The 144179-nt window shown below is 36.8% G+C and overlaps 1 long non-coding RNA gene across 1 annotated transcript; it reads right to left on the bottom strand.

Annotated features, from left to right (window-relative positions):
* Positions 1-67010: 67010 nt before the first annotated feature.
* LOC134761853 (uncharacterized) lies at positions 67011-130769 on the bottom strand. Its single transcript, XR_010141010.1, has 7 exons — positions 130731-130769; positions 130449-130574; positions 106776-106926; positions 79868-80033; positions 70865-70977; positions 67696-67776; positions 67011-67357 (listed from the first exon to the last, which is right to left on the bottom strand). It is a non-coding gene; the product is annotated as an uncharacterized LOC134761853 (long non-coding RNA).
* Between the last annotated feature and the right edge of the window lie 13410 nt (positions 130770-144179).

Genomic DNA, 144179 nt, shown 5'->3' with positions numbered 1-144179 from the left:
GCCAGATAGTTCAGAAGTGGTCCTTCCAAAGTTGGAGAGATAATGATGACCAATCCATCATTGCATTACTTCCTAAATTTTTGTTTTCTTTCATTTATGCCTTGAAGTAAGGAAGGTAAAATAGTGAAACAAGAATGGCAAATAGATCCCTTCTTCCACAAGACTGGTCACTTGCTTTGAGCGGTAACTTTGAAGGACTGGGAAAATACGGAGCAAAAAAAAAAACAAAAAGTGCCAGGATTCCAACATGGCTTGGGGAAGCTGATGTGGCCTGACCCGTGTGGGACATGATACATGAGGATGCATGCACTCCAGGTGAGGCGATCAATGCAGTTAACATCCAAATCCTTCAGAAAAGCTAGTCACCCGGGGTGGCGGCTTTCTTTTAGGATCCCAAACCAGCAAGGGGTTCATGACCTCACTGGGAGCCTGACACCTCCCACTCCCGCAGCTTCCCAGACCACTCGGGTTAGAGCAGGCATAGTGGTAAGATGGCTGAAGAAGACTTAACAAGGACCACTACTAGGAAGAGAAGAGAGACACAGAAAAAAAAACGGCCAGAAAGGGGAAATGTGGGAAGAGAAACCCAGTATTGTTATTTAGTTTGTGAGAAATTATTATGTTTTTCTCTCACATCTTTATTGACTAAAATCAGGAGAGGTAGAAAAGTTGGTTGTCACAGTACAAAGAGTTAATTTGTGTGTGTAAACATGAAAGAGTAGGAGAGAGAGTATGAAAGAGACCACTGTGAATGGGAGCCCTTCCTCCGCCAGTGATGGGAAGCCCCAGCCAGCTCCCTGGGTTCTCTCTGAGGCCTTTGGGCATGGACGGGAACCATGCTGCTGGCTTTCCAGCATGAGACAGCATGAGACAGCATGGCTTTCCAGCTTAGAGACAGCAAACTGTAAGACTTCAGCTGCCATAATCGTGTGAGCCAGCCAATTCTTTTTTACAATACATCTCTTTCTATATGTGTATATCTGTATCTATATCCACTGATTCTACTTCTCAGGAGAACTCTGACTAGTACAACAATATCTGCCAAATCAATTTAAATTCTCATCCATTCATGCATTGTTCTTTTTTTCTTTTTTAGCGATGGCATTATTAACTTTCTTGCTTCTCACAAAGGGCTATTTTTGGCTATCAGAGGCTAAAGAAATGAATGAACACATCCATAGCCTACTGGAAGGCAGGAGAATGACGGAGCAAAGATGAGACACTTCCTCTAGAGCCCTTGGCATCTCTTTCTCATCCCTGCCTCTACTCTACCTCAACTTCTGCCTGTAAGACAAATGTAAATGGCACTTGGACTTCTCTAGGTGAGGAAGGACATAAGCTGTGTTTTGTATTTCAGATATACCAACTTTGAAACAATTAAATAGATGTAGAAAAATCTCCACCTTTTTTTCCTCCAAAATAGCAATTCTGCCATTTATATATTATAAAAGAGTAAGTGGACACAGTAGATATAATATAGTATGTTATGCATTTATGATACAATTTTTCATGGCCTTTCACAAAATATTGATCACCACTCATAAAGAGCAATGCCAGGTAAGCATCAATTTTCTTTCAGTCTTTCTGCATTTTAACTATGCTTTCTGGGAACTTCTTCATGCCCTCAGGGATCACAGGTGATAAATAAATAGATATATTAATTTTAAAAATTAATCTTCTGGAACAGGATTGTGCTCTGAGCTGCTTGCCTTCAAAAATAGCCTTCCCTATAAATTATAGAGTTTTAATTTACTTTTCAACCCTTATAACTCATCTGCTTTTTTTCTTAGATAACTTTATTCTGCATGGCAACCAATGAGTTTTCATCTGAACGCAAAATTTCTTCCCTGTAACATGACTTTCAAAAAGCAACTAAAATTCACATTTTGTTAGCTTTGGCTATAAATATAATTATGTTTCCATTATCAAAATGAAAATGGTGAAAAATATTTTTCAAAAGGTCAGTGTTTCCACACGGACTCACGATTATAATTTACTGATTTAGTACACATATTGTATCTCTAACTTACTACATACGTGTAGTGTGTGGAATCTGGGGTACGGTAAAGTAGGAAGCCCCAGGAATCTGTCTCCCCACCTAGAGAGCAACTGCACTGGCATAATCTGACGTAACTATTTTGGAACTCCTGAGTCTCTGGATGGCTTGCAAATTCCAGCGGAAGGCTTGGACAGTAAAGTGCAGTTAATTGCAGTCAATTTCAGCTCTTAGCCCAGAAGCAGCTACACAGCCTCTATCCTAGCCCCATGGCTGGAAGCCGGCCACATGTTCCTGGAGCACCCTAAACACAGTGTGCAGGAATCAAGGTGGGATAAATGACCACGTTCTCCAAATATCAAGGATTTTTTTTAATCTAATCACTGACTGGGGCTTCTGATTACAGTGGTGCAGACAAAGAAGACGAGCTATTGTTGCACTTCCTCTCATTGTTGCAAGCCCCTTCCTTTCCAGTGGAAGTGACTGTCTGGGTATTTAAAGGTTGAGCACTCCTTTTACTTCTTTGTCATTCTTATTTTCCCCTTTTTGGGAGTCAGACATGAAACACAAAAATATTCGAAAACAACTATATTTATAGGAGAAATGAGAAAGTCACTGTGCAGGCTGGGCAAGGTGGCTCATTCCTGTAATCCCAGCACTTTGGAAGGCAGAGGTGTGTGGATCACTTAAGGCCAGAAGTTCAAGATCAGCCTGGCTTATCATGGTGAGTCCTTATCTCTACCAAAAAAAAAAAAAAAAAAAAATGCAAAAATTAGCCAGGCATGGTGACACACACCTGTGGTCCTAGCTACTCAAGAGGTTGAGGTGAGAGGATTGCTTGAGCCTGGAAAGTGGAGGTTGCAGTGAGCAGAGATCCCATCACTGTACTCTAGCCTGGCTGACAGGATGAGATACAATCTCAAAAAAAAAAAAAAAAAAAGACACCGTGCAAAGCACTGCCTCAGAAATAACCTGCGAAGACCTGAAGTTTACTCTTCAGGCTGATCCTTGGCACAGAGACAGCTCATAGCAATTCAAAACAATTTTTTTAAATAGCAAGATACACACACACACACACACACACACACACACACAAAACAAAGGGGAAAGGGGATAATCTGATTTCCAGAGTTACCTCATTATTATATTCAAATGTCCAGTTTTTAGCCAAAAAAAACACAAGACATATTGAAAAACATGAAAGTATAACCTATTAACAAAAACAACAGAAACTGACACTAAGTAGGACCAGATGGTGAACATGCTAACAAGATTTTGAAACAACTGACAAAGATACTCAGGCATGGAGAATGTAAAAAAAAATGATACATGAATAAATAGAAATAACAAAAATTGGTAGAAAAAAACTAAAAATAAAACAAAAGAAATTCTAAAGCTAAAAAGTGTTAAACTAAAAATTCACAAGGATTCAAAGATAGGTTTGAGCAGGCAGAAGAAAGGATTGGCAAACTTTAAAGATAGGGCAATGGAAACTGTTGAGGCCAAGGAACAGAAAGAAAATGGATTAAAAAAAAGTGAACAGAGCCTAAGGAGCTTGTGGGATGCCTCAAGCAGGCAACATACTCATTATAGAAGTTCCAGAAGGAGAGGAGAGAAAGAAAGGGGCAGAGAGATAATTATGGTCTTCCTGCTTTGTACATAAAATACAGTGGTTCCCTTTTTTCATTGTTGAAACTGCTAAAAAAAATAGCATTTTGATTTTTTCCTGACTTGCATTTAGTTGCCAACAACTGTAACATATTGCAAATGTTTGACACAGTTGTATATTTCACAGAGCGTAATCAAGGCTTCTATAACCCCTGTTCCTGCCCCCGCCCCCAGTGTTATTGCTTTGGGCATAAGGAAGAATAAACTACTTCAATGTGACAATATATTTTTATTTTATTTTATTTATTTATTTATTTATTTATTATTATACTTCAAGTTTTAGGGTATATGTGCACAATGTGCAGGTTAGTTACATATGTATACGTGTGCCATGCTGGTGCGCTGCACCCACTAACTCGTCCTCTAGCATTAGGTGTATCTCCCAGTGCTATCTCTCCCCACTCCACCCATCCCACAACAGCCCCCAGAGTGTGATGTTCCCCTTCCTGTGTCCATGTGTTCTCATTGTTCAATTCCCACCTATGAGTGAGAATATGTGGTGTTTGGTTTTTTGTTCTTGCCATAGTTTACTGAGAATGATGATTTCCAGTTTCATCCATGTCCCTACAAACGACATGAACTCATCATTTTTTATGGCTGCGTGGTATTCCATGGTGTATACGTGCCACATTTTCTTAATCCAGTCTATCATTGTTGGACATTTGGGTTGGTTCCAAGTCTTTGCTATTGTGAATACTGCCGCAATAAACATACGTGTGCATGTGTCTTTATAGCAGCATGATTTATAGTCCTTTGGGTATATACCCAGTAATGGGATGGCTGGGTCAAATGGAATTTCTAGTTCTAGATCCCTGAGGAATCGCCACACTGACTTCCACCAGGGTTGAACTAGTTTACAGTCCCACCAACAGTGTAAAAGTGTTCCTATTTCTCCACATCCTCTCCAGCACCTGTTGTTTCCTGACTTTTTAATGATTGCCATTCTAACTGGTGTGAGATGGTATCTCATTGTGGTTTTGATTTGCATTTCTCTGATGGCCAGTGATGGTGAGCATTTTTTCACGTGTTTTTCGGCTGCATAAATGTCTTCTTTTGAGAAGTGTCTGTTCATGTCCTTCGCCCACTTTTTGATGGGGTTGTTTGTTTTTTTCTTGTAAATTTGCTGGAGTTCATTGTAGATTCTGGATATTAGCCCTTTGTCAGATGAGTAGGTTGTGAAAATTTTCTCCCATTTTGTAGGTTGCCTGTTCACTCTGATGGTAGTTTCTTTTGCTGTGCAGAAGCTCCTGAGTTTAATTAGATCCCATTTGTCAATTTTGGCTTTTGTTGCCATTGCTTTTGGTGTTTTAGACATGAAGTCCTTGCCCATGCCTATGTCCTGAATGGTAATGCCTAGGTTTTCTTCTAGGGTTTTCATGGTTTTCGGTCTAACGTTTAAGTCTTTAATCCATCTTGAATTGATTTTTGTATAAGGTGTAAGGAAGGGATCCAGTTTCAGCTTTCTCCATATGGCTAGCCAGTTTTCCCAGCACCATTTATTAAACAGGGAATCCTTTCCCCATTGCTTGTTTTTCTCAGGTTTGTCAAAGATCAGATAGTTGTAGATATGCGGCATTATTTCTGAGGGCTCTGTTCTGTTCCATTGATCTATATCTCTGTTTTGGTACCAGTACCATGCTGTTTTGGTTACTGCAGCCTTGTAGTATAATTTGAAGTCAGGTAGTGTGATGCCTCCAGCTTTGTTCTTTTGACTTAGGATTGACTTGGTGATGCGGGCTCTTTTTTGGTTCCATATGAACTTTAAAGTAGTTTTTTCCAACTCTGTGAAGAAAGTCATTGGTAGCTTGATGGGGATGGCATTGAATCTGTCAATTACCTTGGGCAGTATGGCCATTTTCACGATGTTGATTCTTCCTACCCATGAGCATGGAATGTTCTTCCATTTGTTTGTATCCTCTTTTATTTCCTTGAGCAGTGGTTTGTAGTTCTCCTTGAAGAGGTCCTTCACGTCCCTTGTAAGTTGGATTCCTAGGTATTTTATTCTCTTTGAAGCAATTGTGAATGGGAGTTCACTCATGATTTGGCTCTCTGTTTGTCGGTTATTGGTGTATAAGAATGCTTGTGATTTTTGTACATCGATTTTGTATCCTGAGACTTTGCCGAAGTTGCTTATCAGCTTAAGGAGATGTTGGGCTGAGACAATGGGGTTTTCTAGGTATACAATCATGTCGTCTGCAAACAGGGACAATTTGACTTCTTCTTTTCCTGATTGAATACCCATTATTTCCTTCTCCTGCCTAATTGCCCTGGCCAGAACTTCCAACACTATGTTGAATAGGAGTGGTGAGAGAGGGCATCCCTGTCTTGTGCCAGTTTTCAAAGGGAATGTTTCCAGTTTTTGCCCATTCAGTATGATATTGGCTGTGGGTTTGTCATAGATAGCTCTTATTATTTTGAGATACGTCCCATCAATACCTAATTTATTGAGAGTTTTTAGCATGAAGGGTTGTTGAATTTTGCCAAAGGCCTTTTCTGCATCTATTGAGATAATCATGTGGTTTTTGTCTTTGGTTCTGTTTATATGCTGGATTACATTTATTGATTTGTGTATATTGAACCAGCCTTGCATCCCAGGGATGAAGCCCACTTGATCATGGTGGATAAGCTTTTTGATGTGCTGCTGGATTCTGTTTGCCAGTATTTTATTGAGGATTTTTGCATCAATGTTCATCAAGGATATTGGTCTAAAATTCTCTTTTTTTGTTGTTTCTCTGCCCGGCTTTGGTATCAGGATGATGCTGGCCTCATAAAATGAGTTAGGGAGGATTCTCTCTTTTTCTGTTGATTGGAATAGTTTCAGAAGGAATGGTACCAGTTCCTCCTTGTACCTCTGGTAGAATTTGGCTGTGAATCCATCTGGTCCTGGACCTCTGGTAGAATTCGGCTGTGAATCCATCTGGTCCTGGACTCTTTTTGGTTGGTAAGCTATTGATTATTGCCACAATTTCAGCTCCTGTTATTGGTCTATTCAGAGATTCAACTTCTTCCTGGTTTAGTCTTGGGAGCGTGTATGTGTCGAGGAATTTATCCATTTCTTCTAGACTTTCTAGTTTATTTGCATAGAGGTGTTTGTAGTATTCGCTGATGGTAGTTTGTATTTCTGTGGGATCGGTGGTGATATCCCCTTTATCATTTTTTATTGCATCTATTTGATTCTTCTCTCTTTTTTTCTTTATTAGTCTTGCTAGTAGTCTATCAATTTTGTTGATCCTTTCAAAAAACCAGCTCCTGGATTCATTAATTTTTTGAAGGGCTTTTTGTGTCTCTATTTCCTTCAGTTCTGCTCTGATTTTAGTTATTTCTTGCCTTCTGCTAGCTTTTGAATGTGTTTGCTCTTGCTTTTCTAGTTCTTTTAATTGTGATGTTAGGGTGTCAATTTTGGAACTTTCCTGCTTTCTCTTGTGGGCATTTAGTGCTATAAATTTCCCTCTACACACTGCTTTGAATGCATCCCAGAGATTCTGGTATGCTGTGTCTTGGTTCTCGTTGGTTTCAAAGAACATCTTTATTTCTGCCTTCATTTCGTTATGTACCCAGTAGTCATTCAGGAACAGGTTGTTCAGTTTCCATGTAGTTGAGTGGTTTTGAGTGAGATTCTTAATCCTGAGTTCTAGTTTGATTGCACTGTGATCTGAGAGATAGTTTGTTATAATTTCTGTTCTTTTACATTTGCTGAGGAGAGCTTTACTTCCAAGTATGTGGTCAATTTTGGAATAGGTGTGGTGCGGTGCTGAAAAAAATGTATATTCTGTTGATTTGGGGTGGAGAGTTCTGTAGATGTCTATTAGGTCCACTTGGTGCAGAGCTGAGTTCAATTCCTGGGTATCCTTGTTGAGTTTCTGTCTCGTTGATCTGTCTAATGTTGACAGTGGGGTGTTACAGCCTCCCATTATTAATGTGTGGGAGTCTAAGTCTCTTTGTAGGTCACTCAGGACTTGCTTTATGAATCTGGGTGCTCCTGTATTGGGTGCATATATATTTAGGATAGTTAACTCTTCTCGTTGAATTGATCCTTTTAGCATTTTGTAATGGCCTTGTCTCTTTTGATCTTCGTTGGTTTAAAGGCTGTTTTATCAGAGACTAGGATTGCAACCCCTGCCTTTTTTTGCTTTCCATTTGCTTGGTAGATCTTCCTCCATCCTTTTATTTTGAGCCTATGTGTGTCTCTGCACGTGAGATGGGTTTCCTGAATACAACACACTGATGGGTCTTGACTCTTTATCCAATTTGCCAGTCTGTGTCTTTTAATTGGAGCATTTAGTCCATTTACATTTAAAGTTAATATTGTTATGTGTGAATTTGATCCCGTCATTATGTTGTTAGCTGGTTATTTTGCTCATTAGTTGATGCAGTTTCTTCCTAGTCTTGATGGTCTTTACATTTTGGCATGATTTTGCAGCGGCTGGTACCAGTTGTTCCTTTCCATGTTTAGCGCTTCCTTCAGGAGCTCTTTTAGGGCAGGCCTGGTGGTGACAAAATCTCTCAGCATTTGCTTGTCTGTAAAGGATTTTATTTCTGCTTCACTTATGAAGCTTAGTTTGGCTGGATATGAAATTCTGGGTTGAAAATTCTTTTCTTTAAGAATGTCGAATATTGGCCCCCACTCTTCTGGCTTGTAGAGTTTCTGCCGAGAGATCCGCTGTTAGTCTGATGGGCTTCCCTTTGTGGGTAACCCGACCTTTTTCTCTGGCTGCCCTTAACATTTTTTCCTTCATTTCAACTTTGGTGAATCTGACAATTATGTGGCTTGGAGTTGCTCTTCTCAAGGAGTGTCTTTGTGGCGTTCTCTGTATTTCCTGAATCTGAATGTTGGCCTGCCTTGCTAGACTGGGGAAGTTCTCGTGGATAATATCCTGCAGAGTGTTTTCCAACTTGGTTCCATTCTCCCCGTCACTTTCAGGTACACCAATCAGATGTAGATTTGGTCTTTTCACATAGTCCCATATTTCTTGGAGGCTTTGCTCGTTTCTTTTTATTCTCGTTTCTCTAAGCTTCCCTTCTTGCTTCATTTCATTCATTTCATCTTCCATCACTGATACCCTTTCTTCCAGTTGATTGCATCGGCTCCTGAGGCTTCTGCATTCTTCATGTAGTTCTCGAGCCTTGGTTTTCAGCTCCATCATCTCCTTTAAGCACTTCTCTGTATTGGTTATTCTAATTTTACATTCTTCTAAATTTTTTTCAAAGTTTTCAACTTCTTTGTCTTTGGTTTGAATATCCTCCCATAGCTCGGAGTAATTTGATCGTCTGAAGCCTTCTTCTCTCAGCTCGTCAAAGTCATTCTCCGTCCAGCTTTGTTCCGTTGCTGGTGAGGAACTCCGTTCCTTTGGAGGAGGAGAGGCACTCTGCTTTTTAGAGTTTCCAGTTTTTCTGCTCTGTTTTTTCCGCATCTTTGTGGTTTTATCTACTTTTGGTCTTTGATGATGGTGATGTACGATGGGTTTTTGGTGTGGATGTCCTTTCTGTTTGTTAGTTTTCCTTCTAACAGACAGGACCCTCAGCTGCGGGTCTGTTGGAGTACCCAGCCATGTGAGGTGTCAGTCTGCCCCTGCTGGGGGGTGCCTCCCAGTTAGGCTGCTCGGGGGTCAGGGTCAGGGACCCACTTGAGGAGGCAGTCCACCCATTCTCAGATCTCCAGCTGCGTGCTGGGAGAACCACTGCTCTCTTCAAAGCTGTCAGGCAGGGACATTTAAGTCTGCAGAGGTTACTGCTGTCTTTTTGTTGTCTGTGCCCTGCCCCCAGAGGTGGCGCCTACAGAGGCAGGCAGGCCTCCTTGAGCTGTGGTGGGCTCCACCCAGTTCGAGCTTCCTGGCTGCTTTGTTTACCTAAGCAAGCCTGGGCAATGGCGGGCGCCCCTCCCCCAGCCTCGCTGCTGCCTTGCAGTTTGATCTCAGACTGCTGTGCTAGCAATCAGTGAGACTCCGTGGGCGTAGGACCCTCTGAGCCAGGTGCAGGATATAATCTCCTGGTGCGCCGTTTTTTAAGCCCGTCGGAAAAGTGCAGTATTCGTGTGGGAGTGACCCGATTTTCCAGGTGCCGTCTGTCACCCCAAACACCGCATATTCTCACTCATAGGTGGGAATTGAACAATGAGAACACATGGACACAGGAAGGGGAACATCACACTCTGGGGACTGTTGTGGGGTGGGGGGAGGGGGGAGGGATAGCATTGGGAGATATACCTAATGCTAGATGACGAGTTGGTGGGTGCAGCGCACCAGCATGGCACATGTATACATATGTAAGTAACCTGCACATTGTGCACATGTACCCTAAAACCTAAATTATAATAATAATAAATAAAAAGAAAAAAAAAAGAATCCCTAGAATGACAAAAAAAAAAAAAAAAAAAGGAAGAAGATTGTTTTCTGAACTCACTTTCTGTTCTTGATATCTCTGACTTACAAATTGAGAGAGGGAAATTTGGGACTGTACTATTATTCTACATATTTAAATTCAAAGTACATTCTTCAGTTGAGAAAGAATATCACAAGCTCTTTTCAATACCTTACCATAGAGAAATTAATAATGAAATTTGTATTTTGTTACTCATAATCAATACTTGCCATTACAAGTATGTTTTAAAGTAAGTATAGCTGCTGTAAACCTGCAGCCATTTCCCAGTAACAACCGTATATTATGGAGGATACAATACAAATTTCTGTCCACTCCTCTGGCCATCACATATTTAAATGCATTTTTTCGTACATGTAAAACACATGCATTTTCTCCCCAAGAGACAGTTCAACAATAAAGTGGGTGTGACACCTCAAAGTGGGTATGACAAAGTTCTCTCCATGAGCATGTCATCCTTTTGGTCCACCTGCTTACAAAATTAAAAACAAGGTGTCTGCCTCCTGCATGTATTTACCAAGTATACAGTGGTGGGGCATGATTAGGATAATCACAAGAAAAACTGCAACTGACGAAAGGGAAGCTTGGTGTCCACGCTGCATTCCCTGATCTACAGCAATAATGAAAACCTGATGGCCAAGTTGTGGAAAGCACCCTTTTCCCAGAAGGATGTGGAAAGACCCTCAATTAGACTCCAGTCCTGCTATTTGGGGAGATTCCCTTGTGTGACATCCTTTGACTCTGGCTTGACCCTCTGTGGGGGCCCTTCCTTTGACATCATCTCCCAGGGCCACATCTGATGGGGTTTGGGGGGATCTTGTCCTTAGTGGAGGGTAAGCAGCTTTTACCACCTTTTTTTCTGCTGGGAAAATTTAAGGACCTACGGGCGGTCTTGATACCCACAGAATTTTTTAGTAAGCAATAAAAAGAAGGAATAGACTTCTGATTCATTTGTTTCCTGTCAATTTGATGTGCCTGTACTCACCTAAAGTTATTTCCTAGGAGTTGTCCTCAAGCCCACATTTGCTCATTATTTCTCCATCCCCATGCATTTTTTTCTTTCAATTGAATTTTGGCTACCATCATGCCATCTGAAGCAACAAGACTTAGTTGAGAATGAATCAGCTTAAATCTGGTCTCTGTTCTAGAATTGTGTCCCCATTTTAACCAAATAATCCCTACAGAGCCTTTTTTGTTCAAGTCTTTTTCAGTATTACCTCTTATGTTTGCAGCCCCAAAACAGTAAACTTTTCCAACTCTGCATGGCCCAAATCTCTGTGTTCTCGTTTATCCTTTGCCTCCAATCTTAAAGGAGTCAGCTCTTGCCTGAGCAATTAGCTGTCTCTCCTAGACTAAAAAAGGACTTAAAAGCATCAACCTACATTGAAAAATATACTTTTAAAAGGAGTTTTCATTTCTCCAATGACCAACAGAGTCATTACTTGAGATGAAATTTTTCATTTTATATTTTATGAATCTGTGAATGTTTTATACGTCAGCCTAATTAAAGAAGCCTTCCCCTTAGACTTAATCTGAAGGCAAGGAATAATTAAAGCATTTTCATTTATATTATAGTATATGTATATGGGGAAAAGTAATAGATATTCATATTTAATATTCATCTTTATTAAAATTATCCTAATTATGCACATGAAGTTGTCTTGGTCAGAGACAGATTTCTTACTAAAACCTCACAGTAGACAATAAATATGTGGGTCCCCTTGCCCTAGTCATTTCTCCTGGGGTGCCATAAGAGCCAGGTCAAGTGTTCTGCACAAGTAGCTGGGCCCCCCTAAGAAGTATAATGTGCTGGAGTCAAGATCCAACCTTTTGAAGGGAAATAAAACCTCTGGAGGAGCCAGATTGTCCCATGTATTGGGCCCTTTACCACCTGGACATGTTTCCAAGTTTCCAAGCCTCTTTCCTCCTTGAATTGTAAATACAGTCATCCCTCGGTATCCATGGGAGTGTCCAGGGACCCCTCAGATATCAAACTGCATGGACACTCAAGTTCCTTATATACAATTGTGGAGTATTGGCATATAACTTATTCACATCCTCCAGTATACTTTAAATCATCTCCAAATTACTAATAATACCTAAAACAATGTAAATGCTGTATAGATACTATCTATACTATATTGTTTAGAGAATAATTACAAGATAAAGAACCTCTACATGTTCAGTACAGATGCAATTATCTTCTTTTTTCTTTCAAATATTTTCAAGCCCCAGTTGTTTGACTTCCATGGATGTGGAGCCCACAGACATGGAGGGATGACTGTACCTAAAAGGAGAAGGTTCTCCTGTCTCAGGGACCTTAGGGCTTAACCTGAGGACTTAGTCTGGGCTGGAATATTTGCCCTTCTTAGGAAGATCTGAGAAGTTTTATTATGCTCTAGGAAAAAAGCAATGGACAGGACAAATGTCTCTAGACCTAATCCTTTTAATATGTCTAGAGTCCAGGAGGTTGGGGCTTCTAACAGGAGCACTGAGAAACCCACAAAAGTTTTGCTCCATTCTTGTTATAAGACCCAATGTCTGGAGACCAAAGGATAGCTTTTGAGGAGGGAGCCTCATTCTGTAGGGGCCTTTTCAGGTATAGCATGTTTGCCTGAAGACCTTCAATATGAACCTAGACCAATTTTAATTAAAAAATAAAAACTGCTTCCAAACCCTGCTCTCTGTCAACAACCACTGTTCCTTATTTCTCTCTGGTTTGTAAGCGTCCCTAAAGACAAATATTCCTACAACTTTTTCAGTATTTCCGATTGCTTCTGTGGGGGAATACCCAGATATAGCCCACATGTGGAAAAGCAAGGTGTGGAATAGTGGGCCTGGTACACTACCATAGGGGAAGAGTGATAAAAACAGCATAAGTAATTGCTTATTAAGATGGAATTTTATATATAGACGTATGTGCACTCCATGGATGGAAGCTACATTTCTCTGAATTTTTAATAGTTTTGATTTTAAAACTTCTAAACAATTTATGTAATTAAAAGAATAATAAAAATAAAAGAATCCCTACAAATATACAACAAAATGAAATAGTTAAACCTGATAATATATCATGTTGGTGGCTAAAACACACAAAGAAGAGACATTTAAAGTCCAAAGAAATTGTGAAGGGTATTCAGTAATCATATTCAGTAAGAATATGGCATAGTTTTCTGAAACCGTAGTAAAACAATCATAATTTCTTTTAAAGACATTAGAAACCAGAATTTTTTGCTAAAGAAAAAAAGAGGCAAACTATGAAAATAAAGTATTAACTGAAAACATTGCTGTCTTAAATTTGAATTGGAAATATCAGTCTAAACTTGCAATTAATGTTTCTCTTTGCCTAACCCAAGGTTATGACAATATTCTTCTATTATTTTTATCTAAAAGGTTTGTAGTTATGCTTATCATAAGTAGGTCTGCAATCAAACTGCAGTTGATTTTGGTGTAGGTTATAAAGAAGAAAATTCATTTTTTCCATTTTCTCCCCTGTGTTCTGAAGTTAAATTGTTTTCCTAATGCAGTATGTTTATATTTTGTTGGATTTTCATTGTTATACTTTTAAGAAATTTTGGATTTCTATTTCCAAACAATGTTAAAATATTAAAACACTTTTATTTGACTTAACCCCCCTTAATTTAAATAATTATTTGATGTGTTCTACTTTTACATATATTTGTATTACATGTAATGAAGTTACCCTTTCTGTTCCTCTTTCTTTTTACATTTCTGTATTCAAATCTGCAATCATTTATCTCTCACTTGAAGCACTCACTGTAATAACTTTTATAACTATCTTAGTGTACCATCCTTTCAATTTGTTTTTTGAAAACATCTTTATGTCTTATTAATATTTTAATTTTCCCATGATTTAAATGTAGATTCTGTTCTTCCAGCTTATGAATGATGTCATTTCATTGTCTGGCTTTCCATCATTTTCACTGAGAAGTTAGCTTTAGATTTAGTTTTGCTCTTCTGAAGGTAATGTGTCTTCTTTTGTTAATCTATTTGTAGGGTTTTCTCTTTGCCTTTCAGCATTTTGTTATAACTATTTCCGTTATATTTATTCTGCTTGGCAGTAGCAGAGCTTCTTAACTCTGTGGGTGAATCATTTTCATCAGTTTAGCAAAATTTTTAGCCATTATCTCTGCTCTTTTGCATATTTTTTTCTGGAGTCTCTTTCTGAAACCCTAATTCTACAATGTAACATTTTCCCCACATATTACTTATTCTATTTCTTGTATGTCTTTTCTTTCTCTACATGTCTCTGTTGAATATTTTCTACATGTCTTCTACTTTGCAAGTGACATATTCTTGTGTCTAATCTCCTAAATCCACTTATGGAGTTCATAATTAAAGTAAATATATTTTTAAATTCTGGAATTTTCATTTAAAATTTTTACAAATTCTAATTCTATTTTCATACATTTTCTCCTTCTTCTTATTTTTTGTAGATATTAATGATAGTTATTTAAAGTCCTTGTTGCCAGCCCCATATCTGAATTAGGTGCAGATCTATTTCTATTTTCTGTGTTTTCTTTTTTTTTTTTTGGCTTTTTAATACAATTCATATTATTTATGTGTCTAGGAATTGATAGGCTGCCAGATATATGTATAAGCAAGGTTCAATGTAATATCTTCTTCCGCAAATGCTCAGACTTTGCACATGAGTTTGAGTTATGTGCGTCCACTTATACCCAGATTTTCTTCTGCCTCTGCCTCCCTTGAGACAGCAAGACCAACCCCTCCACATCCTCCTCTGCCTACTCAACATGAATATGATGAGGATGAAGACCTTTATGATGATCCACTTTCATTTAGTGAATAGTAAAGATATTTTCTCTTCGTTATGATTCTCTTAAAAACATTTCCTTTTCTCTAGTTTACTGTATTGTAAGAATACTCTGTGTCATATATATAACATACAGAATATGTATTAATTGACTGCTTATGTTATAGGTAGGGCATCCAGTAAGCAGTAAGTTATTTAGAGTTAAGTTTTGGAGGTGAGTCAAAAGTTACACTTGGATTTTCTACTGCTCAGAGTCAACACATTGTTGCTGACCTCACTCCTACATTGTTCAAGGGTCAACAGTAATATCTTTTACTCACCTATCACAAGGTTTATGGATGAAGCATCTACAACAAAAGACAGATTAGTAATGGAAAAGCATACACATTTGTTTAATATAAGTCTTAGGTGACTTCAAAAATGAAGAACAGGGAAACCTGTGCATCTTCACGCCGAGTTTTTTGAGTGGACAGTCATGAAGAAGCATGATTGGACAAAGAGGGTATGACCTAATGGTAATAAACTGCAGGGAACCTAACAAGGGTTTGTTCAGTTTCTTCTGTATGTCTCTGAGTCTTCAAGAATAAGAACGTTTCTTTTCTCCAGGCATAATAGAGAGGGCACCTCTGGAATGAAAGTTTTATGACCTACTTCAGAGGAAGGTCAGAGAATTCTTTTATGACCTGCTTCAGGGAAGAAGGGTGAAGAGAAGATGAGAGTGACCCTCCAGGTCTGCTGCTTCCTAAATGCCACGGTGCCATATTTTGGGGTAGCATGTCCTGAGCTCCATCAGTTTATAGAGGAAACACAATTATCCATATGTAATTGATCACATATGGATAATAATATGTTCATCATTATAGAGGATGAGTTTTAAGGACATGTGGTTTTATTATACTGTTATCAAATCATTTGTGTACAACTTGAAATTTTCACAATAAAATGTTAAAAGGCATTTTCATTTGATTTACATTCAGTCCTATTCATTTCAACACAATTATTCCATATGGAGTCTAAGTCTTTCTCCTTTCCACCAAACCCCAGTGCCATCCTCAGTGTTATCCCAGTGGCTCTAAATTCAGAGTATGTATTGGGGTGGGTTGAAAGTGAAAAAGGTAGGGATGCATTCTCCCACTATGAGGAGGAAATTCCATTTCCTTTCACTGCTCTTTTTGGTGGAGCAGAGAGGCAGATTAAGCAATAGATAGCTTCCCTCTTAGATGGCCAGTAGTTATCAGGCTATTTCATTTTCTCTTGGTTCTATTGGAAGCACACCTTGATTGTAGGTGGAAAGATCATGATCTCCCTTTCCTATCTACAGGAAAGGAGGAATGGAAGAACACAAAATACTGGTAGAAAATACATGATGAAAACACAACCATAAATGCTAACATATTAATAATTACATTAAATATTAATGGACTATATATTCTAATTAGAAAACAATTGTAAAATCTATACATTTAAAAAATACATATTTCTGAGTCATTCCCTCAGTTCTCCACCAGATCAGGAATTTTGCCCTTATATATTTATGATGTACCTGTAGCACAAAACACTCACTTTCAGCATTCTAACAGAAAGCTTTCTCTATCTCTGGCTTATAGAAGACCATTATGAACTTGCTTGTAGAGATTTAAGTGCAAATTAAGGTAATTTTATTTTGCAGAAAGTTTTTACAGTATTTCTAAATTGAATTTTTTTAAAAAATCACATGAATAATTTATACAATGAAGATATGATTATATGTTTTCATTCTTCATTAATGGGAAAAGTATAAATGCCTTTGAGCTTTTTTTAACCTTTCATGTTGCAGGTTGCTAATAAAGCTTGATGTTTTCAGAGGGTGAATAGCAGGCATTTAAGTCTGTTTATTAAGATTTAAAAGCTGCCAAATGATGTTTAACCAGCACTTATTTCTTCATTCAACTCAATATCAACCTAATAAAGTAACACACAGGCAGATAAATCATAAGCTACAAGAATGTAGGTACAGGCATACTTTGAAGATATTGAGAGTTTGGTTCCAGGCTACTGCGGTAAAGCAAATATCACAATAAAGGAAGTCACATTATATTTTTGGCTTCCCAGTACATATAAAAGTTATGTTTATGCTATGCTGTAGTCTATTAAGGGTGCAATATCACTATGTCTAAAAGGGCAATGTACCTTACTTAAAGAATACCTTATTTCCAAAAAAAATGCTAATAATCATCTGAAACTTCACCAAGTCATAATCTTTTTTCTGGTGGAGGGTCTGGTCTTGATGTTGAAAGTTGCTGACTGATCAGGGTTTGGTTGCTGAAGGTTGTGGTGGCTTTGGCAATTTCTTAAGGTAAGAAAACAATAAAATTTGTTGCATTGATTGACTTTTTTCATGAAAAACTCCCCTATAGGATGCAGTGCTATTTGATAGCATTTTACCCACAGAATTTATTTCAAAATTGAAGTCAGTTCTCTCAAACTCTGCTGCTGCTTTATCAATTAAGTTTATGGAGTATTCTAAATCATTTGTTGTCATTTCAACAATGTTCCTAGCATCTTCATCAGAAGTAGATTTCATCTCAAGAAACCACATTCTGTGCTCATGCATAAAAAGCAACTCTTCGTCTTTTAAAGTGTTATCCTGAAATTACAGCAATTCACTCGTGTTTTCAGGCTCCACTTCTAATTCACTTCTCTTGCTATTTCCAGCACATTTGCACTTACTTTTTCCATTGAAGTCTTGAACCCCTCATAGACATCAATGAAGGGTGAATCAACTTCTCTAAACCCCTGTTAATATTGATATTTTGACCTTCTCTCATCATTATCTATGGCAGCCATTGCCTTGCAAAATTAATTTCTTAAATAATAAGACTTGAAAGTAAAAAATACTCCTTGATCAATGGGCTGCAGGATAGAAGTTGTGTTACCAGGCATGAAAACAGCATTAATCTCCTAGTATGTCTCCATTAGACCTCTTGAGTGACTAGGTGCACTGTCAATGAGCAGTAATATTTTGAAAGAAATATTTTTCTAGGAAGTTGGTCTCAACAGTGGGCTTAAAGTATTCAGTAAACCATGCTGTAAACAGATCTGCTATCATCCTGGCTTTGTTGTTCCATTTAGGTAGCACAGGAAGAGTAGATTTAGCATAATTCTCAAGGGTCCTAGTATTTTTAGTATGGTAAATGAGCATTAGTTTCAGTGTAAAGTCACCATCTGCATTAGCCCTTATCAGGAGAGTCAGCTTGTCCTTTGGAATTTTGAAGCCAAGCATTGACTTCTTTCTAGTTATAAAAATCCTAGACAGCATATTCTTCCAATAAAAGGCTGTTTAACTACACTGAAACTTTGTTGTTTAGTGTAGCCACCTTCATTAATTATCTTAACTAGATCTTCTGGGTAACTTGCTGTAGCTTCCACATCAGCACTTGCTGCTTCCCCTAGCACTTTTAGGTTATGGAGATGGCTTCTGTCCTTAAACCTCATGAACCAACTTCTGCTCGTTTCAATCTTTTCTTCTAAAGCTTCCTCACCTCTCAGCTTTTATAGATTTGAAAACAGTGCCTTGTTCTGGCTTTGGCTTAAGGGAATGTTGTGGCTGGTTTGATATTCTACTTAGACCATGAAAATTTTTTCCACATCAGCAATGAGGATGTTTTGCTTTTTTATAATACACTTGTTTACTGGAGTAACACTTTTAATCTTTTTAAAGATATTTTCCTTTGCATTGAAAACTTGGCTGTTGACTGTAAGAGGGAGGCCTAGCTTCTGGCTTATCTCTACTTTCAACATGCCTTCCTCATTAAGCTTAATTACTTCTTCCTTTTGATTCAAAGTGAGAGTCTTGCGATTCTCTTCTCACTTGAACACTTAGAGGCCTTTCTAGGGTTATTAATCAACCTAATTTCAGTGCTGTGTGTCTCAGAAAATAGGCAGGATAGAGGAGAGGGAGAGAGACAGGAGAACGGCCAGCCGATAGAGCAATCAGAACATGCACTACATTTATCTATTAAGTCTGCTGTCTTATATGGGTGCAGTTTGTGGCACCTCAAAACAATCACAACAGTAACAACAAAGATCACTGGTTACAGATCATCATAACAGTTATCATAATAATGAAAATTTCAAAATACTGTGAGAATTACCAAAATGTGACAGAGAGACATGAAGTGCCTGCCTGCCGTTGATAAAATGTTGCTGATAGACTTGCTCCATGCAGGGTTATCACAGACCTTCTATTTGTAAAGAAAAAAAAAACAATATTTGCAAAGTGAATAAAGCAAAGTGACTGTATCTAAATGCTTTAAAGAGAAACCCATTGATATGTAATTAAGTTATTCTGATTATTCTTGGCATTAATAGTCAATTCAAGGTTCATACAATTACCTCTTCATAGATTTCCTTTCAGTGGTGCTAAAATTAACTCATTTATCATGCTTCATTTTATATTTCGTTCCTATGGGACATACAAAAATGATTTTTTTTTCAATAAGATTTCATTCCAAGTAGCTATTTCCCATTAGAAAACTCTATGAGGAGTTTGTACAGGAATATATCTCATATTCACCAAAAAGGACATTTTTTAACTTTGTTGAGACCAAGTAAATGATGTTTTCCATTTATCAGTAATATCACTTTTTACCCTGCCTTCAAGCTTTTTCTTGTGTTACAAAAATTCTATTTCTAATAACATGTATTAACATGTCTGCTAGCTCAGAGGCCTTTTCTATTTCTTCCAATTATTGGTTTTGATGGTTACAAATAATCAACATCAATGTTTTGAAAGAAGACAAAATAATAAAACACCACCAAAAATCCCACATATGTCTGAATATATATTATGCAAAAAAATTACATTTACTTTTCAAAGGAGTTAGAATAATATCAATACTTCTTTTTCATCTAAATGTATGTCTGAATGCCCACACATAAACTCAAAATATTCATTGAAAAGATCAGTGAATGCTTCAGAAATGTGGCCATAGCATTAAAAGCTTTGGAAAAATAAATATGCTTTTACAGGTTTTTAAAAAAATCAATGTCATCTAAATTATCAATTATCTTTGGTATATGCCATCCTGCAGAAATAGTTAGAAAAGCTACAGTAATTAATATATATGATTTCTTTTTTTTCACAGGATCATATCAAAAAAGTTCCAGTAAAGGGAAGAGTACATGTGTTTTATAGGGGGAATATTGCAAATTCCCTATTTTTGCATCCAGTGATATTTTTATTGAGTCCTCGATAATGTAGATTTTTTGGAATGACAGTAGAAATTTCATTCTGAGTTGCAAGGAATGGACTGATTGAATAACCTTACACGTGTGAGGGGCCATAATAATGGCTTATCACATATAGTTTGCCTTGCCTTGGGAAGTGATCCTGAAGTTTATATCAAAAAGAAAAGTAACTCTAAGGATTATGAAAACAAAGAGATATTTAGTGAATTTGAGACTCTATAATGTTTCACAGAAGCCCAATAGGAGCATGATAGCAGATACTCAAAACAGAATCGATCGGGTAATAATCATGCTGTTCTGTTGGCTTTGCTCCAAGAATATTTACACATGTAAGGAAAAATGCAGAGAGGAGTTACTTCATTCTGTGCAGAATCTTTGCCTTCGTAGGTAGAATAAGCACAAATTGACAAGCTCTTGCTGACTAGTAATATAAAAATGCTATGGACCATGAGAGCGAAATGAAGAGAATAAACTAGGCAACCCTGATTTCCACACGAAAAGCGTATACAGTAACTCAGCATCCGGGAGGAACGATTAGTAACAGCTCGCATAATAAGAGTCCCACGAAAATGTTAAGCTTAAACATAACTGAAAATTCCGTTGTTATTTTCATTTCCGTTCTACAAACTAAAATGAAAATCAAAGACCAAAATGATTAAGATATCAATCCAATGTCTCAGGACAAGCAGGAGAGCCATTTAAAAACTTATTTCTGCCTGTTTTCAAATACCTTGTGTGGTTTGTTTCTTTGTTTTATTTTTTAACCTTTTCAGCTTCATAAAGGCTAAAAACGAAAGAGGTGTTCATTATGCAGGACGGACTAAGGCAGGCTGCAGTCCCAAAAGCTTTAGCGCCCGCAGTCTGCAACCGGGAACTCCGCCGCGTGGCCCCTGCCTAGTTCTGCCTCTCTCAGGGCTAGTACCACATTCAGGCGAAGCGGCAGCCTCTCTCTAGGGCATTGCCAGCTGCCAGCACACAGTGTCTTAATTTGTATTGTTGCTGTAACAAATTACCACAAACTTAGTGACCGAAACCAACACAAACCCATGATGTCACAGTTCTGTGGGCCAGAAGACTCACCTGGGTCTAAGCCGGCTAAGATCGAGGCAGGCGGGGCTATGCTCCTTCTGTAGGCACAGGGGAGACTGTTTCCCCACCTTTCCCAGGTTCTTGCTGTCACCCACTCCAGTGGGCTGAGTGGTGGCCCCCCAAAATGTGTACACACATCCTGATCTCCAGAACCTGTGAATATTATCAGATACGGTAAAAAATAAAAAGAAAAAGTTTATTTTATATGGAAAAATATGTGATTAAGGATTTGAGAAAAGAGACTTATGCTGAATTATCTGAGTGTGCCCTAAATCCAATAAGTGTCCCTTATAAGCATGACGCAGAAATATATTTAGCAATCTCACAGAGGAGAAGGTGAGGTAAAGATGGGGGCAGAGATGGAAGTGATGGGGCATAAGACAAGGACCGCAGCAACCACCAGGAACTAGAAAAAGCAAGGAATGGAAATCCCTCTAGAGTCTTCCGAAGGAGCTGTCTTGCTGATACTCATGGACTTCTGTTGCTTGGAACTGTAAGATAATACATTTCTGTTGTTTTAAGACACTACCTTTGTGGAGATTTGTTCTGGCAGCCCTGAGAAACTAACACTCTTACGTGCCTTACCTCCCTGCCTTCATCCCTCATATTCAAAGCCAAAAGTGGCAGTCGAGTCCTTCTCGCAGTGCTCTCTCTCTCCTTTTCTTTTTCTTTTTTTATAATTTAATTGTATTTTATTTTAAGTTCCGGGATACATGTGTAGGAAGTGCAGGTTTGTTACATAGATAAACGTGTGCCATAGTGGTTTGCTGCACCTATCAACCCATCACCTAGGTTTTAAGCCCTGCAGGGCTATTTATCCTGATGTTCTCTTTTCTCCCTCCACCACCCCTGAAAAGGTCCCAGTGTGTGTAGTTCCCCTCCTTGTGTCTATGTGTTGGCATTGTTCATCTCACACTTATAAGTGAGAAAACATGGTGTTTGGTTTTCTGTTCCTGAGTTAGTTTGCTGAGGATAATGGCTTCCAGCTCCATCCATGTCCCTCCAAAAGACATGATCTCATTTCTTTATAAGCTCCATAGTATTTCTTGGTGTATATGTACTACATTTTCTTTATCCAGTCTATCACTGATGGGCATTTAGGTTGATTCCATATCTTTGCTATTGTGGATAGTGCCACAGTGAACATATGTGTGCATGTATCTTTATAATAGAATGATTTATATTCCTTTGAGTATAAACCCAGTAATGAGATTGCTGGGTCAAATGGTATTGGTTCTAGGTCTTTGAGGAGTTGCTGTACTGTCTCCCACAATGGTTGAACTAATGTATACTCCCACAGTGTAAAAGCGTTCATATTTCTCCACAGCCTCGCCAGCATCTGTTGTTTCTTGAATTGTTAATAATTGCCATTCTGACTGGTGTGAGATGGTATCTCATTGTGGTTTTGATTTGTATTTCTCTAATGATCAGTGATGTTGACCTTTTTTACATATGCTTGTTGGCCCCCTAAATGTCTTCTTTTGAGAAGTGTCTATTTATGTCCTTTGTCCACTTTTTAATGGGGTAGCTTGTTTTTTTTTCTTGTACATTTCTTGAAGTTCCCTGAAGTTCTGGATATTAGACATTTGATGGATGGGTAGATTCAAAAATTTTCTCCCATTCTGTAGGTTGTCTGTTCACTCTGATGATAGTTTCTTTTGCTGTTCAGAAGCTCTTTAGTTTGATTAGATCCCATTTGTCAATTTTTGCTTTTGTTGGAATTGCTTTGGTGTTTTTAATCGTGAAATGTTTGCCTGTGCCTATGACCTGAATGGTAATGCTTAGATTTTCTTCTGGAGTTCCCACAGTTTGGGGTTTTATAGTTAAGTCTTTAATTCATCTTGAGTTAATTCTTGTATAAGGTGTAAGGAAGGGGTCCAGTTTCAATTTTCTGCATATGGCTAGCCAGTTTTCTCAGCACCATTTATTAAGTAGGCAATCCTTTTCCAGTTGCTTGTTTTCATCAGGTTTGTCAAAGATCAGATGGTCATAGATGTGTGGGCTTATTTCTGATATCTCTATTCTGTTTCATTGGTTTATGTGTCTGTTTTTGTACAATTACCATACTGTTTTGTTTGCATTGTAGTATAGTTTGAAGTTGGGTAGTGTGATGCCTTCAACTTGGTTCTTTTTGCTTAGGATTGTCTTAACTATATGAGCTCTTTTTTGGTTTCATATGAATTTTAAAGTAGTTTTCTTTCTAATTCTGTGAAGTGTCAATGGTAGTTTAATGGGAATATTCTTGAGTCTATAAATTACTTTGGACAGTTTTTCACAATATTGATTCTTCCAATCCATGAACATGGAATGTTTTTTCCACTTGTTTGTGTTCTCTCTCATTTCCTTGAGAAGTAGTTTGTAGTTCTTTTTGAAGTTCTTCACTTCCTTTGTTAGTTTTATTCCTTGTATTTTATTCTTTTTGTAGCAATTGGGAATGAGAGTTCATTCATGATTTGGCTCTCTGTTTGTTTGTTGTTCGTGTATAGGAATGCTTGTGATTTTTGCACATTGGTTTTTTATCACTTATTCTAAAATCAATCATGTAATTGGAAATAAAACACTCCTCAGCAAATGCATATGAACTGAAATAATAACAAACAGTCTCTCAGACCACAGTGCAATCAAATTAGATCTCAAGATTAAGAAACTCACTCAAAACCACACAACTACATGGAAACTGAACAACCGGATCCTGAATGGCTTCTGGGTAAATAATGAGGCAGAAATCAAGAAGTTCTTTGAAACCAGTGAGAACAAAGGGGCAACATACCAGAATCTCTGGGATGCAGCCAAAGCAGAGTTAAGAGGGAAATTTATAGCACTAAATGCTCACATCAAAAAGCTAGAAAGATCTCAAATTGACACCCTAACATCACAGCTAAAAGAACGAGACAAGCAAGAATAAACAATCGCCAAAGCTAGTAGAAGACAAGAAATAACCAAGATCAGAGCAGAACTGAAGGAGATAGATAAATAAAAATACTTCAATAAATCAATTAATCCAGGAGCTGTTTTTTTTTTGAAAAAAAGTAGACCATAGCTAGACTAATAAAGAAGAAAAATAGAGAAAAACCAAATAGATACAATAAAAATGATGCAGGAGCTATCACCACTGACCCCACAGAAATACAAACAACCATCAGAGAATACTATAAACACCTCTATGCAAATAAACTGGAAAATGTAGAAGAAACAGATAAATTCCTAGACACATATACCCTCCCAAGACTGAACCAGGAAGAAGTTGAATACCTGAATAGACCAATAACAGCTTCTGAAATTGAGGCAGTAATAAATTGCCCACCAACCAAAAAAAGCCCAGTACCAGACAAATTTGCAGCTGAATTCTACCAGAGGTACAAAGAAGAGCTGTTACCATTTTTTCTGAAACTATTCCCAACAACTGAAAAGGAGGGATTTCTCACTAACTCGTTTTGTGAGGCCAACATCATCCATATAACAAAACCCGACAGAGATGCAAAGAAAGAAAACTTCAGGCCAATATCGCTAATGAACATTGATGCAAAAATTTTCATTTAGGAACCAGGAGTCATCCTGGCAGATGGGAAACAGGACTAGATTGCAGCTGACTCAGATGGACAGAACAGCATGCAGAGGCTTGAATTGTGAATATTAGCTCCTAATCGACTGCAAGAACAAACCAGCAATCTGGAGAGGATCCACAGACCCTCTGAAGGTAGTGGACTTCTCCTGCGAGACCCAGGAGACACCCCAAATACTGTGAGTGTCCCAACTGCAGAAGTGGGAAAAGGAGACCATCCACTCCCTAGCACATACTGCCACTGGAGAAACTGAAGGTCTGTTTGCGGGAGAAGTTTCTGAACTTACCTGGAGCTGAGTCGATTTAGAGAGCTGAGCAAAATACAGGGGTAAGGAAGCAGCAGAAAAGCCCTGGGAGCTCACTGGGTCCCCAAACAGGCTATTTCTGCCTGGCACCACAGGGATACATTAGGAAGGTGGCCAGAGGAGTGGGGGAGAACACCACGGAAAGAAGGAAATCTCCAGCCGAACTTTGTGACAATTTGAATGGGGTGAGACACCTCTTGACCAGAAGTCAGGGGAGGGTGTGAAACTGGTGGGCAAACTCCACAGGCAGAGGACAAACCAAGCCCTTTTCTTTGGCAGCTGGGAGGCAGGTAGCCTGGGGCAAGTTTTCAAGCCCATCTCACCTACCTCCTGGAAACAGACTCAGGGCTGTTAGGGGTAGCACGAGAGGAGTGAAACTGGCCCTTCAGTTTGCATGGGAGCTGGGTGAGACCTGTGACTGCCAGCTTTCCCCCACTTCTCTGACCACCTGCATGACTCAGCAGAGGTAGCCATAATCCTCCTAGGTACACAATTCTATTGACCTGGGAACCACCTCCCAATCCACAGCAGCCACAGCAAGACTCACCCAAGGAGAGTCTGAGCTAGGGCCCTTCCCACTGCCAGTTCCTCTCCATACTACCACAGCTGATGCTCTCTAGAAAGCACCATCTCCTGGCAGGAGGCCAACCAGCACAAAAATAGAGCATTAAACCACCAAAGCTAAGACCCCTCATAAGTCCATTGCACCCCCACAACCACCTCCACTGGAACATGGTATCCATGGCTGAGAGACCCATCGATGGTCCACATCACAGGACTCTGAGCAGACAACCCCCAGTACCACCCCGGAGCTGGGTAGACTTGCTGGGTGGCTAGACCCAGAAGAGAAACAATAATCACTGCAGTTTGGCTCACAGGAAGTCACATCCATAGGAAAAGAGAGAAAGTACTACATCAAGAGAATACCCTGTGGGACAAAAGAACCTGAAGAACAGCCTTCAGCCCTAGGCCTTCCCCCTGACATAGCCTACCCAAATGAAAAGGAAGCAGAAAACCAATTCTGGTAATATCACAAAACAAGGCTCTTTAACCGCCCCCCCCCGCCACCAAAATCACACTATTTCACCAGCAATGGATCCAAATCAAGAAGAAATATCTGTTTACCTGAAAAAGAATTCAGGAGGTTAATTATTAAGCTAATCAGGGAGGCACCAGAGAAAAGCAAAGCCCAATGCAAAGAAATCCAAAAAACGATACAAGAAGTGAAGAAAGAAATATTCAAGGAAATAGATAGCTTAAAGAAAAAACAACTCAAAATTCAGGAAACATTGGACACACTTATAGAAATGCAAAATGCTCAGGAAAGTCTCAGCAACAGAATTGAACAATTAGAAGAAAGAAATTCAGAGCTTGAAGACAAGGTCTTTGAATTAACCCAATCCCACAAAGACAAAGAAAAAAGAACAAGAAAATATGAACAAAGCCTCCAAGAAGTCTGGGATTATGTTACACAATCAAGCCTATGAATAATCAGTGTTCCTGAAGAAGAGAGAAATCTAAAAGTTTGGAAAACACATTTGGGGGAGTAATTGAGGAAAACTTCCCTGGCCTGCTAGAGACCCAGACATCCAAATACAAGAAGCACAAAGAACACCCAGGAAATTCATTGCAAAAAGATCATCTCCTAGGCACATTGTCATGAGGTTATCCAAAGTTAAGATGAAGGAAAGAATCTTAGGAGCTGTGAGACAGATGCACCAGGTAACCTATAAAGGAAAACCTATCAGATTAACAGCAGATTTCTCAACAAAAATCCCTACAAGCTAGAAGGGACTGGGGACCTATCTTCAGCCTCCTCAAGCAAAACAATTATCAGCCAAGAATGTTGTATCCACTGAAGCTAAGCATCATATATGAAGGAAAGATACAGTCTTTTTCAGACAAACAAATTCTGAGAGAATTTGCCACTACCAATCCAGCACTACAGAACTGCTAAAAGGTGCTCTAAATCTTGAAACAAATCTTGGAAACATATCAAAACAGAACCTCTTTAAAGCATAAATCAAATAGGACCTATAAACAAAAATACAAGTTAAAAAGCCAAAAAAAGTACACAGGCAACAAATAGCATAATGAATGCAACAGTACCTTGCATCTCAATACTAATATTGAATGTAAATGGCCTAAATGCTCCACTTAAAAGATACAGAACCACAGAATGGATAAGAACTCACCAACTAATAATCTGCAGTCTTCAAGAGACCCGCCTAATACATAAGGACTCACATAAACTTAAAGTAAAGGGTGGAAAAAGGCATTTCATGCAAGGGGACACCAAAAGCAAGCAGGGGTAGCTATTCTTATATCAGAAAAAACAAGCTTTAAAACAACAGCAGTTAAAAGAGACAAAAAGGGACATTATATAATGGTAAAAGGCATTGTCCAACAAAAAAATCACAATCCTAAGCATATATGCACCTAACACTGGAGCTCCCAAATTTATAAAATAATTACTAATAGACCTAAGAAATGAGATAGACAGCAACACAATAACAGTGGGGGACTTCAATACTCCACTGACAGCACTAGACAGGTCATCAAGATAGAAAGTCAACAAGGAAACAAAGGATTTAAATTATACCTTTAAACAAATGGACTTAACAGATATATGCAGGACCTTTCATCCAACAACTGCAGAATACACATTATATTCAACAGTGCATACAGCTTTCTCCAAGGTAGACCATAAAATGAGCCTCAATAAATTTAAGAAAACTGAAATTATATCAAGCACTCTCTCAGACCACAGTGGAAGAAAACTGGAAATCAACTCTAAAAGGAACATTCAAAACCATGCAAATACATAGAATTAAATAACTTGTTCATGAATGAGCATTGGGTCAAAACCGAAATCAAGATGGAAATTTAAAAATTCTTCAAACTGAACAACAATAATGACACAACCTATTCAAACCTCTTGGTGGTGCTAAGAGGAAAGTTCATAGCCCTAAACACCTACATCAAAAAAAAAAGACTGAAAGAGCACAAACTGACATGCTAAGGTCACACCTCAAGACACTAGAGAAATAAGAACAAGCCAAACCCAAACCTAGCAGAAGAAAGGAAATAACCAAGGTCAGAGCAGAAATAAATGAAATTGAACATAAAAAATGCAAAAGGTAAATGAAACAAAAAGCTGGTTCTTTGAAAAGATAAATAAAATTGATAGATTATTAGCAGGATTAACCAAGAAAAGAAGAGAGAAACTCCAAATAACCTCATTAAGAAACAAAACAGGAGATATTACAACTGGCACCACTGAAATACAAAAGATTATTCAAGGCTACTATGAACACCTTTACCCACATAAACTAGAAAACCTGGAAGAAATGGATACATTTCTGGAAAAATACAATCTTCTAGCACAAATCAGGAAGAATTAGATACCCTGAACAGACCAATAACAAGCAGTGAGATTGAAATGTTAATTTAAAAATTACCAGTTAAAAAAAGTCCAGAACCAGATGGATTCACAGCAGAATTCTACCAGACATTCAAAGAAGAATTGGTACCAATTTTTTCGACACTATTCCACAAGATAGAGAAAGAACCCTCCCTAATTCATTTTATGAAGCCAGCATCACCCTAATACCAAAACCAGGAAAGGACATAACCACAAAAGAAAACTACAGCTTGATATCCTTGATGAACATAGATGCTAAAATCCTTAACAAAATACCATCTAACTGAATAGAACAACATATCAAAAAGATGATCCACCATGATTGAGAGGGTTTCATACCAGGGATGCAGGGATAGTTTAACATATGCAAATCAACAAATGCGATACACCACATAAACAGAATTAAAAACAAAAATCACATGATCATCTCAATAGATGCAGTGAAAGTATTTGACAAAATTTGGCATCCCTGTACGGTTAAAACTCTCAGCAAAATCAGCATAAAAGGGACATACCTCAAAGTAATAAAAGCCATCTATGACAGACCAATGGCCAACATAATACTGAATGCGGAAGAGTTGAAAGCATTCCCTCTGAGAACTGGAACAAGATAAGGATGCTCATTCTCACCACTCCTCTTCAACGTAGTACTGGAAGTCCTAGCCAGAGCAATCAAACAAGAGAAAGAAATAAAGGGCATCCAAACTGATAAAAAGGAAGTCAAACTGTCACTGTTTGAGGATGATATGATTGTTTACCTTGAAAATCCTAAAGACTCCTCCAGAAAGCACCTAGAACTAATATAAGAATTCAGCAAAGTTTCTGGATACAAGATTAAGGTACACAAATTAGCAGCGACCAAGTAGAAATTCAAATCAAGAACTCAAACCCTTTTACAATAGCTGCAAACAAACAAACAAACAAAAACACTTAGGCATACACCTAACCTAGGAGTCAAAAGACCTCTACAAGAAAAACTACAAAAAACTAATGAAAGAAATCATATTTCTTTCACGACACAAACAAATGGAAACACATCCCATACTCATGAATAGGTAGAATCAATACTGTGAAAATGACCCAAAGCAATCTACAAATTCAATGCATCCCTATCAAAATACCACCATCATTCTTCACAGAATTAGAAAAAAACAATTCTAAAATTCATATGGAACCAAAACAGAGCCTGCAGGGCCAAAGCAAGACTCAGCAAAAAGAATAAATCTGGAGGCATCACACCACCTGATTTCAAACTATACTATAAGGCCATAGTCACCAAAACAGTGTGGTACTGGTATAAAAATAGGCACATAGACCAATGGAACAGAATAGAGAACCCCAAAATAACCCGAATACTTAGTGCCAACTGATCTTTGACAAAGTAAACAAGAACATAACATGGGGAAAGGAAACCCTTTTCAACAAATGGTGCTGGGATAATTGGCTAGCCACATGTAGGCGAATGAAACTGGATCCTCATCTCTCACCTTATACAAAAATCAACTCAAGATGGATTAAGAACTTGAATCTAAGATGTGAAACTATAAAAGTTCTAGAAGATAACATTGGAAAAACCCTTCTAGACATTGGCTTAGGCAAGGATTTCCTGACCAAAAACCCAAAAGCAAATGAAATAAAAACAAAGATAAATAGTTGGGACTTAATTAAACTAAAGGGCTTTTGCAAGGCAAAAGGAACAGTCAGCAGAGAAAATAGACAACCAGCAGAGTGAGAGAAAATTGTCACAATCTATACATCTGACAAAGTACTAATATACAGAATCTAAAACGAACTCAAACAAATCAGTAAGAAAAAAAACAAAAAATCCCATCAAAAAAGTGGGCTAAGGACATGAATAGACAATTCTCAAAAGAAGATATACAAATGGCCAACAAACACATGAAAAAATGCTCAGCATCACTAATTATCAGGGAAATGCAAATCAAAACAATAATATGATACCATCCTACTCCTGCAAGAAAGGCCATAATAAAAAAATCAAAAACAGTAGATGTTGGCATGAATGTGATCATCAGGGAACACTTCTACACTGCTGACGGGAGTGTAAACTAGTACAGCCACTATGGAAAACAGTGTGGAGATTCCTTAAAGAACTAAAAGTAGAACTACCATTTGATCCAGCAATCCCACTACTGGGTATCTACGCAAAGGAAAAGAAGTCATTATACAAAAAAGATACTTGCACATGCATGTTTATAGCAGCACAATTTACAACTGTAAAATCATGGAACAAACCCAAATGCCCATCAATCAACAAGTGGATAAAGAAACTGTGGTGTGTGTGTGTGTATATATATGTGTATATGTATATATATGAATATATACACATATATATGAATATATACATATATATGAATATATATACATATATGAATATATACATATATATGAATATATATACATATATGAATATATACACATATATATGAATATATACATATATATGAATATATATACATATATATGAATATATACACATATATATGAATATATATGAGATGAAATACAATTCGACCATGAAAAGGAATGAATTAATAGCATTTGCAGCAACCTGGATGAGACTGTAGACTATTATTCTAAGTGAAGTAATTCGGGAATGGAAAACCAAACATCATATGTTCTCACTGATATGTGGGAGCTAAGCTATGAGGAAGCAAAGGCATAGGAATGATAAAATGGACTTTGGAGACTTGGGGGGAAGACTGGGAGGGAGGCAAGGGCTGAAAGACTACTAATATGGTGTATTGTATACAGCTTGGGTGATGGGTGCACCAAAATCTCACAAATCACCACTACAGAACTTTATCATAATCAAATACCATCTGTACCCCAATAACTTATGGAAAAATTAATTTTAAAATAATGTAAAATTTAAAAACCTTCAATAAAATACTGGCAAACCAAATCCAGCAGCACATTAAAAAAATTTATCCACCACAATCAAGCTGGTTTCATCACCAAGATGCAAGCCTGGTTCAACACATGCAAATTAATAAATGTAATTCATCACATAAACAGAACTAAAGACAAAACCACACGATTATCTCAACATATGCAGAAAAGGCCTTTGATAAAATTCAACATCCCTTCATGTTAAAAACTCTCAATAAACTAGGCATTGATGGAACATACCTCAAAATAATAAGAGCCATGTATGACAAACCCACAGCCAATATCATGCTGAATGGGCAAAAGCTGCAAGCATTCCCCTTGAAAACCATCACAAGACAAGGGTGCCCTCTCTCACCACTCCTATTCAACATAGTATTGGAAGTTCTGGCCAGGGCAACCAGGCAAGAGAAAGAAATAAAGGGCATTCAAATAGGAAAAGAGGAAGTCAAACTGTCTCTGTTTTTGGATTACATGATCCTATATTTAAAAAATTGTCGTCTCAGCCCAAACGCTTCTTAGGCTGAGAGGCAACTCTGTCTCCTTTTTTCTATAGTCAGTTCCCTTGGGCCATCATCAGCAAATGTCCCCTGTGTTTAAGAAATAAAGTGTATTCAAATAGGAAGAGAGGAAGTCAAACTATCTCTGTTTGTGGATTACATGATCCTATATTTAGAAAACCCCATCATCTCAGGCCAAAAGTTTCTTAGGCTGATAAGCAACTCTCTTTCCATCTTTCTATAGTCAGTGCCCTTGGGCCATTATTAGCAAATGTCCCCTGTGTTTAAGAACTCATGTGATTATGTTCCCGGGGATAATCTCCTCATCTCAAGTTACTTATGTTAGTCACCGCTGCAAAGTCCCTTTCGCCACGTAAAATAACATAATCACAAATTCTGGGATCAAGGTACGGATATCTTTGGAGGCATTATTCTGCCCTTTGCAGAGAGTAAAAGACAACATAGTGTACCACATTAGGCTTCTTATAGTGCTTCTTCCTGGAATGACAAACATCATTTCCATTTATGTTTTATTGGCCAAAGCAAGTCATATAGACATGTCTGATTCCACAGTGCAGGGGTATATAATCAACATGCAAGAAAGAATATGGAATATGACAATGATCATACACTCTATCCAAGATAGGCCAACTGCTTTACTGTGACACAAGGACACGTGGAACTACTCAGGATGTACCATGAAAAAGACTTCAGGATGCAGAAAATATTAAGATGGGCATCTGTTTGGAAGGGAAATTTTTATACACTGTAGTAATATAAATAAACTACAAGTGCCACAAGAAAGGGTCAGACAAGTATCATAAAGGAATCTCATTGTAAATCATCTGAAAAGATTCATTCATTAATTTGAGGAAAGCCACGGAAGGTGTTTATGAGAGGTGGCCACAGAAGACGGAGATTTATAGCCAGATATTTTTCTCTTCATCTTTTAAAATCAGGCCTGTGTATCAGTTCCATGTGGAGGAATTCCTGACCTCTCAGTCATACCCAGGGTATGTTCAATACCTCTCCTCAGTTTCCATAATAATGTGATCCACATTTTTAAAAACCCCAAAACCTTGTTATGCCATTGTGTACTTTTAGGCAGAAGATTGTCTTCTTTATGCAGATATCATATTGTAACATAGTTCATTGAAGTTGCTCAATAAACTTTGAATCAATGAAAGGATTTAAAGTCAGTGAAGAGCTGATGAATGGAAGTGTTCTAAAAATATGTGAGACAATAAGTATGTTCGCTAAAATATTGAGAAGTTAAAAGAAATTAGACCTGAAAAACATGTAATGAAGTTGAATTAATCCATTTCCTCAGCTGAACATATACCTATCATCTACTAAGCTCAGGCATGAGGGATGACATGAGAAAGGGTCTGTCCCATTAAGTAACAATGTAGTAATGTTAAGGGTGTCCAAGTTTTTGGCATCTTGAACAAAGGACTGAACAAAACACACAAATAAAGCAAGGAAGGAATGAAGTAACAAAAGCAGAGATTTATTGAAAAATGAAAGTACACTCCGCAGACTAGGAGTGGGTCACAACAAGGTGGTTAAGAGCCTGGTTACAGAATTTTCTGGGCCTTAAATATCCTCAACACATTTCCTATTGGTTACTTGGTGTACACCCTATGTAAATGAAGTAGTGGCCCATGATCAGTCTGATTTGTTGCAGGAGGTGACCAATCAGAGGCTGAAGTGAAGATAGGAAGAAGTACTTTCAGTTTTTCAACTGCCAAGCAGAAAGAAAGGGGAGGGTTGCAAAGGGTCCTTTTGTTACTTAGGAGTGGAAAGTTGGAGTTTTCCTTTTGATTTAGTTCTAGGAAGTCAGCATGAATCTGCCTTAGGTTTCCTTCCTCCAGACCCTATTCTGCCCTCAGTAAACCATGTCAGGACATCAACCCAACATACCCTATCCAGTAAAACCATAGATGTCAAATAAATGTCAGACAGATGCAAAAGATAACATGAACTGAGAAGTTAATGTTTAAACAAGCATGTTGATCCACTATAATTAGGGTTAATGTACTATTCAACAACTGTCCCTATATATGTTAACCTTTCTCCTCTCTTTGAGTAGAACTCATTTCTGTGACACTTAAATGAGAAAATATCTGCCATTTAAATAAACACTTTGTTTTAAACATGGCTTTTCAAGATCGTAAGAAATACACATTAATCTTGTGCAAAAAAAGACATTATCCACCGTTTGAATCTCTATGCCCATATGTTTCTATGTTTAGATTATGTGTTTTTACATTTCACATTAAAAGTGTAACTACTGGCCATTTACTTATTGCTGAGAACTCACAGACACTGATATTTTAAATATTTAAACAAGTAAAAATGCTTATTCAGAAAGAAAATTTTTAATTCAAACTAGAAGACCTCACCTTCAAGTAGGTCCTGGCCTCTAACCAGCGGAAATCACACTATCGTTTTAATCACTTCCCCGCTATCTGGGTTGCCTTATTTTTCAACATCTGCCTGTCTTTAATATTCCCACTACAACAATTAGGAACATTATGTGTGGTTTAGCAAAAAGCCTAGAAGTGATTTCTTTGTGGCTAGAGAGGCACAGGAGCAGAGTGTGCTGGCTCTTCCAGCATAAACGCATTTCCTTGGCACTCCTTCCGTTCATGCATACTTTTAGCTGCCACAGACGGAGTCTAATTCACTGAAGAAATTCACATCATCGTGATTCTCTGAGCTTCCATGAATTAAACTGGCATTTGCTATTATAAACCCCTGTTTTTAGGATTTTATAATAATTTTGCTGAGAAATAAAATTTGATACAGAATTATACTGAATGGCAGCTAGAGCAGTACATCTTTTGACTGGATTTAAATTAAAACAGAAATGAAGGCCATTTTAGCAGCTTTAGTTTACACAACTGCAAAGATGTAATAAAAAATGTGCTAGACCCTGAGTTTATTCCAAAATGCTGTCTGTTACGCTGCAGCAGTTTGTACACCATCAAAGCTCCAGGGAAGCATTGAGCGGGAGCACTAATATCCTTCCTCAGACCCACGTGATGCCTCTCTCTCCTGTGTTTATGCAAAACAAACATTACCCAACAAAATCTCCTTTGCTACTGCACTCAGTTAGCACTCCTTCAAATAAAATGCCTATTCGGCAAAACAGGCTAATCCCTATGCCCTGAGCATTCTCTGATACAAATAACTAAGCAGGTTTTCTCCGTGAAGTAAGCAGCAGCCTTGGTCTTTCTTTTCAACTCTAGATATTTCCATTTATTTTGGATGAAAGAAAATTTAGCTTAGGAATCCAGTCATTATTATCACCGCTACGAGCACCATCATTATCATCTCAGGGTATTAAAAATGAAACGAACTAAATTAGCAAGGATTCTGCTGCAAATAACCTAGAACATTTGACCTATTTGAAGCTTAAAGGAATTAAAAAGAGAATAAGGTTGCCCACAACATTTTGGAAGGGCTGAAGAAGTTACTCTATGCTTTACTTCCAGAAATTATATTAGAATGATGCTGCCTGCCAGAGGAGTCATGAAATCTGTGACACTCATGAACTGAGGAACCAGGAATATGCCTCTGGAATGAAGCTCACTGTGAACTGCCAGCCAGGATCAAGACCTGCACCCTGCCTGTGTTGAAATTCCATCGTGAAATGAACAGCACGAGTCTTCTCAATGCTCAAGATAGTTACGACCCAACATTTCCATAGGAAAACCCAATGCCTGTCCTCTCACACCTACCAGAACAAAAGCATGTCATCTCCAACAGTATCAAAGCCTTTACTTAATTCCTTCATCTGTATCTCACATCAGCGTCTGATTCCTTGAATCCAAATCCCATATGGAATCCTCACTACCAAGTAATCTGGTAAATCTTAATGTTTAACTATCCAGTTTCTACAGTAAAGGAAAGCATATTGGAAGACTGTTTTTAAAACCTATTTGGTTGTAAAAAAAAAAAAAAAAAAAAAAGAGACAGAGAGAGAACATACTTTACATGACAATGCAGTGCACATAAATCCACATAAGCAGATAGACAAAATCCTTTTTGCTGTTGTACTTACCACTCATTCAACTAAAATTGCCCTTTCAATGAAGCAGGTTAATCCCTATGCCCTGAGCATTCTCTGATGAATTTAAGTGTTTTTTATCCATGAAATAAGCAGCAGCCTTGGTTTTCCTTTTCAACCCTAGACACCTCCATTTATTTTCAATAAAAGAAAGTGTAGCTTAGAAACCTAGTCATTATTATCACCATACAAGTATATTTACATACACATGTCCTAAATTAACACTAACTCTCCCTAGGTGTGAGGCACCCAGATATTTTCTATTCTATCTACTATTCTGTTCGATTCTAATTTATATTTTCACATTTGTTACAGGCATTTTATTTGAAGGAGTGCTAACTGAGTGTAGTAGCAAAGGGGATTTTGTTGGGTAACGTTTGTTTTGCTCTGGAGAGAGATAAGCCTGTATTATAAGGGTAGTGAAATAAATATTAACTATCAACCTACCATATCTACCACAGAATGTTAGGGATAATTTAGTTTATTTATTTTTTCTTTTTTTTTCCTTTCCTCCTTCTTTTTTTTTTAAATTTTCACCAATCAGACAGAAAATAACAGATGTTAGCAGGGATGCATAGAAAAGGGAAGGTAATGTACTATTGGTGGGAATGCAAATTAGTACAATCTCTATGGAAAACAGTGTAGACATTTCTCAAAGAACTAAAAATATAACTCCCTTTTGATCTGGCAATCTCACTACTGTGCATCTACCCAAAGGAAAATAAATCATTATATCAAAAAGACTTGTATTCTTATTGCAGCAGTATTCGTAATCACAAAGTTATGGAATCAGACCTAAGTGTGCCTCGATGGATGACTGGATTTTTTAAAAAGTATATAATGGAATACTACTCAGTCAAAAAAAATGAAATCATGTCTTGTCCAGCAAAATGGATTGAACTAGAGGCCATTGTCTTAAGTGAAACAACTCAGACACAGAAAGACAAACATCACACGTTCTCACTTGTAATGCGGTCCAAATAACATGTGCACGTGGACAAGTGTGGAGTGAAGGACATGGAAGACGTGGAAAATGAGGAGGTTGGAGGTGAGTGGATGGTGAGAAATTACTTAATGGGTACAATGTACCTTACTCTGTGATGGTTACATAGACAGCCTAGGCTTCACCACGATGCAATATATTCATGTAACAAAATGACACTTGTACCGCATACATTTATAAAAACAAAAAAACTTAAAAATTTTAAAAAAAGATAATTTAGTTGAATTCACTCATATTTTAGACAAGGAAATGAAATAATGTTTCTAAAATCACACAATCACTTTAATAGTAGCAAATTTGAAAACAGAAATTAGATCATTTGGCATTTCATTCTGGAGACCTAACATTCATTCTACAGAAGCTTATTGAGTTCTTATCACACACTGACAGATTTACAAACACTATCCTGTTTCACCCTCAGAAAGCTCTGAGACATAAGTATTATTATCTACCTCTCAAAGAAGAGAAAATTGATACTCAGATTAAGAAAAAAATCTCCCCAAAGCTTAACTGTTAAGCCTGGGGTTCAAACCCTAAATTGTGAGACTGTGGGGGTGTCTGTCTTATAATCCCCCCCACATGTTATCATTTAAAATGTGTGCTATTCAACAGCAATACTAGTAATGCAACTAAAACAAAAGGGAACTGTTAATGATAAGGTTATTTATTACTCATCCATTGTTTATGGGTCATAATGTTACATGTACTATAAAATTAACTTAATTTCCTGAATGCAAAGTTGTATTGCTCCTATTTTATAGGCAAGGATGCCATGAATCAGTGAGGTTTACTGCAACCCTCAAGGTCACACAACCAGCTATTAGCAGAGCTTGGATATAAACCTGGATTTACTTGACTCCATGCACAGACCAGGCTTCCTAAATCAGCTAGCCTGACTCGGTACACACAAACTCTCAAACCTTAATTTCTCATTTCATGGAAGTCATTATCTAAGGACTATAAGAAAAAACAAAACAGAACAAAAATACTGTGAGAGCAAAAATTCATAGCACTTCCTGAGTACTTCACATACTTCTTAGGTATTTGCCCATTATCTGTTAGCATATTCAATTTTCAAAATAAAAGAAATAACGTGTACCACAAAAATTTCATTGATACAGAGACTTTTATTAACCCTGTTACATATCTTGCTTATCTGAGGCCAGTGAAGTTATCTAGCCAAGGTTGCATAGCCAGGAAATAGTAGAGGTGGATGTTGAGACAGGGAGTCCAGCCAGAGGCCAAAGTTTACAGAAACACAAATAATAGTGAATGTGAACAGTCAAGATAGGGAGGTCATAGCTGTTTGGGGTGCACAAAAGTTTATGGAGGTGAAAGCATTGGATATGTTAGGTTAAGGATTAGTAGAAACGAGCTGTGTTATAAAGAAGACAGAACAATTGTTCCTCATTCACTTATTAGTAAAAAATAAATACATAAACAATTCTTAAAAAAACTCACAAAGGCCAGGAGAAAACAAGGCTTTTACATGGAAGTCATCTTAGTTATACATACCATATATTTCTGGAGAATAGTGAGATAAACTTAGAAAATTGAGCTGCAGCCCAAAGCTGGTTGGAAGGCTTCAGACGCTGAGTTAAGGAATCAGACTTAACTTCATTATGTCAAAGGTGAGCCCTTTAAAGAATCAATCAGGAAATATTGATTAATAATCAAAGCTGATTCAGGACTCCTTGCCTTTTTCATGCTGTGACTCCAACTGGAATCCCTTTCTCTCTCCCTTCTTTTATCCCTGTCAATGTCCTGAACCAGAATAAAGCTTATTCATCTTTAAGGATCTGGTATGAACTTCACATCCTCCTGAATATCTTTTTAGAACTCAGAAGTTCAGATTAAATGTAGCACTTCCCTTTTATTTTAATACTCATATTAGTAATCTATATTAAAATATTTAGTTTATGTATCTTTCTGTCAATCTAGACTGTGAGTTCTTTGAATACAATTGTGAATGTACAGTGCCTGGCATATAATCACTTATTTAACACATCCTCTACTTTAAGAATTAGTGTTCATATGAGTACTTTGATTTTTTCCATTACATTGTTTCTCAATGTCCAGATGAAAGCAATGAACCTGTAAACAAAATATCTACATGCTCACAGTTCATATATTTATATATAGATGCAAAATATATATAATCACATAATAAATGAATAACATTGAATTATGCACTTTCAATCATGTTATGAGTAATTCAATGAATAATATTTATTATGCAATTATATATATTGCATCTATATATAAACATATGAATCAACTGTGGCCCCCCAAATTTAAATGTTGAAGTGTTAACTCCCCCGCACCTCAGAATCTGATTGCATATTTGGAGATAGGGTCTTCAAAAAGATAATTAAGTTAAAATGATGTCCTTAGAACAGGCCCTAATCCAATATGAACAGTGCCTTACAAGAGGAGGAGATGAGATGACATACAGACAAAGGGAAGGCCATGAAGACATAGGGAACAGAAAACCATCTGCTAGCCAAGGAGAGCAGTCTGGGAGAAGCCAACCCTGGCAACTCCTCCATTTCAGACTTTCAGCCCCCAAAACTGAGTGAAAACAAATTTGTGTTCTCTAAATCACCCAGTCGGTAGTTCTTTGCTATGACGGCTGTAGCGAACTTGTACCATAAGCATTAGAAGGCAAAGAAATGAGCTTTCTAAGTCAGTAGCCATTAATTCTGACACTGAATTATGTGTAGGTACATGGCTTCCCATTACTGAGGTGCTATCCTTGGGGGAACATGTTTTTGCTGCTCCTCACTGTTGGAGCTAAGTGGGGTGGATCTTGTGTCCACACAGCACACGGCACCTCAGTACTGAATGTGTAAGTATAATGCAATGATCCAGTTCCAATAGTAAGAAGATAAATATGAAGAAGTGAGTACATGGATGTGAGTGTGGGGGATAGAGGAGAAAAAAATCAGCAAAGGCAGTTTCCTCACTAAAGAGTTATCCACAGGCCATGACTGAGTTGAATAGCTCTACTTACTTCATCCATATGAAGGAATTTCTAGTGTCTTCCATATCTCTACCTCCTCTGAGGCAATTTATCCACTCTATCACATAAGAATTTCACTTCTACACAGATTTTTAGTGCTGGAGTGTGGTGCAGATGAGAGAAATAACCATTTCCCCCTCTCATATTAACTTAAAGCACCATTTTTTTCTAAATTATTTCAAGCAACTCACTTGAAATATGTGTTGCCCACTATAACTATAATAACCACTGATACACTGACAAAATCACACTTCTGGGACACATGGATTTGAATGGTATATTTCAAGAGTTTGAGACTTGCATTCATGATATAAGCTTTGAAAAACAGGTTATTTAAGGCTTACAGTAGCTGAATCTCAGATCCCACTAGTATTTAAACTGGAGAGAGTTGGTCCATGCATCAACCTCAGACTCAACTTTGATTCAGTTACAGCAGGGCCCTTTATGTACAAACTTACATAAATTATTTATTCAAGTTTTATCATGCTTGTACTGACAGCCTCTCAGCAAAATTAGAGGAAGAGTGTTGAATTGATGAATTAATTTAACTATTAATGCTTTGTATCTTTCCTAGACACCAACCTACCCTGCTAAATCCTCCCAGTGCCACTAGATTGGCTGGACTCCCCTCAATCCAGTAAAGTCTCTAATCTTTGCCAACCTTTCTTTTTAATTTGTAACACTGAACGCAGAGCCTGAGTTTGCCCCCAGGTAGTTTGTGCTGTTTTCTGCTCCCCTATGAAGAGATTCATTTCCTGGAATTAATTTCAACCATGATTCACTGTGTCACTCATAGACATTTGATCTAGATTTTTCTTACTTTTATGAAAAGGTAGGATGTCTTCTCTGTCTTTTTATATCCTAACTGCTGCATTAAAGCCCATTATTTCTCGAACCCATTTCAATCAGGCTACTGTCACCTTTTCTCCATTGAAAGGGGTCATGTCCGAGTTAAGAATGACTGCACAATGTCAAAACCAATGGCCAATTATCAGGCGTAATTCACCCCTGATATTTCATGTAGGTTCTTTTCTATTTTCCCTAAGTGTCGGCTGGTCTGAGAAATAGAGGGACAGAGTACAAAAGAGAGAAATTTTAAAGCTGGGTGTCCGGGGGAGACATCACATGTCGGCAGATTCCGTGATGCCCCCTAAGCCGTAAAACCAGCAAGTTTTTATTAATGATTTTCAAAAGGGGAGGGAGTGTACAAATAGGGTTTGGGTCACAGAGATCACGTGCTTCACAAGGTAATAGAATATCACAAGGCAAATGGAGGCAGGGCGAGATCACAGGACCACAGGACCGGGGTGAAATTAAAACTGCTAATGAAGTTTCAGGCACGCATTGTCATTGATAACATCTTATCAGGAGACAGGGTTTGAGAGCAGACAACCGGTCTGACCAAAATTTATTAGGCGGGAATTTCCTCATCCTAATAAGCATGGGAGCGCTATGGGAGACTGGGGCTTATTTCATCCCTACAGCTTTGACCATAAAAGACAGCCACCCCCTGAAGCAGCCATTTTAGAGGCCTACCCTCAGGGATGCATTCTCTTTCTCAGGGATGTTCCTTGCTGCGAAAAAGAATTCAATGATATTTCTCCCATTTGCTTCTGAAAGAAGAGAAATATGGCTCTGTTCCACCTGGCTCACCAGCGGTCAGAGTTTAAGGTTATCTCTCTTGTTCCCTGAACATTGCTGTTATCCTGTTCTTTTTTCAAGGTGCCCAGAATTCATATTGTTCAAACACACATACTCTACAAACAATCTGTGCAGTTAAAACAATCATCACAGGGTCCTGAGGTGACATAATCCTCCTCAGCTTACGAAGATGACAGGATTAAGAGATTAAAGTAAAGACAGGCATAGGAAATCACAAGGGTATTGACTGGGGAAGTGATAAGTGTCCATGAAATCTTCACAATTTATGTTCAGAGGTTGCAGTAAAGACAGGCATAAGAAGTTATAAAAGTATTAATTTGGGGAACTTATAAATGTCCATGAAACCTTCACAATCCCCATTCTTCTGCCATGGCTTCAGCCTGTCCCTCCGTTCGGGGTCCCTGACTTCCTGCAACAGCCAATCATAAGAGTTCTATTAATGGCCTCTCAGAAATAGTGAGCAGTTGACTGTCTCCTTGTCTTCATATACATTTTTACTATCCTCATAGACACTACTTTCTTGATGCCTTCCTTCTTACCTCATTGGCTATTTCTTCTCAGTCTTTGCTGGATGTCTGACCTGTAAATGTTGGACCTCTAGATGTTGGAATACACAGTGTTTCACAGTTGGATATTCAGAACTCTGTTTCTCAATCTACACTCACTCTTTACAAAGAACTCATTCAGCTCTACAGCTTCAAAGGCCTTCGGTACATCAATATAGGTGGATGTGAGGCTCCCACTGAGATTCCAGAACGGTGTATCTACTAACTTAGTCACCATCCCCACTCAGAAACCTAATAAATAACCCAAACCTGATGTGATTAAACAAGCACCCTTGCTCTATCACTCCCTTTTCTTTCTCTTCCCTTACCAAATCACTCTTCTCTTTCTCTTCTTTATCTTGGTAAATGTCATTACTATTTACCAAGTTCCTCAGACAGAAATGTATGAGGTATTTTGATTGTTTTAGTATTTCATTACCAAAAAACTTTACAATCAGTCAATTCTACCTTCAGAATATATTCCCCCAATTTGGCTATTTTATTACCTCTCTGCCCTCCACCACAGTCCATGCCCTAATTATTTGTGGCTGTTACTAAAATGGCCTCCACCATAGTCCTCCACCTCCACCGTTGCCTATTCCACATGTTCTACTCCCCACCTTGCAGAGTGTTTTTTTTTTTTTTAATATTTAGAGAAGTTTTATTCCTATAAGTAACTGTATTGTCAAAATAATCTTATAAAATAAATTAGGAAATCAATTATCTTTTTCCAAAATCCTTTAACAGTGTCTCACACATTTAATAAAATGTAAACATCTTGTTTTGGCCAATAGGGACCTTCAGGAACCAGCTCTTCCCCTCATCTCCTTGCCCAGCTTCACTGCAGCCATGTGGGTCTCCTTCCCGCACAAATCATGAAACTCATTTCTGCCTTAAGTCCTTTGCGTCTGTGGTTCCCATGAAATATTTTCCCCCAGATAGCCACATGGGATGTGCCCTCACATATTCATGTCTTTACTGGCCTAATCCCTCTTCACAGAGGCCTTCCCTGACTGTTATTACAATACAGCCACCATCAGCCCCACTATTGGCACTTCTTCAAACTTTCATAAAACTCATTACTTTCAGCGACCCTTCTTTACATGAAATTATACTGCATATGATTGTCCTTTTCTGTCTCCTCATCTATCCTCAAAAATACTTTGCTTGTTAATTAGCTACCATGTTTCAGTATTCAAAAGGCAAAGTTTCTACAATTAGTATCTGATTTGCACTGTATGTGCATGGAGAGGAGTTGGACTAGAAAGTCTTTGATATAAATCTATTTCATATTGCTTCAACATATTTTAAAACCTGCTTCACAGGAAAGCAGTTTTATAATCAAAATTACAGTCTCTGACTAACTACTTTTGTAGACTTGCATTGCAGTACCTGAACTGCACCTCCATATTTATATACTACACAATATTCCCAGAACCCAGCTGGCATTGATAGAGAAAAGATGACAGTCAGTTGTCAAGTGCTCATTTCAGAAAAACATCCTACAACAATTCTACTAATCAGTGTTCTCTCAGTAATGTACTTTCAATCAGCAATGCATTTTCAAAATGTACTTATAATTTCCTAACCCATGGAATAAAACATAAGTTATTCATGAAAACAATCATTAGAACTTTCAAAACCAGTTTTTAAAAATATTCTGTAAGTGCATATGCAAGAGCTGCCCTTGCTTGTCAATACCAAGTGGGCAGTCTGGTTGAGGAGATAAAGGAGGATTGGAAACATATTTGCGGCTTCCTTCCAGTATTGTGTGAGAGGGAATTCATCTCCACCTGTCTTTGGGTCGTTAACCATTTAGCCAAAATTAATAAAAGTATAGAATCAGGGATATTTGGAGGAACAATTTCATAGGTCAAATATAAATTTACTAGGAGGCTAAATTATGTCTAACAATTTAGGATTCATAAACATTATTTTAAACGCAAGGAGGTGAGATTTAAAGATGACTGTAGCTAAGAAAGCAAAGGCTTACAGAAACCTGTACACAAGCAAGTCAATGTGTGTTTGGCACTGTCTGAAGGTGCGTGACAAGCAGCAGGTGTGTGCAGCAGCAGCAGATGTGTGCAGCCCCAGGGATGATGGACTATGGCTCAGAGACACGTACACATCCTGTGATTCCAGTTATTCTATCACAAAGCCCACCCCATTCTAATTATGACCACATGTGCTTTCCTGTGCAGATTTTCCTACACTGAGAAGAAGTAGTGCTGACCACAAGGATTTTCTGGTTCTCCTATCTTTCCTTTTCAAAATGCAGTCTTTTATGCCCTGAATCATTGGCCAAAGTCTGCTCTAATCTATGACTCAACAAAACTTGTTACTGGCTCTGCAGCATTAAGGAGAAGGCCATAGGTCAGGGTAACATCTTCATACGAATTCCATTTGTTGAATTATTTCCTGAGGGACTATCTTTTCCTCCAAACCAATATTTCAACCCAAATACCTCTACTTCTAGTGTGGAACTGAGTTATAACCTAAGAATATGAAGGCATCTGATTAATTTGATTGAATAAATTGAATGCCTTTATAATGATGAGGGAAGTGATAGATTTGAGATTGCAGAATGAAATAGAAAATGACTGAAACAAGACAAGAATGTAGTATATATACACAATGTGAAATACCATTCAGCCTTAAGAAAGGGAAAAAGTCTGTCATTTGTGACAACATAGATGAAACTGGATGACTTTATGTTAAGAGAAATAAGCCAAACACAGAAAAAAATACTGTGTGTTTTCACTTATATGTGGAATCTAAAACCTGGGGAGTGGAAGAAATGAGATGATAATCAAAGGGTACAAAGCCTCAGTTAGATAGAAGGAATAAGGTTGATTTTTTTTTTAGATCTACTTCACAATGTGGTGAATATAGCTAACAATTTAGTACTCTACATTGCAATATCACTGAGTAAATCTCAAATGGTCTCATCATGAAAAAATCTAATATTTGAGGTTATAGATAGATCAATTAGCTTGATTTTTCAATTCACATTGTATTCAAAAATCATGACATCACTTTGTACCCCATAAATACATACAACTATAATTTGACAATGAATAATAAAAAACAAATAAATAAATAAAAAGCCTATACTGAGACCACATAAATAGCACTGTAAAACATAAACAAAACAACTTTTCTATAGAAATTTTAAACTAAAATATTTTATAAAATGACAAAAAGAAACATTATATATTATATGTATCTCATATATATGCAGACACACATATAGTGAAGGATATATGAAATTATATATGTATATTTCATTATCTATATTACAAACAATTAGTCTATAATGTGTATCAGCCCTTTGCAAGTTATGATAAACTTTCGACAGGCATTGATTAAACTGAATTAATTGAACCAAATATTGTAATACTGAGGGTACAAATCACTCAAAGAGGAGGTAGGGAGGAATTTTGAAAGTCCAGATTATATTAGAGCTGTGCTGAGAAAAGACCTAACTGATGGATTCTTGATCTATCAGTGCCTTCATATTGAATAAATATGGGATATTGGGGAAAAAGCCACTTCACAATGTTTTTTCAAGACAGCCCTTAGCCCAAAATGCCCTAAACCTTGTAGGTGTTATACATCATATAACATATAACATATATTATATATATGTGTGTGTGTGTGAATGTACATATATATGTGTGTGTGCATATATGTGTATACACTTTTAAATATATACTTATCTGTAAAATATGTATATATAACCATCTTTCTTTGTCACATAAAGAATGCTCAGTTTTAGGTGAAGAAAATTACTCTCTTCAAGTTATACCACATTTGTTCTATTATTTTCTGCTTTTGTGTTCTCTTCTTTCTCCCCACACCCTACCCTGGAACTTGGCACACTGGCACATAGCAGCTCGTTGCCTTTCAGTGCCAGCAGGAAAGGCATTGATCAGTGGCATGGTGGATTCAAACCTACACATCCTACCAGTCTCTTTGGGCATGGGGGAGTCCAGGACAGTTAGCAAGCCAGGGACTCCCGGGGAGCCATGTGGTTATATCAGAAAGTACTAGACCAAGACACAGGAGGTGTGGGCCATGGTCTGGCTCTTTCATATTCAATTGTATGACATTCTACAAATTGCTTCATCGGTATACACTTTATCATCTTCATTGCTAAAATAGAGATAACAATAAATAACTGATCTATATTACAGAATTTCTGTGAGGATCAAGTGCAGAAGAAAAAGGAAATATAAAAGAATCTATCCCCCCAAAATATTATTTGGTTCAAACGCTACTGTAAACACACAGTCTCTGTATAATGGAAATGATCAATGAATCCTAGGATCAAAGTCATTTTTAATTCAACACAGAAAAATTTGGAGAGGACATTGGGGATAGAATGAAACATAACCTGGATCAAATAACAGCAGACGGTAAATTCATAAAACTATAGTCAACCATTCAACTTGATTAGGTTACCAGAGTAACACACGACAACTTAAAATACATAATTTCTACACCATGCCCATTGGGCAGAAATCATGGGCTTTGTAATATCAAATTAGGTGAACTATGTATAGTGATAGTAACAACATTAATTAACATTATTGGTCAATGACATTAGAATACCAGGTACTATTCTAAGGATGTAATAGATGAAATTTTCAGAGACATATAGTGCTATGCTTCCTGGAATGCCATAGATAAATTATCAATAAAATGGAATAATTACTTAACATTTAGGGAAGAGCAATATGAGTTCAAGTAACTCATTTTTTCTATTCCTATGAAGTTAGAATATATTCTTCTAAAAACAGGTTATGGGATCAATTTTCCTACATACAATGTGCAGTTCTCAGAGTTTCTAATCAAGCTGGGTAAAAAGGGAAATACATGAGCTCAAATCACCATATGGAGACAAAATATCTGGAAGTGGAGCTCAATATTGGTATTTTATCTGAGCCACATAAAATTTGATTAATACTTTACTTAGGATGAAGAAGTTTCATTGGACTCCATCACTTCTTCCTCTGTGCTGTTCTTACAAGTTGTAATGCAACCTAATTGTTTCATTTATCACACAAGTGACAATCAGAATCATTGCAGAACACAGATCCCATGGGAGCATGTTATCTGAAGGGTATTTAATCAGAGAAAAAGGTGCTTTTTAAGATCTCCAGAAGGACTGAAAGAGGGAACTTTACCCAGGACCTCTTGGGAGACTGTCAGAATCTCAGACAACTGACACTTCTATAGCCTGGAGTAGGGGTTCTCAAGACCTACACAATGCAAATCCACTGCACAACCTGTGATCCAAGAAGCTGTCATAGCTACCAACACCAACATAGCTGCAGGTGACAGGACCCTGAGACTCCAAATTTGCTACCCAGGAAACTAGATACAACACCACAGGAAAACACTATGACATAACCTTGTTGATAACCAAAGATGTTAAGAACAGATACAACACAGGCATTCCTTGAAGATATTGTGGGGTTGGTTTCAGACCACCACAATAAAGTGAATCATTTGAATGTTTTGTTTTCACAGTGCATATTAAGTTATGCTTGTGCTGTACTGTAGTGTATTGTGTGCAACAACATTATTCCTAAAAAGACAATGTATAGACCTTAATTTAAAAAATGATTTATTGCTAAGAAATGCTAACAAATTGGGCACATGCTGTTAAAAAAACCGTGCTAATAGACATGCATGATACTGAGTTGACATAAACCTTTGATGTGTAAAAAACACAATATCTGTGAATCACAATAAAGTGGAACACAGTAAAACAACATATGCCTGTATAGCACTTGCCTCAATTTCCTCTTCTAAGTCTCAAATGAAATACAGCTAATTGGTGGATCCAGAATATGAGCTGCCAAGGAGTTGTAAAAAAATTTAGCTTTCAGATTCTATAGCAGAGGATGCGCTACAAGGAAATAAGTGCCAATCAACCATATTCCCAAGTCCAGTTTGGCGATTTGGCATTCTAATGAATCTTTCTATCTGCACTTAAAACCCAAGTAAGGAGTAACGTCAGGGAAGATGGCAGAGGAGGAGACACTGTGAATCCATCTTTCTACCTAGAAAACAATTATACTGAATAGTAGCTGTCTGAAGTAGCGATTGAACCTCTAGAGTATATTTTAATGCTTTCAGCTTCCAGAGGAAGGCTTGGCTGGGAAATTGTGGTTAGTTTTGGTCAATTGCAATGACTACACATTCTCTACCTCACAGCCCTCTGGCAGGCAAGTGGGCCCATCTTTCTGGTGCAGCTTGCTAGTGCCAGGGTGAGAATTCAGGACCTTGTCCTCTAAATGTTGGAGTTTTGTGTTCTGACTGCTGATGGCTGCTGTTGCTTGCTGAGGTTAGGACAGAGAACCTGTCTGTCATTGCTTCATCTCCAGCTTCTGGAAGTTTCCATGGGATTTACATGAACGGCATCTGTTTTATTTCTTTATCTTTTTTGGCCCCCAGGCCAAACATTAGGACATTTAAAAGCAGCAGTGCGTATGGCAGAATTTGTAAAGCCACCTCACACTCCAGCAGTAATGTATTATGCAAAAAAGTCAAAACAATTACTTTAGTTTTCTATTAGTTCAGTCCCATGCAATTAACTACTGCTCTGCCCAGTATTGGACCCGCAATCCTCATGAACACATCAACTCTCCAATGAGAGTCCTGGAAGTTTCTTGTGTAGTTAAATGGCACAAACTCTAAAGTTATCAGAATCCTGCATTCAGGAGACTCTGTCAGGGTCTTATCCATGAACTCCACCAAAGAAGCAAGAATTGGACTGTAGCTAACCACAAACTGCTTTTTGAGAAGAAACAAAGCAAACAAAAACTGTCTGTGGTTGAAAAAGTCCAAGACAAAATTTAAAAAGGCCAAAGACAAAATTAGAAAGGAAATTTGGCTATTTCTGTGGCACACAACAATTGAACATAATAATTATTATTGCTGATAGCATATGCTAAGACATATCAGAATTATAGGAATCTCATACAATTTTGGAACACATATTATTAACACATTTATATAAATATAACCCAAAGAATGTTAAAAACAATTTCATGTTTGACAATGCTTCCTGTATGATTTTAACATATCAAATAAGTCAAATATGTCTGCCTTGGACTTCAGGGGCCCTAATATACAAAAATTAGTTTGAGGTCAAAAGACTAAACTTAGAATTTGGAAAGTTTGTGAAATATCAAAGGTTTAAAACACTTGATATTATAAAGTATTACAGAATCACAAGTCACTGTAAAATAAGTCACTTGTTTAGCCAAAGTGGAAATCCAAATATTTTGTAAAGCATAGAACCTTTACCCTTTGATATCAAGGAGAGTTTCCCAATAATAAGACCAAATAAAGATAGCATAGGCCAAACTGGATCTGTCTCTCTCATTCCTCTTTTCCTTCTTCCTTTCTTTTTTTTTTTTTTTTTTTTTTGCAGTTTACTCAAAAGATAAACAAAAAATCTTTACTACCTCTTAATACTACACAAAAATCTTGTTTGAAAGAGAAAATCAAATTTTACCTTTGCATAGTATATTAACACTAAAGCTAATTTTAATGAAATTTTACAAACAAATCCATCTGGTGAGATTTCTATAAATCTTCCATAAACTTTTATAATTGTCCCCTTCTTTTCCCCAACTTTTTGTATCTATTTAGTTTATATCCATCCTTCTTTGTAGTCCTTCAATTTCAAACAATCCTAAGAAACCTCTAAACTAGGCAAACTTATTTTCCCTTTTAATAAAAACTACATTTCTATGTCTTCTTCTAAACTTTTTACCAAAGACAAATCTTACTTTTAAAAATAGCCCTTGCATATACAATTGCTTCTTTCATATCTAATAGTTTTAATTACATAAATAACAACTATTCTAACTCTTAGTAACCCTAGTTCCAGTGAAAAACTTAGGATTACTTAATTTAATATAACATTTAGATTTTAAATTACTGAAGATAATTTTGAAACTAATTTTATTTATTAAAGATTACTAACATCACATGAACTAAAAGCAATTCCTTATGAAAATGTTCTTGCAAAAGCAACATAAAAGAGTCTATGTGGCCAACAATTATTCTTTCCACACTTTATGCAAATAATCAGGCCAAATATAATAAGACTAAAATTGATTTTCCAAATCAATTAGTCTCTCTATGATTTGTTGTTGGTAAAAATGGGGGACTGGAGATAGAAAAATTATGTTTCAAAAGAAACTATAGTATACCTGCTATTAGATTCTAGCATTGCTCATTATTTTTGAGTTTTTATTATTTGTCTACAATTTAGATTGGATCCTGAATTCTTTCCTGTCTACAGGCCTCCAAACTAATGATTTCAAATGTTTCTTCCATTTTTCTGGTTTGGAATCACTAGAAATTAAAACTGGTTTCCTTAAAGCCCTGCAAACTGCAGGTAGACAAAAACTTCAGGAGAAATAACAGAAACATATCTACAGAAATATACAGCCTTCATGCCTGCCTGTTGATGTACTGACTCCCCAGAAAGTTCATTTGAATGCCTGATTTGAACTATTATCTAGAAAACTGTCATATTGCCACTGCAAACTGAAGTTGCTTCAGAGACTAGAAAAAACAGTCTATAGACTGACTGCTCTGCACATTAACCTTTGTTTTACTTGTTTCTCTAGAAATAAACTCTTACTAAAGATCTGTTCGCCTGCATCATATATAGGGGCCTAGCCCATGCAATGGCACCTCCTGGAATGGGAGACAGTGGTTTAACTGAACTGGTCTATTCTCAGGACTGACTAGAAGATATAGAACAACATATTTAAATTTGTTCTTTTATGTTTATTTCAATTTGTCTTTTCACTCCTTTGTCTACCTCTATCTAACAACCTCTAATCCAAATCTTTCCAAAGCTATCAGGTGGGCTTTTAATATATGAAACTTTTTTTTAAGTTTCAAAGTAGGAACTGAAGGAAATCAAAATATTTTACCTCAACATATATTTCTTTGACACATTTTAAAATGGCTACAATGGAGCCAGCAGACAGAAGTGGCCTTGCAAATTTGTCTTTAGTGGGGGAAATGTGCATCTGTAGAGAATCACCACTAATGCACCCAGGTCTTTCCTTTCTAGGCTTTTCCTGGATCTAAGAGAGACTGAGAGTTTGACACCTTTAAACGCCTGAAAAGAAACACTTACCATCAATTTTCTCTGAGGACTGCTGCTTATGAGACTTCATCTACATAACAAAGCCATCTTTGCTAGCCAGGAATTGTCTTCCTTTCTCCCTGTCATACTCTGTCTTGCACTAAACCTCATTTAGCCACATAATCTGTTTTTGCCCATGGTTTAAACCTGCATTATTTCTGCGTCTTTGAGATGGTACATAAGCTTCTGTACTTGTTGAGGGCGTGGGCCTTCATTCTGAAGCCTCCCATACATACAGGTTAAATAATTTATGTCTTTTCTCCCACTAAAATAGTCCTTGATTATATTGAAGAAATTTCCTTTTATATCTAAACTGTTATGTGTTTTTATCAAGAAAGAATGCTGGACTTTATCGAGTGCTTTTTCCACACCAATTAAGATGATCATGTAGTTTTTACCTTTCATTTAAGTAATGTGATGTATCACATTAATTAATTTGTGTATGTTAAACCAGCCTTTCATGTCAGAGATAAATTCCACTTAGTCTTGATTTATAATCTTTTTGATGTGTTATTGGATTTGGTTTGCTAATATTGTATTAAGAGCTTTTGCATCAGTGGTCATCAGAGAAATTGGCCTGTAGTTGTCTTTTCTTGTGAGGTCTTGTCTGGCTTAGAGATCAAGGTGATTCTGGTTTCATATGATGTATTTGAAAGGTTTTCTTCCAGCTGTACTTTTTGAAAACGTTTTAAAATATTAGTATTAATTTTTATTTGGATATTTGGTAGAATTTAGGCATGAAGCCATCTGGTCCTGGGCTTTTTTGTTGTTGTTGGAAGGTTTCTGATAACTTCTTTAATTCCTGCGTCCGTTATTGATCTCATCAGGCTTTATATTTCTCCTGACTCAATTCTGGCAGGTTATGTTTTTATAGGAATTATCCATATTCTCTGGGTTATCCAATTTGTGGGCATATAATTACTTATAATTTTCCTTTATGAATCTTTTTGTTTTGGGAGTATCTGTTATAATTTATTTGATTTGATTTACTTGAATCTTCTTTCTTTTTTCTTAGACTAGCTGTGAAGTTCTCAATTTTATTTTTTCAAAAAAGTCAACTATTAATTTTATTATTTTTTTCTCCCTATGGTCTTTCTCACCTCTGTTTGTTTTATTACTGTTTTTATTTTTATCATTTTCTCCCTTAAGCTAATTTGGGGTTTTACTTGTTCTTCCCTATTTACTTTCTTTAGGAATAATGTTAAACTAATTCTTTGAGATTTTCTTTTTTAATGTAGACATTTATTGCTGTAAACTTTCCTCTTATAATTACTTTTGCTGCATCCCATAACTTTTGGTATGTTGTGTTTTCATCTTTGTTTGCATTACGATAACTTTTTTATTTCCCTTTTGATTTCTTGTTTGACCCATTGATTATTCAGGAATGTATTTTTAAATTTTCATGTATTTGTGGATATTCAAATTTTCCTCCTCTTACGATTTCTAGTTTCATATTGTTATGACCAGAGAAGATACTTGATATGATTCCAATCTTCTAAAATATGTCAAAACTTGTTTTGTGGTCTATCATGTGATCTCTGTTGGAGAACGTTCCATGAGAACTTAAGAGAATACGTATTCTGCTGCCCTTTGGTAAAATCTTTCGAATATGCCCATTAGATTCATTTGGTTTTTGGTGTTATTAGCAAAAGCAAAACTAGACAAGTGAGACAGCATCAAATTAAAAAGCTGCTGCACAACCAAGCAAACACTCAGCAAAGTAAAAAGACAACCTATGACATAAGAAAAAATATTTTCAAACCATTTATCGGATGAGGGGTTAATATCCAACTATATAAGAAACTCTTGTGACTCAGTAGCCATCAAAAAAAAACAACAAAACAAATAGCCCTATTTAAAAAGGGACAATTGCCTTTAGTAGACATTTCTTCAAATAAGACATACAAATGGCCATTAGGTATATAAAAAGATGCTCAACATCACTAATTATCATAGAAATGCAAAGCAAAACCACAATAAGATGTTATTTCACACTCATTAAGCTGGCTATAAGACAAACAAATAAAAAAATAGCAAGTGCACATGAGATTGTGAAGAAATCAGAGCCCTTGTGTACTGCTGAAGGAGATGTAAAATTGTGCAGCTGCTATTAAAAACAATATAAAAATAAATGAAAACAATATCATATCATCCAGAAATCCCATTTATGTGCATCTATCAAAAAAACTGACATCAGGATGTCAAAGCGTTATCTGCAATCTCATTTTTATTGCAGCATTATTCATGATATCCAAGATATGGAATTAATCTAAGTGACCATCAGTGGATGAGTGAGTAAAGAAAATGTAGGATTTACATACAATGAAATTGGTGACAATATGGATGAATCTGGGGTATTAGCTAAGTGAACTAAGCTAGTCACGGAAGTTCAACTATTGCGTGATTCTAGTAATAAGAGGTATCTAAAATAATCAAACTAACAGAAGCAGGAAATAGAATGGTGGATTCCAGGGACTGGGAGGAGTGGGAAATAGAAAGTTATTGCTCAGTGGGAATAAATTTTCTGGTATGCAAGATAAATAAATTGTGTACAACATAGTGACTGTGGTTAACAGTACAGTATTACGCACTTAAAAATTTGTTAGGTGTATGGATGTTAATTATTCTTACCACAAATAAAAGAAAAACAAGCAAATTTTTGGAGATGATAAATATATTTACTGCCTTGATTGTGTTGATGATATCATGGGTGTTTTTTTGTTTTATCTCCAGATGTATCAAATTACATACATTAAACATGTGCAAGGTTTTTTAATATAATTTTACCTTAATAAAGCTGATTATACAAGACCTGTCAATAGCAAAATGACACTTTTTTTTCAAGAAATGGTGCTTTGAAAATTGAATATTCACAGGCAAAAGGATGAAACTGGACCATTACCATGCAACATATGCAAATAATAACTCAAAGTGAATCAAAGACCTAAGCATAAAAGTTTTTCATATGAAACTCTTAGAAGAAAATGCAGAGGAATATCATGATTTTGGAGTTGGCAATGATATCATGGATATGACACCAAAAGCACTGTTAACAACAACAGAAAAATAGATAAATTGGACTTTGTCAAAATTAAGTACTTTGTGTATTGGAGGACACTATTAAGGAAGTGAAAAGCCAATACATGGAATGAGAGAAAATGTTTGCAAATCAGTATTTATGAATGGGTTAATATCCAAAATACAAAGAATTTAAAAACTTAACCATAGAACAAATAGCCCAATTAAAAAATGGGCAAAGGATTTGAATAGACATTTCTCCGTAGAAGACAAGCAAATGATCCATTAACACATGGAATATACAAATGACAAATAAGCACAGGGGTTCAGGCTCAACATCACTAGTCAATATGGAGTTACAAATCAAAACCACAATAAAATGCCACTTCACACCTACTGGGATAATAATAATGATAAGAATAACTAAATGGAAAATAGCAGGCATTGCTAAGGATGGGGAGAAATTGGAAGTTTCACGGATTTCTGCACTATGTAAAATAGTGCAGCATCTGTGTTGCATACTTTAATTATTCCTTAAAAAGTCAAACATAGAACCCAGCATTTCCACTCCTATGTATATATCCATAATTGAAAGCAATAACTCACAAAAATATTTACAATGTTCATAGCAGCATTATTTACAATAGCTGAAAGTCAGTGGGACAACCCAAGTGTCCATCAGCAGATGAACACAGTGTGGTGTACACATATAATGGACTAATATTCATCCATAAAATGGAAAGCAATTTTATTTGCTACAACATGTATGGAACTTACAAATATTATGCTAAGTGGTGTAAGGCAGAAACAGAAGAGCAAAGTGCTGTATTATTTCACTTCTGTGAAGTACCCATAATAGGCAACGCCACAGAGACAGAAAGTAGAATAGAGGGAACCAGACGCCAAGCAGGAGGAGGAATGCGAAGTTATTGTTTAGTGGGTACGCGGTTTATGTTGAGGATGATGAAGTTGTTTTGGGTACAGATACCAATGATGATTATACAACATTGTGAATGTGTTCAGTGCCACCAAATTGCACATTTATAAGTGGTTAAAAAATGTTATGCCTGGCAGGTCATGGTAGCTCCCGCTTGTAATCCCAACACTTTGGGAGGCTGAGGTGGGCGGATCATGAGGTCAAGATATCCAGACCATCCTGGTCAATATGGTGAAACCCCATCTCTACTAAAAATACAAAATTAGCTGGGTGTGGTAACATGTGCCTGTGGTCCTAGCTGCTCGAGAGGCTGAGGCGGGATAATCGCTTGAACCCGGGAGGCGGAGGTTGCAGTGAACCAAGATCACACCACTGCACCCAGCCTGGCGACAGAGCAAGACTCGGTCTCAAAAAAAAAAAAAAAGTTATGCCTATTTTACCACAATGAAAAATAAACCTACTAATAGCATCAACTTTATCACTCCACCTAACACAATCCAAATTTTGTTTTTATAAGGAAAACATGACCTCCTCCCCAAAGTACTAGGAGTCTTCGAGTCTTTTTTTAGGGGATGTTTGTTACTTTTTTGTTAATTCTAATTTGCAAATTAACATCATGTCACTTTAAAAATAATTTTAAAAAGAGAAACCATCAATATACTCTATGTAAAATAGTAGCAAAAGAGAGAGAAAAGGAGCATCTTGTTTGACAGTAATAAATACGTACAGAACTAGAAGACCAAGGGACTATTAGTGCTATCTTTGCTTCATGTGGCCACAGTTAATACTTTCTTCCTCCACTCTCCATTCCATGTATCCTTTGCCCCCAACTAGAAAGTTAGCCAGTCAGCATTTTTTACCTGGTGGGCTACTAAGCCCTCATTATTTCAAGCGATTCTCCTGCCTCAGCCACTCCTGAGTAACTGGGATTACAGGCATGTGCTACCATGCCCGGCTAATTTCGTATTTTTTAGTAGAGACGGGGTTTCTCCATGTTGGTCAGGCTGGTGTCCAACTCCCAATCTCAGGTGATCCGCCCGCCTCGGCCTCCTAAAGTGCTGGGAATACAGGCATGAGCCACCGTGCCCGGCCTACTAAGTTCTCATTTTTAAGGGGTCCTAAGCCTTCACTGATGGGGTTACCCTTGTTTTTCATTAACTTTTACTACCAAAAATGGCAGTACTAGTTTGAATCCTAGAGGACTCGATGGGATCTCTAAATATCCCTCTCTAAGCACATTGTATAGTTGCAGTCATATGCACCTGTATTTTATAAACCTAGCATCAGACAACAGAGGAGTCCCCCCCCCCCCCTTTTTTTTTTTTTTTGAGATGGAAGTCTCGTTCTGTCGCCCAGGCTGGAGTGCAACTGCGCTATCTCGGCTCACCGCAAGCTCCACCTCCCCAGGTTCACACCATTCTCTTGCCTCAGCCTCCCGAGTAGCTGAGACTACAGGCGCCCGCCACAACACCCAGCTTTTTTGTGTGTGTATTTTTGGTAGAGACAGGGTTTCACCGTGTTAGCCAGGATGGTCTTAATCTCCTGACCTCGTGATCCACCTGTCTTGGCCTCCCAAAGTGCTGGGATTACAGGCGTGAGCCACCTCGCCCAGCCCACTTTTTTATTAGTTGGTTCAGGGCATCAGAATTCCAAATGGTAAATTTTTATTTCTGTGGAAGCATTACAGTTCCCCCGGTGGAGACATTCTGCTCTTAGATACTAAAATCACTAAACCAGTGTAAACCAAGTTCATGGATATGGCAAGAAAAATTTTGTGTGGTGATCATTAAATATAATAGTAGCAGATGCCACTTCACTTCTACCCTTCTCATCCAGAACTCTAATACTCTGAGTATGAGAGAAACTACAGAATGTATTAATCACTGTTTCAGAGAAAGTTGCAGGGTGGAACCCTAATCTTAGAAGGGACCACCTCCCACCTGGTGACATAAGTGATCTTGAATCTTCCATTTTATTGTTCTGTAAGGTCTGAATACATAAAAGAGTATGGTATTTGGTGGCCAAAGCCTCATCTCTTTTAGTATTAAGTCTGTAGGACAGAAGTGGTGATGTGTGGAACACTGTGGTGATGAACAAGCCTTCAGGACGTCCACAATGGTGCTGCTAGAAGCTTGGTGGACACTGAGTGTAAACCCATATCCAGAAAAAGTTTCCACTTCAGGGGAGGAAACTGCTCTTCCCTCTAGAATATATTGGGCCCAATTTAATTCAATTTAAAATTGATGTTGGTTTCAGTGCCATGCAACTGAAACTTTTCATGGAAAAGTTTCAGTTTATATTTGTTGTCCTGGTATAACTATTAAGAGTTATCCCTGTCCTCTCAAAAGTATCCAAATGAAGAGAAAAATTATATTTTCAGCTTCCATGCTGGGGACTCATATTGGTGTCATCTTTTGGCAATTTGAGCTCTAGCAGTTGTATTAGCCAGGTCATCTTTGGGCCCAGGAAGCTAATGTTGAGCTTTTACAGAACCTACATCTATATAACCATGCTTGATTAATGAGGATATATATATACATATATATCCTTTTGAAAAAACACTCCAGAGTTAAGTGTAGGCCAATCTCAGTTTCCATTTCTATTCTAATAGCCAATGGATCTCCTAAATCCTTATCTTCAATAGGAGACTCATTTCGGATGAACAATTGCAATAATTTGAGTTACTTTTTCCATTGTGTATGACAGACCATCAGACTCTTGCTATTCAACAGTATGTGTGTGTGTATATATATATATATATATATCTCTCTCTCTCTCTTCACTTCCTTTATCCCTTTTTTCTTTCTTTCTTTCTTTTTTTTTTTTTTGATTCTCATGCCCCAGCCTCCCGAGTAGCTGAGACTACAGGTATGCACCACGACACCTGACTAATTTTTTTTTTTTGTATTTTAATAGAGATGCAGTTTCACCATGTTGCCCAGGGTGGCCTCGAACTCCTGAGCTCAGGCAATCCTCCTGCCTCAGCCTCCCAAAGTGCTGGGATTACTGGCGTGAGCCACCATGCCCGGCCCCTTTATATCATTTCTATTTTGACTACCCCAGAATCTTATCATTTAAAATGTTGGCTATTAACTGCTCTGGTAGTAAATACTTTATTAATCAAGTTTTCGTGCCAGAAACAGAATTTACCATACTTATTTAAAGCACTAAATGACGTAATACGTTTGTGCTTACAAAGCCCTTGGAAGAGAAGTGTGACCAGCCTTTATGCTGGGAAAGAAAGGCTGCCAGAAACTAACTCATCAGAACTGCAATCTATGACACTGTTGTGAGGTTGGAGCATCTGGAGGCTGCTTTTTGAAGCAGATGAGTTGAAGAAGGCAGCACAATAACCAAAATTCAAGGATCAAAAGTCAGAATCAGAGAGCCTCGCCATATTGGAAACACGTTTCTCTCCACCACTAGTGAAGCTGGTGGCCTCTATTGGAAATCTGAGTATGGCTACTTCCTTCTTGACCCCTGGGCATGAGAAACTGGATGTTGGAATACTCCTGCAGGAAAAAGGGAGCAAAACAAAACCACACACAAGCAGAAAACGTGGTTCCATAACCCTGTTCTGTAGCTACAAACAGCAAAGGAAGGCAGAATATGGCTTCCTTTTCATCTTTACCTTCCAAATCTCAAAGGATGATTCTAATTGTTGAAATGTAATTTTCGTCTAGAACTCTTGCTGCCAAGAAATATAGGAGCATGGGTTTTTGTTTTTCATGTTCTTCAATGGAGGAACACACTAAGAGAGATAAGAATGGATGCTAAATGCCAAGAGGTCATCTTCACACGCACAACAGATCATCAGCACATGATCTCATATGTCACCCTGTGCTTGTGTATGTGAACGTCTTAATGGTGGTACCCATGACTAAAACAGAATACTTGTTATCTAGAAAGCACCCAAAATTTCTTCAATTGAATTGACAGATTAAGTGAAAATATTTACAAGTGAGGAATATTTATATCTATAAAAATGATGTTTTTATACAAGAAATTGTAATGAATGTGGTGGGGTAAGTTTTCTACTATATCATATGTAGGACAGATGAAGAAATCAGTAATGTTTTGCCAAGGAGATAGTTAATTCAGTGAAATGATGACATAATAGCTTTTATATGCCTCAGTAATTTCCATGTGGAAGAGAGATTTTATATATTTGGCAGAAGCAGAAAAAATTGAAGCAAGGCATTAATGAAAAATTTTAGAAAGCAGGCTTTTAGCTCAATTTGAGAAACAGATTTCAAACTTCTAGAAAATTCAGGAAATACTGCCTTGTGCTGCCACGTTTTGATTCCTGGATGGTGTGGTGTGGGCCGGGAGGAATGCATTCTTGCTGTGTTCTTCTCGAGTAGACTGAACTACAGCAAAATTTCCCAAAATGTTTTAGGAAAATTGTCTCCTTGAAATGTTTCTAACTGTTGTTTAAAAAGATTCTGAGATCAAATACATTTATTCAATCCTGAATGCCTTCTATCTTTAGTGCAGACTCCTCCCCAGAGATTTGTGCATTCTAATGAAAATTATGAATATCCAGAAGCATTAGTATTTATTTTTACTGCAGAAAACTTTTACAATAAAAACAAAACCAAATCAAACTAAACACCTTAAGAAAATGAGAAAACATTGAGGAAAATTTCCAGGACATTGGTCTGGGCAAAATTTTCCTGAGTGATATCCCACAAGCAAAGACAACCAAAGCAAAAATGGATAAACGAGATAAGATCAAGTTTAAAAAGTTTTTGCACAGCAAAGGAAACAACAAAGTGAAGAGAAAACCCCAGAAGAGAAGAAAATATTTTCAAACTATCCATCTGACAAGTAACTAATACTCAAAATATATGAGGAGCTCAAACAACTCCATAGGAAAAAATCAAATAATCTGATCAAACAATGGGCAAAATATCTAAATAGACATTTCTCAAAAGAAGACATACAAATAGCAAATAGGCATATGAAAAGGTGCTCAACATCACTGACCATCAAAAAATTGCAAATAAAACTACAATGAGATATCATCTTACCCCAGTTAAAATGACTCATACCCAAAAGACAGACAATAACAAATGCTGGTGAGGATGTAGAGAAAGGAGAATCCTTTTACGATGATGATGGGAATGTAAATTAGTACCAGCACTATGGAGAACAGTTTGGAGGTTCCTCAAAAAAGTAAACATTGAGCTACCATATGATCCAGCCATCCCACTGCTGGGTATATACCCAAAGAAAGGAAATCAGTATTTCAAAGAGATATCTGCACTCTCATGTTTGTGGCAGCAGTGTTCACAAGAGCCAAGATTTGGAAGCAACCTAAGTGTCTATCAATAGATGAATGGATAAAGAAAATGTGGCACATATATACAAAGGAGTACTATTCAGCCATAAAAAAATGAGATTCTACTATTGGCAACAATATGGATGGAACTGGAGATCATTATGTTAAGTAAAATAAGCCAGGCACAAAAAGAAGACAAATATCCCATGTTCTCACTTATTTGTGGGATATGAAAATCAAAACAATTGAACTCATGGACATAGAGAGTACAAGGCTGGTTACCAGAGGCTTTGAAGGGTAGTGGGGGGTTAGGGGGGAAGTGAGGTTGCTCAATGGGTACAAAAATTAGAAAGAGTAAGACCTACTATTTGATAGCACAACAGGGTGATTACAGTCAATAATAACTTAATTGTACATTTTAAAATAACTAAAAGAGTGTAAATGGATTGTTTGAAACACAAAGAATAAATGTTGAGGTGATGGATAGCCCATTGTCCATGGTGGGATTATTTCACATTTAATGCCTGTATCAAAGTGTCTCATGTATCCCATAAATATATACACCTACTATGTACTCACAAAAATTAAAAACTAAATACTTTTTTAAAAAGTATGAGAAATGTTTTAGGGGAACCTGAAAAACATGGTTAGGCATCATAACATATTTAATTTTGTTTTTTTACCCCATACTATGATGTCTCCACTGTGGGGTGCACAGCATGTAAAAGAGGTAGTAAATGAGAGAGGGGAAGAAAAATGTGAGGGAAGGATAGGAAAGAAAGGGTGTGGAAAAGAAGAAGGAAAAGTAAAATAAGCAGGAAGAAAATGAAATATAAAAGGGAAGAAGAAGAGAGGAATGATGGTTGGGATTTATGCACATAATTGGCTCTAGGTTATACCAATTCTTTTGTTCTCCAAACCTTTTACTTTTTATTGTGGAATATAAAATACATCCCAGAAAAACGCCAAAAAAAAAGCATTCTAGAAATTTGCAGATTAAAAAGCTTCAAGTCCCTCGCAGCCTTTTTAAACGTATCTGCTTTTGTTACAACGTCTTTGAGACGATGAGAGATATTCCTACCCAACAATACTGTTTAGGTTCAACATGGAGGGTGAGTCTGGCCATGACCTTCCTAATCTCTAACAGCCACAGTGCTGCCTGTTCTTAAGAAGCTGTCAAGGTTAGGAGATCGCTGGCCTACAGGAATGATTTTTTTTTTACAATAGTCACAACCTAGAATTTTTGAAAACAAGGCAGTCAGGGTGATTCAGGAGAGTGGCACTCTAACAATGCACTTAAGAATAGGCTATATTGCAATATGTTACACTTCATGGTTACTTAGCGAAGAAAATCAATCTGGAAGAAAAGCATGGTTGGTTAGGCAGTAATTTTTCCAGAAACCAATGTAAGGAACACCACAAAGAATTAGAAACACTGACACTAAAAATCATTAGATTTCTGCACAGATGAGGGATTTGCATAAATTTCATTTGATGCCAAATAGGCAACAGAGTATTGATGCTGCTCTCTGAGGATAGAAGGATTCGGATAAATTATTCTGTGCATGTAAAACCAGGGGATCTTCTTGCAGTTGCTAAACACAGCTTTCAAAAACCATCAGATACAACCTTCATGAGCTAATAAAACTCAACCTGTATACCTAACCCTTGATGGTGCTTCTTGCCTTTCTTTAGTAAATGAGTAAAATCAGAAGTTGTTTAGATGGAAAACAAGCCTTGGGTTTATGCACACACTGCCTTGGGGAGTTGTGCAAATACATTATTTCAAAGGTAAAAGTTCAATTATAAGCTTATTTTCCAATTGATGTCACTTTACTCTGCAGGGAAAGATGCTCATTAAGTGAAGTGTTTCGCAGCCTGGCAGGAAATATAGATATAAAGAATGTTCATGCCTGTGCTTTCCTCTTTCTAACAGACACATCAAGTCATCTAATGTCACCAGCTCCTCATACATTATCGCTTTAATATCCTCAGCTTCCTTATTGTACCACAGGTAAACATTTGCAATGCTTGCATACTAACAGTCTATTTGAGATGCAACTACTATACTGGCAGTACTCTGGGTCACAAGATGGAAGTGTCTTAAGGAGCAAGAAGGAAGAAAGGTGGAAAGATTTTCCACATGATTATTTCACATTGCAGCTCCATCAATGTGTCTGGTGTTTTGGGATGCCACTGAACTCAGGAGAAGCCACTCTTAAATGTTACAGAGGAAATAAGCCAAAACAGACCACCTCCGTTTTTGATATTGGTCAGGCGTTGCCAATTATTTCTTTTTTAAAAGAATGCACTAAAAACTGTATTTTTAATTTCAAAGGTTTTGAAAATGATGAATCAAAATGTCAAGTATCTAGAAAATTATTGTGTAAATTTGCATCCTTTAACTTTGCAGCATTTTCTGATTTCTCTCTGGCTTTCCCTCAATTTAAAGATAAGGAAACGGAAACTTTGAGAGCTAACCTGTGTTTCTCAAAGTCACTTAGACAGATAAAGTATCTGTCTTGCATTCCACATTTTGTTATTGAAAGGGGTGTGGGTGAAAGAGAGATTTTTCTAAGGGTCAGGAAAAGTAAATAATGTAATGTGAAGATTAGATCAGAGTGGAGAGAGTCGGACACTAGCTAGAGTACAACAGAAAGGTACAGACAGGAAAAAAGAAAGAATTTCCAGAAAACCTTAGGAAAATAATGCACAGGACGTCGGCGCAGATGGAAAATAATGTACAGGACATGGGCACGGATGAGATGTGCAGACAGTGAGGCTCATACATTTCAAAGTCATCTTATTTTTCAGGCTGGAAATAATTGCCTGGGTTCTCATAGACTTATCATTGGCCAAGAAAGGCTCATCTGGCTATTTCAGGATGGAATATATTATAGGTCTAATTTGCCTCCACTTGAAACTCTGTCAGCTGGAAAACTGGCTGCCCTTGCTTTTGCATTATATCAGTCCATCATGATCTATATTTTGGTATAAATTGTAATTCTTGACTTTCAATGCAACACTAAAGATCTGACTCCCACTCTTGAGACAAAACTTCATAAGGAGTTTTCAGAACAAACTTTAAAGCATTATTTATCTTCAAAATCCTGATTATTGGTTAAAGAGAAAGTTCTCTTTTACCCACTTGCCTGATTCCTCAATCTGTAAAACATGCTATTCTTGACTCAATAGCTATAAAAGTACTGTAGAGCTTAATCTCCATGGGAAATTATTTCTCATTATAAGAGCTCAGTTTTCTGCCTACATAGTGAAAGTGGACAGAGAAAAGCAAGTAATACCAACAATAGACCTAATTACAGTATTCCTAAGAAAACAAAACATAGCTACATGATGGTGAGCTAAAGGATGTTAAATTGCCTTTCATAGGGCAACAACAAAGAAGTTTCTGAGGCTATAGATTTAAGCGACTCTTAGATTACTTTAAAGACAAACACAACCCTGTATTTGTGATACTTTTATTTATTTTGAAGGAATAAACATTTGGCTAATAAAAATACATAGGATGGGTAGGGACAGGAAAATATCACCTAAATAGTGTGACAACATGGAGTTTCTGGCTAGAAGACATGAACTTCAAATCTGACTTCACCACTCAGTAGCTGAAGTCTCTTCATATCTCTGAATCTCAATTTCCTATTCTGGAACATGGTAGTAATAATAATATTATTATTATTTGAGTATGCTCAAACCAAAGGTTTTCTTTGAATTACTAATTGAAATATGCATGCAAAATCAATGTATAAGCTGCTATTCAATAAAAATATGTGTGTTAATTTTTAAAGTACTGCAAGCTGCCTTAAAAAAGGTTTGAAAAACTAACTTAGAGGAATGTACTTTTCTGATTACAGTTTTCTAAAAACAGATTTTCCAATAAAGCTGTATGACTAGAATCACTGATTCTTTTCTTTGCTACAGAAAGTAATTTAAGGCTGCCAATATGCAGTGTTGTTTCTTACTGACTTGTAAGCAGTTACTCAATATAATGCCTGTCACTAATTCCCATCCACTTTCTTACCTAAATGTTACTGCAACCCCTTCTTCAATTCCCTTCACAGATGAGCTACAAACTGAAGAATAAATTCTCCCAAGTAGCGGCAGCAATTAAGGCATGGAAGAGAATGCACCTGGACCCTAAGGGAGCAAACAAGTACACTGAAGAAGTGAAGAACTTACCACCCCAAAATGTGCGTAATTGGCATATTGATTATTTCAAGATGAAAAAATTAGAGAAATTGTAGTTTCAGATAGGGTGAACTCACTGTTCTTCCTACATGCAGCAAGCCATAAAGATTCCTCTGGGGGGGGTGCCCTCCCCATATTAGGGCAAGGAAACAGCCCTTATCACCAGAGACTGAGAACTGGGTGGCTGCAATGGATCTGAATAATTATACTTACCCAAATAACTCTTATCTTCCCCTAGTTTTACACCCCACTTCCATATATCTCCTAGTCAACTCCCCTAGAAATTGACTGCACCAGCCAGATTTTCTTTGTTCTGTCATTTCTTCTCAAATGTATTGTTCTTTATCTAAAAGGTATAAAAACATCTTGCTTTGGTCACTTCTTCAGACCTTACTCTCTTATGAAGAGCCTAACGTACATGTAAAACTAATGAAATCTAGGTATACTTTTGTTTTCTTAATATGTCTGGTGTCAATTTGGTTTCTAGATCCAGCCAAAGAGCCAAGTGGGGGTTGCAGATGACCTCCAGCTCCCCTGCCACACCCTTGGGGAAGGGAGTCGCCACTCAGCTTGTCACATGCAGGAGTCCTCAGAGCCCCAGGTTATCCAATCTTCCTTATCCCTGACCTCATCAACAGGGCCTGATCATTTCATACCTTAAATCGCCTATAGCTACACCATTCTTCTCCGTCTCCTTGCTGATATTTAGCCCTCATCACTTTTCTCCTGGATTACTTCTTCAGTGTTCCTGCCTCCAACCTGGCCACTTATCAAACCATCCTTCTCCATGTTGAGTCTGTCATAACACATCAAGCTGATTAAGTCACTCCCTTTTTAAAAATGTTTGCATTTTACCCCTTCCTTCTCAGAATAAACTCTAAACTCCTTACCACAGATACAAGGCCTCTGGGGACCTGCTGCCACCTGTTCACCTCCCCACACTCCCTACTCTGCACCTCAGTTGCTCCAACCACATCAAGGCTCTCCCATTCTTGTTCTTTTGTTTTTTGTTTGTTTGTTTGTTTTTCTTTTTCTTTTTTTTTTTCTGAGCCAGAGTTTTGTTTTGTTGCCCAGGCTGGGGTGCAGCAGCACAATCTCTGCTCACTGCAACCTCTGCCTCCCAGGTTCAAGCAATTCTTGTGCCTCAGCCTCCTGAGTAGCTGGGATTACAGGTACTCGCCACCATGCCTGGCTCATTTTGTGTATTTTAGTACAGACAGGGTTTTACCATGTTGCACAGGCTGTTCTCAAACTCCTGAGCTCAGGCAATCTGCTCCTGTCAGCCTCCCAAAGTGCTGGGATTACAGGTGTGAGCCACTGCGCCTGGCAGCCTCTCATCTTCTTAACATGAAGGTCTCTTCTACTCATTATGTTTTTAAATTTTCTTTACAGTTCATTAAAATATGACTCACATACTAGAAAGTTAACAAGTCAATTGATTTTGGTATATTCATGAATCATGCAACCATCACTGCAGTTGGGGACATTTAGGACATTTTGTTTATCAGCATCAACCACAGGCAGGAATTAGGTCGTTTCTATCTTTTGGCCAGATAAATAATGTTGCTATAAACATTCATGTTTCAGCTTTTTTTGTGAATATATGTTTCCATTTTTCTTATGTATGTATCAAAGAGTAGGGTTTTTGGATCATATGGTAACTCTATGTTTAATCCTTTGAGAAATGTCCAAACTGCTTTACAAGGTGAATGTATCATTTCAAATTCTGCCAACAGTATATAAGGGTTCCAGTTTCTCCATACCTTTCCTGATACCTATTATCTGTCATCTGGGTTCTGGCCATCCTAGTGGGTGTGATGTAGTACCTAACTGTGGTTTTTTGATTTGCATTTTCCTGATGACTAATGATGCCAGGCACCTCTTCATGTGATTATCGGCTATTTGTAGATCTTGCTGGGAGAAAGATCTATTCAGATCCTTTGCCAATTTTTAGTTTGTGTTATTTGTCTTCTTCTTATTGAGTTGTGAGTTGTTTTATATATTACTCTAGAAACAATTTGCTAACTGGATAAATGATATGCAAGCATTTTCTCACAATCTGTAGTAAGTCTATTCATTTTATTAATGATGCCCTTTGACGCCCAAAATGTTTAATTTTGATGAAGTTCAATTTATCTAGGTTTTTTGGTAGGGTTTTTTTGGAGTTATATTTAAGAGTATTTTGCCAAACCTAGGATCATGAAAATGTAGCTCATTATTTTTTCTGAGTTAATAGTTATAGCCTTGAATTCATTTTCAGTTATTTTTGCATATGATGGAAGATAGCATCCAAATTCATTCTTTTGGATGTTTATATCCAATTATCCCTGCAACGTATATTAAAAAAATATTTTTCCCCATTCAATGGTCTTGGTAAGCTTGCAAAAAGTCAGCTGACCACTTGGTTTTATTTCTGGGGTCTCAGTTCTGTTCCATTGATGTGTATGTCTACTCTTGTGCCAATGCCTTGTTTGGTTTGGTTTTGCAATGAGGTATGAGACTGGGAATTGCACACTCTCCTACTTGGTTCTTCTGTTTCAGTATTCCTTGGTGATTCCATATCTCCTGCAATTCCATTTATTTTACAATCAGTTTACAATTTCCACAAAAGTCAGCTAGTTTTCTGACAGGTATTGCACTAAATCTGTGTGTCAATTTGGGAAGTATTGCCATCTTCAAATTGTTGAGTCTTCTGATCCATAAACACAAAATGATTTTCTATTTATTTAGACCTTTAATATTGTCCAGGAATGTTTTGTAGTTTTCAGGGTACCAATCTGTATCTCACGATTAAACTTATTTTTAAGTATTTTTTTGTTATTCTACTGTAAATGAAATTGTTTTCTTAATTTTAAGATTGTTTATTGTATCACATAGAAATATAATTAATTATTTTTATTGACCTTGTATTCTTCAACCTTGTAGAATTTGTTTATTACTTCAGATTATTTTTGAGTGGACTCCATATCCAAGGTCATGGTCATCTGAAAATAGAGATAATTTTAATTATTTCCAATATAGAAAAATTTCTTTCTTTTTCTTGCCTAATTCTCTGGAGAAACAAACATAATAAAATGTTGAATAAAAATGGCTAGAATGAACATCTTTGTCATTTTAAACTTAGAAGAAAAATATTCCATCTTTCATCATTAAGTATAACGTTAGCAGCAGGATTTCCATAGATACCCTTTATCAGGTTGAAGATGTTTCCTTCTATTCCTAATTTGTTCAATATTTTTGTCATAAAATTGTGTTAGATTTTGTCAAATCTTTTTTCTGCAATTAAAGAAGTCAAGTGATTTTTGTTTGTTATTCTATTGTGTATTGCATTAATTTTCAGATGTTAGAAATTAGAATAAGATTTTTCTAAGATTTTTTATACACAGATTTGTTTCAATAAATACATTGGATATTTTTGGAATTTTGTGACAATTTACAAAAACGTGCTCTCAAACCATGTAGCCTAGAAATTTCAAAAAAAAAAGGAAAAATTTAGATATGTCACAAATGCATAAAATATATGTAGATATTAGCCTATTTTATGATTTACTACTATAAAATACACACAAATCTATTATAAAATGTTAATATTTATTAAGACTTTTGCACACAAATGCTTACAGATCAGGCATAATGCCATTCACAGTCAAAAGAGATGTAAACAAATGTAAATATGCAGTATTAAATCATTACTGCGTACAATGAACATACTGTACCACTGTAATCATTTCATAACCACTTCCTGTTGATATCGTGGTAAGCTCAAGTGTTGTATCTGCTTAAAACACCTTGCGACTCTAATCATCTCTGTGTGAGCAGTTCATTTTTTCTAGGAAATTGCACATCAAAGTAAAAAGTGATCTTTCCTGGTTGTCCAGTATTTTTCATCATGTTTAGTGCAATAGTATAAACCTTAACACCATGGGACCCATACAAAGTGTCACTAGTGATACTGGAAGTGCTTCCAAGAAGGAGAGAAAAGTCATGGCATTCAAATAAAAAGTTGAACTGTTTGATGTGTACTGTAGATCGAAGTCTGTAGCTGTAACTACCTGCCATTTCAGACAGACAACTTGTCTAATAAACAGACTATATAAACTTACACTATTGATAAATACAGTAGAATAGTATAAGTGTATTCTCTCTTCCTTATGAGTTCTTAATGACATTTTCCTTTATCTCACCTACTTCATTGTAAGAAATACGGTATATAATACATATAACATACAAAATAGGTGTTAATTGACTGTTATTTGCAAGCTTCTGATTAACGATAGGCTACTAGTGGTTAAGTTTTGGGGGTGTCAAATGTTATATGTGAATTTTCAACTGCACAGTGAATCAGCACTCCTAGCCCTTACATTATTCAAGAGTCAATTGTATTCTATTGTGGACCTTTGCATCCATATTTATAAGAAATATATACTCTGTAGTGTTTGTATCTTGTGAGAGTTTTTGTCGCATGGTAGTACTGGCCTCAGAATGAGTTAGGAAGTGTTCTCTTCCTCTTTTTTTCAGGAGAAGGAGTTGGTAGATCGGTGCTACTTCTTGCTTAATCATTTGGCATGGAATTCACTGATGAAGCTGTCCAGAAATGGGCTTTCCTATGAAAAGCCTATATGGGTAGTTTCTTTTTTTCTAATTACTAATTCAATTTCTTTATTTGTTATACATCTGTTCATATTGTCTATCTCTTCTTGACTCATACAATTAATCATAGTATTCCTTTATAATTCTTTTTATTTATGTAAGGTTAGCAGTAATGCATTCTGTTTTATTTCTGATCCTAGTAATTTTAAACTTCCCTCCTTTGTTTTTGGTTCATGCAGCTAAAAATTTGTAAATTTCATTGATCTTTTCAAAAAGTCCACTTTGTTTTCATTGATTTTTCTCAGCTATTTATTCTGTTCTCCATTTCATTAATTTCCACTTTAATATTTATACTTCTTTTTATATGGTTTTAGATTTAGTTTTCTCTTATTTGTTCAGGGTCTTAGCTAAAAAGTTAGGTTGTTGATTTAAGTTTTTCTCCTTTCTTAGTTAGGCATTTAAGTATAATTTTTTTTCTTTAAGCACTGCCTTAGCAGGACCACATATGTTTTGGTATGGCTTGATATGTGTGTCTTCATTTTTACTTATCTCAAAGTATTTTCTAATTTCCCTTTTAATTTCCTCTCTGGACCATTGGTTACTTAGAGTATACTTTTAATTTCCACATATTTGTGAGTTTCCCATTTTTTGCTGTCATTGATTTCCTATTATATTTATTTGTAAGTATTGGTTGCTTAGAGTATACTTTTAATTTCCACATATTTGTGAGTTTCCCATTTTTTGCTGTTATTGATTTCTTATTATATTTATTTGTAGTTGGAGAAGATTGTTAACATTATTTTTATCATTTTAAGCTTACTGAGATTTATTTTATAACCTAAATATAATATGGCCTACCCTGAAGAATGTTCCATGTGCACTTGATAAGAATGCATATTCTGGGATTATTTGGTGGAGGGTTCTCTAGATGTCTATTAAGTTTAGTTGGTTTTAAACAGTAAGTTAGTAAGTTTAGTTGGTTTTAGACGGTATTGTTTAAATCTTTAATTTCTCTGTTATCTCCTATAATTTGATTCATTATTTAAAGTGGGATACTGAACTCTCCAACTATTCATTTTTTAATTGTTTATTTCTCCCTTCATTTTTGTCAAATTTTCCTTCATGCATTTTGGAGTTCTTTTGTTAGGTGCATATGTAATGACAGTTATCATTTTTTTTCTGCGATTGTTACTTCCTTAGCTGACACACTATAGGATAAGATAAAATTAGTATAACCATGTAGTACAGAGTTGACTCAATCAAAGTGAAGTGCACATATTGTGTTCACAGTGCTCTGTGTACACCTCCAACACAAAACCCTTTATTTATAGCTGTTTGTATACTTTTCATGCCTACTAGAATATGCACCCTTTGAAACAAGGCTATGTGATTCATTATAAGTCTAGTGACTGCCATAGTTCATGGCATTTTAGATGAAAATAGTATTCAATGAATGAATGAATGGGTTTTGAAAATACTTACTGTGATGTAAAGAGAGAATGCATAATCTCAGAACTTTGGGAGGCCAAGGCGGGCGGATCACGAGGTCAGGAGATCGAGACCATCTTGGCTAACACGGCGAAACCCCGTTTCTACTAAAAAAATACAAAAAAATTAGCCGGGCGTGGTGGCGGGCACCTGTAGTCCCAGCTACTCCTGAGGCTAAGGCAGGAGAATGGTGTGAAGCCGGGAGGCGGAGCTTGCAGTGAGCCGAGATCGCGCCACTGCACTCCAGCCTGAGCGACAGAGCGAGACTTCGTCTAAAAAAAAAAAAAAAAAGAGAGAGAGAGAGAATGCATGGCATGGCACGTAAGTACAATTATAATTCAAACTTCTCACTTCTGTCTTTAAGGAGAAAGGTCAATGGTTACTAGCACACAGGTTTTTAACTACCTCTCTAGCATTGTTCACTTGAGGAAATCACTGAAGCTCACAGAACCTCAGTTTCTTTATTAGTCAATGCACTTCCTATCTCTCAAAACACTTTATGGAAAAGAAAAAAGACAAAGAATGTAAAAATATTGCCAAATGTTAAGGTGTGAAATGGGGATATCTATTGAAGGGGAGGCTGAGATAAACACTTGGCTTTGCAACTTACAATCTTCAAAACCTTGCATAAGTTACTTCTGAGGTTTGTTTCTCTGTCTGTAAAATAGGATAACAAGAGTGACCTTTAAAGATTGTTTTATATAGCATACGCAGGGTGCTCTCTGCAGTACCTGACTCACTGAAGATAGCACTTACATGTGAGGTATCAGTATTACTGAAACTGCTATAAATACATGATATTTCTTAGATGTCATGGAATTCTAAGGCAGTGGAGCACATTACTGTTACAAAGAGAAAACTTCACCCACAAATTCAGCAAAAAAAGACATAAAAATGTTATTTTTATAAAAAGCGAAAGGACAAAAGTGGCATTCATGCCTTTTTCCTAAATAAAAAATGTTACGTGCGTGAATAGAGAAAGTATTACAACAAGAAGTTTAAAATAATTTTCAAAAATAGAATAGAAAAAATTGTTTAAAAAGCATGTATTTGCAAATACGTATCAGCAATTATGATATCACTTACTAAAAGTAAAGGAGTTCTCCCACCAAGTAAGCATAGAAAAAACTTCACCAAATACTCATGATTTCTTTGGATAATCCTGGTAAAGTGCTATGAAGATAAAGTAACTTTCTGTGAGATAACTTAGTATCTTAAAAATATTAAGGATATTTATATCTTGTCTCATTTGAAGATGACTATGAAAACCATGGTTGTTGCTTGCTACCAAAGCAACCTTTTTTGAACACACGAGTCGACAGCATGCACCGTTAGTTTAATCAGAAAATCATTTCGGGCACCTTAGTGTCCATAAAAATGAGCATTATTTTTTCTCTCCTACCTTATCCGTCCCCTTGAAGCTTCTATACAAATGTTTCCTAGCAGTTTCCACTCCCTCCACCACCCAAAACTCTGTAGGAGAGACAGGACTCGTTTATGTGCCAAAAATGAAATGAAATGTGATGATTTGTCCTCTGGAACTGTACTGTACATAGACATATTTGGCATGACCCAAATACAGGCAGAAAAAAATGTTAAATCTCTCTCATCCTCAAATACCTCCCGAGAAGGAATTATGTGGCTGGCTTATAAGAACCAATGCATAAGAAATTACCTTAAATTAGACTGTACTTTTTAAGGAGTACTTTTTAAGGATTTTGAAATGTCAAAATCCATTGTCTTCAGGGTGGTCCTTCTTAGCTGGCATCCACAGGAGGCAGCTGAGTTGCTAGAAGGGCACTGAGTCTGGAGTGGGGCTGCCTGCGTGTCAATTCCAGCTTGCTGCTTACAGTCAGGAGAATTTAGACAAAGAATTTAGAGCCTCTGTCCCTCAGTTTCTTCTTCTGTTAAATAAGTTAATAAAAGCAACAACTTTCTACTTTCTGGTTATCATAAGAATTAAACCAGTTAATACATGTGAGAGACTTAGAATATTACCCGACATATCATAAGTGATATATAATTAATTGTTCAGTAAAATCAGCGGACATACAGTTTTTGAACAAATATTATTTTAAAAATATACCAGACACAACTATTAAATAACCATTTTTGAACAATTCATTAACTCAACTATTTATTGAATATCATTAATCATGTCAGCAATTAATTATATTAATCATAAACATATTTATTATCACTCCTTAAAAGGAGACACAGATTCTACCCTTGAGAGATTTACAGACAGAAGTTGAAGGAGCCTCTATGAGAACTTCAAATTTAGAAGTGCAAAATTGTATGTAACTGATCTACTCATGCCAATTTGTAAAGATCATTTTACAGTGATCCTTCGATCAAAGAAATGAAAGAATTTATGTCCTTTTGAATTTCATTACAAGATCACATATTTTCATTTAAATAGAAATGTGCTTTTCATAATACACCTCAGTACTTCATCTGCTGTCACCTACTAATATATTTCTTTATTCTATATAACTATTTTTTCTGCCAATATAAAAAAATAGGTATTATATCATATATCATATAATGTATGGTATAACATATAATTTATATATGACATATTAACATGTCATATTTTCATAAGCCAACATGAAAAATCTGAGCTCCATAAATTATTTTCTGCCTAAGGAATATCTATTAAACACAGCATAAACTTCAGGTAAAGCCCACTGAGCATGGACATTTCTGGCTACTTTCTTGTGTAGTTGAAGAAACACAATGTGTCTTTGCTCCCTGAGAGAAGCCCAACTGCCATCTGGAAAGTGCACTCTTAAGGGGGCTTCCATGCACGTAAATGAGTGTGGTAGACTGTGCAAATCCAGGGAGTGCCACACACGTAAATAGCAGCCCTTTTTTCCACAGCAGCAAAACCCATCCATGGTAGAATCGAGACAAAGGCCAAAATGGGTATGGGGGCCTGAACGGGACTCTAGACTCAGTAGTTGGCACAGGCAATTATTTCTCCTGTACACATAGGTGGCATGAACACACAAGCAGAATTTAAACCACACACACACACAAATTATTACTGATTCCAGTAGTTTTGAAGTAACAGGGATTCAAACTAATAACAATTGATATTAGTTATTGAGCAGCTACAAGAATGAGATACCAAACTAAATGCTTCATTTATGTCATTCACTAATGTAACTGTATTAACATCTACTCTATTACACGTAAGGACACTAAGAGTCAGAAAGTTAACAGACTCTCCAGAGCTCATGCATAAGCAACAGGCTTAGGTGATAAGCTCTGGGCCTGCTGAAGCCAGTGCCTACAATCCAAAATGCTATGCTGCTCCTCAGCAAAAGGGGATTATCAATCTCCACTAGACTGTCACTCCCCTCCTTGTTCTTCAGTTTTGCATGTGCTTCATTAAGCTTGACCTGCATTTTGGGTGTCTTAAGTGGCAATCATGAGCCATATTTTTTTCATGCTATTTCAAAATATAGCACAATCTTCAGTATATATTAATACTCAGACATATACATCCAATTACCAAGTGTAGGGATGTTAGAGATAAAACCTAGAAGACTCAGACATAAAAGAAAGTGAGAAACAGGAATGAAAGGGAAGGTATAATGGTGCTAAATGAGAGAGAAGATGTATTTATGACAAGAGACAACACACCAAAGGGCTTTTTTTTTTTTTTTTTTTTTTTTTTTTTTTTTTTTTTTTTTTACTATACTTAACACATAGCATTTTTGCAACGAATAAATCACTAGGAAATGCTCTAAGATAAATATTTTGAGCTGACATTTAACTGCCCAATACCTAACCAAGCTTGACAGGATATATTATTTTCCATTTACAGTTTTATGAGACTTCTTGTTCCTCTGGTAAAGTGATGGGAAATGGGAAGACATGAAAGCATTGTTTTTTCACTTTTTTCCCATTTGAAATGCTCTTTGAGTGATACTGCAAGTTCAAATTTCTATGGTTTGTATCTAACTCTTTTTTACCCCCTTTGACAGTGTCTTTTACTGAATTATATCTGAACATCAACCTTTCCTGAAATGTCTGTTGTATATTGTAAAAACCCTCACAGTTTATCACATAAAAGAGGCCTATGAAAACAACCATGAGGACTTAGCAAACATGCTGTCTGCTGCAAATTTACAAGGATGTAATTAGGAAGATTAGGTAACCTGCCCAAGCTCACACACTCGGAAAAGCACAGTGTTGGCAGGGCTGTCTGACACCGGCATTTATGCTCCTGGTTGTGAGACACTAGGCAGTGTCCCTGGTGATCCATTTCTGTATTTTAAATATGCTGGAAAAATATTGCTCATTCAAAAATATATCTTGTGCCAACTTCCCACTTACTAATCTCAGTATGGAAGTGTGTCTTGCCTTCTCTTGATTCCAGTGAAAAGATAATTCTAGTGTAACCATATTAACCATTGCACCTACGGAGCTGATTAGACAATGAAGTATTTATATTTTGGCACACAATCCAGAGAGGAATAATCCTTCTTGATCCCCCTGTCTACCTATTCTGAGTTCCATTTGGTTTCCTTTGCCTTTCTTGCCAATTGTGGCTACTAAGAAAGATTATCACAGCAGCAAGACACTACAATTGCTGTACCCAAGCCAACTGACCAATTTAACATTCATTCTTTCATTCAACAAATATTTGTTGAGTGCCTATTAAGTACCTATTGCGAATACAGAAGGAAGCAAGAAATTAAATGTCTCATATTTTATGACAATAAATAAAGCAGGTATATAATATTAACAAAGAAAATAATTACATAAGCAAATAAAAACAGATTTTTGTTACTGGAAATGTTGTGTAAAGAATGGAAATACAATGATGGATAGTGGCAGACGAGGCAGCTATTTCAGACAGGGTTCACAGAAGACCTCCTGAGCATTAACATTTAAGCTGAGACCAGAACATACATCTTGGGAAAGATATTGCCCAACACAGGAGACATCTAGTGCTTCCTCTGGACATCTAGTGCTTGCATTAACTTGGTGTCCCTGGGCTAGTTTTAACCTTTCTATTCTTCCGTCTCCTCATCTGTAACACAGATGCCTAGTGTTGTTGTGAGGAGACAATTATTTAATGTATATAATAGAGTAGCATCTATCACAGAAAGACAGCATTAAAATTAACTACTGCTGTCTCTAGCAATTATAATTATGACTTTTCTCTTCCAGTTCAAGTTTCCCTCCAAGAGATAAGGACACCATGTTGAACTGGTGAGAAATGTTGATTTACAAACATATAGTTTATTTGCATAAACTATAAATACAAGAGTGAGGAAGACAACACATCTCCATTATTCAGAAAATTCCAGCACTCAAGGCTTCAAAACTAAACTGTTTAATTAATATACATATGTCCGTTCTCTTTCAATATCATCATTTACCACAGGTAAACCTTTCTCCAACTTCTCCTCAGGTCACTTTTTCCCTAATTATAGCCTACTGCATTGCTATGTGCATTTCCTCATTCTAACACCATATAATGAGGTAGAAGCCCCATATTGTGGCAAGTTGGGACTCTCTTAAATTTACTGACTTAGTAGATTATACCTTAATCGTATGGGATATTTCTAACCTTGCAAAATTTATATAATTACATTTTCTTTTTTTTGAGACAGAGTCTTGCTCTGTTGCCCAGGCTGGAGTGTAGTGGTGTGATCTTGGCTCACTGCAACCTCTGCCTCCTGGTTCAAGCGATTCTCCTGCCTCAGCCTCCCAAGTATCTGGGATTACAGGCATGTGCCACCACACCCGGCTAATTTTTGTACTTTTAGTAGAGACGAGGTTTCACTATGTTGGCCAGGCTGGTCTCGAACTCCTGACCTCAGGTGATCTGCCCACCTTGGCCTCCCAAAGTGCTGGGATTACATGCGTGAGCCACGACACCCAGCCATAATTACACTTTAAAACCCTCTAACAAAACACTTAATATGTTTACTTCTGATCTTAAAATATCTTCTCCAATGCAACACATTTCTGTTCTCTTCAGTGTTATAAAATACTCTCCTTTCTGTTGTTTCTTATTCCAATTTTCTTAACTTCTTATAAAAAAAAGAAGGCTTCCCGTTCAATTTCCCACTTCTTTTCTCCGCATCAATACATTCCTATTAGGCATAATTTAGACAGTATTTCTTTACTGATGTTATTTACCTGGTTATAGACAGTCTAAGTTCAAGAGTTATAGAGTACAACTGTCATTTAGGATTTTCCTAGTTCGTATACCTAAATAAGACAATTTGAGATGATTTTTTAAATTTAAAAATAATAAATTATTATCAATAATTTAATCCACATATAATTATAATATTATATTAAACTAATTAAACAGTAACCTAATTGTAGATTATGTAAAATGAAATTCTCTTGCTAGTAAACTGGTAATGGCTTCTGGCCAACTATCTGCCAAACTCAAGTAGAATTTGCCTGATTGAACATTATTAAATGAATACCTATAAGGGCATGGTGCAAACATAATAATCATAAAATAAATCTGTGCTTGCACATCCATGTTAGGACAGAGTAGTTAGTAGGAAACCACCACTCTTATGAAGCACACACAGGACAGCCAGTAAAGTATGACATCATCTGTTCAAAATCAATAGAGAGCTGCTGAGACAGAGGAAGCTGGAGAGAGGAAACAAACTTCAAGAGGAGATCTGACTTGTGCAGCCACATTTATCCTGAGTTTGTGCAACATAATTTCCAGAAGCCTTGAGAGAAAGAACTATGTAGTTAGAAAGAACAAAGAATGGAGACCTTGAGGAAATATAAGACTCTTAGTTAAAACTATAGAGGGACAATGGAAATAAGAGGCAGACTTGGTCTCATCAAACATACAGACCAGCCTTGACTGCACGCAGTCCCCGAGTGGACAAAAGTGACCGCATCCTCCTTTATCAGACTCACCTAGAGAAAAGCAAACTCTCTCTAAAGAAAGATAACATTAGAAAGTTTTTGTATGTAATGGCCAGCATGCAATTAAAACTTACTCATTATGCAGAAGAATGAAAGCAGACCCCTATCTCTCACCATACCAACTCAAAATCAACTCAAAATGGATTAAAAGCTAACATGTAAGGCCTGAAACTATACAACCACTAGAAGAAAACATGGGAAAATAGCTTAGACATTGGTCTGGGCAAAAAAATTTTGGCTAATGTTTCAAAAGGCAACCAAATTGGCAACCTAAAAAAATAGGCAAATGGGACTATGTTACATTTAAAAAGCTTCTGCACAGCAAAGGAAACCATCAACAGAGTGAAGAAACAATCTATAAAATGGGAGAAAATATTTGTAAACTATTCATCCAACAAGGAAGTAATATACAAAATACACAAGGAACTCAACTCAACTGCTAGAAAACAAATAATCCCATTACGAAGTGGGCAAAGGACATGCTTAGATATTTCTCAAAAGAAGGCATACAAATGGTCAACAGGTATATGAGAAAATACTCAACATCAACAACTATCAGGGGACTGGAAATCAAAACCTCAAGAAGATATCTTCTTACCCAATTAGCATGGTTTTTATCAAAAAGACAAAAAAATGCTGGAAGGAATACAGAGAAAAAGGAACTATTTATACACCATTGGTAGGAATGTAAATTATCACAGTCATTTTTTAATGGATATTTCTACAAGAAAAAAAAGGCTAAAAATGGAACGACTATACAATCCAGCAATCCTATTAATGGGTACCTAAACCTCTATGTTTATTGCAGCACTGTTCACAATAGCCAAGATATGGAATCAAGCTAAGTGTCCATCAATGAATGAATGAAAAAAGGCAATGGGGTAGACATACACAATAGAATACTATTCACTTTTTAAAAAGAATGAAATCCTGTCATTTGCAGCAATATAGACTGAACTGGAAATCATTATGTTAGGTGAAATAATCCAGTCACAGAAAGACAGATAGACACATGTTCTTGTCATGTCATCACAGAAAGACACATGTACTTACTCAAATGTGTAGCTAAAAAAGTTGATCTCATGGAAATGTGTAGCTAAAAAAGTTGATCTCATGATGTATATTGGAGGCTGGAAATGTAGGATGAGGAATGAAGTGAGGCTGGTTAATGGGTAAAAACATTCAGTTAGATAGAAGGGAGAAGTTTTAGTGTTAGCTCAGTAGGGTGAATACCATTAATAATAATTTATCGTATAATTCAAAATAGCTAAAAGAGAAGATTTGAAATGTTTTCAACACAAAGAAATAAGTGTTTAAGGTGATGTATATCCTAATTACACTGATTTGATCACTACACGTTGTATGCATGTATTAAAATACCACACATACCTATAAATATACATAATTATTATGTATCAATTAAAAAGAAAAAATACAGCACCATTACAAGCAAGGATTTTCCCCTAAAGGGGAAAACAGTGCACTAATTATACAAAAAGGCAGGAGGACAGAATGAAAACAAAAGAAAAAAGAGATAATGAAAATAAGCCTATGTTCGATCCAACTATAAATGTGAACTACCAATGGCTTTTAAATAGTATCGGAAGCAAACTTTACAAATAGAGGAAAATCTGTAAACAATAGATTAAAAGATGTACATTTTCATCAGTTAAGTAGAATTTATTTTTAAGTTGAAATTCTAAAATCTAAAAAATATAATAATATTTGAAGATAAGAAATAACTAAAGTGTTTTTACAGCAGTTTAGACACAGCAGAAAACAGGATTTGAGAATCAGAGGATGGTTCATTAGAAATGACGAATTGAGACACAGAGAAAAACACAATAAATGATGCAAAAAGAATATTAGAGATATATAGGACACAGCTAAAAGTGTAATATAGGTTTATTGTGAGTCCCAGAAGGAAAGGAGAGGATGACTATTAGGTTTTGAATGTTCAACTTTATTAATTTCGTTCTGAATGCTCAAACAAGATATCTGGATCAGAGAAGTAGTCAGTATTATGTTATGTAATAAGTGCATGCCTTTCTTCACATAGGTCCCTACCTTGGGTAAGTGCCATAGCCAGATGTGAAAAACACATTCCTTTACAGAAGCAACAATAAGACTGGCAGCTGACTTCTCAGTTGATGAGCCAGCAGACAACATAATGATATCCTAAAAGTTGTCAGGGAATATCTCAACTGGGAAATAGATGCCTTATAAAAATATCCTGCAACAATGAATGTGAAAAAAATGTATTTTTAGACAAATAAAATAGAGAAAACTAAATTTGACCTTAAAGAACTATCAAGGAGAATATTTTATGCATATGGAATATAACTCCAGGTTAAAAGAAGAAATTTCAGAAGTTAAGAATGAGGAATATAATGGGTAAATGTGTGAGTAAATTTAAATAAAAATTAATATTTACTTATAAGGCAATAATAGCAATCTTTATGAGACTTAAAATTATGCCAAATTAGTGTTTTTTTCTTCTCTTCAGTTGACAAATAATAATTGTATGTATTTATGTTATACTAAGTGATGTTTTGCAACATCTATGTACCTTATGAAATGACTGAATAGAAGTAATTAACATATGCATTACCTCACATATTTACTGGGCTGGATCATAGCTCACAGCAGCCTTGACCTCCTGGGCTCAAAAGATCCTCCCACCTCAACCTCCTGAGGAGCTTGAATTACAGGTGCAAGCCACTGCATCTGGCTCCCTAACGGTGTGTGTGTGTGTGTGTGTGTGTGTGTGGTGACAACACTTAAAATCTATTCTCTTAGCAATTTTCAAGTTTAAAATATATTGTTACTATGGTCACTTTGTTGTACAATAGATCTCTTGTATTTATTGCTCCTGTGTAACTGAAATTTTGTGTCTTTAACCAACATCTTCCCAATCCCCACCTCACCTTGTAGCTCCTGGTAACCACCACTCTACTCTCTGCCTCTGTGAGTTTGACTTTTTACATTCCACACATGAGTGAGATTATAGTGTGTGTATTTCTGTAACTGGCTCATTTCACTAAGCAGAAAGTCATACAGGTTTAGTTATCTTGTTGCAAATGATGGGATATCCTTTTTTTGTAAGGGTTCCATTGTGTACATGTAGCACATTTTCTTAATCCATACATTTGTTGATGGACCCATAGGTTGATTCCGTATTTTGTCTATTGCTAATAATGCTGCAATAAACATGTGAGTGCAAATATCTTTCTGATGTGCTGTTTTTGTTTTTTTGGGGGGGTATACACCCAAAAGTGAGATTGCTGGGTCATATGGTAGTTCTATTTTTAATTTTTTGAGTAACCTCTTTACTATTTTCCATAATAGCTCTACTAATATACATGACCACCAATAGTGTGAAAGAATTCACTTTTCTTCATATTCTCACCAACCCTTATCTTTTTTTTTATAGTAACCGTTTAAAAGCTGCTAGGTGAAACCTCATTGTGGTTTTAATTTGCACTTTCCTGATGATTAGTAATGTTGATCAATTTTTCATATACCTGTTGACTATTTGTATGTCTTCTTTTGAGAATTCTCTTTTCAGGTTCCTTGCTCAATTTTTAATTGTGTTATTTGCTTTCTTGCTATTGAGTTCCGTGATATCCTCATAGATTTTGAATATGACCCCCTCATTATATGTATGGTTTGCACATATTTTCTTTGTGCTGGAGGTTGTCTCTTCATTCTGTTCACTGTTACCTTTGCTGTGAAGGAGGTTTTTAGTTTAGTGTAATCCCATTTGTCTATTTTTGCTTTTGAGGTTAGAACCCAAAAAATTATTGCCCAGACCAATGTCGTAGATCTTTTCTACTAGACTTTTTCCTAATAGTTTTAGAGTGTCCGATCTTACATAAGTCTATATTAAGTTAATTTTTGTATACAGTGTAAGAAAAAATATGTGGCATTTACATGCATAATATCAATTAAGTAAAAGTTAGGAGGAAATTAATACCATTAACATGTTCTAAAATTGTGACATTATTTCAGAAGTAATAACATAATTTTATGTTACATGATGTAATCCTACTCCCTGTGGTAATTATGAATAGATGCGTAAAAGAAAATACGTCAAGTTAATACAAGGAGAAAATGCAAAAAACAAAATCTGATTAATCCATAAAAGACAATAACAGAGTGGGAAAGAAACATAAACAATGAGTAAAATAAAAACCAATTCGTTATATGGCAAATTTTAACTAATTCCTATGCATATATACTTACACTAAGTATATAAATGTTCTAAGTAATTTAATTAAAGACAAACATTGTCAGACTGGATATAGCTGCCAGTGTTAATTATCTGCCCATATCAATCAGCTTTTACTGTTTCTTTCATAATGGTCCGGTCTCTATTCTCCTACCCCGTGCATGTTTGGCTGGAGGCATTCTTTGGCTATAGCATTCTACTCTACACCTGTGTGCCTCCCAGGAATAACCTTCAACCAACGACTCCTCAGAGTTGAAAATGAACAGCCTAGACAGTTCACTTTTTGGAGTGTGGAAATTATCTCTGAGGTGTGCCTTCTGTGCTGTCTGTCATTGACCCTGGTCAGATTAAGCTCAAATTACCAACAGAGGCTTCCTCTCCTTCCCTATCTAATTTGCCAACTAAAATGCAGTGAAGCATGTCCATTAAGCATAAGTTCATCACTGAATAAACTCTGTATATCAAAATCTTTGTCTCATGGTCTTCTTCTCAGGAAGCTCAAACTATGTAATACCATAAAAATATTAAATATTTAACTCAATGATACATGTGTGAAACAGGCTTTAAATAAAAAATAAAGTTTAAAACTAAAATGATGGAAAACAATAAAAATACTTTTCGAAAGCTTATGTCACTATTCTAATAAAACATGTGCTTAAAGGTAAAAAGGCTTTTTAGAGATGAAGACTATTCTAAATCACAAAGGAAAATAAAGCTATACTTTTCTGAATAGCTATACTGTTCTAAATCTCTATAACATAGCTTCAGATAAGTAGATATAATACTTCTAAATCTACATAATATAGTTTTAAAATAAATAAAGCAAAAATTAGGGAATTCAAGGGAGCAGGGACAAGTATGTGATCATTTTGGGAGATTTTAATATGTCTTAAAATAATCGAAAAAATAAGGGAACAGGAAGACTGATCTTCATTGATATAGAAAATCTGAGTAACACAGTGAAGAAATTGATGCATCAAGAAATTATGTAACATAACTATGAATATACAATTAAGAGACTTCACCTCATTTATCTGTATAGAACAATTTAACGATTACAGAATTTGTAGTCTTTAGATCTGCATACTGAATATTAACGAAATGACCATATGCTGGACTATAAAGAAAGCCTCAATAACTATCAAAGGATAGACTTTATCAGAGTATATTTGCTGAGTAGGAAGAAGCCAGGCATTAATAACAAAAATAAAACTATAAAAATAGGAAACTTGTTAAATAGTAAACAACACATTTCTAATTAATTTATAAATCACAACAATAATCTATGACACATAACAGAAGCTAGAAATATTTTCAACTGAATTATAATTACAGCAAAACATCAAAATCTGTTGCACACAACTAAAGCAACACTTTAGTGAAAAATTTGTGGTGTTAAATGCATATATTGTGAAAAAAGAAAGGCTGAAAATAAATAATATAAACGTTCATATCAAAAAGTAAGCTTTGTCCTTGCGATAGTTTACTGAGAATGATGATTTCCAATTTCATCCATGTCCCTACAAAGGACATGAACTCATCATTTTTTATGGCTGCATAGTATTCCATGGTGTATATATGCCACATTTTCTTAATAAACACCGCATGTTCTCACTCATAGATGGGAATTGAACAATGAGAACACATGGACACAGGAAGGGGAACATCACACTCTGGGGACTGTTGTGGGGTGGGGGGAGGGGGGAGGGATAGCATTAGGAGATATACCTAATGCTAAATGACGAGTTAATGGGTGCAGCACACCAGCATGGCACATGTATACATCTGTAACTAACCTGCACATTGTGCACATGTACCCTAAAACTTACAGTATAATAATAATAAAAAAAAGAAAAAAAAAGTAAGCTAAAAAACCATCAAACCTAACACAAAGTAGAAAAGAATACAATAAAGATAAGAACACAGTTTTGAGAATATAAAACAAGCATATTTTAGAGAATATAAAACAAGCATCACAAAAGCCAAATGTTGATTATTTGGAATAATTAGTAACATTTGTAAATTTCTAGCAAAATTGATTTTTAAAAATGAGATAGGAATCTATCAATACAAGGATTGAAAAAGCAAATATCGCTGCAGACCTACAGATATTTGGAAAGATAATAAAAGAACATTATGATAGACTGCAATTTTATGCTATGATAAAAACATAATTGATCAAAACTAACAGAAGGAGAAATAAAAATTTGAATGCTCCTATTGTCCACTATTCTTACAATCCTTTCCTCAAAAGAACTTTAGCCCTACATGGCCTGACCAGTGAATTCTTTTAAATATTAAAGGAAGAAATAGCAATGACCACACACAAATTCCACAGATAAGAATGAAAATAGGAACACATTTGTAAACTTTGTATGAGGTCAGCATATCCCTGAAAAGGACAAGAAAGGAAAATTTACAAATCAAAGCCTTCCATGAGCATTGATATAAATATCCTAAACTGATCAGCAAATTAATCTCTACAATATATTAAATGATATGATCTATTGACTAAACAGGTTCTTTCCTCTAAAGCAAGGGTGATTTAAAATAAGAAAATCAATAACAGCTCATCTCATAAACAGAAAAAAAAAAGAGGAGAAATCATGTAATAATCTCAGAATCATGCGATGAAATTCAATACCCAATCATAAGAAAAATCTATTGGAATCTATTAGAATTCCCAAAGGGAGGTCATCACAACACCTACTGTGGAAGATTATGAGGCAACATGAAAAACACAAAAAATGAAATAGAAAACAAAATAGATGGTTTCATTAAAGCTATATCGAAACTTGTGTTCTTATGCATCAAGTGTGAGGCAACACAGAAAGCAAACTCCTTAAATCAATAAAGACTATAGATAAAACCTTCAGACTAGCCTATGTTACATTAAAGTATAATTATGAAAATAGTACAAAGAAATATGTTTCAGCTTCACCAATTCCTTTGTGTTGCCTCGCAGTTGATGCATAAGAACACAAGTTTCGACATAGCTTTAATGAAAGCTTCTATTTTGTTTTCTATTTCATTTCTTATGTTTATCATGTTGCCCCATAATCTTCCACAGCAGATGCTGTGATGACCTCCCTTTGGGAATGGAAGACTTTCTCCCACAGGTTCCTGGAGTTCTTCTAGCAGAACACCCTCAGTCATTCACTCCACAGGGACGGCCCAGCTAAGGAGAGTTGTGGCAGCCATGGCCAGGCTCAGGCCCCTTCTGATGTGGTCACATCCAACCTCTAACCAACCTGGGTATGTAAAATCCCACCCTTTCATCCCAGCTAGGGATGATCTTGAGAGTCTTCCTACCCTCAGAACTCCCAGGGCACTGGCTGAGGCCTCCACTGAGCTAACTTCACAGCACACCTTCTTCCTCTGCCCAGCTGTCCTTCCCACTTTCCTTTCCTTGGTCTTTTTTCAAGAGCACACCCTGAGAGCCTCCCATAGGTCAGCCCCCTTGCAGTCAGCTTCCTAAGGTTCCAGACAGTTGCATCTTCATGGATTTATTTTTTTAATGGTTGTTTAATAATCCATAGAATTTAAACATCATAACTCTCTTATCTTCATTTTATATATGTATAGTTATTTTCTTATGTAACACTGAAACACCATTTTGTTGGGTGTTAATATTCTTTGAATTATTTTCTTAAAGTGCATAGCCAAGAGTAAAATAACTAGGTCACAATTTGTGTGTGCATGTATATATATAAAATACAAATTATACTACCATATTCTATATGTGAGTTGTATATATGCATAAGCATACAGTGTTGTCATTCTGTAGCACGTGATTTTGCCAGCTGGTGACACACATCAATCACTACTCATACAATGGCTTTCCCAGTACATCACATAATTAGGTATGATTTTATTTGACAATTAAGAGATATAAAATAGAACCTCACCCTTCCTTTAGTTTGAAATTCTATTCACTAGCAATTTTAAAAATTACTTCTTTTTTCTATAATTAACATAATTTTTAGCAAAGTAATAGAATTAAAAGAAATGTTATATGAGTGTTATACCTAATTGTTTTCACTACTTTTTTCTAAACAGCTCATAAATCCCTGGTTTTTATACAGCTGTTCTCCTAGGAATCAAGGATATAGAACCCAATAATTAAAGTAGACATGTTCGATAGAGTTAATTCATTTTTCATTCAAATTGCTATTATTATTCTGACACAATAAATATGCCATTAATTAAAAATAACTGTTACAGAAACATGTAGATATTTAAAGCATATGAATCTCAGTTCTAGCACTTTTTAGTAATTTAAGCTTTCATGATCTTATTTACTTATCTGTATAAATGTGGACACAAATGCCCACCTTGTAGCATAGACATGATGACTACGTGTGTAAAGCCACTGGAGTAATATCTGCCCTGTAAAAGAGCTCCTATGATCTGCACTGTAGAAAAAAAGAAAAGATTCTGGCCCATATTTCAGGGCATAAATGAAAGAAAACTATTCTATAGTAGGAGAAAGCAAATATAGGATGGTCCTGGACAGAGCCTTCCAGAGCAGCAGTCTGAATGAGAGATAATAAACACTATCTAGGAAAAACATGTATACTCATGTTTTGTAAGAAGATCTCAACTTCTGACAAGGACTTCCTGAAAATGGTCCTCTGCAGGCATGGACTTCAGGTAACTGGTTATATATGTTTGCCTGTATCTCCTACAGGGCTGCTATAAATAAGACTCAGCAAAGTCCAGGCACTGATGACATGAAGGAAAGAATGGAGTTGCTGTGGATCCTAGCCAGGTCTGAAACCCTGACATTCCAAGCAGACTCAAGGGCACAAAGGCAAATGACGGTAGAAGGCTGTGCTACAGTACGACTTTCCTGGTGATGCAGTAGCCCCTTGGGTGCAGATAGCAGCTCACTCTTAAAGACATTTGGTTATGATTTATTGGAAGAAAGGTGTAGCAACTAGATTTACATAGAAGTTCTAGTCACAGAATACCTGGGCGAACTTGAAGGCTTTTTCATCATTTGGGCTTATAATGTCATATCAAAGAGAGTATTTAAAAGTGAATAATCCAAATACAATTTACTTGAGTAATATTTGTTGAATGCCTACTCAATGATAAGAAACCACTTAGAAAATAAGAATATAAAACCAAATTAGACAAGAGACTGCTCTCGAAGAGGTCAAGTGATCAATCTACCTTAAACAAAATTTATGAAAATGCATTTTTAAGTAATAATATTTTAAATTATGAAATAAATGGCTACTTGTTAGAGACTAGACCAAAATGTTGCCCATAAATTTATAAAATATTTTCCTCTGTTCAGGTTTTTGCCTGCTTTTTAATAGGGTCGTTTGTTTTTTTCTTGTAAATTTGTTTGTGTTCCTGGTAGATTCTGGATATTAGACCTTTGTCAGATGAATAGATTGCAAAAATTTTCTCCCTGTCTGTAGGTTGCCTGTCACCCTGTTGATACTCAAAAGAAGACATTCGTGAAGCCGACAAACATATGAAGAAAAGCTCAACATCACTGATCACTAAAGAAATGCAAATGAAAACCACAATGAGATACCATCTCATGCCAGTCAGAATGGCCACCATTAAAAGTCAAGAAACAGCAGATGCTAGCCAGGTTGTGGAAAAATAGGAATGCCTTTACACTGTTGGTGGGAATGTAAGTTAGTTCAACCATTATGGAAGATGGTATGGTGATTCCTCAAAGATCTAGAGCCAGAAATACCATTTGACCCAGCAATCAATACATGCACATATGTTCATTGTAGCACTATTCCCGATAGCAAGGACATGGAATCAACCCAAAGACCCATCAATGATAGACTGACAGACTGGATAAAGAAAATGTGGTACATATTTTCTAAGTACCACATAGAAAATGTACGCACACTTGGAATACTATACAGCCATAAAAAGGAATGAGATCATGTCCTTTTCAGGGACACAAATGGAGCTGGACACCATTATCCTCAGCAAACTAATTCAGGAAGAGAAAGCCAAACACCACATGTTCTCACTTATAAGTGGGAACTGAACAATGAGATCATATGGACACAAGGAGGGGAACAATACACACTGGGGCCTGTTGGGGGGCTGGTATGGGGGGAGGGAGAGTATTAGGAAAAACAACTAAGACGTGCAGGGCTTAATACCTAGGTGATGGGTGGATAGGTGCAGCAAACCACCACGGCCCACAGATATCTATGTAACAAACTTGCACACCCTACACATCTACCCCAGACCTAAAAATAAAATTAAAAATTAAAAAAATTTCCTCCGAATCAGATATTTACCTACCTTTATATTGTCTTGTGTTATCCATTCATTAAACTCAGTAAATATCTATTGAGAAGCTATGAGCATTCAGCAATGAACTACAGAGAAACAATTCCGGCGTGTGTATATGAGGGCTTGAGAATGGGAAAGATTGGGGACATTTTGTAGCTTGGACATTGGGAATTGCGGTAGTAATAAGGGGTTGAACAGATGGCAGAAAGGAAAGAGTAGAACTTGGAGGGAATAGAACAAACTGGGGAGAAAAAGACTGTTAAAATCAATAGGACCTACTCATGGAAGGATCAGCCTTAAAGTGAAAGGAGATATCCTCCACAGAGACTAGTGGAAAAGAGACAAAGGTGAGCATAGATATTTGGAGCTGTCATAAGTGGATTCTGAGAGTGTCTGTTCCCCTCAGTCTCAACTATGGTCCTGGCACAAATTAGATGTTCAGCAGATACCTGCGGAATAAATAAGAGATAAATTTCAAAACAAAATCTCCACATAGAATGCTCTTACAACAGTGACACTGTAAAAGTATGTAAAAGATTAGCAAAATTCTCAATAATGTAAGATGAATGTATATGTCAGTCAGTTTGTGATAATGATTCATAAAGGACAAAGTCTGTGAATAATACAAAGGAAAGTAAACAATGAAGTTTCAATTTGCTTCTTACTTATAAAACTCCCAGAAATTTTATGTCACTATAATTAATCCCTAACAATTCTGAAAATGCATGAATGCTAAATACTCCAGTTATTCTTAAACTGTGACAGGCCATTTATTTGGAACGCTGTGTTTCAGTCTCAGTTCTGTTCAAACCACAATAAGAAAAAGCCCATGCAGTCGTTGGCTAGGTGGGAGACAGGATCATATTCAGGTGACTTGTACGTAACAGGGACACATGTTTGAAATTGCTAGCTTTTCCTAGCACCTGTGGGTAGTCATTGCATGTCAAACTGAGCAAGCTGATGTCCAATTCAATTCTGCTAGAGGAGATGGAACCCAAGTTAATGTGGGCTGTAGGACCAGCCAACTCATTTACCTGTGGTCACTGGGTGGAGGGCTGCATGCAAAAATGATACATGATGTTGTGTCACTTTGCCCTTGGGAACACACAGGTGAGGACACACAGAGGTGTGGTGTGGTTCGACTCCCAGCTGCTACTCCACACTTAACTAATGACGTTAGGTAAATCATTAAATCATTAAGACTTTCCAAGCCTCTATTTTCCTTTTTGTAAAATAAAGATTAATGGAATCTCTTGCAAGACTAATAAAAGTGTTGTTAGAAATAATATATTTAAAGCATTCATATGCAGCATGGAATGTAGTGTAAGTTTATAAATCATAGGCACCATTAGTAGAAGTAGCAGCATTAACAGCCTAATTCTTCTCAACCCATGATGAAGCTGATGTCAAGATTGATTCTTAGCAATTTTAGCTGCCCCTTTTTAAGGAAGATTCTTGCTCTGTCACCAATATAAATTCTGTGGTCAAATCTTATTTTGAATTAGAAGTTTTTATATTTATAATTTAAAGTTACGAACACAGTGTGAAATATGTCACAATGTCTTCCCTAAGTGTCACATTGCTTTGTGTGGAACCTAGGTACACCACATACTCAAGGACAGCAATGTAATTACTTGCATAATTTTTTGAAGAGTGCTTTCAGCCTTGCTTCTATGTGACTTAAAGAAATTACTGTTGGTTAATAATTCAGTCCCTGCTTAAGCACCTGATTCATAATTTAGGAACAGGCTGATAAAATAAATATTCACTTGAGACAGGAATTAGGTATTCCCACGTGCAACAAGCATTGGTGTGAAAAGCATTGATGTGAACACGGTTGCCCTCCCAAATTATCTCACTTTGAAATAATGACCCAGACCAGGAGCAGTGGCTCATGCCCGTAATCCCAGCACTCTGGGAGGCTGAGGCAGGTGGATGACCTGAGATCAGGAGTTCGAGACCAGCCTTGTCAACATGGGGAAACCCCGTCTCTACTAAAAATACAAAAATTAGCTGGGAATGGTGGCAGGCACCTGTAATCCCAGCTACTCGGGAGGCTGAGGCAGGATAATCACTTGAACACAGGAGGAAGAGGTTGTAGTGAGCTGAAGTCGTACCATTGCACTCCAGCCTGGGTGACAAAAGCAAAGCTCCATCTTGAGAGAAAGAGAGAAAAGAAAGGAAAGAAGGAAGGAAGGAGGGAAGGGAAGGGAAGGGAGAAAGAAAGAAAGAAAAGAAAGAAAGAAAGAAAGAAAGAAAGAAAGAAAGAAAGAAAGAAAGAAAGAAAGAAAGAAAGAAAGAAAGAAAGAAAGGCTCAGAATTCAGAAGAGAGAATATCAATCATGCTTTATTTCAGAGAAAATTTAATACTACAAAAAAAAAGTTTGCATCAACAATTTCTCTCAAGGAATCTTCAAAGTTAAAAAAGATTAGCTATTTTCCTCAACATCACATTTATGCCTTTAAAAACATCTACATGTTCTAATATTCTAAAAGTTACTTGTATTAGGCCATTCTTGCATTACTATAAGGAAATACCTGAGATTGAGTAATTTATACAGAAAAGAGTATTGCTTGGCTCAGGGTTCTGCAGGCTGTACAGGAAGCATAGTTGTTCTGCCTCTGGGGAGGCTTCTGGGTGGGTACACAGATCAAAAATATATCTTTACTCATTTTTATTTAGTTACTGAAGCTAACAGAAACTTATTTATTAAACTAAATTTATTAAATGTACTCTTCTTATTTGTATGGCACAAATGGCTGTGTGTCTGAAACCAGGTCAAGGCAAAGTATCCATGACTATTAGGGATGGTGATAATGACAATGATAAAGATAACAATGATAATGGCAGCAATGAAAAGCACTAAAAGGTCTAGTTTTTAAAGTTATTTTATAGTTAACCTCTCTCAGCATTCTGCTTTTCAGTATTGGCATTCCAGAAGCTAGAAGAATCTTATTCTAAATATAAGAATATCACTATTGCAAAGAATTTAGCATGTGATGCTCTCTTGAATGAAGAAAAGTCAATTATATTTCCTTTGTAGATTTCCACTGGAAAATTTTTGGATAGGTTGTCAGTCCTTACCAACAATAACTGTCCCTCTCTCAGTCCATAGGAAATTTATATAATATCTGACTAGATTTGACCCCATTGGCAAACGAAAGGTCTTTCCCTGGGAATCTGAAGTTATAACTAAGAGAGTCCAGACTCAAGTTTGAATGAGTCACTAGAATGTGACAACAGGAGTGCCAGCACGGCCAGCTGCTGCGTGTCCACGGTATGGTGGACATGGCAAACAGACACAGAAAGTAGGCAGGAGAGACAGGGGAAGCACGCCAGGAGGCCTTGACTTCTGTGGCTTCCTGCTTCTAGCCTTTACCTACCATCTGGGTGCATTGACTAAGACACCAGTACTTTTACAATGAAGTCTCCGTTTTTGATTTTGCTGGTTTAAACAGGCTCTTATTATTTAAATTGAGAGAAGATCTAATCAAGATGGAAGACAGGCACTATTAGAGCACAGAAGGACTGAAGTTAATTTTGCTAAAAGAATGGTCTAGGGTTAAAAATTGGGCAAAACTTTGAAATATATGATTAGATGTCAATGGGCTTATACACAAATATTCCAAGGGTATAATAGAGTATTAAAAGGCAGAAATGGGAGAAAGTGTGGGTGTTTGGTAGGAGTGATTACTGTCATGTGAAAGATTTACTATGTGTATTGGAGACAGAATGAGAGAAAATGAGAAAAATAGCTTTTGGGTTCAAATAACAAAAGATCTTAAATGCATTCATAAAATATTAACAGTTTATTTTGTTATCAATGGAGGTCCACCAAAGTCTATGACCATGGGCAGAAAACAAAAAAGGATAAATCTCATTTTCAAAACTTTGTCCAAATTACTTACAGTCATCCTTCAGTATCTGCAGGGGATTGGTTCCTGGATTCCCGCAGTTACCAAACTCTGTACATATTCAAGTTCCGCAGTGGACCCTGCCGAACCAGCAGATGAGATAGTTCTTCGCTCCACATCCAAGGCTTCACATCCCACTAATACTGTGTGTTCATTTCAGCTGCATACAAGTGGACCCAGCCATTCAAACCTGTGTAGTTCAAGGGTCAACTGTGCTACCAACTTTCGCATTATTTCCAACTTCTTTTTTTTCTAACACTTAAAAAGATAGGCCAGGCGTGGTGGCTCATGCCTGTAATCCCAGCACTTTGGGAGGCTGAGGTGGGTGGATCACGAAGCCAGGAGATCGACACCATCCTGACTAACACGGTGAAACCCCGTCTCTACTAAAAATAGAAAAAATTAGCCGGGCGTGTTGGCGGGTGCCTGTAGTCCCAGCTACTCGGGAGGCTGAGGCAGGAGAATGGCATGAACCCCGGAGGTGGAGCTTTCAGTGAGCTGAGATCGTGCCACTGCACTCCAGCCTGGGCGACAGAGCGAGACTCCATCTCAAAAAAAAAGAAAGAAAGAAAGAAAGAAAATAAAAAGTAAATAAAACAAAATCCATCTCTGTGACTTGGATCTTGGAAACTTGAATATGGCTAAGACTATTTTGGAAATGCATGTTGGGACATGGATTTTATGACCATCATTTTATGATTATCTGCCTATGATAACAAGATGTCCATTCAATACTAAGATTGCGTTGATTCAGCTTATTTACACTATATAGCAGATGACAAACTGCATCTCAGATCAAAAAAGTGACCTGTCCAAGACCTCTTAGCAGGAAAGGCTTAGAGCACAGATACAAATTGGAGTTTATAACCACAGTCAGAAGCCACAGAAAAGCCTTCATAGAGGAGCTGGGATTTGATTTATGTCTTTTTTATTTTTTTAATTATACTTTAAGTTCTAGGGTACATGTGCACAACGTGCAGGTTTGTTACATATGTATACATGTGCCATGTTGGTATGCTGCACCCATTAACTAGTCATTTACATTAGGTATATCTCCTAATGCTATCCTTCCCCCCTCCCCCCACCCCACGACAGGCCCCAGTGTGTGGTGTTCCCCACCCTGTGTCCAAGTGTTCTCATTGTTCAATTCCCACCTATGAGTGAGAACATGCAGTGTTGGTTTTCTGTCCTTATGATAGTTTACTCAGAATGATGGTTTCCAGCTTCATCCATGTCCCTGCAAAGGACATGAACTCATCATTTTTTATGGCTGCATAGTATTCCATGGTGTATATATGCCACATTTTCTTAATCCAGTCTATCACTGGTGGACATTTGAGTTGGTTCCAAGTCTTTACTATTGTGAATAGTGCCACAATAAACATACGTGTGCATGTGTCTTTATAGCAGCATGATTTATAGTCCTTTGGGTATATACCCAGTAATGGGATGGCTGGGTCGAATGGAATTTCTAGTTCTAGATCCCTGAGGAATCGCCACACTGACTTCCACAAGGGTTGAACTAGTTTACAGTCCCACCAACAGTGTAAAAGTGTTCCTATTTCTCCACATCCTCTCCAGCACCTGTTGTTTCCTGACTTTTTAATGATTGCCATTCTAACTGGTGTGAGATGGTATCTCATTGTGGTTTTGATTTGCATTTCTCTGATGGCCAGTGAATGATGAGCATTTTTTCATGTGTCTGTTGTCTACATAAATGTCTTCTTTTGAGAAATGTCTGTTCATATCCTTTGCCCACTTTGTGATGGGGTTGTTTGATTTTTTCTTGTAAATTTGTTTAAGTTCTTTGTAGATTCTGGATATTAGCCCTTTGTCAAATGGGTAGATGGCAAAAATTTTCTCCCATTCTGTAGGTCGCCTGTTCACTCTGATGTTAGTTTCTTTTGCTGTGCAGAAGCTCTTTCTTTTAATTAGATCCCATTTCTCAATTTTTGCTTTTGTTGTTGTTGCCTCTGGTGTTTTAGACATGAAGTCCTTGCCCATGTCTATGTCCTGAATGGTATTGCCTAGGTTTTCTTCTAGGGTTTTTATGGTTTTAGGTCTGACATTTAAGCCTTTAATCCATCTTGAATTAATTTTTGCATAAGGTGTAAGGAAGGAATCCAGCTTCAGCTTTCTACATATGGGTAGCCAGTTTTCCCAGCACCATTTATTAAATAGGGAATCCTTTCCCCATTGCTTGTTTTTGTCAGTTTTGTCAAAGATCAGATGGTTGTAGATGTGTGGTATTATTTCTGAGGGCTCTGTTCTGTTCTGCTGGTCTATATCTCTATTTTGGTACCAGTACCATGCTGTTTTGGTTACTGTAGCCTTGTAGTATAGTTTGAAGTCAGGTAGCATGATGCTTCCAGCTTTGTTCTTTTGGCTTAGGATTGTCTTGGCAATGTGAGCTCTTTTTTTGTTGTATATGAACTTTAAAGTAGTTTTTTTCCAATTCTGTGAAGAAAGTCATTTGTAGCTTAATGGAGATGCCATTGAATCTATAAATTACCTTGGGCAGTATGACCATTTTCACGATATTGATTCTTCCTATCCGTGAACAAGGAATGTTCTTCCATTTGTTTGTGTCCTCTTTTATTTCGTTGAGCAGTGGTTTGTAATTCTCCTTGTGGAGGTCCTTCACATCCCTTGTAAGCTGGATTCCTAGGTATTTTATTCTCTTTGAAGCAATTGTGAATGGGAGTTCACTCATGATTTGGTTCTCTGTTTGTCTATTATTGGTGTATAGGAATGCTTGTGATTTTTGCACATTGATTTTGTATCCTGAGACTTTGCTGAAGTTGCTTATGAGCTTAAGGAGATTTTGGGCTGAGACTATGGGGTTTTCTAAATATACAATCATGTCATCTGCAAACAGGGACAATTTGACTTCCTCTTTTCCTAATTGAATACCCTTTATTTCTTTCTCCTGCCTGATTGCCCCTGCCAGAACTTCCAACACTATGTTGAATAGGAGTGGTGAGAGAGAGCATCCAATGGATAAATTCCTGGACATACACACCATCCCAAGACTAAACCAGGAAGAAGTTGAATCTCTGAATAGACCAATAACAGGCTCTGAAATTGAGGCAATCATTAACAGTCTACCAACCAAAAAATGTCCGGGACCAGATGGATTCACAGCAGAATTCTGCCAGAGGTTCAAAGAGGAGCTGGTACCATTGCTTCTGAAACTATTCCAATCAACAGAAAAAGAGGGAATCCTCCCTAACTCATTTTATGAGGCCAGCATCATCCTGATACCAAAGCCTGGCAGAGATACAACAAAAAAAGAGAATTTTAGATCAATATCCATGATGAATATCAATGCAAAAATCCTCAGTAAAATACTGGCAAACCAAATCCAGCAGCACAACAAAAAGCTTATCCACCATGATCAAGTGGGCTTTATCCTTGGGATGCAAGAGTGGTTCAACATATGCAAATCAATAAATGTAATCCAACATATAAACAGAACCAAAGACAAAAACCACATGATTATCTCAACAGATGCAGAAAAGGCCTTCGAGAAAATTCAACAGCCCTTCTTGCTAAAAACTCTCAATAAATTAGGTATTGATGGGACGTATCTCAAAATAATAAGAGCTATTTATTACAAACCCTCAGCCAATACCATACTCAATGAGCAAAATCTGGAAGCATTCCCTTTGAAAACTGATTTATGTCTTAAAGAAAATAGATAATTACTCAAGTTGAGGGTAGGAAGCAGGTCCATGTGGATGGCTGGGATGGACATGAGAAGCTCTGGGTCCTAACCCATCTTGGTTATTTACCAGCTGTGTGGACTGGGCAGAACCCAGAGGAGCCATCTGAGCCTGTTTTCTATTCTAAAAAATCGAATGTATGCTTTCTGTTTATGTCATAGGGCACTTGAAGGCATGAAATGTCATGCATAAAACACAACAAACATACAATGGCAAAAGTTTCACAATAGGATCACACAAGCAAACATATTGAACAATAAATCGTCTCTGTTTATCATGGAATAAATGTAGGGAGTAAAGAGAATAAAGAATGAAAAATGGGGTGGGGCCAGCACAGGCTGGTGTGAAACCCAGGGGAGGATGATCCACATCTTGCTCGTGGTTAGTGCCTGGACAGAGCCCTGAGAGGGAAGCTCATGAACCGGAGCCCCTCCTTATGCTCAGTTGCTGTTTGCATCTTAGACAGTGACATAGGGCCTACCCAGCACTGGGCTCCAGTTGTTTCCTTGGTGAAGTATAAATCTTCTCCTGAGTTATATTATTAGCACTTAGATCCCACTTCAGTGTATTTAATTCCCTCCAGATCAGCGAATTTGTTTTTTTTTTATTATTATTATTATTATTGTTATTATTATTATTATTGTTATTATACTTTAGGTTTTATGGTACATGTGCGCAATGTGCAGGTAAGTTACATATGTATACATGTGCCATGCTGGTGCGCTGCACCCACCAACTTTTCATCTAGCATTAGGTATATCTCCCAATGCTATCCCTCCCCCCTCCCCCCACCCCACAACAGTCCCCAGAGTGTGATGTTCCCCTTCCTGTGTCCATGTGTTCTCATTGTTCAATTCCCACCTATGAGTGAGAATATGCGGTGTTTGGTTTTTTGTTCTTGCGATAGTTTACTGAGAATGATGATTTCCAATTTCATCCATGTCCCTACAAAGGACGTGAACTCATCATTTTTTATGGCTGCATAGTATTCCATGGTGTATATGTGCCACATTTTCTTAATCCAGTCTATCATTGTTGGACATTTGGGTTGGTTCCAAGTCTTTGCTATTGTGAATAATGCAGCAATAAACATACGTGTGCATGTGTCTTTATAGCAGCATGATTTATAGTCCTTTGGGTATATACCCAGTAATGGGATGGCTGGGTCGAATGGAATTTCTAGTTCTAGATCCCTGAGGAATCGCCACACTGACTTCCACAAGGGTTGAACTAGTTTACAGTCCCACCAACAGTGTAAAAGTGTTCCTATTTCTCCACATCCTCTCCAGCACCTGTTGTTTCCTGACTTTTTAATGATTGCCATTCTAACTGGTGTGAGATGGTATCTCATTGTGGTTTTGATTTGCATTTCTCTGATGGCCAGTGACGGTGAGCATTTTTTCATGTGTTTTTTGGCTGCATAAATGTCTTCTTTTGAGAAGTGTCTGTTCATGTCCTTCGCCCACTTTTTGATGGGGTTGTTTGTTTTTTTCTTGTAAATTTGTTGGAGTTCATTGTAGATTCTGGATATTAGCCCTTTGTCAGATGAGTAGGTTGCGAAAATTTTCTCCCATTTTGTAGGTTGCCTGTTCACTCTGATGGTAGTTTCTTTTGCTGTGCAGAAGCTCTTGAGTTTAATTAGATCCCATTTGTCAATTTTGGCTTTTGTTGCCATTGCTTTTGGTGTTTTAGACATGAAGTCCTTGCCCATGCCTATGTCCTGAATGGTAATGCCTAGGTTTTCTTCTAGGGTTTTTATGGTTTTAGGTCTAACATTTAAGTCTTTAATCCATCTTGAATTGATTTTTGTATAAGGTGTAAGGAAGGGATCCAGTTTCAGCTTTCTACATATGGCTAGCCAGTTTTCCCAGCACCATTTATTAAATAGGGAATCCTTTCCCCATTTCTTGTTTTTGTCAGGTTTGTCAAAGATCAGATACTTGTAGATATGTGGCATTATTTCTGACGGCTCTGTTCTGTTCCATTGATCTATATCTCTGTTTTGGTACCAGTACCATGCTGTTTTGGTTACTGTAGCCTTGTAGTATAGTTTGAAGTCAGGTAGTGTGATGCCTCCAGCTTTGTTCTTTTGGCTTAGGATTGACTTGGCGATGCGGGCTCTTTTTTGGTTCCATATGAACTTTAAAGTAGTTTTTTCCAATTCTGTGAAGAAAGTCATTGGTAGCTTGATGGGGATAGCATTGAATCTGTAAATTACCTTGGGAAGGATGGCCATTTTCATGATATTGATTCTTCCTACCCATGAGCATGGAATGTTCTTCCATTTGTTTGTATCCTCTTTTATTTCCTTGAGCAGTGGTTTGTAGTTCTCCTTGAAGAGGTCTTTCACATCCCTTGTAAGTTGGATTCCTAGGTATTTTATTCTCTTTGAAGCAATTGTGAATGGGAGTTCACTCATGATTTGGCTCTCTGTTTGTCTGTTATTGATGTATAAGAATGCTTGTGATTTTTGCACATTGATTTTGTATCCTGAGACTTTGCTGAAGTTGCTTATCAGCTTAAGGAGATTTTGGGCTGAGACAATGGGGTTTTCTAGATATACTATCATGTCATCTGCAAACAGGGACAATTTGACTTCCTCTTTTCCTAATTGAATACCCTTGATTTCCTTCTCCTGCCTAATTGCCCTGGCCAGAACTTCCAACACTATGTTGAATAGAAGTGGTGAGAGAGGGCATCCCTGTCTTGTGCCAGTTTTCAAAGGGAATGCTTCCAGTTTTTGCCCATTCAGTATGATATTGGCTGTGGGTTTGTCATAAATAGCTCTTATTATTTTGAGATACGTCCCATCAATTCCTAATTTATTGAGAGTTTTTAGCATGAAGGGTTGTTGAATTTTGTCAAAGGCCTTTTCTGCATCTATTGAGATAATCATGTGGTTTTTGTCTTTGGTTCTGTTTATATGCTGGATTACATTTATTGATTTGCGTATATTGAACCAGCCTTGCATCCCAGGGATGAAGCCCACTTGATCATGGTGGATAAGCTTTTTGATGTGCTGCTGGATTCTGTTTGCCAGTATTTTATTGAGGATTTTTGCATCAATGTTCATCAAGGATATTGGTCTAAAATTCTCTTTTTTGGTTGTGTCTCTGCCAGGCTTTGGTATCAGGATGATGCTGGCCTCATAAAATGAGTTAGGGAGGATTCCCTCTTTTTCTATTGATTGGAATAGTTTCAGAAGGAATGGTACCAGCTCCTCCTTGTACCTCTGGTAGAATTCGGCTGTGAATCCATCTGGACCTGGACTTTTTTTGGTTGGTAAGCTATTGATTATTGCCACAATTTCAGCTCCTGTTATTGGTCTATTCAGAGATTCAACTTCTTCCTGGTTTAGTCTTGGGAGGGTGTATGTGTCGAGGAATTTATCCATTTCTTCTAGATTTTCTAGTTTATTTGCATAGAGGTGTTTGTAATATTCTCTGATGGTAGTTTGTATTTCTGTGGGATCGGTGGTGATATCCCCTTTATCATTTTTTATTGCTTCTATTTGATTCTTCTCTCTTTTTTTCTTTATTAATCTTGCTAGCGGTCTATCAATTTTGTTGATCCTTTCAAAAAACCAGCTCCTGGATTCATTTATTTTTTGAAGGGTTTTTTGTGTCTCTATTTCCTTCAGTTCTGCTCTGATTTTAGTTATTTCTTGCCTTCTGCTAGCTTTTGAATGTGTTTGCTCTTGCTTTTCTAGTTCTTTTAATTGTGATGTTAGGGTGTCAATTTTGGATCTTTCCTGCTTTCTCTTGTGGGCATTTAGTGCTATAAATTTCCCTCTACACACTGCTTTGAATGCATCCCAGAGATTCTGGTATGTTGTGTCTTGGTTCTCGTTGGTTTCAAAGAACATCTTTATTTCTGCCTTCATTTCGTTATGTACCCAGTAGTCATTCAGGAGCAGGTTGTTCAGTTTCCACGTAGTTGAGCGGTTTTGAGTGAGATTCTTAATCCTGAGTTCTAGCTTGATTGCACTGTGATCTGAGAGACAGTTTGTTACAATTTCTGTTCTTTTACATTTATTGAGGAGAGCTTTACTTCCAAGTATATGGTCAATTTTGGAATAGGTGTGGTGTGGTGCTGAAAAAAATGTATATTCTGTTGATTTGGGGTGGAGAGTTCTGTAGATGTCTATTAGGTCCGCTTGGTGCAGAGCTGAGTTCAATTCCTGGGTATCCTTGTTGACTTTCTGTCTCGTTGATCTGTCTAATGTTGACAGTGGGGTGTTAAAGTCTCCCATTATTAATGTGTGGGAGTCTAAGTCTCTTTGTAGGTCACTCAGGACTTGCTTTATGAATCTGGGTGCTCCTGTATTGGGTGCATATATATTTAGGATAGTTAGCTCTTCTTGTTGAATTAATCCCTTTACCATTATGTAATGGCCTTCTTTTTCTCTTTTGATCTTTGTTGGTTTAAAGTCTGTTTTATCAGAGACTAGGATTGCAACCCCTGCCTTTTTTTGTTTTCCATTTGCTTGGTAGATCTTCCTCCATCCTTTTATTTTGAGCCTATGTGTGTCTCTGCACATGAGATGGGTTTCCTGAATACAGCACACTGATGGGTCTTGAGTCTTTATCCAGTTTGCCAGTCTGTGTCTTTTAATTGGAGCATTTAGTCCATTTACATTTAAAGTTAATATTGTTATGTGTGAATTTGATCCTGTCATTATGATGTTAGCTGGATATTTTGCTCGTTAGTTGATGCAGTCTCTTCCTAGTCTCGATGTTCTTTACATTTCGGTATGATTTTGCAGTGGCTGGTACCGGTTGTGCCTTTCCATGTTTAGCGCTTCCTTCAGGAGCTCTTTTAGGGCAGGCCTGGTGGTGACAAAATCTCTCAGCATTTGCTTGTCTGTAAAGTATTTTATTTCTCCTTCACTTATGAAGCTTAGTTTGGCAGGATATGAAATTCTGGGTTGAAAATTCTTTTCTTTAAGAATGTTGAATATTGGCCCCCACTCTCTTCTGGCTTGTAGGGTTTCTGCTGAGAGATCCGCTGTTAGTCTGATGGGCTTCCCTTTGATGGTAACCCGACCTTTCTCTCTGGCTGCCCTTAACATTTTTTCCTTCATTTCAACTTTGGTGAATCTGTGTCTTGGAGTTGCTCTTCTCGAGGAGTATCTTTGTGGCGTTCTCTGTATTTCCTGAATCTGAATGTTGGCCTGCCTTGCTAGATTGGGGAAGTTCTCCTGGATAATATCCTGCAGAGTGTTTTCCAACTTGTTTCCATTCTCCCCGTCACTTTCAGGTACACCAATCAGACGTAGATTTGGTCTTTTCACATAGTCCCACATTTCTTGGAGGCTTTGCTCGTTTCTTTTTATTCTTTTTTCTCTAAACTTCCCTTCTCGCTTCATTTCATTCATTTCATCTTCCAGGGCTGATACAGATCAGCGAATTTGTAAATACACCTTAGCACAATGCTGGGACATGCAGTGTTAACAAGTATACGATTTGAGATTAGAATGCTTTACATGTGGCTTGTGGAATCAGAATCATTGTATCATCGTATTCTCTATTTGTTTATAAGCAAAATAGGCTAAGTATCCAGGAAGATGGAAAGAGCAAGCAGGCTTATTTGGGTGAGGAAGTGGTCAGCTCCTAGGTGGTTTCTTAGGAGCTTACAGAAGCTCACAGGGCACTCTGAGGTCTGATTGGCTGCTGTGGGAAGATGGAGGTCAGAAGGCCAGAGAGTGTTTAGCTTACCTCAAAAATTTCCAGATATTCTCAACTTAAAAACAAAAATCTGCAACTCAGCAGTTCTCTTTTGCTTATTCCCAGTGTTCTAGAAGTGGCTTTTAATTTCCAATGACTCTATGTTCTCTCCAATGTAGAGATTTTGCTACATGCCAAAGGCTTCTCACTCTCCTTAGAAGCACTTTCACAGACATTGAAGGGAGACAACCTTCTACAGCCCAACTGGCCCCCACCCTGACTGTCTCAAATAATCAGGAAAAATATGATTTCCCACCAGGTAGGCACTGACCTTTCCAAGCCCATTTGTAGGGAGCAGCTCATCCAGCTGCACCACCCAACCTGCACTTCATAGCTCAAATTGCAGAGAATTTTAAGATAAGATTCTTCTAAAATGATTAAGCCCATAGTATGAACTACATATAGTTACTTAGTTAAATGTATCACTATCTGCATGCTGTGACCTACTAAAAGTATGCAGTGAGGTACTCATTCTTGCCTTATCCTATTTGGGGCTTACTAAAACTCTTAGAAGAGTCTATCACACCTCCTCTGTTTTCCAAAGTTATGTGCATCAACATGGTCAGGTCTTTGGCCCTGGGCTTTATATTGATTGCAGAGAATTCTCAGTTTTTCTTTCTGCAAATCTGGTGAATATAAATTTATACATAGAACCCCTGTCATGTGTTTTTGTTTGTCGGGTTGTGTGTTATTATGTCTCTGGCTACACCTCAGAAGCTGTTAATAGATCCATGGATGCATGGGCATGCAGTAAGACAAAGCCACTTGTGTCTGCCGGACAGGCAGAAATGATTTCTCTCTATCAATGCTCTACATTTTGGCCATAGAAAATGCCTCAGAGATTGCTCAAAGAAGCATCCTCCAAAGTGGGGCATCACTCAAGTTATTTTCTCTGACTCCCCCAGATAAATATAATGTTTGTCAAACATTGTCCATTTTGTTCCCGGTACATATCACACATTACTGTCATATGGCATTGTAACTTCACTTAGAATTACACTGTAAGTTTTCATAGAGAAGGACCCATCCTTTTAATCTCTTTCTTTGCCAATTGATGTGTAGTAGTATCCAATAAACTTTTTAAATCCATTTACAAGCATGTATTTATCCTCTGCAGCAGCAGTCCCCAACCTTTTTGGCTCCAGGGACTAGTTGCATGGAAGACAGTTTTTTGACCGATGTGGCGGGGGTTGGTTCCTGGATGAAACTGTTCCACCTCAGATCATCAGGCATTAGTTCGATTCTCATAAGGAGTGCTCAGCCTACATTCCTCACATGCACAGTTCACAACAGGGTTTGCACTCCTAGGAGAATCTAATGCCCCCACTGATCTGACAGGAGGTGGAGCTCAGGCAGTACCTCCTGCCGTGTGGCTCCTTTCTTAACAAGGCTACAAACTGGCACCCGTCCACTGCCTGGGGCCTGGGGACCCCGGCTGTACAGTGTACCAGACTGTGCGTCAGGTGCTGGAGATAGAACAGAAACAAGACAGAGTGGACCCTGGCCTCCTGGAACTTTCATTCTTATGGGGAGAGAGATGAAAACAAGCAAACAGAAGCCTGAAAAAAAAAAATCAACTCAATAAAGAAACAAACAAGGGAAGGCCTCTCACTCTAGGTGCCCCTTAAGAAGAAAACTAAAGGAAAGGAGAAATGTTGAAGAAGAGCCTTCCAAGAAAAAGGGGGTCACGTATGCAAATGTCCTTATTTGGAAAGCAAAAGAAATAATGTGTGCATGAACAAATGGATGTGAAACACACACACAGAGACCCTTTAGGCTAAGTGCTTTATATAAAAAAATTATTTCCCACTATATGGAAGGCAGCCTTGCTAGAGGGTTTTCTAGGTCTTATTACCAGTCATCACCCATGAGCATAACAGCTGTAGGCTTTATTTTTTATGTGGTTTAATGTAGCCCCTCCTGATTACAAACCCAAAGCAGAGCCAGAAGCAGGCTGCCAGAAAGCAAGGCAGCACGGTGATCACAGGGAACTGCCCAGGGCATGCTGATCCTAACCCCAGTGCACCTCCTGGGCTATATACATAAAGGAGGCCACGTCCTGTGAACTGTAAACTGCAGGAGAAAAAACTTGTTTATTTTTGAAAATTGGGCCAGTTTTGGTAAATATTTCCCATACCTGGGTTTACAACGTGAGAGTATGTTTTAGAACATTCGGTGTAAACTCATAGTTGACTGGCATCGTAGCTTATAGGTTGAGATTGTGGGCTTTGGATTCAGCCTTCCTAGGTTCAAACCCTGACCCTATGACTTTCCACCCATGTGATTGCTTTAACCTCTCTGTGACTCAGTGTCGCCATTCCTGCAGATGTTTCTCTTGTTCCTCTGCCCGTTCTCTCCCTACCCTATTTCGCCTTCTTCTTCCTCTAGCTACTGCTTTGATATAGACATGTACTGAGGTCTTGCCCATGGGCATTGAGATCAAATTAATGCTGCAAGACCATTAGAACAGTGCCCAGCACCCGAGGGGTCTATTACAATGACAACTTTCATCATTAGAATTTTCTTCTTTTATTGAACCAAAATCTCCGTCTTTTAAAACTTCTGTTGATTATCTTAGAGTTACCCCTTGATACAGCATTTGATCTCCAAGTTCATTCAAATACATTTGAGTCAATTGTGCCTAAAACTCTGTGCTATTTGTTGAGAACAATTTTATTTCAAGTTCTCTTCCATATTGATATGCCTTCAAACAGCTGCTGGGTTTTCATTCCAAGTTTAAGGTATTCCCCAGGCTGTTTTACATTTGCTTTTATTCTGAAGTGCTTTTATACTTATTCAATGCTCACATAGTCAAAAAGCGGATGATAACTATTTGGTATAGTTGTGTCTCCCTATATGGTAACAATTCTAAAATATCAATTTTATTTAAAAGGGAGAAAAAAGTGTTTTTGAGGACAATCCTCCACACACAATAGCTGGTGACCTAGGGCCCCTCCTTGGACCCTGAAGCAGTTCTGATGCCCAGGCCATGGGAAGGGCCGTGATAGGCATCCACTCTACTTACACAGCGCATCGCAAACGCAGGACACTCTCATTGTCCAGAAGTTATGCCAGGCTTTTGCAATGCCTGCTAGCTATACAGTGCATACACTCGCCCCTCACCCCTACATCCAGCTTACCTCTTAGAAATGACTGAGAAATAAAAAAGTATGAAAAAATAGGAAAAATCGAAATCATATACTTTATAAAAAAGGGCTACAAGAGCTTAGTCTGGTCCTATGTGGACTTTTTGTCACTTAATTCTAATAATATTTGAAGTTTTTCAATGTTTAAAATCAAAACATAATAATTCATATTTTTATAATGACAAAATATTTTAAACCTTTCTTTGGTTTAAGAAGTCAGAATAATATGAAATACATTTTTGAAAAATTTTCCATGAAATAAAGTATGGTGATTTGTTTGCTAATTTTATTTTTAGGTTTCTGAGCTTAAAGTGGTAAATTCTTGTGCCTTTTGAGAAATTTGGCTCTTCAGAAAGTATTAATCCTAGGGAAAATCAGATAGCTTTTTATTATGTGTGTGTGTGTGTGTGTGTGTGTGTGTGTATCTATATATATATATGTGCGTGTGTATTTATGTATTTATTACTGTAAGTGATCTGGGCTTGGGGAAAATCATTTATAAAACATATAAAGTGTTATAACTTTTTAATAGCTTATAAAGTGAATTATATGTACCATGGAGCTTGATATTATAAAATATTAATATCTCTAGACTAAGATAACCCCTGTATTTGAACACTTTATTTGGAATCCTTTCATAAGCAGTAATGCTCTAATGTGCTGTATGGATCTATTTTTAATTACCTTTATCAGCTAGCAATCAGAAAGCTGATTGGGAACCTAGATTTTGAAATGACAACAACCAAATCAAACCTAAAAAATTCAATTTTTTTTCTGTTTTTTTAAAGTGATTTTTATCAAGACTGGGCAAACTGGAATGTTTAAGCTGTATAATATCCACCATGATTTTTTTTTCTTTTTCGAGTACTTTGGGAACTTGATAAAATCTTAAAATACTCTCATAAACATAAGTATAGCAATAATGGGAACCTTAGAATTTTCACTTTAATTCATTTGTATGTTTATGTCACGCAGAAACATTGTTTCCATATTTCAAATTAAGAAATTACACCTGAAATCACTGAAGAATTAATAACACCCTTTCAGTCATAAGCATCCTCAACATTGTCAACCCAAACTAAAGATGCCCTTAATTCTTAAGTTATCCTCTAGCCTCCTTTCTTCCCTCCACTTCACACATAATGATGTTTTTTAGTTTCCAGTGTAGAAGTCTTGCACTTCTTTTGCTAAATGTGTTCTTAAGCATTTCATTTTTTATGCTATTGCTGTAAATGGAATTGTTTTCATTTAAATTTTGGATTGTTTCATTGCTAGTGCATAAAGGCAGATTGATTTTTATATATTGACTGAGTATACCAAACCCTTGCTAAACTTACCAGCTCTTCATTCTAACGGCTTCTTTCTTGTTGCTTTAGGATCTTATATGTGAAAGAGAATTTCAAGTGCAAATAGAGCTAGTTTTACTTCTTTCCTTCTAATCGAGATTATTTTTATTTCTTTTTATAAAGTAATCTGCCTGCCCACACTTTGCTTTAGAAGCATTAATATATACAGCACATACTTCTGTCATCATATCTGTAACACTCAATGACACTACTTAAACATCTTATTTATCTTAGCAATCCAAGTTGCCTGACATATTACGGACATTCAATAAATACCCGTTATATGATTGAATGAATCTCTAGTGTTTCACTGTTGCATGATGGAAAACATAAAGTGCATTTTGTATTTTACAGTATACATCAAATACAGACAAGTAACAAATTGGCAATTTTGAAATTTTAAGCTATCCAGTATTGTGCAATCTAATTATGAAATTTGCCACTACTTTAGGCTTAATAGAAAGTTTTAAAACTAGTTCTTTCCCCACAATTTTAATATATTACCAATAAAATGAAGGTCTTATAATTTGAACTCATTTTAAATCCAGGGAGAGAACGAACAGTTCTGCAAACCCAAGGTGTCATGCACAGCATCAGGACACACCTCACAATTCAGTGAAGGTGACAGGGCACAGTTGTCTCTCTTCACAGAGCAGAAGTACGAACCGTATATGGGGGAGCAGCTCCCCCTTGGTCCTCAGTCCCCACGGGGTGCCAGCGATGCCTCCTGCACAGATAGGCTGTCCTGGCCAGAGCTGGGAAAACCAGAAGCGCTCCTTCAGAGGATTATATAATTTGCTTTAACCTTAACAAAATGTCACCTTAACGATCCAAGCTTTACCTTTAGCAAGTCCTCTCTTCATATACTCATTAATCACTAAAAGAATAACTGAAGATTGGAAAAACTTGTTATGACATGGACATCTCTCAATTAATCACCATGCCATCATATGATTAACACATCCTAGAAACACATTTTAAACATGTTAAAATTTGACTTTTCAATCAGAAAGCAGCAAGGCTACAAAAGTGGATCAAAAGATTCATCAAGGATGGAAAAATATGTTTGTTCGCAATATACAAGAACATATTATGTATCTATATGCTGTAATTGAATTAAAGTCATAGAAGTGTCTTGATTCTGGCAAATGTGGCTGTCATCTGAATGTAAAATAAACACTAAGAAAGGAATGCTGCAATTTAGAGCAAGAATTCAGGAAATAACCCTTGGACTTTAAAACTCGAGGATCTAGAATGTATTCAATAAAAAGCCTGCAGAAAGACCCCTTTTTACATTCCGGTTTTTAAGTGGTTAAAGCTTACTTAGACAGAAACTACCTGGAACTCCCTGCTCTGGTCTTTGTAAACAGCCGTCATAATCTTTTACTCCAAAAGTCTCAGCTGGTTTTAATATGATGTATTATTTTTAAACATTCTGCGTTATACAATGTTGGTTTCTATACTGTCTTACATTCCAATCCCCTCTAGAGTATGAAACCATTGAGCACAATTACCATTGTCTTCTTTTTTCATTTTTAATTGACAAATACTAATTGCAACTATTTATGGGATACAACGTGATGTTTTGGTACATGTATACAGTGTGGAATGATCAAATAAGGCTAATTAACATATCCATCACATCACATACTTATTTATTTGTGGCAAGAACATTTAAAATCCACTGTTTTAGCATTTAGAAATTATACACCATTACCTATAATTACTCTGCTGTGCAAGAGATGATTCCTCCTGTCTAACTGAAACTTTGAACCTTTTAACCAACATTTCCTCTTTCCCCGCCCACCATCTTCACCCCAGCTTCTGGTAGTCACCATGCTACTCACTACTTCTATGAGTTCAACTTTTTTAGCTCCCATAAACACTGAGACATGACAGCTACTTCAAAGTATATATTCTGTTTTATTACAACAGACCCACACTTCCATTTCAAGCTTCTTCTTCTTCTGAAATCTAATGAGACATCATGCACTTACAAAATTAATTTCAATAATTTTAGGGGACAATGCTTTTTGTTACATGGATGAATGATATAGTAGTGGAGTGTGGGCTGTTAGTGCACTCACCACCCAAATAGTGTACATTTACTATCCAATAGGTAGTTTTTCACTCTTCACCCCCTTCCAGCCTCTCCACTTCTGAGTCTCAAGTGTCCATTATACCACTCTATTTGCTTTTGTGTACGCATAGCTTAGCTCTCACTTACAAGTGAGAACATGTATACATCTCATAATTTGTTGAGAAAATTACATGTCAAGAAATGAATCCCCTCAGTTTTCTTATATAACTTGCGTAAATATATCTATGTACTCTCAGAACCTTCCTTATGTCATCACCTTATTTCATCTGTCATTGTACATCTTGAGTTCTGAATCTTACATAATACTGATTTCTTCCACATACATGACATACATGCATCATTTCCCACACTAGAAAGTTCAAAATAGGCCGGGTGCAATGGCTCACGCCTGTAATCCCAGCACTTTGGAAGGTTGAGGTGGGTGGATCACCTGAGGTCAGGAGTTTGAGACTAAAAATACAAAAATTAGCTGGGTGTGGTGGCAGGCACCTGTAATACCAGCTTCTCGGGAGGCTGAGGCAGGAGAATCACTTGAGCCTGGGAGGCAGAGGTTGCAGTGAGCCGAGATCGCACCATTGCACTCCAGCTTAGGCAACAGAGTGAGACTCCATTTCAAAAAAGAAAGAAGGAAGGAAGGAAGGAAGAAAGGAAAGAGAGAGAGAGAGAAAGAAGGAAAGAAAGAAAGAAAGAAAGAAAGAAAGAAAGAAAGAAAGAAAGAAGAAAGAAAAAGGAAAGAGAGAGAGAGAGAGGGAGGGAGGGAAAGAGAGAGAGGAAGGAAGGAAGGAAGGAAGGAAAGAAGGAAGGAAGGAGTCAAAATAAATGGAAGAAACTTTTTCACCAGGACTCCTCTTCAAACTGCTGTCTGATCTTTCATTTTTCCCTCAAAGAATTCCAAAGAAGAATGTATTCACTGACTCCACTTAGTAGTCTTATACTCCTCAATCCCCTCAATCTAGTACAACTCAACTTCTCCTCTTAAGATTCTATAAACATGATTAATACAGAGATCACATGTGAATTCTTAATAGCTAAATCCAAGGTATTTTTTTTTTCAGTCATTTTCTTCTTTGCCACCTTGGATTTTGTCTTTTGGGTGCTTTCCTCTTTTGAGACATTCTCTACTTCCTTAGTTCTTTATTTTAATAGACAACATAGAGTTGGGTCTTACTTAACCTCTCTGACATTCTCTGTCTTTTAATTGGTCGATTTAGACCATTCACATTTAAAGTGATATTAGCATTTTGTATTAATATCTAATATCTTTATAACTGTTTCCTATTCATTGCATTTATACTTTGTTTCTCTTCCCGACCCCTAACCCCAACCCACCTCCATCTTTATTTTACCTTCTCTAATTTTAATTAAATATTATTAATGATTCCATTTAATCTAATGTCTTAGAATATCATTTATATTTCTTTTTTATCATTGGTTTTAGTGATGCCTTTGAATTCATTGCTGTGTTTTTATTTGCATATTTGCATTAACTTATTTCAAGACAATAAATACAGAACTGAAATTAGAGCAGAGTCTTACACTGGTGGACACTTCTTTCTTATGTATTCCTTTCCTCCAAAACAAAAGGCAGAATGCCATATTGCCCATTGACAACATATGAAAGACAATTCTTCAGCATTTTATTTTACTTTGGAAATGTTAAAAAAGAACCTCTTGATTTTATTGGTATAGTGTACATACAAAAAATTAATAGAAGAAAAAGAAAACTCCAGAGTATATCATAAATTCAGTTATCTAAACACACAACACATATCAGTTATTCCCATAATATAAATACTTTAACATGTAAAATTATTTTCACTAAGAAGCATACAGCTCATTCCTCATCTCAACATGAAGCCACTTTATATTATCTACTCTATTTTAAGGTGCTTATTTCTATTGACTGGAATTTATTTTGTTTTCATAAACATTATTTTAGAATAGTTTGATTTATCAAAAAGTTTTTAATATAGTATAGAAAGTACCATACAGCCCACACACAGTTTACCCTATTATTAGCATAATATATTGTTATGATTAATTTGTCACAAATTAATGAATATTAATACATTACTACTAACTATAGCTCATGTTTTATTCAGATTTTCTAAGTTTTCCCCTAATATTCTTTTCTTTTCTTTTTTTTTCTTTTATTATTATTATTATTATTATTATTATTATACTTTAGGTTTTATGGTACATGTGCGCAATGTGCAGGTAAGTTTTTTTTTTTTTTTTGTCTTGCTCTGTTGCCCAGGCTGGAGTGCAGTGGTGAAATCTCAGCTCACTGCAACCTCTGCCTGCTGGGTTCAAGCAATTCTTCAGCCTTAGCCTCCCGGGTAGCTGGTATTACAGGCGCTTACCACCACACCCGGCTAATTTTTGTATTTTTAGTAGAGATGGGGTTTCACCATGTTAGCCAGGATGGTCTCGATCTGCTGACCTCGTGATCCGCCCACCTCGGCCTCCCAAAGTGCTGGGATTGCAGGCGTGAGCCACTGCACCCAGCCCCCCTAATATTATTTTCTAATCCAGGATTCCATACAAAATATTGTCTTAAACTTAGTCAACATGTTTCTTTAGGGTACTCCTCAGGCTCCTTAGTTTTTCAGGCTTTCCTTGTTTCTAATGACTTTGAACAGTCTTGAGTACAGGTGAAATATTTTCTAGACTATCCCTTCATTGGCATTTGTCTATGTTTCACACAGTCAGACAGGGGCTATGGGTCTCAGGGAGAATAATCACAGAGGTAAAGGGTCATTCTAATTACATCATGTCAGGGAACAAACAAAATGAATTGCCACTGTTCATGTAGACCTTGATTACCTGGCTTAAGGGAGAGTTTTTTTGGTTTCTGACTGTAAAATCACTATAAAGTTCCCCTTTCCATGCTGTATACATTCTAATCAAATAACTATGTGCAGCCCATACTTAATGAAGAGGGACTTAGGGTCCACCACTTTGAGGGCAGAGTATCTAAATACATTGAATTCTACTTGACAGATACATCTGGTCTTCTTCATTAATTAACTAATTAATTATACAAATGCATACACACACACACACACACACACACACACACACAGGCATGTATTTTATATATTGGGTTTCAACCCAATACGTATATTTTATACTATGGGTAATAATCTGATATTGTGTTATTTATTTTTGTTCAAATAGTTTCAGCTTTGGCCATGTGGAAGCTCAGTTGGCCCCTATGCTCATTGGCGTACCACAGTTAAGTGTGTGTGTGTGTGTGTGTTCTGTACTTTCTTACTTTCTGGAACCTCAAAATACTACAGATTCATTTTATGTATTTCCTGATGCAGTATTAGAATCAGTTATTTCAACAAGTAGCTGTGGCTCCTTTAATGGCTGAATGCTGTTAGAAACAAAGGTTGGAGTCCTAGATACCAGCGCTACTCATGTGACAAAGCAAGGAGATACATATAGAGAGAAAGTACCATATATATACGTATGCTGCCTGTGTGTGTAAACTTACCTGTAAATATTAGTTATGTGTAAATCTGTGTTTATATCAAAGTAGAGATGAGTTCACACTGACGTTTTCTCCCTTGCCAGTCAGTAACCTCTCACTCCAGAAGTGAGAGACCTGGCTACCACCACACCCAACCATCACATAATCATTCAAATCCACTATACATGTGTAGTGGTTTTAGAATTGTTAACCCCAGAGAAAACAAGTTTATCAGCTACAGTACAATACAATGCCTCAGTACATTTCCTTGTACCTTTAATCTTACAGGCTCCATTTATTTGCAAAGTCACTTAGGTCAGCACACTTTCCCCCATTTCTTTTATTGAGGTTGTTTCATATATTTGTAATACAGTTAGATCCTTTTATCACATTTTGCATTTCATTCTAGGATCCCATTACCTCTTAACTTTTTTAAATTTTACATATATTAAGATTTGCTCTTGTGCTGTAAATTATATGGGAATTGAAAAATGCACAATGACATGCATTCACCATTATAGTATCATACAGAATAGTATCACCATGATAAAAAAAATTATCTGTGCCTTGCCTATTCAAACACCCTCTTCCATAAACCCTAGGAGTCACTGATCTGTTCACCTTTTCCAGAATTTCAAATAAATGAAATAATACAGTACCTAGTCTTTTCAGAGTGGTTTGTTTCATGTAGCATATATAACTCATGTTTTTGCATGGCTTAATAGCTTATTTCTTTTCAATGCTGAATGATATTCTATTATGGAACACCACAATTTGTTTATTTATTCATCTCTTGAAGAGCATCTCAGTTGCTTCCAGCTTTATTATGAATAAAGCTTCTATAAATACTCACGTGCCAGTATTTTTGTGGGCATTAGTTTTAAAATAACTTGAGTAGATACCTAGAATGCAATGGCCTGATTGCATAAGATTACATTTAGCTTTGTAAGAAACTGCCAAAATGTCTTGCAAAGTTAGTGCATCACTTGGAATTCCTATAAATAATAAATGAGAGCTCCTGTTGCTCTGCATATTTCTCAACAACATCAGATTTGAAGGATTTTAAACTTTCTCATAAGTCTGCGTGGTATCTTGTTTTTAATTTGCATTTTCAGAATGACAAACAATGTTGCACATCTTTTCTCCTTCTTAGTCATCATCTGTATTCTTGCGTGACGGGCCTTTACAAAATTTTTGCCCATTTTTAATTGGATTGTTCTGTATTGTTCAGTTTTTAGAGTTTTTTAAATATTTTGTGTGCAAACCTTTAATAAGATTTATCTTTTTGCTTGCATTGGGCTTCATATGTTCTTTTTTCCTTTAATTTTCTAAGGTGGAAGCTAAGGTTTTATATTTTAGATCATCTTTAAATAGAAATGTTCAAATTTCTCTCTGAGCACTGCTTTTGTTGCCTCCCATGTACTCTAATGTTTTATTTTAATTTTTATTAAGTTCATAATAGTGTTTTAAATATATCTTTAGATTTCCTTAGATTATGTGTTATTTAGAAGTCTTTAGTTTAATTTCCAAATGTTTGGTGGATTTTCCAATTATCTTAATGTTATTGTTTTTAATTTTCATATTTTGTTGTCTTAGAACATACTTTGTATGATTTCTGCTCTTTTAAATTTGTTAAAGTGACTCATTAAAACAAAAAGAACAATATAACATGTAAGCTCTGGGGTGAACACTAAAAGTTTAAAAGCAATGCATACCTAAAAAGCCAACAGATGGGAAAATATAATAATAATAAAAAAAGAAAGTATATACTTTATCAACCCAATAATAGGCAAGTAAGGAGAAAAAAGAAAAAGGAGAAAAATAGTACAAATGGAAAACTATTAAGACTTTAAATTTAAGCCAAATATGTTAGTAATTGTATTGAGTCTTATTGGACTGAATACTCAACTAAAATACAATAATGTCAGGATAGATAAAAATAAAATTAAAATAGGACACATACCCCTCAAAGAAAGCCTTGTATTCTGCTTCCCAGAGACATATCATAAATAAAGGAGATGGTAAGTTTGAAATAATAGAATAAAATAAGATGTACCTTAAAAATTAATTAATTGAAACTAACTATGCTAATATCATACAAAATGCAATTTGATTACAAATATTACTAAAGACAGAGGGACATTACATAATGACAAAAGTCAGTATAACAAGAAGACCTGTATTTTCCTCATTTCTAATGCATGTAATAACACCACCTCAAAACTCTATTAAGTAACATCTAACAGTACAAAAGAAGAAACAGATAAGTCTGTAGCACACTTGGGGATTTTAGTAAACCTCAAATGATGCAATGGACAAAACAATCAGTGTGAGTATAGAGGACTTTAACATGATTGACAAACCTACAGAATGTGTTTATTTGGTAAAAATTTATTGCTCTGTGTACTTAAGATTTGTAATTTTGCACATACGGTTAGATATTAATTATTCAGTTGCATTGTAGAGAATCAGTGATCACCTGGCCAGGGATAGGATGCAATGGCATACAAATGAGGACAGGTTCAGATGCCACGGCCTTAAATTTGGTTAGAGATGATGGTAGTAGCTCAAGTTAAGGAATGATAGCAAAAGTGAATGGATTAAGAGAAATATCAAGTACTTAGTGATGATTAATGATATGTTTGTGATGAGAAAATCAAAGAAATATCAGCGTATTTTTTAGTAGATGAGTTTTTTTAATGAAATTAAAAAATCATTTTAGTTTGCATCATTGAATTGGATATGAGTTTGGGTGTAGAATGTGGGAGGTTAAAAAGGACTCATCTATGACTTTCACTTCTGGAATTGTGTTGGGTGGATATGTGCAAAACACAGGGGGAAAATGCACTTATTTGCATATCTGTGTCTAGTTGCCTTACATAAAACTCCTTGAATAGAGGACTATTACAGACTATTAGCATCTGTCTTCACTGGTTTGAAGTTCAGGTGCCTAATCACTGTGATGGTAAATGTATGATGGTTGAATGATTCTTGATTTGCTACCTATGTTAGTCCATTTTGCTTGTTATAAAGGAATACCTGAGACCGGGTAATTTATAAAGAAAAGAGGTTTATTTGGCTCATGGTTTTGTGCGCTGTACAAGCAGGGCACAGCATCTGCTCAGCTTCTAGTGAGGCCTTGGGAAGCTTCCAATTATAGTGGAAGGCTAAGGGGGAACAGGTGTGTCACATGGCTAGAGAGGAAGCTCAAGAGAGGAAGCGATGCTGGGCTACTTTACACAACCACCCCTCACATGAACTGAGAGTGAGAACTCACTCATCACTGTGAGGAGGGCACCAAGCCAGTCATGAGGGATTTCCCCCCATGACCCAGACACCTCCCACCAGTCCCACTTCCAACACTGGGGATCACATTTCAACATGAGATTAGGAAGGGACAAATACCCAAACCATATCACTACCCCATTTCCTGGATGTTGGCACTCTGGGGAGCAAAGAAACAACTAAGTCTCAGCAGCTTGTCTTATACTCTTTCCTCAGAAATTTTAGAATGAACATCCCAGTTGGGTCTATTTCTGAAAGCAATCTTCGGTTGACTCACATGTTTTAGCTGTTTAAAGATCAGAGGAGCTCTCTTTACATAACCCTATTAATAAAGTGTTGTATCACAGGAGGGGAAAAAAACCCTAAATGTATGATTTTGGAGGTCATATAATACATCCGTTATGTAATCAGTGTCACATTTAAGGGAGCAAATAAGAGAGGAAAATACTTGTCTGGATCACATCATCCGGGAAGCCTATAGATCCTGGCATTTGCAAATAAAAAAATCAAAATAACCATCATGTCTTTTATTACCCTTGTAGTTATTTAAATAACCATTATTTCTTATCATTAGATTCCATATTTGAAGGTTGCTCATTTTTCATTGCTTATATACATCTGCTTCACTTAACTTTAGCCATTAGTTATCTAATCACTGCCAGGCACTTATGCCAGTAATTCTAGCACTTTGGGAGGCCGAGGCAGGCAGATCACTTGAGGTCAGGAGTTCAAAACCAGCCTGGCCAACATGGTGAAACCCCATCTCTACTAAAAATACAAAAAAAAAAAATGATTAGCCGTGCATGGTGGCAGGTGTCTGTAATCCCATCTACTTCGGAGGCTGAGGCAGGAGAATCGCTTAAACCCAGGAGGCAGAGGATGCAGCGAGCCAAAATCCAAGATTGCATCACTGCACTCCAGCCTGGGTGACAGAGCAAGACTTCATCTCAAAAAAAAAAAAAAAAAAAAACACAAACAAATTATCTAACCACTGTCCTATATTTTATACATATAAATTTAAGGGGTACAAGTGCAGTCTTAACTGTTGTACTTTAATATCATTTTAAAGATGATCAGATTAAAAAATTAATAAACTTACTGCTTTAAATTATAATACACTATGTGGAAAGTGAGCCTTATGTCCAGATAACATTTATAAATGCTATAATAATATTGCTTCAAAATATACGCTATACTAAGAAAATAAACTTATTATATAGACATTGAGCCTTGATAAATTGAATTTACAATATAATTATTTTGTTATTATGTGGAACTTTTTCTCTTATACCAATTTACCAATGGAAGAACACTTAAAACACTGCTGGAAGAGAAGGAAATAATTGTTACTATAATCTTTTATTTTACTGAGAAACCAACCAAAAACTGCATTGAGTGCCCAGCTCAAAATTGCATACGAAAGTATAAAAATATCACCATAAGAGTATGTTATATCTTAATTTTAAGAACCTTGTTTATAACTATAAAAAGAGAAAATAAGTAAATGTAATGAAAGTTAGTGTTAATTAAATGTCATTAACAAAAGCAACAAAAGGAGATTCAGAATAATCACATTTTGGATAATTGACATGAGAAGGTATGAGATCTGATGGTATCTTATGAAATATGTAGATTAATAGTATTAATACCCTAAAATACTCATTTGTGTTGTGCTTCTATTTATTTTTTCTCAGACAGGGCTCACCAGATAGCCTCAGAATAAACTTTGAGATAGGTACAATTATCAAGAAGCAAAGTCTCATTTTCCATAGAAGATGTAAGTTGGTATTTAATGTGTTAATTATTTCCTTTAAATTAGACATACAGAAAAAATCAAAGCACATTTACGTGAAATTAGAAAAATGGATTTTATGCCTAAGGAATATATAAAATACATAAAAACTTCCTTATGAGCTGACTGGCAGTTTCTTCATGAAGAATTATAATTGTTATAACTTATGTTTTAAGGATCAACATTTAATTTTGCTTAAAATTGAATATTTACACCAACTAATAGGATATGTTTTCTAGTGATTACTCTATAGCATAAAAGTCTCACATATAATTAATATTTGAGCTGTGATTATGTTTTTATATCTACCAATTTATCCAACAAATGATTTAATGAATCTTTAGTGTGCCAGGCACTAAACCATTCAGATTAATAAGTATGACAAAAATGAAAACAAATTTTTACTAGACATACATGCAAGATCTTAAGAACATCAAATACTCTTAACTATAATAACAGTATTTTTCCACAGTACTTAAATAGTTGTTCATAAACTACCCTCTGTGTGTCCCAACATTTAGCTTTTATTAGATTTTACATTCCCATTAAATTTAAATTTAAGGATGTTTCATTCATGATAAACCACTTCATGTGCAATTAGAAACTAGGCGGACAGAATTGGGCACGTGTCAAGTATAACACTGTAGTCATTAAAGAGATCCTACCACAGATGCTCATGCCAGGCTTACCTTAGATGAAGACCATACTTCTGCATTTGAGACAACATTGATTCATGGACAAATCGTTTAATGTGATTGGTAATAAAATAAGAATTCCTAGAGCCAATAAAATGCTTAAGATAATAATGATGAACTTAGGGTTTAAAACATAAACAAAAGTGGCATAACAAAAATATATTTTTCTTGAAGCATATTGCAAAATACTGTATTGCAAATACATTATTATTAAAATTTAGAGGCAATAATTGGCATTTTCGAAGGGCCTAAGAATTTTTAAAACATGTTTACTGCTTTATATAATAATGAAATTAATATATCTCATTGTAAGGCAAATTTGAAAACTATAAAAAATGTAAACTATAGGAAAGATATACAGAAGAAATTTTAAAATTGAAATCCCAGCATCCAGAGTTCACCAGAGTGATATACATAACTATATTTTTATCTCAAACTGAAATCATAGAACAGATTAAATTTTTAATACACAGAATTTTAGAACTGTTTTAGAGTTACGAAAAAACTATACCGGGACGTCCTGTTGTGGGGTGGGGGGTGGGGAGGGATAGCATTAGGAGATATACCTAATGTTAAATGACGAGTTAATGGGTGCAGCACACCAACATGGCACACGTATACATATGTAACAGAACTGCACGTTGTTCACATGTACCCTAAAACTTAAAGTATAATAAAAAAGAAAAGAATTATAGATAGTACAGAGTTCCCCTATATCCTACACTCAGTTTTCTCTACTATTAACATCTTGCATTACTATGACACATTTGTTTTAATTAATGAACAAATGATGGTACTTTATTGTTAACTAATTAACTAAAGCCTATACCTTATAGAAATGTCCTTAGTTTTTAAAGGATGTCCTTTTTCTGTGCCAGGATCCCATCTAGGTTACTACATTGTAATTTGTTGCCATATCTTCCCAGGCTCCTCTTGGCTGTGTCAGTTTCTCATTTTTTGTTTTGTTTTGTTTTGTTTTTAAGAACCTTGACATTTTTGAGGAGCCTTGGTGAGATATTTTACAAGGTGTTCTGTTAAAACTTCTCTAATATTTTTGTTTTAAGAAGACTGGTATTATAGGGTATTGGGAGGAAGGCCCAGAGATAATTGCTCGTTCCATCTTATCCTCTCAAGAGTGCATGCTATCAACATGATGTGTAGCTGGTGGTATTGACCAAGGTCACTTAACTGAGGTAGTGTTTGTCATGTTTCTCCACAGGAAAGGTACTCTTTATTCCCCTTTCCATATTGTAGGTTTTAGAAGAAGTGCCTATGCACACAGTCCACACCTGCAGAGAATGCAGAGTTACAGTTTTCCATTGTGAGGGCAGAATTCAGAACGTCTATGTAAATCACTTGGAATATTTCTATATTGGGAGATTTGTCCTATCTATCTATCTATCTATCTATCTATCTACCTATCTATCTATCTGTATCTGTATGTGCTCATGGATATTTATTTTATACTTTGGGCTATAATTTAATACTATTGTATTGTTTTTTTTTTTTTTTTTTGCTCAAATATTTCTTGGTTTGGCCATTATGAGCTCATTTCAGGGGGCCGGTGTGCTCCTTTGACATACCCCCATCAAAGTGTGTGTGCGTGTGGATGCGCATGTGTGTGTGTTGAGCACTTTCTTCCTTTCTGAGACAAGATGTCTAGGCCTATCTTTTATACTCCCTTCCCCAGTCCTAGAGTCAGTTGGTACTGCTATTGGAGAAAGATATTAGTATTGGCTGTTTCTTGTCAGTAGGGTACCAGATTTATTTTTGCATTCAGCTTTTTTTTTAAAAAAAATTATATAATAAGAATTTTCTTGTTAAGTTTTAAGTTTGCTTTTGGAATTGCTTTAAAATGCAGTAGTCCATTGTACATTTTGTTGAAAAATGATTATTTAAACAAGAGGCAATACTAACAATATAAATATGTTTGCAATTTTCCCTGTTCCTAATAACATAGCACACCTCTTTTTCTGCAAAATGAAGCTAGCTTTTATTTTAATAAAACAAATGCATTTTGTTTAATACCTACTTCTCATAGTTTATATATTTGTTAGTAAATAAGTAAAATATGTATAAAATAATAATAGTCCAGATGAGATTATTAAATTGGATAGAAAACGTACTTGCAGGATTTAACAACAATAACATAATAGAGCTAGAACAAATTTTCATTTTTAATTTTTGTGGGTACATGGTAGGTGTACCTGAGATGTTTTGATACCGGCATGCAATGTGAAATAATCACATCATGGACAATTGGGTATTCATCCCATCAAGCATTTATCCTTTGTATTGTAATCCATCCAATTATTCTCTTTTAGTTTTTTATAAGTGTACAATTAAATTATGTTAACTATAATCACTCTGTTGTGTTATCAAATAGTAGTTCTAATTAATTCCTTCTAATTATTTTTCGTGCCCATTAACCATTCCCACCTCCCCTCTCTACCTCCTCCACCCCCACTGCCCTTCCTAGCCTCTGGAAACCTTCCTTCTACTCTCTATTTCCATGAGTTTAATTGTTTTGATTTTTAGATCCCACAAATATGTGAGAATATGTGATGTTTCTCTGTTTATACCTCATTTAACTTAAAATAATCATCTCCAATTCCATCCATATTGTTGCAAATGACAGGATCTCATTCTTCTTTATGGCTGAATAGTACTCCATTGTGTATAAGCACCACATTTATTTTCATCCATTCATCTGCTGATAGACACTTAGGTGGCTTCTGAATCTTGGTTATTGTGAACAGTGCTGAAACAAACACAGGAGTGCAAATCTCTCTTCAATATACTGATTTCTTTTGTTTGGGTAGATACCCAGCAATGGGATTACTGGATCATATAGTAGCTCCATTTTTAGTTTTTTGAGGAACCTCCAAACCGTTCTCCATGATTGTACTAATTTACATTCCCACCAACACTGTACAGGGGTTCCCTTTTCTCCACGTCCTTGCCAGCATTTGTTATTACCTGTCTTTTGGATATAATCCATTTTAACTTGGGTGAGGTGATATTTCATGGAAGGTTTTTTTAGGGTTTTGTTTTTGTTTTTTATTTTTGTTTTTGTTGTTGGAGACAGGGTCTTGCTGTGCCATCCAGGCTGGAGTGCAGGGGTGTGATAACAGCTGATTGCAGCCTCGACCTCCTGTGCTCAATTGATCCTCCTACCTCAGCCTCCAGAGTAGCTGGGAATATAGGTGCATGCCACCACACCCAACTAATTTTTTTGTGTGCTTTTTGCAGAGATGAGGTTTCACCATGTTGTCCCGAGCTCAAGTGGTCCACCAGCCTCAGCCTCCAAAAGTGCTAGGAATACAGGCATGAGCCACCACACTTGTCATCATTGAAGTTTTGATTTGCATTTCTCTGATGATCAGTGATGTTGAGCACGTTGTCACGTGTCTGTTTGCCATCTTTATGTCTTTTTTTTTTTTTTGACAGGGTCTCACTCTGTTGCTGGAGTGCAGTGGTATGATCTCAGTTCACTGCAACCTCTGCCTCCAGGGTTCAAGCGATTCTCCTGCCTCAGCCTCCTGAGTAGCTGAGACTACAGGCATGCGCCACCATGCCCAGCTCATTTTTGTATTTTTAGTAGAGATGGGGTTTCACTTGTCTTTTGAAAAATGTCTATTCAGACCTTTTGCCATTTTTAAATGGGATTAACAGACTTTTTCCTATTGAACTGTTTGAGTTCTTTACATATTCTAGTTATTAATCACTTGTCAGATGGCTAGTTTGCAAATATTTTCTTGTATTCTGTGGCTTATCTTTTCACTTTGCTGTTCCCTTTGCTGTACAGAAGCTTTAACTTGACATTATCCTATTTGTCCATTTTTGCTTTGGTTGCCTGTGCTTGTAGGGTATTACTCAAAACATTTTTGCCCAGACCAGTGCCCTGGAAAGTTTCACCAATGTTTTCTTGTAGTAGTTTCATAGTTTGAAGTCTTAGATTTAAGTCTTTAATCTACTTTGATTTGATCTTGTATATGATGAGAGAAAGAGCTCTAGTTTCATACCTCTGCATATAGATGTCCAGTTTTCCCAGCACCATTTATTGAAGAGACTGTCTTTTCCTCAGTGCATGTTCTTGGCGCTTTTGTCAAAAATGAGTTTGCTGTAGGTGTGTGGATTTGTTTGGGGGTTCTCTATTCTGTTCCATTCATCTATGTGTCTGTTTTTATGCCAGTACCATGCGCTTTGGTTACTGTATCTCAGCAGTATATTTTGAAGTCAGGTAATGTGATTCCTCCAGTTTTGTTCTTTTTGTTTTGGATACTTTTGGCTATTCTGTGTCTTTTGTGGTTTCACATAAATTTGAGGATTGTTTTTTCTGTTTCTGTGAAGTATGTCATTGGTATTTTCATAGGAATTACATTTAATCTGTAGATTGCTTCAGGTGTTATAGATATTTTAACAATATTGATTCTTCCAATCCATGAACATGCCTCCATTTTTGTGTGTCCTCTTCAATTTCTTTCATCAATGTCTTATAATTTTCATGATAGAGAACTTTCACTTCTTTGGTTAAGTTAATTCTTAGGTATTTACCTTTATATATGGCTACTGTAAATGGGATTACTTTTCTGAGTTCTTTATCACATTGCTCACTGTTGGCTTATAGAAATGCTACAATTTTTGTATGTTAATATTGTATCCTGCAACTTTACTTAATTTATTTATCAGTTCTAATAGTTTTCTTGTTGAGTCTTTAGGTTTTTTCAAATATAAGATCATATCATCAGCAAACAAGGATAATTGACGTCTTCCTTTCCAATTTGGATGCTTTTTATATATTTATCTTGTCTGATTGCTCTAGCTCAGACTTCCAGTACTATGTTTAATAACAGTGGTGACAGTGGGCATCCTTGTCATGTTCCAGATTTTAGAGGAAAGGCTTTCAATTTCTCCTCATTATGTATGATACTAGCTGTGGGTCTGTCATATATAGCTTTCATTATGTTTAGATATGTTCTCTATATACCCAGTTGTTTAGGGTTTTTATCATTAAGAGATGTTGATTTGTATCACATGCTTTTTCAACATCAATTAAAATGATTATATGGTTGATGTCCTTCATTGTGTTCATATGATGTTGATTTGCATATGTTGAACCATCCTTGCATCCCAGGGATAAATCTCACTTGTTCATGAAGAATGCTCATTTTAACATATTGTTGAATTTGGGTTACTAGCATTTTGTTGAGAATTTTTGCATCAGTATTCATCAGAGAAATTGGCCTTTAGTTTTATTTTCTCAATGTCTTTGTCTGGTTTTGGTATCAGGTAATACTTGCCTCATAGAATGAGTGTGGAAGTATTTCTTCCTCCTCTGTTTTTCAGAATAGAGTATGATTGCTATTAGTTCTTTAAATCTTTTGTAGAATTCAGCAGTAAAGCCATTGTGTCCTGGGTTTTTCTTTACTGGGAAACTTTTTATTACAGCTTTGATCTTGTTGCTTGTAATTGGTCTGTTCAGGTTTTAGATTTCTTCGTGGTCAATCTTGGTAAGCTGTATGTGTCTAGAAATTTGTCCATATCTTCTAGATTTTCCAATTTATTGTCCTGTAGTTGTTTGTAGTGGCTACTAACAATTCTGTGAATTTCTGCAGTATCACTTGTGTCCATTTTCATCTCTGATTTTATTTATTTGAATCTTCTCTCTTTTTTCTTAGTCTGGCTAAAGGTTTGTCAATTTTGTTTAACTTTTCAAAAAGCCAACTTTTTGTTTCATTGATCTTTTAAATTTTTTTATTTCAATTTCATTTATTTCTTCTCTGATATTTATTGTTTCTTTTCTTCTACTAATTTGGGGTTTGATTTGCTCTTGCTTTTCTAGTTCTTTAAAATGCATCAGTAACATGTTTACTTGAAGTTTTTCTTCTTTTTTGATGTAGGCACTTATAGCTATAAACTTGCCTCTTAATACTACTTTTGCTGTGTTTCATGAGTTTTGGTATGTTGTGTTTCCATTAATATTTGTTTCAAGAAATTTTTCAACTTCCTTCTTAATTTCTTCATTGACCCACTGTTCATTCAGGAGCAAATTGTTTAATTTCCATGTATTTGTATAGTTTCTAAAGTTCCTCTTGTTACTCATGTCTAGTTTTATTCCATTGTAGTCAGAGAAGATGCTTGATATTACTTCAATTTTTCTAATGTTTTGAGACTTGTTTTGTGACCTAATATATGGTATATCCTTGAGAATAATCCAAGCACCAAGGAAAATAACGTGTATTCTGCAACTGTTGAATGAAATGTTCTGTAAATATCTATTAGATCCATTTGGTATATAGTGCAGATTAAGTCCAATGTCTACCTGTTGTTCTATTTTACTGTGGCCGAGCTGACACTCAAACCACAAGACAGTCCTTCCCACTCTTCACTCTTCCCTTGCCATTCCATTGACAGAGAACCCTCACCCCATGGCCACCACCATCACAGGCCCATGGGGAGTACAGCCAGACTACTGCTGATGTTCCCTTAAAGCCCAGGGGCTCTTAAGTCAGCTTGCAGTGAATGCTGCCTGGCCTAGGACTCACCCTTCATGGAAGTGCCCCCACCCTCACCCCCAGCCCAGGGCAGATCCAGAAATACCATCCAATAGCCAAGTCCTGGAATCTGGGACCCCAAGAGCCCACTTGTGCCCTACCCTTTGTGGCCAAGCTGCTACCTAAGGTAAAGAACAAAGTCCCTTTTACATTTCTCTCCACTTTTCTGAAGGAAAAGGAGCCTCCCCCATAGCCTCCAGAGCTGGAAATATGTTGAGTTTCACCTGAAGCCAGCAAGTCTCAGGGTCTCACCCAAATCCCTCGACGTAGTACCTGGCTATTACTGCTGGTTGTTTAGAGCACAAGGGCTATTCAGTTAGCAGGTGATAAATCCTGCCGGGACTGGGTCCTTTCCTTCAAGGCAGTGAGTTCCCTTCTGGCCCACGGTGTGTCTAGAAATGTCATTCAGGAGGTAGGACCTAGAAAGGGGGCCTCACAATTCTGACAAGTTCCCTATCCTGCTGTAGCTGAGCTGGTATCTAAGATATAAGACAGGGTCCTCCTCACTCTTCCCTCTCCTCTTCTCAAGCAGAAGTAAGCGGTCTCTTTTGGAGCTGTGAGCTGTGCAGCCTGGGGTTGGGGAGAGGTGATGCCATCATTTCTTAGACTACCCAGGTGTCTCAGTAGGTGGCACGCCCACCCCCAACACGAGTCCTCTGACTCTGGGCACAGTTATGCACTAGGACTCGCCTAGGAGTTGCCATCCTTGTGGCCAGACTTCCTTTCAAGATTATTTAAGTTCCCAGAGCACCTTATCCTACACTGGCAAGGCTTGCAGGAACTAAATATCTAACTGCTGGAATTGGTGATTCACCTCTGTCTAGGGCTGGTCTAAATGTTTCCTCCATAGGTGGGCTTCTGCTGAGTTTGGCCAGGTTTTGTTCTCTGGTATAATAGGGCAGCACTGAGTTCAGTGCCTCACAATTGTTGTGCTCTCCCTCTCCCCGGCACACAGAATCACTCTCCACACCATGCCCCCACTGCCAGGGTTTGGGGAGAAGTGGCATTAGCGATTCAAAACAGTTTCTGTTACCTCTTCCGTGCCTCTTTCAGCGATATGAAGTTAAAACCAGGTACTGTGAGTGCTCACCTGATTTTTGGCTCTTATGAAGGTGCTTTTTTTGTGTAGATAGTTAACGTCCTTACAAAGAGGGACAATCATTCTGCCATCTTGCTCTACCCCTGTCCAAACTAGAAATACTTTTAAAACAACATTAAGTAAAATTTCTTCAGAATGATTTCTAACTTTTTTCCTATATACTATTGTAGATAATTTACAGGGAGTATACAGAGAAAAATATGTATTTTAAAGAGCATATTTGAAAAAAATTCTAGAAGAAATGGGGATATCAAAGGATTAAATAAATTATAATTGATAAGAATAAATGCTAAAAATTTAGTCATGGTTGTAGTAAGCAAAATAAGAACAAAAACTACCACAACTACTTCATCAAAATAAGCCTTCTATAGTGATATGGCACTGGCTACAATTTGATTCAAGAGCTTTGGCATTGCCTGACCCATGCTGATGTCATTGAGTTCTTTCTATATTTCACTGAACTAGTCTACTAAGTTCAGATTCTGTGGCTAATTTAGTCACTTTGTCAGACTTCAAAATGTTACACAAGGTTTACTCTCTTTGTCTTCCCTAACAATACAAACCTGATTTTTAGCCATGCTGGAGGATAGTCATTGGTGAAAACATTGATCTTAAAAGAGGGAAAGTATCCTTTGATAAAGGATAACAGTAGTTTCAGAGCAGGTGGCAGAATAAAATCAGAATTTTGGATTGACCACTTTTGCTTTCTCTTTTAAGTCAAAAGAGTTAAACAAATAAAATATATAGGTATGTGATATATAAACAGAATTGAAAAGAAATATATTTTTGCCAACATACATATACATTGCATATATTCTGAAATATAATTGACTAAAATGTCAGGCCTTGAAGGTACAGAGTACGAAAAACTGTTCCCAGACACTAAATAGGGCATGAATAATAGTAGTTGAAAATGCAGTTTTAGGAGGAGATAAAACCCCTGAGCATAACTATTAGTTACTTTCTATTAAAGATCCTCTTTCAAGTAATTGAAGAATTCTGCCTCAGACCAAAATTATTGTTAATGGCTTCAAGATGATGGGCTATATTTTAAGCAAGAAAGGGCTTAACTGAGCACAGGACAAGCATATTCAAATTTTAAAACCATATATAGGACTGCTTTTTTCTAGTCAAGAAGGAATAAGAGAAGTTAGAGTCACCCTGTAATCTAAAACTACCAAGATAAGAGAAAATATACACCTTAATGGCACTAAAATATTGAATTGTAACAGTCAAAGGACAGTGATATCTATAAAAAGAGAAACTAAAGAATGGAGTACTACAATTTTCCCAGCTTACAAACTGATAAACTTTAAAGATCTTATAAAGAGAGGGAAAAATTACAATGAATAGGATATCAAAAAATGGTGAAATTGGGACTTTTGAACATTTTGTTCCTCATACATCAAAAGAAAACTAGGAGAAAGATCAGAATAAACTTTTTTAGCATTCTAGAAATTAACCAAAGTTTTACAGCAGAGGAGCATTTATACAAGAAAACTTGCTGAATCTCAGTAAGAGTGAGCTTTTTGTCATTTTAGCTTACTCCAGTCATATTATCCCTTCTCCATCACCCCAGTATCCTTGAAAAATAATAGAACACATTCCTGGTACAGCATGACCAACCTGGAAAGAAGCAAAAGAAAGCAGAAGGAAGCTGGAGCTCTTTCAAAGCCCCATTCCCAAAGAATTGTCATCATTTGACTTGTCTGGTGGATTTGAGGAAGACCCACTTTCAAGGTTGTCTGTATTTGACTTGACATGGCACTTGTCAGGTGTGAAAATCTCTTTAAAGGGAGCATTTGTCAAAATCATTTACCGGCAAGTGTTTTAACTTCATCACTGCCTCAGGTGCCAAATAGCAGTCTGGGCAAATGATAGAGTAACCAAAAGTTTAGGAGAAAATGTTGGGAATGAGATCCCCATAAGGGCTTTTAAGAGCTCTGATATACTCTTAGAAATCTAGAAGTCCACGTGCATGCATAGGACTGTGTGCATTCCCAGGGTTGTATACATGGTGTTCTCAAAAAAGGCCTGAAAACGTCCTAAGCTGTCACTTCTGGCTGACCTTGTGACACTGCGCAAGCCAGAAGTGAAAGCTAAGGCAGAGCTGTAAGGTGTCTAGCTGAATGTTGAAAGCATGCCCCAACATGCACAGAAAGCCTCTCAGCAAAAACTGAGAGACTTAATGGTTCCAGAAATTTAGGCATATTTCTGCCTAGTCAATAGCTAAACACTAAGCTAAATGAATCGAGACATCAATGACTACACATGCCAAAGAATGCAGACATTAGAGAATTAGATAACAAAATTCACTAAACAAACAAAGCTACAGCAAGCGGCAACAACAACAAACCAGAGAGAAAAGAAAGATTATTATTTCTGGAATTGAAGCATTATATCATTTTAAATGTCCAGATTTTTTAATGAGATATAAAAAATTATTTTAAACCGTGGCCTGTAGGAAGGAAAAAAAAGCAATTAATAATTGTCACTTTACTAAAGAATATCAGATATTGACCTTACTAGACAAAGATTTAAATTAGCTATTTTAAGTATGTTCAAAGAGTGAAAGTTTACATTCTAAAGAACTAGGAGAAAGTATCAGAATAATGTCTTACCAAAACAGAGAATATCAGTAAAGAGATAGAAACGAAACCAGCTATATTTAGTAGTATTTTAAATGTGTCACCCCACTGCTTTCTGACTTCCATGGTCCCATAAACAGAAACAAATAAAAATACTAATAAATAAATCTTTCAACAAACAATGCTGTATCTAGAAAACTACTCTTCAAAATTGAAGGAGAAATTAAGACATTCCCAAATAAACTAAAACTGAGAGAAACTGTCCCTGGAAAAATTTCCTAAAAGTTTGACAGTATAAATATAACTTTTGTTTGACTTGTATTTTTGCCCTATGTAATTTAAAAGACAGCTGGGTGAATATATGTTCTGATGTAAACACACATGTTAAGATGTAATTTGTATAACAATAACATAAAGGAGGGGAGAAAATGGAGCTATATAGGGGAGCTATATAGTATACAGAAGTAAACTTTCTGTATACTATGAAAATTTAGCAGGTATTTATCTAAATGAAATTGTAAGGTGTTAAAATATTATTTGTAATCTACAAGGTGATCACTGAAGAAAATCTCAAAAAATACATTTTAAAAAATAAATTAAAATGTTACCATAGAAGATATCTACTGAAAACAAGAAACCAATAATAGAAGAATGGGGAGAAAAAAGGCATAAGACATATAGAAAACAAATAGGAAAATGATAGACATAAATTCTACTTATTGGTAACTACATAAAATGGAAATTATTTAAGCTCTCTAATTAAAAGGCAAATATTGCTGAAATACCTAAAAAACATGGCTCAACAAAATATTTACCACAATAGAGACACTTTATAATCAAATATACACATAGTTTGAAGGTTAACAAATAGAAAAAAGTTATGCCACACAAACTTATCACAAAGGAACTGGAGTGACTAAACTAATATTACACAAAATATATTTTAAGACAAAATTTGTCACTAGACACAAAGAAATATTTTATTTTATTTTATTTTATTTTAACAAGATCTTGTTCTGGCACCCAGGCTGGAGTGCAGTGGTGCCATCTTGGCTCACTGCAGCTTTGAACTCCTGGACTCAAGAGATCCTCTTACCTCAGCCTTTAAAGTAGCTGGGGCTACAGGTGCGAGCCATCATGCTGAGCTAATTTTTGTACTTTTTGGTAGAGATGGGGTTTCACCATCTTGCCCAGGCTAGTTTCAAACTCCTGGGCTCAAGCAATCCACCCGACTGGGCGACTGGGCCTCCCAAAGTTCTGGGATTACTGGCATGAACCACTGCACCCAGCTGAAAGACATTTTTAATGATAAAGTGATTAAGCCAACAAGAAGCACAAATAACGTTAAGATATATAGTACTTAAAAAGAAAGCTACAAGTATACGAAGCCAAAATTGAGAGGAAAAGTAGGCATTTCACAATAATAAGACTGCAATACCTCATTTTCAATGGTGTATAGAACACGGAGACAGAAGATCAGTAACGAAATTAAAGACTTACACAATGCTGTAAGTCAACTAGACCTAACAGACATGTACAGATCACTCCACGCAGCAACAGCAGAATACACATTCTTCTCAAGTACACATGAAACACTCACCATGATATACCATATGTTAGGCCATAAAAGAAGTCAAAATAAATTTTAAATGATGGTAAAATTGTACAAGAGTATGACTACAATGTAAAGAAATTAGAAATCAATGACAGAATAATTTTCACAGTCACGAATATGTGAAAATTAAACACCACACCTAATAACCAATAGATCAGAAAGAAATCACACAGAAAATTAAAAAGTACCTTGAGATTAATGAAAACAAAGGCACAAGATACTAAAACTTATGGGGAACATCAAAAGCAGTACTTAGAAGGAAATCTATAGCTTTAAACATTTACACAACAGCACAATGAAGATCTAAAATAAACCTTTCACCATCCACAGAAAGAAGAGCAAACTCAACACAAAACAAGCAGAAAGAAAGAAAAAGTAAATATTAAAGTGGAAAGAAATGAAATAAATCATAGACAAATAATAGAGAAAATTAAACCAAATATGTAACATTTTGGAGAGAACAACAAAATGGCAAATCTTGAGTAAGATTGACAAAAAACAGAGAGCAGACTCAAATTACTGAAATCAAAAATGAAAAGAGGAACATTACTCTTGGCCTTACAGATATAAAATTTTTATGAAGATACTATGCACAATTGTATGGTAACAAATTAGATAATCAAATAACATAGATATATTTATAGAAAGACATGAACCGTCTAAACTAACCCAAGAAGAAATAGACAATATAATAGGCTTGTGACAGAGTAGTTTTAAAACTATTTCACAGCGAAAAACCCAAGATGGAATGACTTTTTGGTGAATTCTGCCAACAAATACTAGCAAACTAAATTAATTTAGCAATGTGTTTAAAAGATTAGAAACAATGATCAAATTAGATTTGTTTCAGAAATTCAAGTTTGGTTCAACATAGAAAAAAATTAATAAACATAACATAATATTAATTGAATAAATGGGAAAAAGACATAATTTTCTCAATAGAGAAAATACTTGGAAAAATCCAACATTATTTCATGATAAAACTCTCAACAATATAGGAATAGAATGAAACTTACTCAATCTGATGAAAGCAATCTAAGAAAAACCAGGGCTAATATCATACTTACTGGTGAAAAACGGGATGCTTTCTCCCAATATCAGGAACAAGACATGAACATGTGCCCTTGCCTCTTCTATTCAACAGTGTATCAGACATTTTAACCAGATAAATTAGGCAGGAAAGGAAACGTCATCTAAATTGAAAAGCAAGAAGTATTTGTAAATGATACTATCCTTTATAAAGAAAACCCCACAATATTTTTTTTAAAAAATCTCTTGGAGCTAATAACCACATTCAGCAACAGTGTAAGATCCAAGTGTTGGACAGTTTCTGTATAGCCTTGACTGACCTAGTCTTACTCTGTCTTGTTGATTGTAGTTCTCAGAATAATTGAACCATGTGTGAGCATGCAATATCCTGAGACAGGGAGGAACTGCCAGAAATAGACCAGGCTTTGTTATTTGCCCTCCTAGGGAAGAGAACTTCTTGAGTTAGAGAAGAATTGCTCAGGATAGCCTGAGCTTTATTCTTTATCCTAAAAGCAGGATGCCCTTCAATGCGTTAGCCCAGCAACTCACATGTGCCCTGAATTAACCCAAGGTGGGTTGCCTTTTGGGATCCCTAAGCTGCAGTCCAAGTGTGGCATGTTCAGTCAGAACTCCATCCAACCCCGACAGCTCTCCAGAGCCTCGGCTGACCAGCTCACTGTGGATCCTGGGCTTCTGTTGTCCCTTGCCACCTACCTGTAAGTAATAATCCTGTTCCATATAACTTGTAAAATGTGAGTTTTGTGTCTTACTGAACTTGGGTAAATAGTAAAGGTGCAGCCCAGGATGGAGTGAACAGAAGTGTTTGGATCCTGCTCCTGGTGGTTGGCATAGCAATGACCTTTGTTATCCTCCATGCAATGGGAGTCCTTCCTTAGTATTGGTAATTAGTCACCATGGTCATACCAACCTGAACATGTGTGATCTTGTCTGATCTCAGAAGATATTGGTAATTAGTTAACCTGTTTCACACCAAGATCAATATTTAAAACTCAGTTGCATTTCTATACAGTATCAATGAACAATCCAAAAACTAAACTAAGAAAACTATTATACTTACAATAGAAAATAAAATAAAATATTAAGAATAAATCCAACCAAAAATGTGCAATGCAATGCACATTTGTAAATAGAAAACTACAAACATTGTTGAAAGAAATTAAAGAAGATCTACATAAATGGAAAAACATGTTATGTTCATGTGTTAAAAGTCTTAATGCTGTTGAGATAGGAATACTACTCTGGTCAATAATACTATATTTTATACTTGGAGTTTTATGAGAGTAGATCTTAAATGTTTTCACCACACACACAAAAATCGTAATCGTGTGAGGCGAGAGATTGTGGCAATTATTTCACAATGTGTTCATGTATCAAAACATCACATTAAATACCCAACATATATACAATTTTTATTTATCAAAAGCTGAAAAAAGCAATCTCTATCAAAATTCCACCTTTATATTTTGTATAAATTGCAAGCTGATCCTAAAATTAATGTGAAACTCAAATATTATTAGACATGCTAAGAAGCAGGAAAATAAAACACGCAGTGGATATAAAAATCAGTCAATAGAAGCTGAACCAGAAATAACATGACAAGTTTCTAAATGAGAAAGTGAAACAGTTATTATAACTACAATTCATATGTTTAAGAAGTTAGAGAAATAGAAATTAAAATAAATAAGCTACTTTATCCTCTCTCCCTCCTATAAGGGTTGATGCAGAGTACATTACCCCCAGCAATACAGATACATGTGTGCAATATGTCCACTCAGGGAATCTCATTAGCTACTCAGTATCCACATTTTTATTAGGAGCTGGTCATATAGGTACCTTCTGCCTAGGATGTACGGAAATTCCAAACTCCCAGGAAAAAATTACGTGTTCAGGATAAGCCATATTATTTTCACAAACAGTCTATGCACAATGAGCCACCCTTATCATTCAAAGAAAGTTTTATATCAGACAAGGGAAATGTTTACCAATCAAGTTCCCAGATGCCAGTCAAGGGTAAACTTTTCAAGAATAAGTTTCTAAGGATAGGCAGTCTCAGCTCTGCTACATTAACCATTTTTGCACAATATGGAATACTCAAGCAACACTATTAACCAATGTGCACTAACTGACATTTATGGATTACTCCACTCCATCCAATAAGGGCAGAAAATTTATTATTTTTAAGAGTACATGGAACATTTAGCAAGAGAGACCTAATATGGACGATCAACAAGTCTCAATATGTTTAAAAGAATTCAGGACCATAAATAAGTCTCACTACCATTTAAAGGATTCAAACCACCAGAAGTAAGTTCTCTGACTGCCACAGAATTAAATTAGAAATTATCAACAAAAAATATTTTTGAATACCCCCAAATATTCAAAATCTGAATAGCACAATTCTAAATAACCCATGGAGCAAAGAAGAAATTGAAAGGGAAATTAGAAATTATATTCAAATAAATAGAAATAAAAGGCTAAGATATTAAATTTTTTGGGATATAGCTAAAACAGACCTTAGTGAAAATTTTACAGCCTTACCACCAAGATTAGAAAAGAAAAAGTTTCAAGTCAATAATATCAGCTTTTACCTTAAAACAAAATAAAACCAAAACAAACAAGCAAAAAAAGAGCAAATAGATTCCAGAAGCTAATAACAATAATAACAGTAGTAGCAATCAAAATCAATAAGAAACAGAAAAAGAAGTAGAGAAAAAACAATGAATCTAAAAGCTGTGGTTTTTAGAAAGTTAATAAAGACACAAATTACCAATACTATGAATGATGAAATTGAAATCACTACAGATTCTAGAGATATTAAGGTGATAACAAAAAAAATTGTGAATAGCTTTATGCCAGTAAGTTATACAACTTAGATGACAAATTATTTTAAAAACACGATCATCAAGGCTCATTAAAAATAAACAATCTGAATAGCCCTACATCAATCACAGAAATCGAGACTTCAGTTCCCACAAATAAACCCGTAGACCCATATCATTTTGCTGAGGAATTCTACCAATTACTTGAGAAATAATATAATTTTTACGTGAAATCTTGTAGAATTTTAAAAAGGAGGAAAATATTTACTCATTCAATGAGGCCACCAAGATTTTTATATAAAATCTAGGCAAGGGCATGACAAGAAAATTTTAGACCAGTGTCCATCATGAACATAGGTACGAAAATCCTTAACAAAATTTTGATAAGTCTAATCAAACAATATAAAAAAGGATAATACAAAAAAATGCAAGGCTGACAATAAATAGGCTGATAATAATATAATTCACCATATAGTCAGACTAAAAACAATGGTCATCTCAAAAGATGAAGAAATAACATTTGACTTCAAGACTCATGCAGTTACAATAATCAAGGTGTGATATCAGCATCAAAATAGAAAACCAGATCAAGAAAACAGAATAGTGTAAAAGTACACCCACACGAACATGGTACACCCACATAAATATGGTCAATTTGTTTTTAACAAAAGTTTAAAGACAAATCTGTAGAAAATGAATAATCTTTTTAACAAATGATGAGTTGTAACTATATATAGAAAAAAACTTTGATCTATACATTTCAACATAAACAAAAAATAATAAAAATAGATAATACCCAAATATTAAATGTAAAAATAAGAAATTTCTGGAAAAAAATTACAGGAAAAAAATCTTTGTGATCTTGAGTTAGGCAAAAAAAAAATTTAGATAGAATAGCAAAAGTACGAATAAAATAAAATTTAAATATCACAAATTTGGTGTTATTAAAATTGTGAATTTCTTGGCTTCAAAATACAGTGTTAAACTAATGAAAGACAAGCCACAGACTGGAAGAAAGGATTATGAAGTCACATAAATGATGTATTCACAATATGAAAATAAACTCTCCAAACTCAACAATAAGAAAACAAGAAACATAACTTTGAAAATGGACAAACATTTGAATAGATCCTACACAAAAAAGATATATGCATTGCAAAAAAAAACATGAAAATATGCTCAAAATCATTAGTTACTGGGAAAGTTAAAACCACAATGGGATTTCACATCCACTACCATGTCTAAACTCATAGTTACTTAACAAAGTGTTAGCAAGCACGCGCTGAAACCCAAACAATGCTGGTGGGAATGTAAAACACTACAAGCACTTTGAAAAACAAATACAAGTTTCTACTAGAATGTTAAGCATACATTTACTATATGACTCAGGAATTATACTCTTAGGTATTTACACAAGAGAAATTAAAGTCCATAGCCACACAAAGACTTCTAAACAAATATTTGTAGCCAGCTAATTTGTCATTACCTACAACTGGAATCAATCCAAATGCCCAAAAGATGAAATTATAGATAAATTGCTCTATATCCATTCAGTGGAATTCTACCCAGCGATAGCAATAAATAATTTATTAAACAGACAAACATATATTTTAATCTCAAAATAACTATTTAGTTAAAGAGGAAATACAAAGATCATAGTATATACAGTACTCTTCACATAAAGTTCTGGAAAATGCAAACTTATTTAAAGTAACATCATTGCCTGGGAATGAGGAGAGGTCAGGAAGACTCAAGACGAAGGGATTACCAAAGGATGGGAGATTCTTTTGGGAATGATAAATAGGATGTTCATTGTCTTTAACAATGAACAATATTGATGTTCATTATTAATGTTCGTTATACTTTGATAGTTTCACAGATGTACACCTATCAAAAGCTATCCACTTGTGCATTTGAAGAGTGCAATTTATCATATGCCAATTAAATCTAATAAAATTGTTTTAAAATTATATCTAAAACAGATATTGCTTGTTTATCCAAATTGCTTGTTCAAGGTGGTAACCAAAAGCTAACTCAGTGGAAGACTACTAAGGTAACTGGCAAAGAGACGTCCATTCATGGCCTGCCTTGGCTGTGACTGCTGCCCTTCTTTTAGACAGCCTTCTTGTAAGAAAACAGAGAGGGCAGCACAGCACCAGAAAGCCAGATGGCCATGCTGTTTTCCTACTGACAAGGCCTGCTGTTTTGCTACAAGACCCAATCCATTGTCATCTGTTTCTTAATCAAGAAAATAAAGACACTGATACTAAAATTCTATCATTTATCTCCTGTCAGATACCAATAAGTTAACTTAACTAAAATTCCATTTCTAATACAAGTAATACTCAGGTTTCTTTGTTGTCCTCACAGGTTTTCATCAGTACCAAGTGTCTTCGTTATTTCTTCTACTACGTAATCTCTGGAATTGAAGTTACAGCCACTGTCTTCGCTATCTTTTATACGCTGTGGTCTGATTGCAGTACATTTTTCGTTTTTGTTTTTGTTTTGCCACTGTCAAACTGTATCTTTAGGGCAGCGATGATTTCAATGGTCTCTTGCTCCACTGGCTTTTTTAACTGCTGGAATTCACACAGTACAGCCTGAGATCCCAGATTATAACACCTCCTAAAGAACATAAAGAAGATAAACATTTTCCAGTAGGATAAAATTGTTTTCAAGATGTCCCAACAAAATGATTTAGTACTTTACCACAGAAGTATACACAATTAAAACAAAAAGTTTACACAATTACATTTTGCTCTCAATAATCTATGAAATACACAATGCTTGACATATTATTAATCTCTAAAACATGTAAAATCAGGAAATTAGCATCAGTGATATTATCTCTTGATTTTACTTTACTCCTTTTCTCTCATTTCCTTGCTCAGTTAATATATTAGTGTGGTATTTTTTAATGCCTCACAACAAATGCTAATGAATTATTTATCATTTTCTCACAAAATGGAAAAATATGAGATGGTTTATACTACCATGTGGAATTAGGGCAGGTAACCATAAATTACCACAATGAGTTACAGCTCTTATGCAGGATATGGTAACTTTGCTAGAGTAGACGAACCTAATCTCATGTCCCTGCTATGCAGTTACTGATCTGGGAAATTATTATTTTTCTTACTCATAGGCAGAAGAATCAGAAGCAATGTATCCTAACATGAAATGGGCATAGAATGGAAAGTCTGCGGTAACTCCCTTCCTCTCTCCTGGATCATCTGAAATTCCTAAAAATATCTCATTAGTTCATTGCATTAACGGCATCATGGTCATTGGAATGTGACAAGTATTGGGATATCTTGGTAAGACTCATGTTATCCAGACTATGGGAAGGAAACTACAAAGACTCAGGGGCCACATTGATAAAGATTTTTGGATCCTGGTATCTGGGGCCTGCCAAGACATTTCTTTCCTATATTAGTCACTTGTTGCTGTGTAACCAATAACTGGGGCTTCTGACAGCTCAGGGCCTGCCTGGGCTAGTACTGACCTCCAAGCACACTCACATGGCTATCGCTGCAGACCTCAGTTCCTCACCACACCGGCCTTTCCACAGGCTTCCTGGATATCCTCATGACAACAGGGCTGGCTTGCTGGGATTAAGCTTCATCTTTTGAGAAGAGTATCAAAAATTTTGTGGATATGTTTTTACAACCACCATATCCTCTATTGTATTGCAACTTGTACCTCAACCATTAGGAAAGAATCACAACCACTGGTAGGCCTCTGAGTTTTAGAGGCAGCATATTCCATACTTAGGAATACTTCTCGGACCCACTTTTTAGATGATATGATAACTGCTAGTTTTGAGTAGAGTCTAAAGCAAATCTCAGCAGCAGGTCTTGGCTGCTCTACAGCCATCTCTGCAAATTGGGCCATATGGCCCGGCAGAACCCTTGGTACTAAATGTTTCTGTGTTGGGAAAAGACACCATGTGGCGCCTCCAGCAAGAGTCAATAAGAGAGGCACAGTGCAGGCTCTAGATTCTCAGAGTAAGACCAGGCTGCCTGCAGCAAAGTCCAAATACCATTTGAAAAGCAGCTCCTGGCATGCTACCAGGCCCTGAGAAAGAGAGCATCTGGATACAGCACACCAAACTGCCCATGAGGCTGTCACTGCCCAACATTAGATCTGCACGGTTGCATACAATGGCTTCTATTGTCAGGCCGTGCAGCATCCATCAGTTATAAGGTAGGAGTGAAACATTGACAGTGGGCTTACATAGTGCAAAGGGAAGGCCTAGGCTTCAGAAACAGGTAGCTAAGGCCTCCATGTCATTGGCCAGTGTTGCCTTGATGGCTCTCTTTCAATTCACACCAGTAGCCTCATGAGGGGTTCCCCACAACCAGCTAAAAAAGGAAGAAAATGCCTAAGCCTGATTTACAGATGGGTCAGCTCAGCAAGTTTGTGCAAGCCAGAACTGCTGCTGTGCCCTGACCCTACTCAAAAGTTCCCTAAGAGACTATGATGAGGGAAATGGTCTAAGGGCTAGGGGCTTGAGCCTTGCACCATGTCATTTGCTTGGTGTGGAAGCAGAGATAATCCAAGGTAGAGACATATATGTTCCAAGGGGCAGTAGTGAATGATGCTTGATTAGGCAAGATTATATGGATAGACTTACAAATTGACAAAAAGTGTGAAAATATTTTTATTGTATGTTAATTCCTACCAGAAAGCATCCACTGCAGAGCAGTCACTAAACAACCACGTAGACAGGATGGATTGCTTGACTGACGTCAACTTGCCTTTGTCCTTTGATACTCCCATGCTTACAAATGGGCTCATGAATACCACTGCTATGGTGGCAGAGATGCAGGCTGTGCTGGGTCCAATAGCCGGAGTTCCCTCTCATCAAGGATTGTGTAGCCACTGCCCTCACTGAATTTTGACTTGTCATCAAAAAAGAACAGGTGTCAGTCCCCCAAATGGTACCATTCTTCTTGGAGACCAGCTGGCCATTTGGTGATAAGCACATTTCATGTACTTCCTTCCACAGGGAGAGTGGTGAGGACTCGTAATAAAGGCAGGAAAGGTAATATGTTTCCCACTATAGTGTTCCATGATGGCATCTCTTGGTGCTCCCAGGCCCAACTGTAACTGTCACTGGGCAAGTACAGCAGCCACAGGCTGATAAGTGCATGCAAATCAGAGGCTCCCACCCCTTAAAGAAGAAAACTAACCTGGACCAGAGAACTGTTAGCTGAGATGGAGCCAAATCTACAACCGGTGGTAGAGAAAGGAGAGTGGTGTTGAATACTAGCTGTAGTCTCACAACACACTGTAGCTTTGGAGACTTTAGTCTGTCCCACCAACCTTCCTCTAGTAAGTTCCCAGAGAATCCTGGGAATGCTACACTTGGATAGAGAGAACTCATATGATAATCAAGTGGATCTGAGATATTTAAAGAGAAGAATACAACAGATGTTGTTAGTGTCCTATCCAGATTTTTCTTTGCTCCTCAGGACACCCTCACCTAGCTGCTGCAAATGCTTCAGATCATGGCTTTCACCTACACAACTTTCACTGGATAATTGCCCACTGCAGAGAGGAGCCCCCTGACCCCATGTGCCTGGGAGTTTACATCAGCATGAAAGCCCTCCGCTCACGCACACCCTAGAGCATCCACAACTAATTAATTGATACCACAGTACAGTCAGACCAGCTTTTTGCAAGGTGGAATTTGTGCACTATAGTGTGTGCCCTCAACCACTCTCCTAACCCCTGACACCTGGATTAGACACAGCTGAACTTTTCTAATAACACATCCCTGCTTGGGCCATTGTTCTTTTCCATTCTGCCTCCCTCAGTTCAGCCAAGTCCCTCCAGTGGATACTGCTTCTAGAGAATATGCCTGGGAAATTGGCTTTTAAGGAAATTGAGTTTGATTCTTTTTACTTCCATTAGAGTATCCCACCAATTATATTTATATTTCACAGATAATGTTTTCAGGAGCATGGAACTAGTTTGGAAGGGAGGGGGAAGAGTATAAATCCACTTTAAGCAGAATCTGTGGTTACTATAAAAGTATTCCATGTGAACTGGATAATGTGAGGCATTTCACTGTGGAGATTAATTGCTGATAACTATTTGGTCTTTAAAGTTGATTTTCATAGAGATGATTTTAGTTTAGCAATAACAAATATTTTTTTCTTTGTAGTTTTTTTATAGTTTTCTTTTTCTGACCTCCCCTAATCAAACCTGCCCTTCAAGACCAGCCTGAAGTCCCTCTTTCCCTCTTTCCCACAAAACCATTAGTGAACCCTCAACTGGGACTTTCTTCTCTCCCTGCCATGAAATGTTCCAGCCCCTTATATGCAACTCATATTAACTCCTTCCTTTCCTCTCATATACTTTAGATATTGAAATAAATGACCTTTCCTTGGCTATCAGGCTGCAAGTCATTGGGGACCAGCATCTCTGACTATTGAGTTTTTTAGTGTTTCTCCCAGAATCTAAGCAAACTGCCTTCCATCATCAATGACTGCAGTCAGATGAGGGCAGATAGAATTCACACAGTGATGGTGTGTTATCAGAAGATGCAGCCCACCCTTAAAAAATACATGAAGGCCCATATTATTCTGTGAATCTACATGATTATGAGTGGCCAGGCATGATTGCCTGTGCCAGTGGGAGGATAAAAGAGGAAAGAAACTCCCTGGATGCTTGCTGTGTATTAAGGACTCACAAAGACTGAGGGTTTAATCCTCATAACACCCTTCATAGACAAGAGTCATTAATTCCATTCTACAGAGCTGGAAATCTAATTCAGAGCTGCAAAGTAACCGGGACTTGATTACCTAGTGGCTGAGCCAGAATCCAAGAGAAGTGATTTAAAACTTATACTCTTTCCACTAACCCCCTTTCCCTGTTGAGATCCAAATAACTTGAAATTCTATTATTTAACCACCATTAGAAATAAATTTCTTCAATAAAAACATTTTATGCATTTATATAAACATGGAACATTTACAATGCCCAAAGTTCTGGGAAAGACACTAAGAACATACAAACAGTAAATCTTAAATAAAAATTCCCCTTCTGAAAATCCATTATCTTTCACACTGAAAAAGGAAAGGCCTTTGCCTAGAATTATACATAGAGCAGTACTGGTTTTTTTTTTTGTTTGTTTGTTTTGTTTTGTTTTTTTTGAGACAGAGTCTGGCTCTGTTGCCAGGCTGGAGTGCAGTGGCACGATCTCGGCTCACTGCAAGTTCCCGCCTGCCGGGTTCACGCCATTCTCCTGCCTCAGCCTCCCGAGTAGCTGGGACTACAGGCGCCCGCCACTACACCCGGCTAATTTTTTTGTATTTTTTTTAGTAGAGACGGGGTTTCACCATGTTAGCCAGGATGGTCTCAATTTCCTGACCTCGTGATCCGCCCATCTTGGCCTCCCAAAGTGCTGGGATTACAGGCATGAGCCACTGCGCCCGGCCACATAGAGCAGTACTGTTATTCCATCATTGAAGATCCAATTTCTATGCAAAAGCATGTTATTTTCAGGTTCACCAGACTTCTAGCTAGCAGAGTATTTAAGTTTATGAGATTCCAAATAAGTCACAATTTGTATCCTAGATTGACCAATAACAACTGTGATATCTTGAATAATTTTGCCTCTCGAAATTTTGGTTTATTCACCAATACAGCATCCTTGTAAATTTGTTATGTGTCTTACATGAGGTGAGCTATGGCTTGGATATGGTTGTTTGTCCCCACTAAATCTCATGTTGAAATTAAATCTTCAGTGTGGCAGTGTTGGGAGGCGGGGCTGAGCTGGAGGTGTTTGATTCATAGAGGTAGATCTCTGATGAGAAGCTCCGTGCTACCATCATGGTAGTGAGTGAGTTCTTACTTTTGTGAGACTGGGTTGGTTCTCAAGGGAATTGATTAGTTCTGTGGAAGTGAGTTCTTATAAAACTAGGATGCCCTGGGTTTGGACCCTCTTCCTACGAGCCCACTTCCCCTTGACCTTCTCTGCCATGTTTCGTCTCTGCACAAATGCCCTCACCAGAAGCTGAGCAGATGCAAGTGACATGCTTCTCGTACAGCCTGCAGAGGTGTGAGCTAAATAAACCTCATTTTTTAATAAACTACCCAGCCTCAGGTATTCATTCATAGCAACACAGAATGCACCAAGATAAGGAACATGTAAAGTACTTAAGGAAACTTCTGAAACATGGTAGGTATACAATAAATTGTCATGTCGCAGGATAATCAGTGTCTTAGTAAAATATGAATACTAATTCCTACTAATATAGAAATATCAGAAAGAACGAATATTTTTTCCCTCCTTACTCTGCTCCCCCATACTTCTGGAGTGTAAGGAGGGATTTGAGGATAGCAGGCTATTGAGCTGTAGACCTCTGGAACTTCCTGTCTATAACCTTCATCATAGTGAAATGCTTTTATTTTCAGAAAGAGCTGAATTATTCTAGAGGTAAAACATTAGAACTAGAGTCTCAAAGAGGGAGAAGGGACATGTAGCTTTTTGAGGAAGTTTCTCCCAATACTGGAAAGGTGACAGATGTCCAAAATGTTTCAACATGGAGTTGATCTGTCCCACACTTTTGAACACATGAGGAGATGCAAAAGCCTCAGAAGGGAATTGTTGTATATTTATTTTAGGAATGCACAGCTCTGGGCTCTGGGCTCTGGTCTAAAAAAGGTCCTTCTGCCCAAAGTAGGCCCAGGAGCAGTGATACTACCAACTTCAAAAGTCTAAAGTCAGTGATAACAATCCTGAGACCAACACTCCTGGATATGGACAGTGAGGTCCCCCCGGGCTTCACATAACCACAGAGGAGTGAGCAGGGAGAAGATAGCAATCCAAATTAGCTTAGGAGACAGAGTTTGCTACTGGATTAGAAGGTTGAGAACATTCAAAGCATATTGTGTTAGAGAAAAAATAAAAGGTGAGTGACTTTGTTCACTCTTGCTATGTGAAATAAAACTCACAAGCAAAAATTGTTCTAGCTACTTGCTTCCCACCCCTCCCCTTAAGGCATCCTGTGATTTCATGTAATCTCAGTAAAAAGCAAAATTCATTCCGATTAACTTTTTGAAAAAAAAAAAACTATTCTACGTTTCTTTCACAAATTGTGTTTTAATGTGTTTTGAAATGACAAAAAAAGAAACAATTCATCCCTTTTTAGATAGCTCTTGCAAACATGAAAGTCTAAAATTGGCAGACTCCTGCAGTGTTTAGAAAAGAAACCAAGACTTTGAAAATACATTAGACATTTTGCAATAGAAAAGGAAAGTTAGAAGAAATCAAAAATAAGAGTTTCCAGGGAAGCCTCTGGTCAGAGGAAGACGAAGTGGGGCTCATGTAACCACGGGGGACTCTAATTGCTTTCTTTGCACCAAAGACAAACTGCGGAGAGCTCAATTCAACAAATATGTCTGGAGTACTTTCCACGCACTCAGCATTTTGCTTGGCAATGGGGATTCAACAGTAAACAAGGTGCAATTGCTCTCTTTGAGGAGATGACATCAACTGTACAGTTACAAAGGAAACAGTAATTTCAACAAAAAGATGCGCACTCCGGGGAAGCACAAAAAGAGTATGCCTGGCATCCTAGAGAGGAAGATTACTGGTTTAAGAATGACTAATATTAGCTAGAGAATGGAGGGAAGGGATGGAGATGGAGGAGGATATGGGGCAACTGCGAGACAAAGAAGACCCTTAGGAAAAGACAAAGAATGAAGGTAACAGTTTGACGTGCACAAACGGCAAAAGTTAGAACATGAGATGAGAAAAAACCCTCGCAAGAAAGGCTGAAATGGTAAAGATTTCTTATGTTCCTAATATATAACATTTGTAGAGTGTGTACTGTATGCCACATGCAGTCCCAAGTACTTTACTTGAATTTGCTAAATCAGCACATTAATCCTATGAGGTGGTTATGATTTCTCCCATGTTTGGCGTGACAACTTAATGTATTATGCATCTGAGAGTCAAAGGGGAGCACTATTTAATTATTAGGCTGAGATAACAGGTACTAACCATGACTTTCAAGGGAAGCTACAGTGAATGGTTATCACCCTGTGCATTTTTCATAGATTAAAAAAATAACAAGGGACAGAAGGATTATCTCATGTCCAAGGCCTCACAACTGCTAAGCATTGGAGATTTGAAAAGGACACAAACAAGGGCAAGAGAGAGGGGCAGGCCACAAATAATAGGGATTATGAGCACGGATGGAACATGCAATGGGTAAAATAGCAAGGCTTGGGGATGGATGGGGCATTGGTGGGGAAAGAGGAGCCTAGTTGAGATCCCGGATTGTGGTCCAGTCAGATGTGTGGATAGTGATGCCATTTGACTGGGAGTTGGAGTCAGGCCTTGGGAGGAAGAGCAATTCCAGAAGAGAAAGGATGAGTGCCTGCCAGCTGTGGGTAAGGTCCAACTGAGGTGTGTGGAAGCAAACACTGTTAAAGAAAATTATTCGATGACTGTTGTTAAAGCACAGTGAGGCCGACTTTACTCAGGACATTATGATGGGCATAGGGGCCACTGCAACTAGGTCTTGCAGTGGGAAGACAGACTGGGCTCCATTCTGAATGCAGCCTGGGCAAGTGGGGATTGATAGCCAAGAAGCAGGATGGTGATCAATGGAGGGAACATTACTAAGAGGGAAGTCAGGGGCAAAGGGGATTCTGGCTAAAACAACCTCACAGGATTCTTACTGAAGGCAAGTAGGGTGACCAGATATCACCTGGCAACAGTGGGGATGAGGAACTCAATCAGATTTCATTGAGGGTGATCAGATATCGAGAATCGGGGATCCTGGCTAAACTGACTTAGCAGGTTCTTTGCTAAAACCGGATTTTACAAAGTTCATAAATGGGCCTAGGAAGAGGTTCACAAGCCTGGACAAAGTTTGGCCGAGAAAAGAATCATTGTCAACATGTCCA

This window comes from Pongo abelii, chromosome 7 (genome assembly GCF_028885655.2).
Source record: "Pongo abelii isolate AG06213 chromosome 7, NHGRI_mPonAbe1-v2.0_pri, whole genome shotgun sequence".
NCBI classification, from domain to species: Eukaryota; Metazoa; Chordata; class Mammalia; order Primates; family Hominidae; genus Pongo; species Pongo abelii.
Note: the sequence above shows the minus strand (reverse complement) of the source record. Positions and strands in the feature narration are given on the sequence as shown.